Source organism: Hypanus sabinus, chromosome 8 (genome assembly GCF_030144855.1).
Source record: "Hypanus sabinus isolate sHypSab1 chromosome 8, sHypSab1.hap1, whole genome shotgun sequence".
Classification (NCBI taxonomy): domain Eukaryota; kingdom Metazoa; phylum Chordata; class Chondrichthyes; order Myliobatiformes; family Dasyatidae; genus Hypanus; species Hypanus sabinus.
The window spans coordinates 54,071,110-54,215,288 of record NC_082713.1 but is presented as its reverse complement, the minus strand read 5'-3'; the positions used below and the strand labels follow the sequence as shown (position 1 = coordinate 54,215,288).

General features: G+C 39.5%; 2 protein-coding genes and 2 long non-coding RNA genes across 4 annotated transcripts in view; 2 read left to right on the top strand and 2 right to left on the bottom strand.

Annotated features, from left to right (window-relative positions):
• The window catches only part of LOC132398151 (uncharacterized), a 79,223-nt gene extending 36,547 nt beyond the window's left edge, over window positions 1-42,676 (top strand). The window contains exons 11-15 of the mRNA XM_059977198.1: window positions 1-4,741; window positions 20,683-26,126; window positions 31,468-32,109; window positions 39,061-39,143; window positions 40,125-42,676. The exon at window positions 1-4,741 is cut by the window's left edge and continues 258 nt beyond it. Coding sequence (XP_059833181.1) covers window positions 1-4,741; window positions 20,683-26,126; window positions 31,468-32,109; window positions 39,061-39,120 — 10,887 coding nt within the window. The 3' untranslated portion in view covers window positions 39,121-39,143; window positions 40,125-42,676. The remainder of the gene's footprint in view (window positions 4,742-20,682; window positions 26,127-31,467; window positions 32,110-39,060; window positions 39,144-40,124) is intronic.
• Window positions 42,677-49,502: 6,826 nt separating this feature from the next.
• Window positions 49,503-57,241, bottom strand: LOC132397744 (uncharacterized). The gene is made up of 3 exons (XR_009513435.1): window positions 56,750-57,241; window positions 53,323-53,399; window positions 49,503-49,576 (listed from the first exon to the last, which is right to left on the bottom strand). It is a non-coding gene; the product is annotated as an uncharacterized LOC132397744 (long non-coding RNA).
• Window positions 57,242-68,385: 11,144 nt separating this feature from the next.
• LOC132398150 (uncharacterized) lies at window positions 68,386-73,959 on the bottom strand. Its single transcript, XR_009513559.1, has 3 exons — window positions 73,835-73,959; window positions 72,395-72,539; window positions 68,386-71,797 (listed from the first exon to the last, which is right to left on the bottom strand). It is a non-coding gene; the product is annotated as an uncharacterized LOC132398150 (long non-coding RNA).
• A 272-nt stretch (window positions 73,960-74,231) lies between these two features.
• Window positions 74,232-110,386, top strand: LOC132398149 (E3 ubiquitin-protein ligase Siah2-like). Its single transcript, XM_059977196.1, has 2 exons — window positions 74,232-74,889; window positions 106,266-110,386. Exons 1-2 carry the CDS (start codon window positions 74,440-74,442, stop codon window positions 106,815-106,817), a joined length of 1,002 nt encoding a protein of 333 aa, XP_059833179.1. The 5' UTR covers window positions 74,232-74,439; the 3' UTR covers window positions 106,818-110,386.
• The last annotated feature ends 33,793 nt before the right edge of the window (window positions 110,387-144,179 follow it).

Genomic DNA, 144,179 nt, shown 5'->3' with positions numbered 1-144,179 from the left:
CTGCTTGAAATGTCTGAAAAGGGAATTGAAACAGAATTACTGGAATTATCTGAAAAGGAAATTGAAACCGAATTACTTGGAACGTCTGATAAAGAAGTTGAAACTGATTTACTTGAACTGCCTGAAAAAACTATGAAATCTAATTTAATTGCATTATCTGAAATGGGAATGGAAACTGATTTAATTTCATTATTGGAAAAGGATGTGGAAACTGATTTACTTGAACTGTCTGACAAGGAAATTGCAACTGATTTACTTGAACTGTCTGACAAGGAAATTGAAACTGATTTAATTGAAGAGATTGGAACTGAGATGAAAACAAAAGAAATTCAGAATTCCGAAAAGGAAGTTGAAACTGATATAATTGAAGTCAATGAAAAGAAAGTTGGCACTGAAAAGGAAGACTTCCCTATAAGTGGAGAATCTGGTGAGAGCCGGATATCTGAGGAGATTGAGGAATCTGAGTCAGGGGAAAGTGAAGAATCTGTTGAAAGCCAGGAATCCACTGAGTGTGAAGACTATCCTGAGGTTGAAGAGACTGTGGAGCCCCAAGATTCTGACAAGAGACCAGGAAGCATTTTAAGCCTAGTTTCTGCCAAAGACCAAGAAGATACTCAAAGCCCAATACCTGGTAAAGATCAAGATATTGGTGAAAGCCAAGAAGCTGCCGAAAGCCTGGAAGCTGCCAAAAGCCTGGAAGCTGCCGAAAGCCAGGAAGCTGCCGAAAGCCAGGAAGCTGCCGAAAGCCAGGAAGCTGCCGAAAGCCTGGAAGCTGCCGAAAGCCAGGAAGCTGCCGAAAGCCTGGAAGCTGCCGAAAGCCAGGAAGCTGCCGAAAGCCAGGAAGCTGCCGAAAGCCAGGAAGCTGCCAAAAGCCAGGAAGCTGCCGAAAGCCTGGAAGCTGCCGAAAGCCTGGAAGCTGCCGAAAGCCTGGAAGCTGCTGAAAGCCAAATGACCAGTGAAGATCAAGAAACTGCTGAGAGCCAAGGAATTACTGAAGAAGAAGAAGAGGAAGAAGAAGAAGAAGCAACTGATGACCAAGATATTGCTGAAGGCGGACTTGCCAAAGACCAAAAAATGTCTGAAAGCCTAAGTATTGCTGAAGCCCAAGAAGCTGCAGAAGATCAAGATCCCACTGAAAGCGAAGGAGCTGCCAAAGAATCTGTTACTTCCAAAGATACTGATGTTGAAATTCAAGATGTTGGTGAAATACAAAGTCTCATTGAAAGCCGGCATTCCTCCATAAGCCAAACTTCTTTAGCAAGTGAAACTCAAGCCATTATACACATACAGGATGACACAGAAAAGCCAGATTTAACTGAAAATATGTCAACTGGTCAGATTTCTCCATCAGAGATCAGTGACATTGCTGATGAAATGATCAATGATGCCATTATATCTGTTAATGAAGATCCCCTAAGTTCACCTATGAAACTACTGCCCTCACTGAATTACCTTTGTGAAGTTTTAAGTAAATGTCATGAAAAGGTGGATGTGGATAAGAGAGATGTTCTGTCTATTTGCAAATCACAAATACTTCCAGCAGCTGAAAATGTTTTAAGAGTAAGTCTAGAAAAATTAACAGCAGAACACCCTCATCTGGTATATATCCTCACTGGTTTTCCCAGTACACAAAAGACAAATGTGAATTCCAGGAAATTAATTTTCAGTTGCAAAGTCCATTGCCTTGCCATTGATATTGTAAATAATGTTCTTCAAAATCTGCATTGTATTCTCACGGGTGATGTTATTAATACTATCTTAAAATCTAAACCAACAACCTCAGGTTTATATGATAAAGATAATGGAACAGTTAAAAATGACCAGGTTCCTAGTTTGGAAACTAAAGCAACAAGTCCCAAAAGTGATGATCTTTGCCTGAATAATATAGAACAAGAGTTTTCCAGGCCATATGTACATAAAATTTGTTTGAGAACTACGGAGGAACTTCCTAAAATAACTTCAGAATTACAATGCTCCAAAATATTCAGCATTATTGAAAGCATGAATAAGTTTGTATCAACAAGAGTTGAGGCTGTCACTTCTCCCAAAATGAAACCAGTTTTTTGCACTGATTCTCCTGTACCACAATGTGAAAGCCCAGTAATAGATTTCAGTGAGGATGCTCGGAAAATAGTAACCCACATCCTCAAAGCAATACATAATGAAGTAAAAATAAAAGCAGTCAAAAGACTTAAATGTGGAACCGATATCTCTCTGCTAAAAGAATCTATGTTAGTAGATGAAATACTTGATGCAATTTTGAATGCTCTTAGTGGTAAACGTCCTGAGGATTTCACTAAACTAAAAGTGCAGAGAAGAGTAAAGCCTAAAGCATCAGGTGAGTCCATGGAGATCCCAGAAACAAAGCCGAAACCATCAGCTGGTCCTATGAAAATCCCGGAAACAAAGCCGAAACCATCAGCTGGTCCGATGAAAATCCCGGAAACAAAGCCTAAACCATCAGCTGGTCCTATGAAAATCCCAGAAACAAAGCCCAAGTCATCAGCTGGTCCTGTGAAAATCCCAGAAACAAAGCCTAAACCATCAGCCGGTCCTGAGGAGATCCCAAAAACAAAACCTAAACTGAAAAAAAAACATATAAAGACCCCTGAGCAAATGATTTCCACACCCAAAAGTGAAACACTTCCTGCTGTCAATATTCCTGGAATGGTTATTTATCCACAGATGGAGGAAGTTAGTGATATCTCATCCACTAAAAGCCCACCAGTACAAAAGCCACAGATTGACACCAAACCCGAGGAACCAAAGAAAGATAAAAAACTCCCAAGTACATCCAGAAGAGATTCCAAGCTACCAAATCAACATGATCTTAACGAGGAGGAACTTACTTATAAACCAAAAGATATTCCTGAGGGAAGCTTGTTAGAAAAATTGTTCAAGAAGTCTGAGGGAACTTCAACATCTGATCTTTATCCTGAAAGAAAACTAAAAGAGGTACAAACCCTGCCCCATAAATGTTTTACCAAAGACAAAAAAATACAAACAAAATATAAAAAAGACAAACAACCGCAGACAGGCAAAAACCTAAAACACCAAAAAATAAAGGATGCACAACAAACAAGCAAAGACACCAGTTTGATAGACAAAGAATCAAAACTGCCAGATAAAGACAGAGAACAAAAAAAATCCTTATCTGCATCTGACACTAAACTATTACCAGACAAAGAAACAGCATCTCTACCAGACCAGGAATCGACAGTAACACTGGACAAGCAATCAGCTCATCCAACAGATAAAGAGTCAGCACTTTTATTAGATGAACAATTGACAATGCAACTGGAAAAGAAATCAACAGATGAGGAATTGGCATCAGTGCCAGAAAAAGAGTCAACATCTTTACCTGAGAAGGAATCAATGCTTCTAGCCGATACAGAATCTGCTGCAGTAGCAGACGAGGAATCAATACCATTACTAGCCAGGGAATCAGCTTCACTCACAGATAGGGAGTCAGCAACACTGACAGACAAGGAGGCAGCAGCATTACCAGTGAAGGAATCAGCTCCACCAACAGACAAGGAGTCAGCCAAGGATTCGGCTCCAGAAATAGATAAGGAGTTAGCACCATCATCAGCCAAGGAATTAGCTACAGAGATAGATAAGGAGTCATTGCCATTACCAGCCGAGGAATCCATTCCACCAACAGACAAGGAGTCGGCACTGTTATCAGCCAAAGTATCAGCTCCAGAAATAGATAAGGAGTTAGCACCATCATCAGCCAAGGAATCAGCTACAGAGATAGATAAGGAGTCAGCACCGTTATCAGCCAAGGAATCAGCTCGAGAAGTAGATAAGGAGTTAGCACCATCATCAGTCAAGGAATCCATTCCACCAACAGACAAGGAGTCGGCACTGTTATCAGCCAACGAATCAGCTCCAGAAATAGATAAGGAGTTAGCACCATCATCAGCCAAGGAATCGGCTCCAGAAGTAGATAAGGAGTTAGCACCATCATCAGCCAAGGAATCGGCTCCAGAAGTAGATAAGGAGTTAGCACCATCATCAGCCAAGGAATCGGCTCCAGAAGTAGATAAGGAGTTAGCGCCATCATCAGCCAAGGAATCGGCTCCAGAAGTAGATAAGGAGTTAGCACCATCACCAGCCAAGGAATCACCTCCACCAACAGACAAAGAGTTAGCACAGTTACCAACCAAGGAATCAGCTCTATCAATAGACAAGAATACAGTACCATTATCAGCCAAGGAATCAACTCCACAGACATATAAGGAGTCAGCACCATTACCAGCCAAGGAATCAGCTCCACCAACAGTCAAGGAAACAGCACCACTAATGGACAAGGAATCAGCATTAAAAGCAGAAAAAGTATCAGCACAATTACCAGAAAAGCAATCAGCTGTGCCACCACCAAGGGAGTCAGATGTTCTATTGGAGAAGAGGAAAACATCTCTATCCAGTGAAGCATCAACAGCAAGCAAAGAAGCAAAACAACCACCAGACAAAGAATCAAAACAACAAATGGATAAAGGACTAAAGCAACAAATAGAGAAAGGATCAAAACAAATACCAGACCACGACACAAAAACTCCAAAAGTCAAAGACAAAAGAAGACATTCAAAAGTGTTATCTGAGCCACTCCCTGATCTTAATCCAGTGCTAATCAAGGCAGTATCTCAGGTAATTGTGGGTCTTATTTTGGACAGATTTGGCTTATCAGAAGGAAAAGAAGCTCGGGAGCATTTGGGGAAAAAACGACGGAGTTCAGGTAAAGTTATTTTCTTAAACCATATATTAAAGGGTTCGTTAAGATCAAGAAGTTTAGAAATGATAGGAATAAAAATATAGCAGTTAATAGATCAGTATATTAAGAAGAAAATACTTGGTATGAAATTGGCCTATGAATTGATTAATGGCGAATAGTATATTGCTGTTTAGTGATCAAACTTGAAAGGAAGGTTAATTCTAACACTTAATATTTGGGAGCGATCAAGTCTTCATGTTATCCCTCTTTCAAAGCATCAAGCAGAGGCCTGATTTTCTAAAGCAAGGGTACTAAAAGGTAGTGTGTGCATTCAAACAGGCAATTACAAGCCTTGCCAATATATTTATATGTTGCTATGCTTTAGCCATTGTGTCCGGAATCTTCCAGGAGCTGGAGTCTGGGAAGAATAGGGAAGACTGGGGCAAAATGGTGGAAAGCAGCATGCTGTGAGAGATTGTCCAGGAGTAAGAGGTGAGGAAGATGTGGAGGAGATAATTGTGATGCAGGAAAGACATAGAAAGTTGGCAGAGAGATGGGATTCTGAAGAAGATATAATTCGAATCATATAAATGTTACAAACAGGAAGTGAGCAATTGCTACCTTTCTGTAAGAGGAATACACTCACACATTTTCCTTGCCCTTAACAATCTGATAGTTTTCTTTATCCTCTGGAATCCATCCTAATTTGTTTTTGAAAGTGGCAATTAAATCTGCTTCAACTATCCTTTCAAAGCAATGGATTTCAAATCATCATCACTCTGTTCATTTAATAGATTTTCACTTGTGTTTCATTTGCTAATCATGGTAAATATGTGTACTCCAGTTATCAATTTTCCTTTTTTCATGTGTTTAAGCCCTTTATCATGAGTAACATCTCCATCGAATCACCTCTCAACCTTTGAAGAATAATATGTGCAATTTTTGCATTTGATCTTTGTACTAAAAATTGCTTATGTCTACAGCCATTCAACTAAATCTTCTAGGCATCCCATCGAGGACCTTCACAACCATCCTACAAAGTGGTAACCAGACTGAAAACGATACTCTGGTTCTGGCTTACCAAATACGTATTGACTATCAATGGGTTCTCTCTCACTAGCAAGAAAGAGAGATGGACAACAGTAGGTCACTGTTCTGATGGTACAATTTGCCGTGTTGCTTTTCTGAGTCCCCTATCATGTGGACTAACAGACTCTCACACTCCATCAAGAGTGAGAAAGGAAGGGGGGGATCACTCCAGTTCCACAAGCTGTTCTGATGTTTCAGTCTCCCACGACACTTCTGCCAGTGACATCAGCGAGGAACTGGGTCACCCCGAAGGCACATATCTTCCAGGCCACTCCTGGCGATATTGAAATGACGAGAACGAAAACCCATCATCCATGGAGAACTGTAGTTTGAGCTGCAGCCGTAGATCATGGACTCCGACAGGATCCCCACCTTAAAAGGAAGGGGGACATGAGAAAAGAAGAATGAGCTGTTCTGCAAATGAACTGGAAGAAGTCACCTGGGTCTGCATATACCTCTGGTGCCATCTTTTATAGTTCTTCACATCATTCTCTCTAATCCAGGCAAACTCCTAGTAAATCACCTCTGCACCCTCTCTAAAGCATTCACTACTTTCTGATAATAAGGAAACCAAATCAGAATTGGATACATTACTCCAAGTGTAGGCTAATCCAAGTTTCATAGATGAGAAAATCTGCAGATGCTGGAAATCTAAGCAACACACACAAAATGCTGGAGGAACTCAGCAGGCCAGGCAGCATCTATGGAAAAGAGTAAACAGTTGACAACTTGGGTTGGGATGCTTTTTCAAGAAAGCCTTGAAAAAGGGTCTCACCCAGAAACTTCGACTGTTTACTCTTTTTCATGGATGATGCCTGGACTGCTAAGTTTCTCCTTCATTTTGTATGTTTTGTCCAGAGTTTTATAGAGTTACAACATTACCTCGCAGCTCTTGGACTCAATCCTCAAATAATGAAGGCCAACATGCCCTTTCAATTTGCGCAGCAATGTGGAGAGATCTATGGACCCTAAGATCTTACTGTTCCTCCACACTGCTAAGAATCCTGCCATTAATACTGTACTCTGCCTGTAAAGTTCCACTTTAAAGCGTATCACTTTAAACTTTTCTGGATTTAATGCCACTTTTCAGCTCAGCTTTGCATCCTATCAGTTTCCATTGTAACCTATGACAGCTTTCTACTCTATCCACAACACCACCAACCTTTGTGTCATCTGCAAACTTACTAACCCTCCACTTCCTCATCCAAATCACTGACAAAAATCACAAAGTTCAGGGGTCCCTGAACTGTTAATGTGAAACATTACCAATTACTGACATCCAGGCAGAATATGCACCATCTGCCTTCCATGGGCAAGCCAATTCTGAATCCACGTAGCCAGGTTTCTGTGGATCCCATGCCTCCTGAGTTTCTGAATGGGCCTACCATGGTAACCTGGTCAAACACCTTACTAAAGTGCACATACACCATAACCACTGTTCTACCTTCATCAATTTGTTTTGTCACTTTCTTGAAGAATTCAGTCAGCCTTATGAGGCATGACCTGCCCCTCACAAAGCCATCCTGACTATCCCAAATCAAACTATGCTTCTCCAAATGCTCGTAAAACCTGTTTCTAGGAATCCTGTCCCGTAGTTTGCCCACCACTGATGTAAGACTCACTGGTCTGTAATTCTCAGGATTATCCTTATTGTCTTTCTTGAACAAAGATACAACATTTGCCACTGGCCAATCCTCACTATTCATGTGGCTAGTGAGGATGTAAAGATCATTGCCCAAGGTGTTGCAGTCCCTTTCCTCTCTTCCTTTAGTAACCTGGGGTATATCTCATTTGGCCTTGTTTTTCAAAACGTAGAAGCATAGAAAACCTACAGCATAATACAGGCCCTTTGGCCCACAAAATTGTGCTGAACATGTCGCTACCTTGGAAATTACTAGGCTTACTATACTCTCTATTTTTCTGAGCTCCATGTGCCTATCCAAAGGTCTCTTAAAAGATCCTATTGTATCTGCCTCCACCACTGTTGCCGGCAGCCCATTCCAGCCACTCACCACACTCTGAGTAAAAAACTTAACCCTGGCATCTCCTCTGTACCTACTCCCCAGCATCTTAAACCTGTGTCCTCTTGTGGCAACCATTTTGGCCCTGGAAAAAAGTCTCTGACTACCCACATGATCAATGCCTCTCATCATCTTATATACCTCTATCAGGTCACGTCTCATCCTCTGTTGCTCCAAGGAGAAAAGGTCGAGTTCACTCAACCTACTCTCGTAAGGCATGCTCCCCAATCTAGGCAACATCCTTGTAAATCTCCTCTGCACCCTTTCTATGGCTTCCACATCCTTCCTGTAGTGAAGCAACCAGATCTGAGCACAGTACTCCAAATGGGGTCTGACCAAGGTGCTATATAGCTGCAACATTACCTCTTGGCTTCTAAATTCAATTGCACGATTGATGAAGGCCAATACACCGTACACCTGCTTAACCACAGAGTCAATCTGTGCAGCTGCTTTGAGTGTCCTATGAACTTGGACCCAAAGATCTCTCTGATCCTCCACACTGCCTAGAGTCTTACCATTAATACTACAAACGGTATATTCTGCCATCATTCTTCTTCTTCGGTCGTCCATTGATTTTCAATGATGACTGAGGCCTGGGCAAGGTTGTATGGAAGACCTGCAGTTGCCCATGCTGCAAGTCTCCCCTCTTCATGCCACCAATGTTGTCCAAGGGAAGGGCATTAGGACCCCTACAGCTTGGCACTGGTGCCATCGCAGAGCAATGTGTGGTTAAGTGCCTTGCTCAAGGACACAACGCACTGCCTCAGCTAAGGCTCGAACTAGCGACCTTCAGATCACTAGACTGATGCCTTATCCACTTGGTCGCACGCCACACTAGTCATCATTTTTGACCTTACAAAATGAACCACTTCACACTTCTCTGGGTTGAACTCCATCTGCCACTTCTCAGCCCAGTTTTGCATCCTATCAATGTGCTGCTGTAACATCTGACAGCCCTCCACACTATCCACAACACCTCCAACCTTTGTGTCATCAGCAAACTTACTAACCCATCCCTCCACTTCCTCATCCAGGTCATTTATAAAAATCATGAAGAGTAAGGGTCCCAGAACAGATGCCTGAGGCACTCCACTGGTGACCAACCTCCATCCAGAATATGACCCATCTACAATCACTCTTTGCCTTCTGTGGGCAAGCCAGTTCTGGATCCACAAAACAATTTTCCCTTGGATTCCATGCCTCCTTACTTCCTCAGTAAGCCTTGTATGGGGTACATTATCAAGTGCCTTGCTGAAATCCATTTATGCTACATCTACTGCTCTTCTTTCAACAATGTGTTTAGTCACATCCTCAAAAGATTCAATCAGGCTCGTGGGGCACGACCTTCCCTTGACAAAGCCATGCTGACTACTCCTAATCATATCATACCTCTCCAAATGTTCATAAATCCTGTGTCTCAGGATCTTCTCCATCAACTTACCAACCACTGGGGTAAGATTCGCTGGTCTATAATGTCCAGCACACCCTCTTTCTTAATGTTGACATGCTCCAGCACGGGCATTCCCAACCTTTTTTATGCCATTGACCAATACTATTAAGTGAAGTGTCCATGGACCCCAATTGGAACCCCCCGCTCTCGCACATCAGCTGTTTTATGCCATCTCCACAAAAGTTATGATCCATCTCACTGATAAATATTGAGGCAAAGTATTCTTTAGGACCATCATTACCTCCTAGGGCTCCAGGCACATGTTTCCTCTTTTACCCCTGACCGGTCCTTTTCTCATTCTGGTCAACTTCCTATTTTTCATGTACGTGTAGAATGCATTGGGATTTTCCTTAATCCTGCTCACCAAGGCCTTCTTACGCTCCCTTCTTGCTTTTCTTAGTCCCTTCTTAGGCTCCTTTGTCGCTAGCTTATAACTCTCTAGAGCTCTGTCTGATCCTTGCTTCCTAAAACTTAAGTCTGCTTCTTTCTTTCTCTTGAATTCCACATCTCTTGTCAACCTTGATTCCTTCACCCTATCATTCTTCCCCCTGCCTCAGTGGGACAAACTTACCTAGAACTCCATGCAGGTGCCCTCGGCCCTTAGGCTTTTTTATGAGTCAACCTATAGCCAGGGAAGTGATGACACCCCCCCCCCCCTCCCGTTAGACTGTTTGAGGTAGCTTATTTTTTATTCTTCTTTATTTCTCTTCTAATATTTATATATTTGTATATCTGTTCATTTGTAATGACACTGTGACACTAATTTCCTTTGGGATCAATAAAGTATCTATCTATCTGTCTATCTAAACAACATCCACTGTGCATTTCCTTTAGTACATCTGTTCCTAATTTACACCCCCAAGTTCCTGCCCAATAGCATCATAATTCATCCTCTCCCAATTAAATGCTTTTGTATACCATCTACTATGCCTGTCCAAGGCTGTAGTAAAGTTTAGAGAGTTCATGTATCTGAAATGATCACCCACCAAGAAATCTATTACTTGACCAGGTTCATTGCCTAGTACTAAATCCTAAATAGCTTTTCCTCCAGTCAGCTTCTCCACATGTGTCATAAATCTTTTCTGTACACACCTAACAAATTCCACCCCACCTAAACCTTTGTACTCAATATTAAGTTGAAGTTGTCCATGACAACAACTGTGTTATTTTTGCACCTTTCCAAAAGGCGATCTCGCTGGCTGAATCTATAAACTTCTTGCAATTCCTGTGCAATGGGGTCTTCATTCTGGGCTGAGTTGCCACCAGTCAGAATACTGTCCATTGTACTATACAGATTGCAGATGTCTTTAGTGACCTACCAAATATCTTCAAACTTCTAACATAGTAGAACTGCAAGTTTGCTTTTTTTAATGATTGCATCAATGTTCTGGGCTGTGGACAGATTGTCTGAGATGTTGACATCCAGGAACTTAAAGCTGCTCACCTTTTTCATTGCTGATACTCTGAACTGATGGGTGTGTATCCTGACTTCATCTTCCTGAAATCCACAAATGAATCCTCTGGGGCTGAGTGTGAGGTTGTTGTTGTGACACCACTCAACCTGATGACCTGTCTCATTCCTGTATGCTCCCTTGTCACCATTGAGATTTATCAACAACAATAATGTCATCTGCAAATTTATGATGGTGTTTGAGCAGTGCTTAGCCATGTAGTCATCAGTATAGAGAGCAGAGAATTGGGTTAAGCTGTATCCTTGAGGTGTGCCTAGGCTGTTTCTCAATAAGAGAAGATGTTATCATTTATCTATATTGATTGTTGTCTGATGAGAAAGAAGTTGAGGAGGGAGGTACAGAGGTTTAGAAGTTTGGTTATTACTATGGAGGGATAATGATATTGAACACTGAGCTGTAATCATTAAATCCAGTGTATATTTTGCTGTTATATGCTGTCGGTGCTCCAAAACAGAATGGAGAGCCAGTGAGATTGTGTCTGCTATGGACATGTAGTGGTAGTAGGCATATTATAGTCAATCCAGGTTCTTGCTCAGGCAGAAGTTAATTCTAGTCAGAAGCAACCTCTCGAAGCACATCATTACAATAGATGAGTCATTGAGCAGCTCAGCCTGCTTTTCTTGGGCACCAGAATGACTGCTTCCCTTTTGAAGCAGGTTGGAACTTCATACAGCAGCAATGAGAGGTTGAAGATGTCTGTGAACTTGGCTAGAATGTTCAATACAAGAGAACATCTGCAGATCCTGGAAATTAAAGTATCACTCACAAAATGCTGGAGGAACTCAGCAGGCCAGGCAGTATCTATGGAAAAGAGTAAACAGTCAACTTTTCAAATTGAGAACCTTTATTAGGACTAGAAAAAAGAGAGGAGAAGTCAGAGTAAGAAGGTGGGGGGGGGGGGCGCGTGAGGAAGACATACAAGGTAGTAGATGATATGTGAAATCAGGAGAAGTGGAGTGGTGAAGTAAAGAGCTGGGAAGCCGATTGGTGAAAGAATAAAGAACTGGAGAAGGGGAAATCTAACAGGAGAGGACAGAAGGCCATGGAAGAAAGCGAAGGGGGTGGAGCACCAGAGGGAGGTGATGGGCAGGTAAGGAGGTAAGATGAGGGAGGGAAATGGTAATGGGGAATGCTGAAGGCGTGGGGGGAAATTACCAGGCTTGAGAAATCAATGGTCATGCCATCAGGCTAGAGGCTACCTAGATGAAATATAAGGTGTTGCTCCTGCAACCTGAGTGTTGCTTCATCCCAGTAGTAGAGGAGGCCATGGACTGACATGTTGGAATACGAATGGGAAGTTGATTTGAAATGGGGAGGCACCAGATATTGTCCTTATCTAGGACAAAGATCACAGGGCCACTGGTTGCTGTGTGGATTTACACTTAAAAGGTATTGAGCTCATTGAGAAGTGAAGCATCACTCCATTTATGCTGCTAGGTTTTGACATTGCATAAATATATGTAAACTATCCCATTGTCAGAAGGGACTGTGGGGGAGTCTTCGATAGATGACTTTGACTGGTGAATTAGTTGATTTTTATCCTGAACTGTATTCACTACTTTTTATGATGTGATTACTTCAGCTCTGGAGGATTTTGTTTTTTATTTAAAAATCCATTTTATTTTACATTTTCTCTTTCCAGGTTTTTTATTATTAAAGCCAAAACTCATTACCCTATCTATCTGAGATAAATCTTTATTAAGATTTTTAAAAATATATTAAACTAACACCTCTAATCCACATTTTCTTTTGTAATCTATTACTTTATTATGATAACCTGCTCATTATTACTCAATTCCTCCTATCCACTTTTCAACTTGTTGATGTTCAGCATCATGTGCCTTACAGCTTTACATCACATTTCATTCTAAAGATGTATTCCTAACACAGATCATTTCAGTCTGACTTTTTCTAATTAGAAATGCTCATGACAAAGGTAAAATTTTTTATCCTAGGATATGATTACTAACTGTAGCGGCTACTCAAACAAACCAACACTGCTGTTAGTGACTGATCACAGGGGGTGGGGGGTGGTGTAATCCTGTAGGCGTGCCTTCCATTTGAATCCGATAATACTGTTTCAAAGTCAAAGAAATACATTTGATCCTTTAAGCAATTAGCAAAACAATCTTGAAGCAATACAACTAATTCACTAAAACTAGTGATTTAACAAAATAAACAATCTTAGCATAATAGATATACTTAAGCTTTCTTCAATATAACTAAAAGTAATTAAATGATTTTAAGTTACTAAGCATAATTAAGTGGTCAACATAAAAGATATCATAACTGGCTGTTTCTAACTCTAATTAAATAAATTCAGACCATAAATACCTAACCACAATTCTTCACTTTTACCATGCCCCCACCTATGTGATTAACTACCACAATAAATGCACAACTTAAGTTACAATGCAGATAGAAATCAGTTATGTGGCTCTTAAATCCCAGCCTCTTAATTATTATACTATAATAATCACAACTACATACTACCAAAAAAGAAGACATGAAATCATAATAATCACACAAATGTCCTCTTTCTTCTTTCTTCTTCTTCCAGACAAGTCATGCACATTCATCTAGGCCAGAGGTTACCAGCAGTTAGCCCAGTACAGAGTGAACTTTTACACCACTCTCTTACAAGACAGAATCATGAATCTTCTAGAGCAGTAGCTCCTTAAATCTCTGCCTCCTGTAGCAAACAGATCTTGGTTATAGGCCAATTCAGACAGCTGGTCTTTGTCTTGATGCCTACCTGTCACACAAATCTTCTGTCTGAAATAATTTGGATGATTCTTCCCATGATCCATGAGTTTTGAGATGCTATGTCATCAACCATAAGCACAATATCTTCTGGGAGGAAATTGCGTCTTATACTTGACCATTTCTGATCTGCCATTGTTGTATTTGCTGTAAATACTCCTTCACTCACCGTTTCCAAAACAAGTTTGACGTGTATTGGACTTGCTTCCACCTATGTCGAGCATAAACATCTTTGTTTTGAAACTCTCTGGGTGGTAAGGATGGTGAGTTCTTCGAAAGCAATGGATGGAAGGTGTTTACACTTCCAAGTCATTGGGATCAGATGATGCTTTAGCAATCCTGTACCTCCTTACCCGGCTTCTTCTGCTTTTCACTTCAAAATGTCCAAAGTGGACCATTCTTACACATGTGAACAGGGGTTCATTTGGAGGGATCTTGTCCAGAGGTAGATCCACCATCCACTGACATCCTGGAACTGCGTGCAACAGTCAATGAACAACACACTTGTTATAGCTGTACAAGCACCAGGAATCCCTTATTTTTGGCGCAAGCTTGATAACGTGGTTATGACCACCATGTTCCACTTCTTGATGTACATGCCTCATATTGAGATCTGAGATATGAAGACCCTTTGCCAGTATAATAAGATGACTAAGATGACTCCTCTGGCATGGCCACCCTACTAAGCGGTCCACCAACTCTCAAGACACCATCTTCAACTACTGGATTAAGCTTGAAAATATGACTGTTCCTTTTCACACTTTCTCCCTCTGAAAACCTGAGAATTCATCTAGAAATCTTTGTCTCTGAAAAAAAGAACATTTTTTAATTCAGCCTTTCTGAGCTCCCCTACTGATAGGTAATCTCAATTGATAAGACTTTTCTCAAGCTCTCTCTCCAAAGAATACCTTTGTTGTTCTTCATCCAATTCAGACAGAGCAAGAGTAATGTTCACTTGCTTCCTCTTCCAACTAAGAAACAAGAGTAGGTTCTTAAGCCTAAGAATCCAAGCCATTGTCTTCCCCCAAACGGACCCTAGAAAAGAAGTGATGGATTATACATGTTACCACATCCATCTCCTCTTAAATCTGCATGGCATTCATTGTAATGTTCCCCTTGACTTCCAGATCATCTAGCAGAGTTCTCCAGAACAATTGAAATTCACAGGCCGTTTGCTTTCGGGCTTAAGAAAATACTGAGGCCCTGGCACCCAGTCTTATTCTTCAGAGAAGGCTTCACTCTTGACCCACTAGAGGCCACATGTACTGGGTTATTTGAAGTATTCACATACTTCCATTGAGATATCTGTGAGACCTTAAGAATTTCTGAATTCTGTGAAACTCTGTTAGCGATGAAGATGCAGAACCTGGAAGTTTCATTCTTGGTATACAGATGTCCCCCGCTTTACGAATGTTTGCTTTACGCCTTCACTTTAACAAAAGACCTACATTAGTAACCTGTTTTCGCATTACAACGAGGATTTTTGCTTATAGGAAAATTCTTCCCATATAAATTAATGGTTCTTCGCTTTACGCCATTTCGGCTTAAGACAGATAAGGTGGGGGGGGGGAGGAACACCTGTACTTTAGCACAGAAGTACTATCAGTCCAAAAACTGAGTCCTGAAGCTGCCTGTGCAACTCTTTCTGCCACAGTGTGGGCATTTGGCTTGAATCATAGCAGCAATGAGCTTCATATGAGGAGTGGACTTCAATGGAGCTACCCTAGATTTTACCATGTTAAGAGTACCGTGCACTTGTGAATGTAATAGGTAGGTTGCTGCTCTGTAGCTAACTTCGCTCATGTCTGTAAAGTGCTATAATTGTGCAACAGTAACTTCTCTAAAACCCAAGGGTTCCAAATATCTAGCAATCTTGAAGTCTTCCAGTTGACCAAGTTCTTTCAGTCAGCTTGTCCACTCTGTCAACAACTGATGTTGGTATAGTATCATTCCAGCCAAGCTCTTTCTTACATAGATCTTGTAGGATCTTCTTTGCAGATAACATCACTGGATTCATAATTCCTAAAGTATCATAGGTGGAACAAACTGTGGAGAGGATCCCCCTTCTGGTGAGCATTCTATCTTGGATCGTGATCTTAAACTTGAAAATATCAGACTGATTACTCCAGTGCACACCCAGTACTCCCTCCACCGAAGGAATATCTTGATCCAAATCCTTCACGTCTTTTGCTTTTTGCTCTTCTGGTATTACAGATAGCACACTATGTCTGTTGCTTATCCACCTCGTAGCTCGAAAATTGCCTTTAGCACAAATGGATACAAGGTCATGACAGACACCTCTTCTTCCTCAGGACACTAATACCAGGCAATCATCAACACAAGCAGTGAAAAACATTATCCACAGTCTTACGACTGAGCTGTGCTTCATTGTCGTCTGCACATTTTCTAAGAACAAAATTGGTACAACTCAATGGTGAAGTTGTTCCAAAGAGATGTACTCATTCTAGATCATTCTAAACTCCACTATATCTCAGCTGAGGTCATCATCAGGCCACTTGGGAAACCCAAGTAGGTCTGTACCTTCCCCTGGCATTTTAACCTGATGAGACATTGATTCAATAGCCACTATGATTACTGCTGCTTCTTTTCGGAATCTACTTATGATTCTAATCAGTGAGCTGATAAGAACTGGTCCCTGTAACAACTGAGCATTAAGTTATATTACCTGAAAAGTCATTCCACATGAAAACACAATACAGTGTTTCCCTTTTTCTAGGGTAAAAGTACCATGATGCGGAATATACTGGACTTTCCCATCTGTTAGCACACTTTCAGCATAACCTTTGGAGATGACATCCTTCATGAAAGCTGTATAGCCAGCATGAAATGACACAACCTTCTTGAACCTCTTTAGATCCAGAGCACACTGTTCAGCAATCTTCTAGTTATTGGGCACATTAACATCCTTCTTTCTCAGAGGTAAACTAATCTGGTACTTACACCCACCAGTTTTACAGAACTAGCCACCAGCTCCATGAATTTATGATCTTAACAAACTAGATTGTTCATCCGAACTGCATTCAGGCAAATCTGTCAGGAATTGCTGCTACCAAAGGTCATCCAAGTTCAAAACTGAAATCCTGCTAACCGTCAGCTCTGGCTAAACATTGTCTCTTCTACCAGCATAGTCTCCTTTCAGTGGTTAATTAACAGTCCAACCCAACATTGCTCTGATTGTATAGAGTCCATCATTAATACTGAAAACCATTTGCAACAGCTCCAATGCCTTAGGCAGCTCAATTTCTCTTGAATGATAATACTTCAAGTGAGACCATTCCTGGAGATCTCACTGACGAGGAATGTTCCCTTTATGGACATGCATATTTTCCTGCATATTGACATTAGGCAGTTCACAGTAGTTCTCACTGTCTAAGCCAGCCACTTAAATGGGGTAGCTACCTTCAGTGCAGTCCTCCCTGATCCAGGAAGACTTAAGTACCCACTGTCTTGTTAACCCTTCTTAGACTTCCCCTGAACTGGAATTATAATATGTTTACAATCATGATTTCCAGCCCCTGTAAGATCATTAGATACCAAGGAGATAGTTGCTGCAGTGTCTGATTCTTTCACAGCTTGTTTTGAATCTGCACCCTTTTCATCAGATGAAGTATACTAGGACGCTTGCCACTGTGCATCTTGCATGAAAGACCCTTCCTACAATCCTTGCTGATGTGTCCCATGCACAACCAACCAAAGCAGACACCATTTTCTTTTCGAAAGGCAATATTCTCATTATGAAATTTTTTTCTCCAGCTAAGAGCACAAATCCAGTGTATGTTCACCGTCGCAGAATCCTTTCGACTGATGAGACCATTTCTTTTTAGTTCCAGGCTGAATTTTAGGTTTACTCAAAGCTGCTTCCTTTAGCCTTCGAACAAATTTATGACTTAGTTTACGACTTTGGTTACTGCAGTTGGTGTAGTATCCCATATATTTCTGTACACCATGTGTGGAGAAATCCTCACTTATTTTTTGATAAACTCAACAAAATCAGTGAAAGTACCCTCATGGTTGTGCTTATCTAGTAGTTTACAGGCCACACATCTCCATTACCCCTGTGCACATAAGGCAACTTCTTTTCAACAATCGATAGGCATGTCCAGCTCTTGCATGTAGCAAACTTCTCCCATTGCATTACAACAGCCTCTAAGAAAGAGATCGAAGAGCCCTCTCATCTTCAGATTTAATAGGTGGCCAAGAAAGAGCCTTTCACATGTAGGCTGATGCAATTTTCTGTTCATTATGAAAACGTTCCTGTAGTAAAGTCTTGACCTTTAGATACTCTTCCCCTGGATTGGCTTGCAGGTAATTTTTGACAAGCTTTCTAAGGCAACCATCAGTGAACTGTTCAAGGAAATAGAGATGGTCACCATAATCATCAGTCTTGCCTTTGACACTATTCTTAAAAGCCCTGATAAATGTGTGACATTGCAAGGGATTGCCTTCAAAGATTTGAATCTCTCTATTGAGCACTGTTGTTGTACCAATATGGTTGCTATTTCCTTTCATATCCTTGTGGCCTCCAGCACACTATTTTGACTTCTGTTTTCTGAAACATGCGTGTTTCCATAGGGTAAGTTTATGTCCCCAGAAGCACCTTGAGCTTTTGGACATAACATATGTTCAGAGTGCCTCCTTGGTGCAGGGTGAGAGTACCTCTTGGGGTCCCAACCCCGAGCTTCTAGACGTTTGAGGAACAAGTGTATCAACATTGACATTGAGTATGTTGGATTTTCTCCGTGCCATGCCAATACAGGAATTCATACTGTAGAACTATCCTGCTGGAGTACTTTTAGCACCCACAGCACTTGTGGCATTCAACACTTTTGCTTTGACCATCTTGGCTGCAATTTCTTCCAGCATCTTAAGCTGTTCCATACTTCTGCCTATCAGCTCTGCTTGTTCATCCAACTCATGTTTATCCTTCAATATTTGTTGCCTTGCGCATAACTCAGCTAAGTCAGCCTCTGCTTTAATGCATACTGAAGGAGGTATCAGGCACACAGTATGCTGTGCTACCAATTGAACCTGCAGCATGCACATTTGACACATTGCCGTCCGGGTGTATATCATCCTGTAAACCATCAGCTTTATACATAGTCAAAGCATGCCCTGGAATTTGATAAACATTTTCACTTGCTTCAACAACATGACCTTCAACCTTGCATGTATGTTTCAGCCATTGTTCAGCCTTTGTTGTGACCTCATTAATATGAGTCTCAATATTTGCAAAGCTTTTGATTTTGCAAACAGGAAATCTGATAATGCTGGAAATTCAAGCAAAACACACAAAATGCTGGTGGAACATAGCAGGCCAGGCAGCATATAGGAAGAAGCACTGTCGACGTTTTGGGCTGAGACCCTTCATCAGGACATAATCAAGCTTTTGATTTGTTTTCCTTGCTCTGGGATAGGAATTAAAGACAACATATTATGTCACTGAGCAACAGCTTCACAAAGAGTTTATAAATCTTCAAAGTGAGACTACACTTGCAAGACATTTATTTTTCTTGCAAAAAACTTCTAATTAATGGAATTAAATATTTAATCTTGCCCACAATGGTCTTCTATTCCTTTTGAGAACTTTCAATTCTACTCACTAAAGCTTTCCTAGTAAGTATAATTTCTCTTTCACTCCCAACAAACAGCAGTCATTTCAAATGTAGGGAAGCAAAATATTTCAGCATTTCAAACTTTGAGGCAAACACCACACTATAGAGCTTACGGTAAGGTCAGCGAAGACTATTCCAAACTGTGTTCCAACACCAAACACACAGCATGAATCAACAAAAGGTCATTACTTGCTATAAGCTGCTCCTAGTTTATCATGTTGCTTTCTCATTTCGCCCACAGGTTCGATGCAGTCCTTTGCCGAAGACAGATGGTTGTTTGCTATAACTGTCAATCCTTTTTTATTGACAAAATGTAGCCGCTTCTCAAACAAACCAACACTGTTGTTACAGAGTAATTATGGAGGAGTTAACCCACCATTAGATGACACACGTTCCATTTGAATCCAATAATAAAGTTTCAAAATCAAAGAAATGTATTTGATCCTTTATTAGGCAACTAGCAAAACAATCTTAAAGCGATAAAACTAATTAACTAACACTAGCAATTTAACAAAATAAACAGTCTTAGTGTAATAAACGTATTTAAGCTTTCTACAGTGTAATTAAATGTAATTAAGCAATTTTAAGCATTATTTAGCAGCATAATTAAGCGATCAACAAAAAAGATATCATACATGGCTGTCTCTAACTCTAACTGACTAAAGACATGAATACATTACCACAACTCTTCACTTTTACCATGGTTTCTCCTATTAACTACCATAATAAACATAATGAACCTGCAACACCAAATACAATGTAAATAGAAAATAGACATATAGCTCCTACACTGTTGCTCAGTGAATCTATTCATCTGGAATAGCAAAAGTCTGATATAATTCACTTTCTGCACATTAATGAGCAGCTGATTTATATCACAAGTCCTGGTTATGCAACCACTCACGTCATGCGGACAATCCGGCAAGTATTGTAATGGCTGGGGTCAGCTATCTTGTAAAGACACTGCCCAGAAAAAGGTAATGGCAAGACACTTCTGTAGAAACATTTGCCAAGACCAATCATGGGCATGGAAAAACCATGATCACCTATATCACACAACATAGCATATAACGAGCGAGCATATTAACATAATTATCTGATCTAAAGCAGAATTGTTTATTGGCCACAGCAGAAAAACATGTGAACACGTGATTTGTATTAACATGAAAATTAAATATATCATTTTGCCCATGTTTGAGCCCTGGAGTAAACTACTTTTAGAATACTACATTAAGGTTTGGTTCTTTTATATGATAATTAATATGTAACTCTATACATTGCTCAGAGGAGAAATGCAATAACTGTTTAAAACGTGATGGTGTCAATCTATCTTATATTGTTTGTAATAATTTCACAATATAGAAGTAACTACGTATCAAATGACGCTTCCAAAATTAGATTCCATTGAAGAAATTAAGAGCTCTAAAAAAGGATTTCCCTTTTAGCTTGGACTGACATTTCTCAAACTGAATGTATTTTTCTTTTCTGCTTACTGCTTAAGATTAAACATTTCTTTGTTTTTCCTCACCTAATAAAGGTGGCAAATTTGATCTGGATAGTTCCAGTTTGGCTTTGCGTTCTCTCAGTAAAATTGACCCCGAACAGTTTATTGCTGGTAACTCCACTGGAAGGATGGCAACTGTTAAGAAAAGGTCTATGTCTATCAACTTGTCGCAAACTGATCTGACGTCATCTAGGATTTTACCCCCGATACCGGCCTCAGATCAATCAGATCCTGTTCAGAAACAAGGGAAATCTATGAATGCTGCAGAAGCAATAGCAGATGCAATTTTATCAAATGAGTTACATATTGAATTAATATGGATAAAGTCACCTTCAACCGTAACAAAGTTAGACAAGTTGGTATCAAACTTAGATATCAATCTTGCCTCTGGTGACATTGTCACTAATGTTGTGGATGCTATTTTAGACAATATTATTTCTTCATCAGACAAAAGAACAGGAAGGAAATCTGTGAGATCAGCATCTAAAAATGCATCAGTAAAGCAATCTGGTAAAACTTTAGAATCTGCTGCAGTTCAGCCCCAGAATGCACCAGTGCTTTCACAGAACTCAATGTTGTTAGTAACTGAAGTTGCTGAGGAACTAGTTCGCAACTTAGTGCAAAAGTGCCTTCTGTTTCAAGATCTACCGACAACTGATTCTCAGGTTGGAGTTGCTCAACTTTCTAGCCCTCGTAATACCAAGCCAAGTGAAGCTATGTTATTTGGCTCCTCTGTATCTAAGTCACAGTATGAGAAGCTCTTCAGCATCATAATGAAATCAGTTACTGATATTTTAGCAGGTAAACTAAATCTACCAAGTGAAAACGTGATATCTTCAACTAAGGTTATTTCCAAGCATGAAATGTCAAAAACTGCAATGGACACTTTTGATTTTAAACCTGATAATGGATTTATAATGGAAAAGCCAGCACCCACTACTTCAGTAGCTGTAAAAGGAAAATCTCGGCTGTTAGAAGAAACCAGCTTAAATTCAAGTGTCATGAATCATTCAGGAAACACTTTCATGGGACAAGAAACTATTATTAAAAAGTTGCCGAAGAAGCGCAGATTATCTTTAAGTAAGATTTCAATTAGTCCCACTAAATCATCCTCATTAGAAAGTCAAAAATTAGGAAAGAGGCCAGAACACTTACCAGAAGCAATTTCAAGATCTAAAAAGCCTGCTACAACAAAAAAGAATATTGCTAACAAAAAACCTTCAGTTAGTGAAAGTGTGGGTAGACTACCATTTTTCCACAAAGTAAAAGAAATAAAAATAATAAAGGATGGGAAATCAGAAAAAATTGCGATTAAAGGTAAACCAGTTCGGAAGCCTACCCACCTTGATAATAAACATGTTCTGGAAACACTTGATAAACCTGCTCTGCATCCATCTGACTCAAAAAATGATAAACCAATTCAAGAATCATTTGACCTTCTTGATGAAAAACTTTTAAAATTACTTACAGCTCAAATTAAATGTGAGATTTCAGAAATGGTTATGACCCAAAAAAAAGCAGATGTTGAAACTTCAGAGACATCAGAAACTGGTAATAAGTCTCATATCATTAGTGATTCTTGCCTTGAACTAGTTCCAGAAGATACTTCAATAAATGTTGTAGATCATGTCAAAAAATTAATTGGCCTTTCACTGCATTCGCTAGAACATAAGTCTGAGACTGAGAAACAGCAAATATGTGCGAATAAATCAACAGATTTGACAAATACTGCTGGCGAATTCACAGAATGTTTTGTAAAACTGTTCAACGAAATGACAAGCTCAGTGTCTCAGTCATGTAAGTTAAGCCTTACCTCTCCAGATTTTTTAAATGCTATATATAATGAAATTAAAAAATCGTTGGTGTCCCATACAGAACAAAATTCTGGATCAGGTCAAGTAGCTAAACACACCAAAGTACCAAGTGAAAGAAAAAGACACATTAATAAACTTGGTGAACAGGTCACAAACCAGCTTCATGAAATATTGCGAACAAAAACTGAGATGCTAGCCTCGCGTTCTAGAGATGTAACTGATCTGAAGACAACAGAGACAGCAAAACTTATGAAGAAAGAACTCATAAAGTTTGCTTTACAGCAATTATTAAATGATGGAAAGTTTTCACAGGAAATTGGAATCATTGTTGATGAAGAAAGAAAAGTAATTTCACCTCCAGAGAGGAATCTTAAGTCCATTTACACCCCAGATGTTTTGAAAGATATTGTTTCAAAAATTATTGATGTTTTACTTGAGAAGGTAGATTCCACATTAAGCTTTGTTCCTCTTAAAAACGAAGTAAGTGATGTTTCTCAAGAACTTGTCAATGCCATTGTTGAAGAGGTAGAAAGGAAATACACTTGTACAGATTCATTGGAAGTTGGTTCGAGCATAGATGAAACTTTGGCTGAACCAGCCACAAAGAAGACAGATCAAATCATATTTTTTGCCAGTATGCTTACTTCACTTAATTTCGTAAGCAATGTTACTGAACAAGTCAAGAAAATTCTTTCTCTGAAACCACTAATGCAAAATCAGATTGTTCTTAAAAAGCCTTTGAAATGTACAGAAAAATGCACAGAAATCGCACCTGAGCCCATTTCTTCATATTCTGATTTAATTTCAGTTGACCTTGTCAGATTTGTTTTGGAACAAATTCAAATAATCATTACTTGTTCTGTATCCTCAAATGAAATGCAATCACAAATAACAAGCTGTGGAATGTCAATTGTTGATACTAGTTCAAAGAACACTGCTGCTCCAAAAATCTGTAGTGTGCAGTCAACTAGCAGCTCAAAAGTAAGTAAAAGGAGAATATCATTCAGCCTACCACAAGAATCAATTTGTGAAAAAATATATTCAGATAGCATTTCACCAGCCTTTGATAGTGTCGCTGAAGAAGCACCAGAAGATGTGTGTTGCTATAGGCCAGGCACTTCTGGCTTAACGAAAATGTCTGAAGAATTGGTTGAAAATATAGTTGATACAGCATTCCTTTCAGAGTCATCAAATGAAGAAACAGGAGTATGTCCATTTGTTAGAACATCTGGTGCATTTGACGAAGATATGGCAAGTAAATTGGTACAATTCATTAGAGATGAAAAAAAGAAATGTCAAGTTTCACATACTGTGTTGCCTGAATCTCCTGAATCAGATCCCAGAGTGGAAAAACTTGCTTCTGAAACAATTGAAGAAATCGGATCACATTTCTTCCTTCCACATGTTGTTTCAGATGAAAGACAAATCTGTGGGGAAGAAAAGGCAATTTGTAAGGGTCATAAACATACCTGTTCAGAACATCATCTGGCTGAAAATATTAATGTAGTATTACAACCCAATGTCTTGAAATCTATCACTGTAAAGCAGAGTGTGTATCAAAGCCATTTAGATCTGTTATGCAAGTTGAGAGAAGCTGATGCTTTTAAAAAGGATACCACAAGGCAAGAACTGCAGGATTTCTTCCTTGAGCCAGTAACTAAAGAGAACATACAGAAAATTGCAGAATGCAAAAAACACACCTCATTTATTGACCAGCAGCAATCAGAATGGATACCTTTGGAAGAGAAGAAAAGTGAGGAAAATGTGTATACAGCTGATTATCTTGACTATGATTCAGTGTGTCCATTAACACAAAAAGAGACTGTTGTATCATGGATCCCAACACCACCAGTTTGTGATGAAAAACATAATGAAAGTTTTATTTCAGTTGATGATCTATATAAAATATTATGTAGGGAAGGAAAGGAAAGAGAGAAAAATTTGTCACGAGTTTCAGATCCAATTTTCCAAGCTCCAATGATTGAAACAACTGCAAGAACAAAATCGTCTCAATTAAAACTGTTCTCAGAACCAATTATGTCAAATACCTTGCAAGAATTAGAAAGCAGTGTTAAATCACCATGTGTTTGCCCATTTGAACCTATGGGTACTAATAGCTATAAGTTTCCTGACGAGCAGAGAATCTCATCACAACACTCAGACAAAGAGAGTATATGTCCACTATCTGCCTTTGTGACATTACCTACAAAAGAAATAGATACATATTCTTCCACCTGCACATTCCCACTACATTTTAAAGACAGAAAGTTTTCTGTTTCTTCAACTTCAACTGGAAGCAGTGAAGCAGAAAGCCTTGTTCAAGCTGCTCTGTATAATATGTGGGGTGCTATGTCTAATGAAAAACAACTTGGTTCAGAGTCACATGAACATGATAAACCACACTCAAGTGAAAGTTCTATTGCACTGGATGATTTGTCTGAAGAACTATTAACAGATGCATTGTTTTCCATTTTCTCATCTGTGACAGTTTTGCAGGAATCATCGGACAAATCAAGTCTATCATCTTCCCAGTTAAATTTATTTTCAGAAAATATTGTTTCAGATATTATGCAAGGATTAAAGCAAAGCCCTGAGTCTTCAGTGTCCTCTCTACATTTACCTTCATCCAGTGAATCATCTGGAAAAGACAGTAGTCCAGGGACAGCTCTTCATAAAGATAATTTAAGGAAACTAGCACCAAGCAAGCCACGATTTTCTGGAGAAATTAGCTATCATGGTAAAACTGCACAAAAAATTACAGAAAAAGAGCTTTCCTCATCTTCCACTTCAGCAGATTCAACTGTAAGCAGAGATGCAGATCGCTTAGTTGAAACGGTTCTATGTAACATTTCAAGAAAGGATAATGAGGACCTATGTAGCTCTGAACTCATTCAACAGGAAAGAGCAACTCAGCTTGAAGTTTCTAGTGCAAGTTCCCTTTCATTAAATGAATTTGCTGGAGGGTTCTCAAAAGAGGATTTTGCTGCTATTTATTCTTATGTTACAGATATGCTTTCAAGTAAATCACTCAGTCATCCATCTCAAGGAGGAAGTCAGTCTCAGACAAGTTTTCTTGCAGAAGAAGTTGTAGCAGATATTATGCAAGATTTACCTGAAGCACCTAGTTACTTCCCAACTAGCCCTCCTTTAGATTATGCCAGTTCAAGGAAGTTAAACATGGGTATTGCAGCAGAACAGCCAATTCCCACAAAAGAAATCTCAATCCTTAATATCACTGAAGGAATACAGCTGTCTGACTCTTCTTCTGCAGAGGAGACATCACAATCAACATCAACTGAAGAAGAGGATATAGTTCATATTGCTTTGAATGATTTGGCAATTACAGAGCTTTTGGAAACTGAGGATGCAATACCTGTGAGGATTGTACCACGTAAAGGATTAACAGAATTCAACATACATCCAGAGTTAATCTCAGAACATTTGTCCGTAATTTCATTCAAAACTGAACCACTTGAGGTACTTCAGCAGATGACTTTGCTTCAAACTGGTCACAGTTTAGATGAAATTCGTAAAGCTTCAATAGACAGTAAGTCACAGCCAATATCACCCATGTCAAGGCGTGTCAGTTTTGTGAAATCAGGAGGATCACCGAGAAGGGGCTCTTTGAATGAGCAAGGTAGATTGGACGTAAAACGAAATGAGGTATGTTAAACATAAAGAAGCCCGTAATAGCATTTGTTAAGGGGGAAAGCCTCTTTATTTTCACTTTACTTTGTTATCCATCATTTGCTCAGTTTTTCTGCTGTTAATCCCAGACTGACAGTTGATTGTGGAAGAACAATTCTGAAAGCCTTTTTTGATAGTTTTCTTTTTCCACCTATAGTTAAAATACTTAGCACTTACCCTAATATCCTGGCCCTAACCCAGACTATAACAGGGGAATTAAAGTGAATTTTCACTTATTGAATGTACACATAACATAGAACGTAGAACAGTACAGCACAGGGACAGGCCATTCATCCTACAATGTTGTGCCGAACCAGGTAAAAAGCAAATCAAAAACACCCAAATGCTAATCCCTCCTACCTACACAATGATAATATCCCACCATCTTCCTTACATCCATGTGCCTATCTAAACATCCCTTAAAAGTCTCTAATGTATTTGCCTCAACCACCATAGCAGGCAGTGCATTCCAGTCATCCATCACACTCTTGAGTAAAAAATGTACCCTCACATCCCCTTTGAAATTACCCCTTCTCATCTTCAATGCATGGCCTCTGGTATTAGACATTTCAACCCTGGGTAACAGATACTTCCTGTCTACTCCTATCAATGCCTTTCATAATCTTATCAATGTCTATCAGATCTCCCCTTAGACTTTGTTATTCCAGAGATAACAACGCAAGAATTTCCAGCTTCTCATGATAACGTGCCCTCTAAACCAGGCAGCATCCTGGTAAACCTCTTCCGCACCCTCTTAACATCCTTCCTAAAGTGGAACAACCAGAATTGTATGCAATACTCCAGATGTTCTATAAAACTCCTAACCAGAGTTTTATAAAATTGCAACATAACCTCTCGACTTTTGAACTCAGTGTCTTGACTAATAAGAGGAAGCATTCCATAAGCCGCCTTAACTACCTTATCAATCCGTGTAGTCACTTTCAAAGAACTATGAACTTGAATCTCAAGGTCTTTGTGCTCAGCAACACTGTTAAGGATCTTGCCGTTAACACTACTGTTTCTTTACATTTGCCCTACCTTGGTGCAACACCTCACATTTATCTGGGTTAAACTCTATTTGCAATTTCAGTGCCCACATCTCCAACTGATCTTTATCACATTGTATTCTTTGCCAGCCTTCTACACTATCCACAACTCCATTAACAGTTAAGATTAACACATAGTCCAGTTATCTTTGTAACTTCAAAACATTAAACTTATTCAAAGGAAGACACGGGAGTGTGGGAATGCGGGTGTAACTTCATGTTTCCATTAAGCAAGGTGCTCACCTATTACATGGTAGAAAAGATTACATGTTCCATTCATGTTACATGTAATTCGTAACAAGTTATTCAAATGAACAAGAATGCTTAATCAGCCAATATATATACAAGGCTACTCAAATATTAAATACCAACAATTACCAATTCCCATATGCCTTTGAGAAGATTGCAATGAACTATTCTGTTGGATCAAAGATAACCATATGAAGGAACCCGCACTGTCTTGAAAGTGAGCTCCAGCAATGGTGAACTGCTACATATTTTCAAATATGACGAAGGGAATTCGCAGGGGGTGATGATCTTTTAAATCTTTTTGTGTGTGGTAGACAGATTTCATTTTTATTAATATCATTTAGAGATACAATATGGTTACAGGCCATTCTAGGCCAATAAGCCCATGTCACCCAATTATACTCCTGTGACAAATTAACCAAATTGTACATCTCTGGAATGTGGGACAAAACGGGAGCACCCAGAGGAAACCCAAGTGGTCACCCCTTACAGACAGCAGTGAAATTGAACCCGGATCACTGGTTTTGTAATAGCATTACACTAACTTCTACACTATCATGCTGCTCTTTTAGTCACCTTGTTATAGAAAAGACAGGTTATAGTTGCTGGAAAGGGTGTAGAGAAGACCCTTGAAGACGCTGCCAAAATTCAAGGACCCAAGCCATATGGAGAGGATGGCAGGCTAGTGCCCACTCCCTGGAGTTGAGGACACTGAGGGGCAATCTCATTAAGGTATACAAAACAATGAGAGGCATAGATAGGGTGGGTATACTCCGTAGCTTTACAGAATGCTGCAAAAAAGCTTAAAGTAGATGGTACAGTGCATGTCAAACATAGTATGTTCTGCTGCCACACTGAACCAACAGTGACAGAAATAAATATTTAGGCTGGTGCCAGTCAAACAAGCCATTTATTCTGGATGTTGAACTTCTTGGATGTTGCTGAGTTCGCACTCATGGAGGAATTATCTTTCACCTTAAAATATTCCATGGCTTCTACAATCCTCTTTGGCAAGACTTGCTTCATGAAAAAGTTTCTCTTCATTTCTGTTCTAAATGTGTCTTGCCCCTCTGCCCCCGAGAATGTGATCCTTCTTTCTAGACAATCCAACAGGGCAAGCATCCACATGCAATCTGTCTGAATCCATCAGAATTTTAAGTTTCAATTAGATCATCTCACAATCTTCTATGCCTTTGCAAATATAAACTGAATTAATTTAATTTGTCCTCATATGGCACTCCTATCTTTCCAGGAAGCAGTCTGTAAGTATTGAAGATTCTCATTGTCCTGTGTTGCAAGATCACCAGGCACCTCATTTTTTGGTGTACATTTCCTTGGACTTCTCCCAATAAGTGGTTCTGTAGTCCTAATTACACATCTTGGTAGTTAAAGAGTGAGAGATTTGCTGGGACAGTTAACATCTAATCATGTATTTCTGCAGCTGCAATTGGCCCTGATCTCCAAATGGATGTCTGCTTTTGAGCTGCTTGGTTCATTGTGAATCTTTCTCATTTATTGTAATGTCTTCATTCTGAAGGAACTTTTCCTTCACAAGAACTGTGCAGTGGCTGCTCCAGCTGGTACTGTAATGAATAGATGCATCTGCTAGAGTTTGTTTGTGAGGATGATTAGAAGTGAGATCAGGAAATTTGATTGTATAATACCTTGTAAGTGCCTGTGCGAATGGATTGTTTATAACCTGTAATGAGCAGTTGTAAATTATGGTATTTATCTTTAAAAGTTAGAATTGATGTTAACACAAGTTAGAAAAGGTTAGAACAAGAACAGTGGGAAAATAGCGAGGAACATAATCGTAAATTTTCCCCACGCAGTGAAGGTAGACTTATAAGAAACTGAGTTCACACAATGTGACTTTCGGCACAGTTGGATGGCTCAAACAAGAAGTACTAGGAGGAGGGGTCCAGGGTCAGTGAAAAGTGAGTCAACAGAGTGATTGTAGAACTGGAGGAGGTAACAGAGTTGGGGCTGGTGGTCTTTGTTATGAGTAAGTTATGGATTTGGCACAATGTCTGATTTAGTATCTCAGAAACTGCTTCAAGACTTTGACTTCAATACCTCCATGTGCAGCTGGATCATTGATTTTGTCATTTGCAAACCTCAGTCAGTTTGCATTGGCAAAAATACCTTCTCCACAATCACTATTAGCATAGGTGAATCACAAGGCTGTGTGCTGAACCCTTGCTCTTAACACTTTATACTTATGACTATGTCATAGCACAGCTTAAAGCCATTTTTAAGTGGAGGAGGGTTCTGGGGATCAGAGGTGGAGGGGATCAAGAACTTTAACTTCTTTGGTATTATAATTTCATAAGATCTGTCCCTGAGTCCAGCATATAAGTGTCATTATAAGGAATGCACAGCAGTGCCTCTACTTCCTTAGTTTTCAGGTCATATCCATTAAATATGCTTTCTCCATCATTAAGCAAAGACTATGTGTTGAGCATGATAGTGAATTTTGGAATTAGTGCCTGGCTTGACTGTAAGGTGGCTCCTCAGATATGAGGATATATTCTACATTTTCCAGGGTCTCACTGTGAATCGTTATTGTCAGAGGGCATGTGTTGAAAGTGGGGGCAGGTTAGTAGAGGACCAATAAGTTGCAGCTTCTAAGTGTAAGGTCCTTCAATAAATCAGTTGAAGGTGGCTTGGAGTGAAGTCTCAAAGGACATGGAAACATAGCAATGTCTGGATACTCCAATCTGACACTGAAATTGAGAGACTTTGGTTCTGGATTGTAGTTATCAAAGGTTGAACAGATTCCTATGTATTCTGAAGCTTAGTTCCATTCCCACAGGTGCAGCATCGTGGTGAGAAAGATTAGATTGCGGCAATGATGGAGTCTTGTTGGATACCTCCACTAAAATTGTCTTTATTGTAACCCATTGGTTAAAGTCAGAGTAAATGTAGGATGCAGACAAAATTTCTGTGCACAGCCTAAATTTGTGAACGATATTCAACACTCTTTCCCAATACCCTCCCACCCACCAATGAAGTCAGAGTCTCTAATGAAGCTGGAAAAGGACATGAATAATAACATGCTGATCCTTTTATTTTGTTGGTGTTGTCATGCAGTGAAGATTATGTCCAATATATTTCCAGATAGTTTGCATATGTAATGTGATTCAGTATGTAGCTCTTTGGCTTCTCAGAGGAGGTGATTGATGAGAACTCTGGCATTAACTTGCCCTGTGACAGACAGTGGGGAAGTCCTTCTGTATTTATCAGCCATATCCTTTCTTGAAGATGGTCATTATTGCGGTATCTCTAAGGTCCCTTGAAAAATGCTTCTCCTCAGATATGGGCAATGAAATTGTTGACTCCTGACTGAAGTTCTTCAGTGCTGAATTATAGAATGTTCCATTTAAAATTCTCATTCATGTGAGTAAATCCCTCATCACATTTCTCTTTCTGCAATAACTTTTACACAACCTCCACTCTGTTCATTCACTACCGGAGGCTGTCTAGGCATTGGCTCTTAAACTCTCCTGCTAATCATCTCAGCTTCTGAACTCGCTTATATTTTAATACTGTCTGTAATTCCTAAATCTTTGACTGAGCTTTTTGTAATTTCTGATAATAATTTTGCCTTTGAGGCTGTTGTTGATTCCTGTATAATGATTCTTCTGCATTACATCTGTGATTACATTATTGACTAACTGAAATAAATGTGAGTTATTAGAGCACAATCATTGGTAATCGGGATCATGAAACTACCTGATAGTTTAAAAAGCTCACTTGGATCACTGATGTTTTTGAAGTGAAATAATCTTACATCACTTCTGAGTCTAGAGTATATGTTACCTTCGATGGCTGATAGGTTTGGCTCTTAAAATGTCCTCTAGAATAACCTGCCCATCCATTTAGTTAATGACTATTGGGGTTGGACAATAAATGCTTCCAGATTCACAAAAAAAGAGTAACATAGATTAAATTGTCCTTATTTTTTTACAAAATAGTAACGTATATTTTATATGTAATATTAAATCTTTTTTTTGTGACAGGTGATCGCCAGAAACTCATTTATAAGTTTGCACAAACCTGATATTTCTAAAGTAGAACTTTTAAAAGATGTGACAACAACTAAGGACTTAATAATACGCCTGTTAGTCCATGGTGTTGAACAAGATCCAGATCTTGACTATGAGAATGAGGGTACAGATGAAGAGAGAGAAATTCAAAGCATAAACAATTTTGAGAATACAGGTTTTGGAAAGTTTGCTGTCGACATAGCAGAAGAGCCATCAATTTCCAAGGAAAGTACTAACAAGACAGATAGTATTATAAAAGATGAAATTCCCAACTTATTATTGGAAGGGTTGGGCAGTATTGGTGACAAAACGATTAATGACTTATTAGTTGAAAAACTGCGATACAACATTGCACGTTCTGAAAGAAGACGAAGTTTTGAAGCTTTCATGGAACTTCTGCACAGTAGATCAGAGTATGAACCTGGAAATGAACTAGTATCACTGCAGTACTGGTATTCCCTACACAATGGTGCCACTAGTGGAACAGGAAGAGAAATATCTGCAGAAGGTCATATTCCGCATCCCCCGCAAGAAAAGAAACCAAAGGCAAAAGATAGCAGTCGTGTACATTTTGACTTTAAGCCATTTATTTCTTCTTCAAAGAATTTCAGCATGGTATGAACTAAGTTTTGTGTTTATCCGTTTAACCGGGACATTAACCATCTCAACTTGCTCCAATTCCAACCTTACCCCCTCTGAACGCTCTGCTCTCCATTCCCTGCGCAACAATCCCAACCTTACCATTAAACCCGCTGATAAGGGGGGTGTTGTTGTCGTCTGGTGCACCGACTTGTACATAGCAGAAGCATGACGACAACTTGCTGACACCTTCTCTTATCTACCCCTGGACCATGACCCCACTAGGGAGCACCAGTCCATTGTCTCCCAAACCATTTCCGATCTCATCAGCTCGGGAGATCCCCCATCCACGGCCACCAAACTTATAGTTCGCACACCCCGCACTTCCCGTTTCTACCTCCTACCTAAGATTCACAAACCTGCCTGTCCAGGCAGACCCATTGTCTCTGCTTGCTCCTGCCCCACTGAACTCATTTCTGCCTATCTCGATTCTGTTTTATCTCCCCTTGTTCAATCCCTTCCCACCTATGTCCATGATATTTCCCATGCTTTACATCTCTTCAAAGATTTCAAGATCCCTGGCCCCCACTGCCTCATTTTCACCATGGACGTCCAGTCCCTATATACCTTGATCCCCCACCAGGAAGGTCTCCAAGCTCTCCATTTCTTCCTGGATTCCAGACCCAGCCAGTCACCTTCTACCACCACTCTTTGCCTGGCAGAATTAGTCCTCACCCTTAACAACTTCTCCTTTGGCTCCTCCCACTTCCTCCAAACTAAAGGTGTAGCCATTGGCACCCGTATGGGTCCTAGCTATGCCTGCCTTTTTGTCGGCCAAGTGGAGCAATCTATGTTCCAAGCCTACACCGGTATCTGTCCTCCTCTTGCATTATATCGACGACTGCATCGGTGCTGCTTCCTGCACACATGCTGAGCTCGTCGACTTCATTAACTTCGCCTCCAACTTTCACCCCGCCCTCAAATTCACCTGGTCTATTTCCGACACCTCCCTCCCCTTTCTAGATCTTTCTGTTTCTACCTCTGGAGACAGCCTATCCACCAATGTCTAGTACAAACCTACTAACTGCCACAGCTACCTAGACTATTCCTCCTCCCACCCTGTCTCCTGCAAAAGTGCTATCCCTTTCTCTCAATTCCTCCGCCTGCGCCGCATCTGCTCTCAGGATGAGGCCTTTCATTCTAGGACAAAGGAGATGTCTTCCTTTTTTAAAGAAAGGGGCTTCCCTTCGTCTACTATCAACTCTGCCCTCCATCGCATCTCCCGTATTTCACGCACGTCTGCCCTCACCCCATCCCCCTGCCAGCCCACCAGGGATAGAGTCCCCCCAGGTCCTCACCTATCACCCTACCAGCCTACAGATCCAACGCATAATCCTCCGTAACTTCCGCAACCTCCTACGTGATCCCACCACCAGCCACATCTTCCCCTCCCCCCCACTCTCGGCTTTCCGCAGGGATCACTCCCTATGCGACTCCCTTGCCCATTCATCCCCCTCATCCCTCCCCACCGACCTCCCTCCGGGCACTTATCCCTGCAAACGGCAGAAGTGCTACACCTGCCCCCACACTTATTCCCTCACCACCTTCCCAGGCCCCAGGCAGTCCTTTCAGGTGAAGCACCACTTCACCTGTGAGTCAACTGGGGTGATATACTGTAGCCGGTGCTCCCGGTGCCATTTATACATTGGGGAGACCCGCCGCAGACTGGGAGACCGTTTCGCCGAACTCCGGCGCTCGGTCCTCCAGCAGTGGCGGGATCTCCCTGTGGCCACACACTTCAATTCCACAGACCACTCCCACTCCAACATGTCTGTCCATGGCCTCCTCTACTGTCAAGATGAGGCCACACGCAGGTCGATGGAGCAATACCTTACCTCCCACCTCGGTAGCCTCCTTCCTGCCAGCATGAACATCCAACTCACTGACCTCTGTTGATACCCCTGCCCCCCATCCTTACCCCCATCCCTAACTATTATTTTAGTCTGGTTCTCTTTCTCTCTCTTTTCCCCCCTCACTATAATCTCTTCCCCCCAGCCCTACCTTTCTTTCTCTTTTATTTCCCATAATTCTCCACCTACCCCCAGCACATTTCCCTCCAGCCTATCACTTCCCAGCATCCCTCCCCCCACTTCTTATCCCCTCTCCACCATCCCATGTTACTTCACTCCTGATGAAGGGTTTCGGCCCCAATTGTCGTCACTACCTCCTCCCATAGATGCTGTTTGGCTTGCTGAGTTCTGCCAGCATTTTGTGTTTTTTATTTATTTCCAGCATCTGCAGATTCACTCGTGTTGCCTTTGTGTTTAACAAGTCAGTATCAGCACAATTTTTTTTTTCTGGATACTGGTTTATTCTCATATAATACTGAAAATATTTCACCTATTTCCTCTGAGATTAAAATTAAGTAACATTTTATTTTTAGCTATTGGTCACAGAAACAGAACTGCACACTAGCTTAATGTAATAGCTTAAATATTTAAGTGAGTTACTCTCCAAACTAAAATTGATTACACCATTACAACCAAATTAGAAACAATGTCCCAAAGTACAATAAGATCCTGAACCAGAAAATGAGCTAGAATAAGGGCGATAAAGCAAATATAATTGATACACACAAAATGCTGGAGGACCTTAGCAGGCCAGGCAGCACCTATGGAAAAAATACATTACCTCTGCGCTAGAATCCATATCTGTATAAATAAAATATATCATAAACTAAATTTTCTTTTAAGTTTCTTAATAATTTGTCAGTCATTTGATTTGTCCACCATATTCAAAATGTATTTATATAATCTTCTAAGGTGCATGAAAAGTTTAGTTTAAATTGTTCATAATACAAAAATTAATGTAATTTTATTATTTTCCACTTAATGCCTTGTTTAGTTTGTGTATTTAGTTCAGATTTCTTTTCCTGTTACTTAGGGTAGATCTGAGAAACTAATGAAACTAATTTTAAGCTCTTTGCATGTTTTTCATACACAATTTGGATATGGTAACTATGTAATTTTAATTTACAAAATAGCATCCATGGTGGCAATGCATATTTGTGGAGAGAATCCTTCTAATTCTTGTGGTTGCAAGGTTGCTACATAAACACACACACACACACACACACACACACACACAAAATTATTTTGTGAATCAGCCTGTAAAACTAATAGTTCTTCAGTCATTTTATAGCTCAGTGCTCCAGCTAACCTTTGATAAAGTCGTATGTTTGCAAAAACTTCAGCATTAGAAAGGGGCACTCATCATTGCTAATTGAGGACAATAATTAAGGATTTGATGCTGATTGATTGTTTCAAGTGATTTTCAAAAGTTTTTTCATGTTAGAAAACTTTGCAGAAATTGGTGTGACAAGTGCTGATTCTTTTGTTTATACACATTTACAGGGATGTGGGCATCAAAGGCATAGGGAATGTCTGTTGCTCATTCACATTATTATAGTCATACAGCATGGAAACAGGCCTTTCAGTCCAACTCACCCATGTCAACTGTGTTAGCCAGTGAGCTAGTCCCATCTGCCATGTTTGCCCTATAGCCCTCTAAGCCTCTTCTACCTATCTATTTATTGAGATATCTTAAATGTTTCTATTATGCTCACCTTAACCAGATGAACTCAATCCCTTCTATGCCTGCTTTGAAAGGGAGAATGTAACTACATCTGTGAAGATCTCTGCTGCACCTGATGATTCTGTGATCTCTGTCTCAGAGGCCGATGTTAGGCTATTTTTCAAGAGAGTGACCTCTCGCAAGGCAGAAGGTCCTGATGGAGTACCTGGTAAGGTTCTGAAAAGCTGTTCCAACCAACTAGTGGGAGTATTCAAGGACATTTTCAACCTCTCACTGCTACGGGCAGAAGTTCTCACTTGCTTCAAAAAGGCAACAATTATACCAGCCTAAGAAGAATAATGTGAGCTGCCTTAATAACTATTGCTCATTAGCACTCACATCGACAGTGATGAAATGCTTTGAGAGATTGGTCATGACTAGACTGAACTCCTGCCTCAGCAAGGACCTGGACCCATTGCAATTTGTCTATTGCCACAGTAGGTCAATGGCAGATGCAATCTCAATGGCTCTTCACATGGCTTTAGACCACCTGGACAACACAAACACCTATGTCAGGATACTGTTCATCGACCATAGCTCAGCATTTAATACCATCATTCCCACAATCCTGATTGAGAAGTTACAAAACCTGAGCCTCTGTACCTCTCTCTGCAATTGTATCCTTGACTTTCTAACTGGAAGAACACAATCTGTGTGGATTGGTGATAACATATCCTCCTCACTGACAATCAACGCTGGTGCACCTCAGGGATGTGTGCTTCGCCCACTGCTCTCTCTCTATACCCATGACTGTGTGGCTAAGCATACCTCAAATATCATCTGTAAATTTGCTGATGACACAACCATCGTTGGTAGAATCTCAGATGGTGATGAGAGGGTGTACAGGAGCAAGGTATGCCAACTAGTGGAGTGGTGTTGCAGCAACAACCTGGCACTCAACATTATTTAGACAAAAGAGCTGATTGTGGATTTCAGGGAAAAGTAAGACAAAGGTACACAGACTAACCCTCATAGAGTGGTCAGAAGTGGAGACAGCAAGCAGTTTCAAATTCCTGGGTGTCAAGAACCTGGTCCCAACATATCGATGCAGTTATAAAGAAAGCAAGATAGCAACTATACTTCATTAGGAGTTCGAAGAGATTTGGTGTGTCAACAAATATACTCAAAAACTTCTATAGATGTACCGTGGAAAGCATTCTGACAGGCTGCATCACTGTCTGATATGGGGGCGGCTACTGCACAGAACTGAAAGAAGCTGCAGAGGGTTGTCAGTTTAATTGGCTCCATCTTGGGTACTAGCCTCCGCAGTATCCAAGACATCTTCAAGGAATGGTGCCTTAGAAAGATGGCACCCATTATTAAAGACCCCCATCACCCAGGGCGTGCCCTCTTCTTATTGTTACCATCAGATAGGAAGTATGGAAGCCTGAAAGCACACACTCAGTGATTCAGGAACAGCTTCTTCCCCTCTGCCATCTGATTCCTAAATGGACATTGAACCCTTGAACATTACCTCACTTTTTAAATATATATTATTTCTGTTTTTTGCATGATTTTTAATCTAATCAAAATACATATACTGTAATTGATTTATCTATTATTATCATTTTTTCTATATTATGTATTGCATTGAACTGCTGCTGTTAACAGATTTCACATCACATGCCAGCGATAATAAACATGATTCTGATAATTCTGGCAGCTCATTCCAAATATTCTGTGAAGAAACTGCCCTGATGTGAGTTCAGAAAATGTGTGATTTGGAGAACTGTGAGGTGCCACCATTTGCATGTGGTGGCTTTCCATCTGTTTGCAGACTCTATCCTTCCAGATGATGGGGGTGGATTAGGGGTTAGGTTATATTCCCTAGCTCCCATGATAGGATTTGAAATCATGTGTTTGGATGATGAGTCTGGACCTCCATATCACCAAGACAGTAATTTAATCACAGTTTTCTTTTATACTCAGCTTTCTTGTGAACCATGGTTGAAATTGTGACATTGATTTCAAGACAGTGGAATCACATTACTGCTATTGACTTCTAGTTTCACCTCTACCCTTTTGCTCGGGGAAGTATGGTCTCTCTGTGAACCCTTACGTTCTAGCAAGGCTTCGGAAAGTGTAGGGGATGCTTTGGCATAATCACCTGTTTTTTTTCTTTTCTCCTTTGCAATTCAGGTAACTCCAGACAATATCAAATATAATCTGAATCAGAATCAGGTTTATTATCACTGGCATGTGTTGTGAAAGCTGGTAACTATGCAGCAGCAATATAATGATAATACATGGTAATATAGAAAGAAAAAATTAAGATCAATTACAGCAAGTATATATATATATAAAATAGATTAAAATAGTGCAAAAACAGAAATAATATATATTTAAAAAGTGAGGTAGTGCTCATGAGTTCAATGTCCATTTAATGTTTGCAGTGTGCCTTAAATACCTGAGCTAAAAACTTGAGTTGCCCAGATCTTCATTGTGCCTGTTCTGCCTTATTGGTTGACAAACCTGGAACTAATGTGTTAATAAAGTGACTGATTTAAAACTATTACAAAAATTACAGCAAAATAACAGTATCACTGTTCAAGATAATTTTGGGATATGTAGGATCAACTGCTCCTTTCCTGTTGTGAGCAGTTATTTTTACACTTTGTTCGATCTCACATAACATAATTGGGGGTCAAAACTAAATAATTCTTTCAAAGAACATTTAATATTACATCCCAAATTTAGTATGAGTTTGCAAAGTTCTGTCATGATTTCTACCCTGACGTTAGCCAGACACCAAGCTAGAAAATTAACCTCAAAAAGTTATGTACATCATTATCACATTCTTTACTAATCTATTCCACAGTATAATTTTACAATGGGCTATCTGTCAAGGGGAGTCAACACAACCAGCGAGTATTAGTCTCCCTTACCTCACATAATAGAGGAGTTTTTAGATCTTGACAGATGTTTTTCTTCCAGATATTTTTAATCAGTGAAAACCCTGTCCTTCAGAGCTCATTTCAGTTTGTTATCGGCAAAAATGCTAAGTGTCGAGCACTTTTCTAAATAGTGCTTACAAACTTAACACTTTCTTAAAGTAAGCTATTCTGTTAAAATGGCACCACTTGTAAAATGGCACCACTTGTAAAATTGCAATGGTATCACTAATGAAATATTAATGTGGACAAAGCATTGTTAAGTTGATAGATAATCTCAGAAATAAATATCACCTGTAGCTTTCAGGTGATTCCACATATCTGAATGGACTTAAAATAACTGGTATTCATTTTCTTCTTGTGTTGAGCGTAATAGAGAAACTTAGAGAATAATTGTATGAGTTTACCAAAATGTTAGCCCTGAACAGTAATGAAATAATAGTTGTAATGTTATTTTTTGTAGACCACAGCAGAACTGAAAGGAAGAGAAACTAAACATCAATCAAAGTCATCAACCAAATAAAGTTCAGAAATTTAATAAAGATGGTAAATCTAAAATAACTACTTCTTGCTCTGTGTAAATACTGTTACTCCAGGGGGGGTTTGCATAGTGTCTTCAGATGTGAAACCATTTAATGAAATTTTCAATATTCCTCAGTGATTTTCTCTTTCGTATAACTATCTTCAATTCCACTTTAATCTCTTTTGCTACTGTAGCATGATTGAGAGGGAGGGTTTGACTTTCTCAAATACATCATGAGCAATGTAGAAAATAAGTCTCCCTTACCTCACATATTTTAAGTATTTAGGGCAGGAGTCCCAATCTTTTTTATACCATGGAACCCTACCATTAACCAAAGGATCTGTGGACTCTGGGTTGAAAACCCCTGATCTCGGGGAATGAGGAATATGATAATTGGATGGGAATGAGGAATTGAAGTAGGATATTATATTGATGAACAATAGAGCTGGCTGAGTGGGCCTTGTGACCCTTTTTTTATTTTACATTCCTTTGATGGATGCATCAAATAGGAGTTCTGTACCTACATGCAATTACTGTTATTCAATGCAACATATTTGCTTAAGTGAGGAGTGCTGGCTGGGGTAATCCCAAAGGACTGCTATGTCCCATTGCTTTATGTCATCCGGTTAAGGGTTAAATTGGTTCAGTTTATTCAGAATTCCCTCTTAAATGAAAGCATTATGTTTCTTTCCAAGGACAATTATTTCAATTGATATTGCCATTAAAAATGCAGTGTTAAATGTCTACTCTTCAACTGCCTCACCTCAGTACTTTTAAGACTAGGACATATGAAAAAAAACATTGATTCATTATTTAGATAATTCTAATAAGACTGAATTTTATATAAGTTAAGTTTCGAAACTGTAAGAACGATATGAATGTTGAAAATAGCTAGAATATATCATTGTGTCTATCTCTTTTTTGTACGTGTTGTTCGTGAATCAGATATGAAGTAAAAAGGCTGACCTAATATCATTAACAATATAATGTTTTTTTTCCCACAGGTTTAATATCAACAGAATTTACAGCTATATTACAGAAGTATAGTATCAAATAAAGCTAGTCATCTCAGAGAACTATATTACTTCCTATATTATTTTAAGCATTAGTGTTGTAAATAAACAGAATTATGAGATGTTAGGATTACAGATGTTGCCTATTCTCCTCATGATGCTACATGCCAAGAAAATAGGTAAATAAGTTTCAATTTATTATTTCTGATGTGGTGGTATACCACATTGGCTGTTAGGTTTCGTTAGCAGTATTCTAAATTATAAGAGGACAGCACTGGTAGTGTCTTATTTCATCCTGCCTTTTAATTCTGAGAAGGAATTCTCTGTGATGACTGACTAATGCCATTCATTATCCGTTCAGATGATATATTTTGGATTTTGTACAGACATAACAAGAATTATAGAAGGAATATTTTTTGTAAACAACCAAATACTAGAGAAAGAAAGACAAGCAAGGTTCACTCAAAGCTGCAATGGTTAGTCCTGACGAAGGGTCTCAGCCTGAAACATCAACTGTACTTCTTCCTATAGATGCTGCCTGGCCTGCTGCGTTCCACCAGCATTTTGTGTGTGTTGCAGAGATATGATCAACTTATTTTTGATAGGGTCAAGCATTTGAGCTGTGAATCCAGCACAAAATACTTACCTATCCAAATGCTTTGACCCTTTGTACTAGTTATGGCCCATGATCAAACCCTAAAAATACATTCATCTCTAGAATTCCATTCCATTCTTATCCACATCTGATACTCAAAGAAAGTCAGAATGGTGTGAAATAATAGAAGGCAGGATGATTCAGGCAGTTGTAATACTACTGCCCAGTAATTTCATGGAGTTTTTGTGCACTGAATTTAATACCACCACCTATTCAGGTCCTCTGCAAAAAAAAAACAACAAAAATTGCATTAGAAGACGTTTGAGCTACTTTAAAAGATTTATACCTTTAAATAGTATCAGTGCAGCAGAAGCCACTCTGCTAATTATTAATTTTATTGCCCCAGTTAATAATTAAGTGTTTTAAGAAAATGAAGTACTGACACAGCACATTGTAGATATTTTCAAAAGAAAGTGATGTAATTTTTATATGTAAACAAAATGCAAGGGAAAGAAAGTCATAGAGTGTTAACAGTTAAAGCTGCAACAAATTTCCATTTGACAGAGGCATCATACTCTGCATACTGAATCTTACAGAAACAACAAATACTATGGCTGCCAGGCAAGATAGAGAGGCTTTAGTGGTTAGGAGAGAGCTCTACAATTCACTCTGTGGGACATAGAAGTCTTTGTACTAAGTATGGGCTGAGAAGGGGTCTCTGTGTACTAGGCCAGGTTTCAGTGGTGCAAGGGAGCTGCCAGGGCGACCAATTGAAGAGCAATGAATGTCTGGGGATGTCAGCCAGCAGTGACATCCCTCAAGCTACGAAGTAAATCTGGGGGGAGAAGATTGTGTCATTATTAAGTGGGCCAAAGCCTGCTTTCTAGGCTTCTTGTATAAAAAGCAATAGGATAACTGCCTAACACTGATTATTATCAGAACCAGGTTTATTATCACTGTCTTATATGAAATTAGTTGTTTTGCATACGTTTATCAAAGCACATCAACTTTGCAACAGTTTAATCTTGTGAAAAGAAAACACAATGATCTTTCCAGACTGAATTAAAAGGGAATGACTACAGTATCAACTTTTACAAATTTACAACCAGTGAAGATAAAGACCAATGCACCATGCAGAGTGCTCAGATGGCAGTGTGCTCAGATGTGGCTTATACAGGGCCAAAAAAATGTGTTATTGACCTTTTCAAACATATTTGTTAGTATTGCAAGACCCTGCTGGACATTAAGAGCTTAAATTACTGCAGCATATCCCATCAGAGAGTTGCTCATTGGCTGAGAAACTGAAGGAGCTGGACTTGATGCAGATCAGGCTGCTGCCTTCGTTGGAGAGTTAGTGCATGAAGATGGTGTGCAGTCGAGGCAAGTAATCATCTTAGTGACTTTTCTTGTGCTTGCAAGACCCTGCTGGACATTGTTGATGTGGAATGCTGCAAGTTTGATTCACGGATTTATTGGTGGGTGGCAGGTGAGTTGCAGGGCCTCGGTTGTAGCAATATGAGGCATCATAGCAATATGAGGTGTTGTCTGTTTACAGCTGCCCAGGAAAGAGGTGCTGGAGTCAGTGTGCTCCACTGGAGCACTGGGGTGAACAACTCGGTGTATGTACTGCTCAGCAGAAGACAAGCCATACTCTGTCGACAACAGACTACTATAACATTCATAGACTCAGTGTCTTGGACTATATTTTGTTTTTGTGTGTCTGTATTTTACTAATATCTGAGACATCTTATTCCTTGTGCTGTGTATGAGTGCTGATACTATGCTTTTCACATTAAACCTGAAATAATGCTGTTTCATTTGGCAGTATTCAACGGTATTTATATCTGGTTGATTGGCCATTAAAATTCAACTTTAAGAATTCCATCCTTCAGAGCCCTCTCTCATCCCCTTATGTTATTGTACTAAAGTGAAACCTCTAATATAAAAAGGAAGATTTTAATGATTTGTCCTCCATCTTTGGTTCGTGACTCATACCTCTGGAGAAGATTGTATCCTCTGTAAAGCTCCAGATTTTGGCCATTAGAATTTGAAATACAAAGATGTATCATGTCTTATCCAAGAAGAGGACATGTCAGAGAGATTGTAACTGTGAACTTCTTCAAGAAAAGAGACGATTCAGGCGGTGACAACCACAGTGCAAAGTAAATTTATTATCAAAGTACGTATATGTCACCAGATCCTTCCCTGAGATTCATTTATTTGCTGGAATTCACAGTAAATACAACAAAACACAATTGAATCAATGAAAAAACACACACAAGACAGAGGTATTTACCTGCTGTCTGCCATAAAAAAAAATCATCGCAAGGGTCATGCTCACCATCGAGGACTAGATGACCATTTCTCCACATTACACTTGATTCCTCAATCCTGAGGAAGCAATAAACATGATCCACGCTCAGCTTCAAGGAAAAGGTGGGCAACAGTGCCCACTAGTGGTTGTGATTTTTGGATATCCATTATTCCCATCCCTCCAAGGCATTCCTTAGATAAGGATTCCTTATCTTTGGCTGCTTCATCTCTGACCTACCTTCCATCCTAAGGTCAGATGTAGGAATATCTGATGATGACTACACAATGTTCAATTTCATTCATGACTCCTCAGTGAATGAAACTCCCAAGTTTCTTGCTGGATGCAGACAACAGTTTGGCATGAGCTCATAGGGTGCAAGTAACATATATGACATAAAGTTGCTAAGCAATAATTATAAGCTGTGTAATTTGTTGAGTTTTGGTGCCACTGCCATAATTAGATGCATACAGTATAAGTGTCCATTGAGTCCACATTTTCTGTCTTTCTTGAAGATGACTACTGATAGCCCTACAGAGAACACTTTTGCTGATTTGTGCACTTAGGATCCACAAAACCATGAAATATTGTGCATGCACTTCACAATTTTTGATAATATTTAGACTTAAATGCACATGCGATCACGAAGCACCCATCTACTTTGAGTTGTTGGGATGGATGCCTGAAATAAGTCAACGGTTAAGATTGTGATTATCAGACATTGAATGACATCAAATGAAGGTTAACTTTACTGCTCTAAAACCAATAATGGGGGAACTGTGAATTGTCTATGTACCAAAGTATGAAAACCAAACAAGCCATACTTGTATAAATTGTTAGGGATTATGTTACTTATTTTTTTCTTACTACACTATGAAAGGAGAATATCTTAAACAAGTGAACCAGTATGGTCATTTTAACCTTCCAACTCAGATCTCGATTTGACCGGAAAATCTTAATTTCACAAATGATTACTTCTATTCCAAATCTAAAGAAGGTGGTGGAAGTCTGGAACAGAATAAATAAGCAGGTAATTAATCTAAATTTTACTTTACAAAGGGACTGCTTAAAAAATTAAAGCATGGCATACATGAGAATAAAAGAGAAAAAAATGTTAAGGCAACAAAAATTTGCAAATAAGCAAAATAACTGAGAAGAAGTGAAGTAAAACTGATGGGACAAACATAAGGTGTTTTTCTATTTTATTTGTTATGTTTTGATAATTTAATACTATACCAAAATGTCTTCTAGAAGATCAATCTTGTGTTATACCTATAATCTGCAATTTCACAGTATATGCATGGAGAATATATAAGCTATACATTCTAAAGTTGCTGTAAAGCTGATGGCAATCTTAGTAGCTAGCCATAGTCAATTCTCTTTATGACTTATTTAATAAATAGTATTAATAACTGTAATATGTATTGACAATCATAAATTACATCCTAGAAGATTTGTGAGTCAATCATTATCCTCAATATTACACCAAGTAGACCTGTACTTTTATTTTACAGTGGATGGTTGTGTGCATTCCACAACCTGACTAAAATTCCTCATCTTGTTACGCAAATCAGGGTTTGCGTCAATCTTTTTTTTCCCTTTGGAAAGGAAGAACACGGTGCATGCTTTAATACAGGGTTAGGTAACCCACGGCACAAATGATTTTCTAGCATGCGTTATTCATTAATTTGAGGCAAAACATAACTAGGTGTATTTAAATGGATAATTCCCATATTTCAAGTTTTTTATGGCTTTTATCTGGCCCACCTTCCAGTCATCAATACGCGATCTGGCCCACAGAGGGAAAAAGGTTGCCGACCCCTGCTTTAAGAGCCTACTGCATGTATTGAATAAAAGCAAGCATAAGGATAGGTAATACATCATCAATTTGATGTGTGATCATCTCCATTCAAATTGAATGTGACTGCAGGTTTAGCTGGACCTTCAAATTAAAGAAATTAAAAATGTATGTATTTTGCATTACCATTATTAAGCAAAATTATTACTTATTTGGGTAATTTTATGAATTACCCAAAGCAATTCGTAAACAATTATAAAACATTTTATAAAAAATTATAAAATATACTTCTTTATTGTTCTTTATTCTCATACATTGTGTTGCCTTCCTAGCATCTGATGATTTTCTCCTGTTTTTATTTGTAATTATAATACTTTACAAAAATTTCACACCACTATCAAAGCAAATGTACTGACTGATTGCAGACTGTATCTGTTTACCACATCCTGGGATGAAGAAATACCTTTGGTCTTGCAGCTCGTCATAATTTACATGAATGCTTGAAATCAGACTGAAGTATAACCATAGAACCATAGAACATTACAGCACAGTACAGGCCCTTAAGACTTCCATGTTGTGCTGACCCATATAATTCTTTTAAAAAGTAGTAAATTCACACTACCCCATAACCCTCTATTTTTCTTTCATCCATGTGTCTGTCCAAGAGGCACTTAAATACCCCTAATGTTTTAGCCTCCTCCACCATCCCTGGCAAGTCATTCCAGGCATTCACAACCCTCTGTGTAAAAAACTTACCTCTGATGTCTCCCCTAAACTTGCCCTCTGGTGTTTGCTATTGGTGCCCTGGGAAACAGGTACTGACTATCCACCCTATCTATGCCTCTCATAAACTTGTAGACCTCTATCAAGTCCCTTCTCATTCTTCTACATTCCAAAGAGAAAAATCCCAGCTTTGCTAACCTTGCTTCATATGACTTGTTCTCCAATCCAGGCAACATCCTGGTAAATCTCCTCTGCACCCTCTCCATAGCATCCACATCCTTCCTATAATGAGGTGACCAGAATTGAACACAATACTCTAAGTGTGGTCTCACCAGAGATTTGTAGAGTTGCAACATGACCTCTCTACTCTTGAACTCAATCGCCCTGTTAATGAAGTCTGGCATCCCATAGGCCTTCTTAACTACCCTATCAATCTGTGCAGCGATCTTGAGGGATGTATGCATTTGAACCCCAAGGTCCCTTTGTTCACCCACACTCTTAAGTAACTGACCATTAATCCTGTACTCAGTCTTCTGGTTTGTCCTTCCAAAATGTATCACCTCACATTTATCCAGATTGAACTCCATCTGCCATGTTTCTGCCCAACTCTGCAGCCTGTCTATATCCTCTTGTAACCTTCAACAACCTGCAGCTCCATCTACAACTCCTCCAATCTTCGTGTCATCCGCAAACTTATTCACCCATCCTTTCGCCTCTACATCCAGGTCATTTATAAAAATCAAATAGCAGGGGTCCCAGGACAGATCCTTGTGGCACTCCACGAGTTACCGACCTCCAGGCAGAATATTTTCATTCCACAACTACTCTGCTTTCTTCCTTTAAGCCAATTTTTTTTATCTGAACAGTCAAGGTTCCACTTATCCCATGCCTCATGACTTTCTGGATGAGTCTCTTGTGAGGAACCTTGTCAAGTGCCTTGCTAAAGTCCATGTAGACCACATCCACTGCCCTACCCTCATCAATTTCTTTTGTTACCTCTTTAAAAACCTCAATCAGCTTCGTGAGACATGATCTTCCCTTCACAAAGCCATGTTCACTATCGAAGAGTAGACTATTTCTCCAAATGCTCGTAGATCCTATCCTTAAGAATCCTTTCCAGTAGTTTGCAGACCACTGACGTAAGACTCACTGGTCTATAGTTCCCAGGTTTCTCCTTATTATCTTTTTTAAACAAGGGAACAACGTTTACTATTCTCCAGTCCTCCAGCACTTCCCCATAGCCAAAGAGGATTCAAAGATCATAGCTAATGTTCCAGCGATCTCTTCTCTCAATTCCCACAACAACCTGGAATGTATCATATCTGGTCCTGGGGATTTATTAATCTTGGATGTTTTTAAGAAGATCCAGCACTACTTCTTCCATAATCTCCACATTGTCCAGCACACAGGCCTGCTCTATTTCGACTCACCCTGATCAAGATTCTTTTCACTTGTGAATACTTAAGCAAAGTATTCATTTAGGACCTCCCCAACCTCCTCCTCCTCCAGGCACAAGTTGCCCTCTTTATCCTTTAGCGGTCCCACCTTCATTCTCGTCATCCTCCTGTTCTTCACCTACGCATAGAACTCCTTGGGATTCTCCTTAATCCTACATGCCAAGGCCTTCTCATGCCCCCTTCGAGCTCTCTTAAGTCCTTTCTTTAGCTCCTTCCTGGCTACCCTATATTTCTCATGAGCCCCTCCTACTTCCTGCTTCTTATAGCTAACATATGCTTGCTTTTTCCTCTTGACGAATTGGCTCACTTGTTTTGTCAGCCACGATTCCCTTTTCCTACTATTTTTCCTTTGCCTCAGTGGGACAAACCTATCCTGAACCCAGCTCAAGTGATCCTTAAACTTCTCCCACATTACTTCTGTGCTTTCCCCTTTGAACATCTGTTTCCACTTAACTCTCACTAGTTCCTGCCTCATCCCTTCAAAGTTAGCCCTTCTCCAGTTAAGCCAGTAGAAAAACAAAGATTTCCCAGTTCTCCTGCTGGTTAGTAAAATGCTTACTGTGGTTCTGGATATCCGGAAGTAGACAGTGAAGAAGCATGATATTGGGCTTAGCAGTCGTTAACCACTGTCCATTGTTTGTCAACTCTTCATGATTTTGTTGCTATTTTGGTGAATTATCAGAGGTGTCTGGCATCTATGGACTTGAACTTCCATCAGTCAGGAGTAGGAACTATTTAAAGTAGCAGGTGACTGGTAGGATTCATATCACTTTTAACACCTCAAGGTTATTCATTGCATGTACTAAAATCACGTTGTTCAAAAACAAAGCCAATCAAAGAACCATTTGAACCAGTATTTAAAAAAAAAAACACCCACAAGAGATTCTACAGATGCTGGAAATCCAGAGTAACACTTACAAAATGCTGGAGGGACTCAGCAGGTCAGGCAAGATCTATAGAGAGGAACAAACAGTTGATGTTTTTAGATGAGATCCTTCAACAGGATCTCAATATCAGAGACTGTGGAAAAAGTATATGTTGTGTATCGAATATTTCATTAATATTGCAAATACATTTTGGTTAAGTATTCTTTGTTTCATTCATTATGGTTATATTTACAAAGTAAGTGAATGACATACATCCTCACACCAGTATGTCATGTGGACGCACCTCACTTAAAGTAAAGAAAAACAAAACTAAGACTAGTTGTCCCAGCACTGTGATTTTGCTTTCTATTAGTTTTAAGCTTTGGTGTTACAAAATATAATAATGGTGACAAGTAAATTTAAGAATAAGCCTAAGAATCTAAGAAGCACATTGAGATGTTCAAGTTTAAAAAAAAACAGCATGTTTTCTTCTCAAGAGAGAAACAGTCAATTTTAAAATAAAGCAGAAAATGGATAAAATTCACAAGTTCATAAAGAGTGAGTACTGGGTGATAAGAATCATAAATAAAAAAAGCAGAAATGGCTGGCTACATTGGAAAGATAGATATGTTCAATCTCACAAGAGATAACTGGATTTTGTATACTGAGTGAATTGAGCAGTATTTTAAAGCAAATGGAATAGCCAATGAGAAGTGAGTGCCAGTTTTGCTATGTGCCTTGGGTAGAAGGCCATACAGTTTGCTTAGAACTTAAACTAATCCGACCAAACCAGCAAAAATGAGCTTTGCTGATATCGTGAAAGTAATGCAGCAACATTTAGAGCAGAATCCATTGTTGATTGCATAATGCTTCAGGTTTCATAAGCGGAATCAATAAGAAAGGGGCTTATTGATTACATACATGGCTGAATTGAAAAAATTGAGCATTGTCAGTTGAGTGATGGATTTAATAATGCACTGAGAGATCATTGTGGGATCTTACAAGAAGGCATACAAAAATGGCTCCAAATTGAAGCACAACTCATTTTTAAAAGAGCAGTTGAAATTTAACAATGGAAACAGCAGACACAGATGCAATTGAGTTGCAGTCAGGAATGCAAATAAGTGTGAACAAAATTGCAACAACTAAACTGAAACAAATTGTGTTACTCTTGTGGCAGGGGCTCTCATACACCAGAGCAATGCAGATTTAAAGGCAAAACCTGCAGAAAATGCAACAAAATAGGACACATACAAAGAGCATATTGAGCAGACAAAAATAAATGGACAGCACAGGGAAGAGATAAAGATAAAAAGTCAAGTTGCAGTTTCTAAAAGAGTACTAATCTGCATGCTGTTGATGAAAAATCTGCTAATACTGAGAGTGACACAGAAAGCAGCCTTGAGATGTACAATGTGAAAACTAACAATAAACAAGCAACTTGGCTTACAGTAGAAATGAACAACAAATTAATTAAAATAGAATTAGACACCGGCTCAGCTGTTTCAGTTATTTCACTGAAGATACTGAACTGAAGCCTGAGGACATCCAACTGAGAGCTTATAGTAGAGAAAAGATGACTCTTGTGGGAATGATGTTTGTGACAGTGAAATACAGCAATCATGGGGCCATGATTAGCTGAGACAACTACAACTTGATCGGAGATCCATCCATCATTTGCATGCCACATCCCCTGCAAAAGAAACAATTGAATGTGAATGAAGAAAGATAATGGATGATGCCACTGCAGCGTTCCAGGATGACATTGGAAATCTCATACATATCATGGGTAAAATAGTGTTAAATGAAAGTGCTTCACCCAAGTTTTACAAAGCCCATCCTATTCTTTATACCATCTGTGATAAGTAACCAGTGAGCTAGGTTGCATGGAGACTGAATGAATTTTTTCCAAGGTTGAGTGGAGCCCATGGGCAACGCCAGTGGTAGCAGTAGCTAAGTAGAATGGGTCTGATGGGATCAGTGGTGACTTTAAGATCATCATCAACCCAGTACTTAAAATGGATCAGTACCCTCTGCCTAGGAGATCAGATATCTTTACAAACCTTTCTGGAGGAAAACACTTTAGCAACATGGGCATAGCTGAGGCCTACCTACAGATAGAGATGGAAGAAGAGTCCAAAGTGTTTCTTAAAATAAACACTCACAAAAGGCTTTATTGCTATAATAGGCTTAGTTTTTGGAATAGCATTTGCACCTGCACCCTGGCAGAAAGTTACAGACAGGTGCGGGAAGGCTGTCCACATACTCAATGTTACCTTGATGACATCATTAACGGTAAGGATGATGAGAAACATTTACAAAATTTCAAAACCATGTTAAAAAGATCAGAAGATTATAGGCTCAGAGCACAATGGAACAAGTGTGGATTCTTTAAACCAAGCATCACTTACTGTAGACACACCCACGATGCACAAGAATTGTGTGCAGAGAAAATTCAAGCAGTGATGGATGACTCAATGCTAAAGGATGTGCCACAGCTGTGGTACTTTTTAGGATTTGTCAATTACTATAACAAGTTCCTGCCAAACCTGGCTACTCTGCTCCACCCCTTGAATTTATTACCACAGATTGGGAAGAAATGGTAGTGGACAAAGCAGTGTCCATGTTTATCCAGGGAAGCTGGATAAAGCAGCCCTTAAATTCACTTGGTCCATCTCGGACACTTCCCTCCCCATCTCTCTGTCTCCATCTCTGGAGACAGACTATCCACTGACATCTTCTACAAACCCACTGACTCCCAAAACTATCTTGACTATACCTCTTCCCACCCTGCCCAATGCAAAAATGCCATTCCCTATTTCCAGTTCCTCCATCTCTGCCGCATCTGCTGCCAGAATGAGGCTTTCCAATCCAGGACTTCTCAAATGTCCTCTTTCTTTCAGGATCGTGGTTTCCCTCCTAGCGTCATCAAAGATGCCCTCACCCGCATCTCCTCCACTTCCCGCACTTCAGCCCTTAACCCATCCTCCCATCACCACAACAGGGACAGGGTTCCCCTTGTCCTCACCTACCACCCCACCAGCCTCTGGATCCAACACATTATCCTCCGCAACTTCTGCCACCTTCAACAGGACCCCACCACCAAGCACATCTTTCCCTCCCTACCCTTCTCAGCTTTTCGCAGGGATCATTCCCTCCATGACTACCTGGTCCACACGTCCCTCCCCACAGAACTCCCACCTGGCACTTATCCCTGCAAGCGCAAATGCTACACCTGTCCCCGCACCTCCCCCCTTACCACCATTCCGGGCCCCAGACAGTCCTTCCAGGTGAGGCAACACTTCACCCGCGAGTCTGCTGGAGTTGTCTATTGCATCCGGTGCTCCCGGTGTGGCCTCCTCTTCATCGGCAAGACCCGACGCAGATTGGGGGACCGCCACTTCGTCGAGCACCTATGCTCCGTCTGTACAATAGACAGGACCTCCCGGTTGCCACCCACTTCAACTCTGCCTCTCATTTCCATCTAGATATGTCCATACATGGCCTCCTCTACTGCCATGATGAGGCCAAACTCAGGTTGGAGGAGCAACACCTCATCTACCGTCTGGGTAGTCTCCAGCCTGGTGGTATGAACATTGAATTCTCCAATTTCCGGTAATTTCCCCCCCCCCCTCCCCCTATCCCAGGTCCCTTTCTGCCTCTCTCCCCTTTCAACTTTCTGCTTCTTTATCTCTACAGTTCTTTCATGCTTATCCCCTCACCCCTTTATCTTTCCTCTGATTGGTTTTCGACCTGGCGCCTCTAGGCCCTACCCCCTCCCCTATCTCTATTACTGGGCTTCGGCCCTTTCATTCCCCCCCCCCCCCATTCCTGGTGAAGGGTCTCAGCCCGAAATGTTGGCTACTCTTTTCTCACGGATGCTGCCTGACCTGCTGAGTTCTTCCAGCGTTGTGTACATATTCTTTGATCCACAGCATCTGCAGTTGTATTTTTGTGTCTGGAAAAAAGCAGTGTCCACTATTATCACACATTTTTGATCCAGATCATCCAGTGAAACTGGCCTGTGATGCCTTGCCCTGTGGTATCGGTGTAGTCATGTCACATGTTATGAGTGATGGAAGTGAACGCCCTTTGCATCACATTCCCTTACTGTTGCAGAGTAAAATTACACACAGATTGACAGAGAAGCATTGAGTCTGGTTTGGGGAGTAAAACATTTCAACCAGTGATTGTGAGGGTGAGAGTTTATACTCATTACTCTTCCTCAACTAGTAGTGTCCATTTTCAGTCCACAGAAGGGTGTTCCACTAACAGCAGCAGCAAAAATGCTGAGATGGGCTCTGTTTCTTGGAGGACAAGTTACAAGTTTAAATTCAAGAGAACGACCAATCACGGAACTGTTGATGGATTGTCACATTTACCCTTGGAAAAGGAAATTCTGGAAATATTTACAAAAACAGCCACTCTTCTTGACATATTTTTCTTAACACAGATCAAAAGTTTCCTCATCTATGGCAGAGATGATCCAAAGGGAAACCAGAAAAGACCCCTCACTGTCTCAGGTCGATAGAGTCACCCAAAATGGTCAGAGTATGCAGCAGAAACTCCAGTTCCCTCATTTTTACCTCCTCCAGGATGAACTTACCCTTGATTGAGGTTGCCTTAAATGAGGACTGGGAGCTGTTGAAACATCCATGCCAAGAGCTTAAGTGTTGGAGGAGCTACATGCCAGTCATCTTGGCATGGTCAAAACATAAGTGTTGATTCAAAGTTTTGTCTGGTGGCCTGGGATAGATCAGTAGTTTGAACAGTTTGCCATGAACTGTTTAGGATGCCAACATGCCCAGAAGATGCCAAGAGCAGCACTTCTTCATCCATAGGAATGGCCTGCATTGTTCTGCAGAGGATTCATGTAGACCTTGCTGGACCATTCATGGGCATAAACTCCTTGGTAGTAGTGGATGCAGCTACAAAGGGGCCAGTAGTATTCCCAATAGCCTCCAATACAACCTGGCACATAGTCTTCTCAAGGACTGGTGTTTCATAACACTTAGTCAGTGACAATGGACCACAGTTTTTGGCAGAACAGTTTCAGTCATTCCTGAAAGTGAATTGAATAAGACATATTACATCTGCACCGTACCACCCAGCTACAAATGGCTTGCCAGAACGGTTTGTCCAGAGTCTAAAGAACGCATTGCAAGCAATGTCAGTAGAACACAGAACACTGACACTGAATCAGTAGTTTACCAATTTCCTCTTCAAAATATTGCAATACAGCATACGCCACAATCAATAACTCATCAGTTATGCTGTTCCTGGATCATCCCTTGTGTTCACACTTGGATATCCTCAAACTGAATCTGAAAAGGAGTATGCATGACAAACAATTGAGACAAATTGAAAGCTCCTCAAACAAGGAGATTTGACATTTCAATCCTGGAACAAGCAGTCCTGGCAAAGGACTATAAAGCTTACCAAAAGTGGGTACTTGGAAAGATTAAGGAGAGAGCTGGATCACTCTGTTACGCAGTGGAGATTCCATCTGATATCATCTGCAGACAATACACAAATGACAAATTAATTAATTAATTAATTTTAAATTTTAGTCACTACAAACATAACAAAAAACATCATTTTCAACGATGATTTCAGAAGACAAAATTACAACAAAAAACATAGATATTCTTTAAAACAGACCAAAAGGGTGTAGTCTGAAGCTACAGCTTATTATGCCTACCCCTCTTACTTATACAACAACATACCTGTATTTGGTGTCAGTCATCACATCAAAACAAAAAAATTCATAATCTTTTAACACAAAATCTAATTCCAAGTATCATTTATTTACATTACTTCCATTCATTTTAAATCATGTATTTTTATATTTGTTCATTAAATTATTTTTAAATAATTATTTAAACTTGTTAAAATTGTGGTGCATGTTTTTAAATTCTCACTACAACTATTCCATAGATTTACCCCTCTGACTGAATTACAATGACTTTTTACATTCGTTCTTATCCTTTGTTTTTGAAATATACATGTTCTTCTCAAATCATGTTGACTTTCTCTCATTTTAAACAACCTTTGGATACTTCATGGTAACTCCATTTTTTACTTTATACATAATTTGTATTATTTTAAAAACTACAAAATCTCTGAATTTTTAAGTGTTTAATTGAATAAACAGTGGATTGGTTGGCTCATAATAATTTGTCTTATTTACAATTCATATGGCTTTCTTTTGGAGTAGAAAAATTGAGTTTGTATTTGTTTTTCATGTATTTCCCCATACCTCTACACTATAAGTCATGTATGGGACTATAAGTGAACAGTATAATGGATACAAAGATTCCTGATTTAAGAAATCTTGTGTTTTGTACAATATTGCAATAGATTTTGACATTTTTGCTTTGACATAATTTATATGTAGTTTCCAGCTTAATTTATTATCTATTACCACTCCTAAAAATTTTGTTTCAGGTACCTTATCAATTTCAACATGATTGAACTTCCCTCCCTTTAACTTAAAGCTTAAAGAAGGAACTTCTTCATCTGGAGTAAATAAATCTTTGGAATGATCTGTCCAGAATGTCTGTGGAAGATTAGTGCTGAGTATGTTCAAAACAGATCTCTTTAGAATTCTGGCTACTAAGTGTATGGGCTACAACACTTGTTGGTAGAATCTCAGATGGAGACAAGAGGGTGTACAGGAGTGAGATATATCAGTTAGTTGAGTGGTGTCACAGCAACAACCTTGGACTCAACATCAGTAAGAGCTGATTGCGGACTTTAGGAAGAGTAAGATGAGGGAACATAAACTAATCCTCATAAGGGGATCAGAAAACGAGACGGTGAGCAATTCCAGGATGTCAAGATCTCTGAGGAGCTAACTATCCACGCTGCTATAAAGAAGGCAAGACGGCGGCTATCTTTCAGTAGGAGATTGAGTGGTGATCTTGTTTGTCACCTGAAACATTCAAAACCTTCTACAAATGTACCATGGACAGCATTCTGATTTGTTGGGGGGAGGTGCTACTGCACAGGACCGAGAGAAGCTACAGAAAGCAGTAAAATTGTAAGCTCCATTTTGGGTACTAGCCTCCACAGTATCCAAGACATCTTCAAGGAATGGTGCCTTAGAAAGGTGGCATCCATTATTAAAGACCCCCATCACCCAGGACATGCCCTCTTCTCACTGTTACCATCAGAAAGCAGGTACAGAGGCCTGAAGACACACACTCAGCAATTCATTCAACATTGAAACCATGAACACTCCCTCACTTATTTAATATATTATTTCTGTTTTTGCACTATTTTAACTACTTAATATACATATATACTTACTGTAATTGATTTACTTATTTTTGTCTATATTATCATGTATTGCATTGTACTGTCACCACTGTTAATAAATTTCAAGACGTATGCCAGTGACGTTAAGCCTGAATCTGATTCTACTTCTGATTAAAGGGAAAGAAATAAACCATGATCATCCTGTGCAGCAGACTGGATGGTCTTCCCCGCTTCTCTTGAATCCAGAAGTCTGAAATCATGTTTCAAACTTCCATTTGGAAAAAAAATGCATTCCATTTCAAAGCTCAAGTGATTTACTAAAGATAGAGGTTGCAAGACTACTTCTGCAGTTGCATAATCATCATTATGGGCTCAGTGTCCCGGGAAATTCCCTCGCCATTCCCAAAAACATTAAGACTATACTCATTCCATTGTATTTCCTCTGAAGTAATACAATGTATTCTAGATGCTAATTTTGGGACTGCGTAGTTGATAAGTCAATCCCATAAATAGGTAATGTTATATGGCGCAGTTTCTCCTAAACACTGTAAATAAAGGAGGAAGATGTTTTGTTGTTGAAGAAAGTGTGTTGCTGTGTTTACACTAATGCTATTCTATCCCTGCATTTGCCATATTCTTTGTAAGATAAGAAAGTAGCTTCTGTCCTCGAAATATCCTAGGCTGCAGCAAATTAGCATGAGCTCACCAGTGCATTTCTGGTATAAAAATCCATATTGAAAGAGTCTGGCTCTTGGGGGTCTTTCTTCATAATTAATCTAGGCCAATATGCCAAAAACTTAGGCAATCTTCATCGGACATTTGTTTCTCTGAAGATTATTCTCCTCTCCCACCTCAATCCCCACTGGGTGTCTGCAGTTTAAACAAGATCACTTGGAACACTACAGCACAGTACAGGCCCTTCAGCCCTCCATGTTGTGCTGACCCATATAATTCTTAAAAAAAAGTACTAAATCCACACTACTCCATAACCCTCCATTTTCCTTTCATCCATGTGCCTGTCCAAGAGGCTCTTAAATACCCCTAATGTTTTAGCCTCCACCACCATCCCTGGCAAGTCATTCCAGGCACTCACAACCCCGTGTAAAAGACTTACCCCTGATGTCTCCCCTAAACTTCCTTCCCTTAATTTTGTACATATGCCCTCTGGTGTTTGCTATTGGTGCCCTGGGAAACAGGTACTGACTATCCACCCTATCTATGCCTCTCATAATCTTGTAGACCTCCATCAAGTCCCCTCTACGCTCCAGAGAGAGAAGTCCCAGCTCTGCTAACCTTGCTTCATATGACTTGTTCTCCTATTCAGGCAACACCCTGGTAAATCTCCTCTGCACCCTCTCCATAGCTTCCACATCCTTCCTATAATGAGGTGACCAGAACTGAACACAATACTCTCAGTGTGGTCTCACCAGAGATTTGTAGAGTTGCAACATGACCTCTCTACTCTTGAACTCAATCCCCCTGTTAATGAAGCCTAGCATCCCATAGGCCTTCTTAACTACCCTATCAACCTGTGCAGTGACCTTGAGGGATGTATGGAAATGAACCCCAAGGTCCCTTTGTTCATCCACACTTTTAAGTAACTAACCATTAATCCTGTTCTCAGTCTTCTGGTTTGTCCCTCCAAAATGAATCACCTCACTCTTGTCCGGATTGAACTCCATCTGCCATTTTTCTGCCCAACTGTGCATCCTGTCTATATCCTCTTGTAACCTTCGACCACCTACAGCTCCATCCACAACTCCTCCAATCTTCATGGTGTTATGAATGTACCACAGCTCTGAGGGGCCGAAGGAGCGGGAGCAGCCCTCTCCTTCCGGAGAATCGCAAGATCGCTATTAATTCGGGACTCGGAAGTGAGAGACAATGCAACGGTTTTGACCATTTGTTCTTAGAAGCACCTGTGTCACGTGCAAGTCCCGGCTACGTGACAACTACCATGAAGCTGAACACCCTCGGGCCATGTGGGGGTGGAGATTGCATCCCCCTACTTTGATGGACAGCTACAACTCTGCAAGTAAAGATAAAAGCGGACTGCAGGAGGCAGTACCCTAGCGATGCACCAGAGGAACTTGCTCGCTCAACGCTCCCCTGAGAGCTGGAAGCCACTGGAGCTCCTAACTCCTTTGCCTGGGGAGCGGGTGGCTGATGCTACCGAGAAGGACTTCGAACTAACAACGGGGAGACCAACGCTCCCCTAATTTTAACGGAGTGGTCAGAAAGATACGGGCAAGTCTTCTTTTCGTTCTCTAAGACACGTGACACCCAACAATTCCTCCAAAGACTTTTAAATGATTCTTTAGATTTCCAATGGACAGAAAAATATTATCCCCTAGACAACAGCCGAGATTAATGATGATTATGACTATATCCAGGCTTTAGATTACGTATTGGTGATATGCACTCTCTGAATGTTTGCATTAACCTTACTTTTGTGCCCCTTTATAAATAAAAACGTTTGAAAATAGTGACATCAGACTTCAACAGACCTCTCTATCTTTGCTGGTAAGTTATCCAGTTACGGGATACGTAACAGTGTCATTCGCAAACTTACTTACCCATCCTTCCGCCTCTACATCCAGGTCATTTCTAAAAATCACAAATAGCAGGGGTCCCAGGACAGATCCTTGTGGCACTCCACTAGTCACCGACCTCCAGGCAGAATACTTTTCTTCCACAACTACTCTCTGCTTTCTTCCTTTAAGCCAATTTTTTATTCAAACAGCCAAGGTTCCACTTATCCCATGCCTCATGAGTTTCTGGATGAGTCTCTCATGAGGGACCTTGTCAAATGTTTTGCTAAAGTCCATCCACTGCCCTACCCTCATCAATTTCTTCAAAAACCTCAATCAGGCTCATGAGGCATGATCTTCCTGAGGCCTATTTGGGGGCCTATAGACTACTCCCAGCACAGTGATTGATCCCTTCCTATTTCTGACTTCCACCCAGACTGACTCCGTGGACGCTCCTTCTGCAGCGTCCTCCCTTTCTATAGCCGTTATACTATCCCTGACCAGCAATGCCACTCCCCCCACTGTTCTAATTCCCATCCTATTCCTTTTAAAACACCTGAACCCCGGCATCTGCATCATCCAATCTTGCCATTCCTCCAACTAAGTTTCAGTAAGGACCACAACAGCATAGTTCCACGTACTATTCCATGCTCTAAATTCATCCTCCTTGTTCCTAATATTCCTAGCATTGAAATAGACACATTTCAACCCCTTTAACTGGCTACAATTATGTTCTATCCCCTGCCTGTCCTTCCTCATCAACTCAGAAATCTTAGCATCATGCTCTTGTCCTTCTACCTTAATCCCTGCACTCACATTCTGATTCCCACTCCCCTTCCAAACTGGTTTAAACCCTCCCCAACAGCTCTATCAAACCTGCCCGCCAGGATATTGGTCCCCCTGGGATTCAAGTGCAACCCGTCATTTTTGTACAGGTCATACCTGCCCCAAAAGAGGTCCCAATGATCCAGAAATCTGAATCCCTGCCCCCTGCTCCAATATCTCAGCCACGCATTTATCCTCCACCTCATTCTATTCCTATACTCACTGTCACGTGGCAAAGGCAGTAATTCCAAGATTACTACTTTTGAGGTCCTGCTTTTCAACTTCCTTCCTAACTCCCTGTAGTCTTCTTTCAGGACCTCTTCCCTTTTCCTACCTATGTCATTGGTACCAATATGTACCATAACCTCTGGCTGTTCTCCCTCTCACCGCAGGATATCTTGGACGCAATCAGAAGCATCCCGGACCCTGGCACCTGGGAGGCAAAATACCATCTGAGTTTCTTTCCTGTGTCCACAGAATCGCCTGTCTGAACCACTGACTATAGAGTCCCCTATCACTACTGCCTTCCTCTTCCTTTCCCTACCCTTCTGAGGCACAGGGCCAGACTCTGTGCCAGAGGCACGGTCACTGTCACTTGCCCCAGGTAGGCTGTCCCCCACAACAGCATTCAAACAGGAGTACTTATCGTCAAGGAGTACAGCCACAGGGGTACTCTCTAGTACCTGACTCTTCCCCTTCCCTCTCCTGATTGTGACCCATTTCTCTGTCCCCCGTGGCCCCGGAGTGACCACCTGTCTGTAACTCCTCTCTATCACCTCCTCACTCTCCCTGACCAGACGAAGGTCATCGAGCTGCATCTCCAGTTTTCTAACATGATCCCTTAGGAGTTGCATCTCGATGCACCAGGTGCAGATGTGGCCGTCCAGGACACCGGGAGACTCCAGGACCTCCCACATCTGACACTGACCACAGAAAACTGGCCTCACACACATACTAACTTCTTTTGCAATCAACAACTGCCTCGCCTCTTCCTGTTACTGCCAAAGCCTGTTGAGCAAAAACCTCTCACTCCACTGCCCACTGGATATGGCTGCCTTCTTTTTAAACTGTTTGCGCTCAACTGGCTGACGTTACACGCCTGCGCATTCTGGCCTCTCTCTTCTCCCGAGAACTCAAAATGTCTTCCCGCTGGAAATCCTTAGGTGCTCTCCCACTGCCTTCTTGTTCTGAATCAAAAACTTCTGCAGATTCCTTGCCCTTTTTAAACTGTTCACGCTCAACTGGCTTTTATCTCCAAAAATCACTTTTTCTAGAAAAAATACTCTGCATTTTACAAAACCTTTTCTGATTTTCCTTCCATTCCCTTCTATCCCAGAAAAATATGCTCTCAGTTTGGCTTCTTCCTAATTGAGTAATAAATCATTGGACTATGAGCCAGCTTTACTCTTTTAAGTTGTTTACTGGGTGACAGGAAAAAAATGAATTTTATGGCTGCTTGGAGTCCTTGGGAGGCTCCTGAATTTTATAGCCCATTAATTATTTTTCAAGTCAAGCCACTGAGAAATGCATGAATCAATTTCCAACAAAATTCTCCATTAATCCAAAGGTGCAGGTCATGTTTAAATGTTGCCCAGAGGGCCAAACAACTGTTAGAATTTTACTAATTTTGTGGTGAACTACACATACCTGTCTGGACACGCCCCCCCCCCCCCCCCCGCTAACTGCTCCTGTGGCTCCTCCCACTGACCGTGGCTCCTCCCACTGACCCCTGTATAAAGGCGATTGGAGACACAGCCCCGGCCTCAGTCTCCAGGATGCAGTTTGGTGGCCAATTGCTGCTTGTTCTTTCTTCCAGCCAATAAAAGCCTATATCTCGCCTCACGTCTCCAACAGTTATTGATGGTGCATCAAATTTACTAAAACATTCTGCATTTACCCTTGTGCATAGGAATTGGATGCTTACTTCAGCAGGTTACTATGTGTAGATGAGGAGGTGTTGGAGCTTTAGAAAGGAATTTTGTGTGACATGAAGTATTACTTCAACCACATGCTTATTTTAGGCTGTGACAAGAGTCTCTTCTGTTCTTGAACCACTGAAGTCATTGTGGTAAAGATAGAATGATTGAATTTCTAGTAAATAGATCAGTTTTAGACCCATTGACAATGAAGGTGATATATTTCCAAGTCAGGATAACATGCAGCTTGGAAGGGAACTTGCACGTGGTGGTGCTTTTATGCAGCTGGTATCCATGCCTTTCTATTTGGGGAAGATTGTGGGTTTGTGAGTTGCCACTAAAATAGCCCTAGTGTACATGATGTGGCTAGAATGCATGTGGGTGGTGCCAATGAAACAGGGCAGTATGATATCCTACTCTGTAGTAGGTTGATAAAAGCACTTATCTTCTCCCTGAAGCTCTCCCTGCCTTCCTTCATCTGGTAGGTTTCCTGGAGTCATAAAAACTTACCATACTGGGCCCTGGTTCCTGAAAAATTGTGCACTGAGTTGAACTCATGACCCAAGGGGGGATATAAGTGCAAAACAGATGTTGGGGGGGGGGGGTCTATTGTCCCACAGTAGTCGAATTTAGAAGAATGGGAGGTGATCTCATTGAAACTCAGAATTCTTACAGGGCTTGCTAGGCAGGTTGCAGGATCCTGAAGCAGACATTATAGTCTGAAAATCAGAACTGATATAAGAAGAGGGTAACAAATCTTTAGAGGCCTGTGGAAGTTCAGTCGTTTTGTATCATTAAGACAGAGGTCTTTGGATATTAAGAGAATGAAGGGATATGAGTGTTGGCAGGGTAATGTGGTGCTAAAGCCAAGACTTTACTGGAAGGTGAAGCAGCAAGGAGGGAACAAGTTTTCCAACTCTGCATCTACTTCCTACGTTCATGAATGGCAACTAAATCTGCAAATGAAGTTAAATCAGACTCAGATATATATTTCCATGCTGTATTTCTCTATGGCACTGTGATCTATCTGGCAAATCTGCCTCCTGGAAGTGCAAATGACTGCAAGTGCAAATATCCTTTGTCCTTGGTTGGTAAAATATGGCAGCATCTGAATGGAACTGGCTCTCCAGTAATTTCTGAATCATTCCCAATGTAACCACCTGTCCATATCCAAGAACTGTCTTCTGACATCCTGGTCTGCTTTGAGTTAAGTTGCTTCACTCCAGTGATCCTTATTATGTGGTTTAACAGCATCTTGCAGTGGAAAATGTAACTTACTATGATCAAAATCAAACTGAAAGAAGACACAATATAAATGGAAAATCATTGTACATCAGCTAATAGCTCTTTCTTAACAGGGGAGTTGATCATCAAAGGACTGTGCAATTACTTCACTTTAATACAAAGTTTCGCCTCCATGCAAATGAGTTTTAAAAGCAAAAGAATTCATTTTTTGCTTCATAGTAGAATAAAGATTTCATTGCTCACTGAGATCTGGTTATCAAGTCTTCTTTGTGTTTAACGGCAAATGGATTTTTTATATGTTTTGATAATCAATTATTTTTCCTGTGTCCATTATTCCATGTAATCTGGGTTCCACAATAACCATGGTAACCTATTTTAGAGTAACGAATCACGTTAACGGTTGCATTCATTTCCCAGAGTTCTAAATACGCTGTACTTTCTAGTCCTGAATAATTCAAACAAAAATATCCTCATGCGGAGCTGGTATTATTTGCAGATGGTATTATCTGGAATAAAAATTAACAGAGTAATAAACAAAAATATATACAATAACACAAACCCATTAATTTTGGAGTCCTGTTAATGAAGTTAGACCATAAGACCAATAAGTCATGGGAGCAGAATTAGGGCATTCAGTCCATCGAGTCTGCTTTACTGTTCCATCATGGCTGATTTATTATCCCTCTCAGCCCCATTCTCCTGCCTTTTTCTCATAACTTCTGACATCCTCATTAATCAAGAACCTGGCAACCTTCACTTTAAATAGACTCAACTTTGCCTCCAAAGCCATCTGTGATAATAAATTCCACTGATTTGCAACCCTCTGGTTAAAGAAATTTCTCCTCACTGTTTTCTAAATGGATGTCCCTCTATTTTGAGGCTGTGCCCTCTGGTTCTGGACTCACCCACTAGACTCACCACTCTATCTAAGCCTTTCAATATTCTATAGGTCTCAATGAGATCTCTCCTCATTCTTCAAAACTCCAGCAAGTACAGGCCCACCCAGAGCCATCAAATGCTCCTCACATGTTAACCCTTTCATTTCTGGAATCATTCTCATGAACCTCCTTTGGACCGTTTCCAATGCCAGCACATATTTTCTTAGACAAGGGATCCAAAACTGCTCACAGTACTCCATGTGGTCTGACCAATGCTTTAAAAAATTTTAGTACTACACCTTTGCTTATATAGTCTAGCCCTCTCAAAATGAATGCTGACATTGCATTTGCCTTCCTTACCACTGACTCAGACTGCAAGTTAACCTTTAGGGAATCCTGCACAAGAAGTCCCAAGGCTCTTTGCACCTCAGATGCAGTATGTGAATTTTCTCCCCATTTAGAAGATAGTCTATGCCTTTATTCCTTCTACCAAAGTGCATGAACATACACTTCACTGCGTTATATTCCATCTGCCACTTCTTTGCCTATTCTCTGATCTGTTTAAGTCCTTCTTCAGACTCCCTCCTTTCTCAACACTACCTACCCCTCCACCTATCTTTGTATTATCAGCAAACTTGGCCACAAAGCCATCAATTCTGTCATCTAAATCACTGACATATCCATAGAATGAAAAGAAGCAGTCCCAACACTGATGCTCGCTGGTCCTGGACCTATTTCCACTTGGCATGATGAACATTATTATTTAATTATTTATGGTTTTATGTTGCTATATTTCCACACTATTCTTGGTTGGCGCAGCTGTAATGAAACCCAATTTCCCTCGGGATCAATAAAGTATGTCTGTTTTTTCAAGAACACCACTAGTCACCAGCAGACAACTAGGAAAGGCCCTCTTTATTCCAACTCTTTGCCTCCTGACAGTCAGCTACCCATGCTAGTATCTTTCTTGTAATAGCATGGGTTCTTATCTTGTTAAGCACCCTCATGTGCAGCAGCTTGTCAAAGAACTTATGAAAATTCAAGTAAACAACATCCACTGACTCTCCTTTATCTATCCTGTCTCAAAGAATACTTCCTCAAAGAACTCTAGCAGATTTGTCAATTAATATTTCCCCTTAAGAAAACATTGCTGACTTTGGCCTATTTTATCATGTGCCTCCAAGTACCCTGAAACCCCATCCTTAATAATGGACTCCAACATCTTCCCAACCACTGAACTCAGAAAAACTGGCTTATAATTTTGTTTCTTCTGCATCACTCCTTTCCTAAAATCTGTAGAGAGATTGGCAATTTTCAGACCGCTGGAACCATTTCAGAATCTTGTGGTTGTTGAAAGATTATTAGGAATGTCTCCACAATCTCTGCAGCTATGTCCATCAGAACCCTGGGGTGTAGTCCATATGGTCCAGATGGCTTATTTATCTTCATACCTTTCAGCTTCCCAAGCACCTTCTCCTTGGTAATGGCAACTCCACTCACTTCAGCCCCTGGCACTCTCGAATTTCTAGCATTCTGTTAGTGTCTTCCACAGTGAAGACCGATGCAAAATACTTAATAAATCTGTCTGCCATTTTTTATCCCTCATTACTACCTCTCTAGTGTTACTTTCCAGCAGCCCAATATCCACTTTTGCCTCTATTTTACTCTATGTGTCTGTAAAAAATTCTGGTAAACATGTCTTTTTTTTCCTCACTTTATGGCTTTTCTTAGTTGTCTTCTGTTGTTTTTTAAAAGCTTCCAAATCCTCTGATTTCCCATTAACTTTGGCAATATTATATGCTCTTTCTTTTCTTTTATGGTGTTTTTGACTTCCTTTGTAATCCATAGTTGTCTCATTGTCCTTTTAAAATATTTCTACATCTGTGGAATGTATCAATCCTGCATCTTCCAAATTGCCCCCCGAAACTCCAGCTATGGCTGTTCTGCTATCATCTGTGCTAGTGTCCCCTTCCAATCAACTTTGGCAGCTCCTGTCTCATGCATTTGTATTTCCCTTTACTTCACTGTAATACTGATACTTCTGACTTTATCTTCTCCCTCTCAAACTGCAGGGTGAATTTTATCATATTAAAATTGCTGCCACTTAAGTGGTCCTTTACCTTGAGCTCCCTACTCAAATCTGATTCATTACACAACGCCCAATCCAGAATTGCCTTTCCTCCAGTGGACCCAACCACAAGCTGCTCAAAAAAAGCCATCTTACTGGCATTCCACGAATTCCCTCTCTTGGGATTCAGCACCAACCTGATTTTCCCAATTCACCTACACATTGAAAACTCCCAGGACTGTCTTAACATTGTCCTTTTTACATTTCTATCTTCCATTGTAATTTGTACCCCACATCCTGGCTACTGTTCCAACTCACATCAGGGTCTTTTTACCCTTGCATTTTCTTAAGATTGGATTCTACATCTTCTGATCCGATGTTACACCTTTCCAAGAATTTCATTTCATTTTTATAAACAGAGCCACCCTGCTCCCTCTGCCTGCCTGCCTGTCCTTCAATAGAATATGTATCCTTGAACATTAAGCTTTGAACTATGATCTTCTTTCAGCTGTGACTCTGAGATGCCCACATCATAGCTGCCAATCTCTAACTGTGCTACAAGATCATCTACCTAATTGCATATACTGTGTGCATTCATGTATAACACCTTCAGCCCTGCATCCATCACCTTTTTCAATTTTGCCCCCATGTTACACTTCAACTCATCCCATGGACTGCAATTTTGCCCTATCATCTGCTTGTCCTTCTTCATAGTATCACTTCAAACAGATGGCACTACTTATATACTAACTGTCCCCTCTTCAGCCCTATCACTCTATTTCCCACCCCCCTGCCAAATCAGTTTAAACCCTCCCCAAAAGCTCTACCAAACTGATGCACAAGGATATTGGACCCCTTGGGTTCAGGTGTAACCATTCTTTTTGTACAGGTTATACCTTCCTCAGCAACGCATTAATCTGACAAATCATCCTATTCTTACCCTCATTGGCATGTGGCACAGGCAGCAATCCAGAGATTACTGCCCTGGAAGTTGTGCTTTTCAGCTTTACCACCTAATTCCCTATATTCTTTCTTCAGGACCTCTTCCCTTTTCCTACCCATGCTGTTGGTACCAATATATACCACGACTTCTGGCTGCTCCACTCTGCACTACCGGCAGCAGCTTATCTGCCATCAAAGATAATTATACAGAAAGGTGCTGGGAAAAGTTCAGGAATATCATGAACAATCGTACACATATCCTACTTATGGACTGTTTGACCCACTCCCATCAGGGAAGAGGCTGAACAGCATCAATGCCAGGACCACTAAACTCACTAATCCACACCATCAAAGCCACTACTACCTATACATCATTGAGCATCACTTTACATACATACAATCAGTCCATGTATATAACAGTTGTGTTTTATTGTGTTCTTTATGCTTGTGTTTTTTTATGCTGTGTCTGATCTGGAGTAACAATTATTTTGTTCTCATTTATATTTGTGTACTGAAAAATGACAATAAACAATCTTCAATCTAATCCTTAGTACAACCAAAACCTTCAATCAAGACTTCGTTCAGGGTAAACTTCTGTATTGCAATTCAGTGGAGGGCTTGTCTTTAAACAAGAAAAGTTGGGCTTGCAAATTATTAAACTAGCACACAAAGCAATTCTTAAAAAGAGCACTTTTGTAACAAGTAGAGGAGATATTGCCAATTTTCACTTGAAGGGAGAGACTAATTTGAAAACATCAGGTGTGATGAAAGTTATTTCAAAGACCTCAATTTTCATTTGATAATAGAAGTATGAATGGTGACAGTACTAAAAAGCAGCTATATCTAAAATCCCTGCTGGAACTTACTGAATGGATATGCTGAATATTGGAGTAGATCCTTAAAGGTCTGCATGTAGTTGAATAAGGAAATAAGTTTAATGACATTGGGAGACGACCACAATAAATGTAAAAAGTACACTTTACCTTTACCATGGATCCAGCAAAAGAAAAGTTTAGTTGCTAAAAATAAATGCTTAAAATCATGCAGAGAATTGATTAGACATGTGTCTAATCATTATTAGACCATAAGATCTAGGAGCAGATTTAGGCCATTCGGCACATCAGTCTGCTCTGCTTGACATCATGGTTGATCCATCCCACTTACAGCCCCATTCTTCTGCCTTCTCCCCATGACCTTTCACATCTTGATTAATCAAGAAGCTATCAACCTTTGCCTTAAATATACCCAATGACTTGGCCAGCACAGCTGTCTGTGGCAAAGATTTCCACAAATTCACCAAACTCTGCCAAAGGAATTTTTTCTTTATCTGTTCTAGATGGACATCCGTCAATTCTGAAGGTGTGCCCTCTGGTCCTAGACTCCTCCACTATAGGGAACACCCTCTCCATATCCACTCTATCTAGATCTTTCAATATTTGCTAGGTTTCAATGAGATCCCTCATCATTCTTCTAAACTCCAGTGAGTACAAGCCCAGAACTATCAAGCACTCCTTGTGTTAACCCTTTCATTCCTGGGATCATTGTTGTGAGCCTCAATTGGATCATCTCCAATGCCAGCATATCCTTAGAAAAGGGGCCCAAAACTGATCAGTGAGGTCTGACCAATGCCTTATAAAACCTCAGCATTTCATCCTTACTTTTGTATTCTAGTCCTCTCAAAATAAATTCTAACATTGCATTTGCCTTTCTTACCACTGACTGAATCTGCAAATTACCTTTTTTAAAACAAAATCCTGCACGAGGACTCCCAAGTCTCTCTGTATATCTGAGTTTTGAATTTTCTCCCCATTTACAAAATAGCCCAAGCCTGCTTACAGAGAGGAGGTGCAGCGGCTAATGGGCTGGTGCAGAGCCAACAACCTATCTCTGAATTTTAACAAAAGAGATGGTTGTTGTCTTCAGGAGGGCATGGAGCGACCACTCCCCACTGAACATCGACGGCTCCTTGGTAGAGACCGTTAAGAGCACCAAATTTCTTGGTGTTCACCTGACGGAGAATTTCACCTGGCCCCTCAACACCAGCTCCATAGCAAAGAAAGCCCAGCAGCGTCTCTTTCTGTGAAGGCATCTCCCACCACCCCCCCCACCCCATCCTCATCACATTCTACAGGGGTTGTATTGAGAGCATCCTGAGCAGCTGCATCACTGCCTGGTTCGGAAATAGCACCATCTCGGATCGCAAGACCCTGCAGTGGATAGTGAGGTCAGCTGAGAAAATCATCGGGGTCTCTCTCCCCGCCATCACGGACATTTACACTACACGCTGCATCTGCAAAGCAAACAGCATTATGAAGGACCCCATGCACCCGTCATACAAACTCTTCTCCCTCCTACCATCTGAGAAAAGGCTCCGAAGCATTTGGGCTCTCACAGCCAGACTGTGGAACAGTTTCTTCCCCCAAGCTATCAGACTCCTCAATACCCAAAGCCTGGACTGACACCTTGCCCTACTGTCCTGTTTATTATTTATTGTAATGCCTGCACTCTTTTGTGCACTTTATGTTGTCTGGTGTAGGTCTGCAGTTTGGTGTAGCTTTCTCTGTGTTTTTTTTACGTAGTTCAATCTAGTTTTTTGTACTGTGTCATGGTCCTGAAAAACGTTGTCTCATTTTTACTATGCACTGTACCAGCAGTTATGGTCGAAATGACAATAAAAGTGACTTGACTTGACATATGGATTTTAACAAAATTTAAATTGATAGAATAATTAGGTCAATTACGACTTGCATGACAAGTGGGTTAAAGAAAAAAAATACTTTGGTGGAGATAGTAAGCAGTGTTGCTATCCAAAGACCAATACAATGTCCAGTGTTAATTTTGGATTTGCAGAGTTTATTTAGATATTGCAATACAGAACAGGATTTTAAAATCTGCAGATGAAACCAAACTTGCTTCAAGTGCATTGTGACACATGTACTGGCAGAATGGGCAAGCAACTGCAAAAGGAATCTAATACAAGAAGTACAAAGCAATGTGTTTTGACACAAGGCTGGGAAAGAACCATAACAAGCAATGGCACAGTTCATAAGTTTGTCCAGGATCAAATTTATTTAACTTATTTGCATAGACCATTGAAAGTGACAGCACAAACTGGGTCAGTAGAAAAGCATATAAAAATTTTTGGTTTTGTAAATATGCAATAGTTAGGGCATATTTAGAATATTCTTTCCAGTTCTAGTTAGTCTAAAAAGAATATTAAGGTCCACAAGGTAATGAACAGAAAAATTGCCAGAATATTTTCAAGAATGAGGGGTTTTAGCTTCATGGTTTGGTTACAAAGACAATAATTTCTCCTTGGAATGAAACAGATTTGATAGGGGTGTGCAAAATTATAAGCACAATAGATAGAAAAATGATGAAAAGTGCTTTCCATTAATTGATGCTACAAAGACGATGGACATGGACTTTGGGTTTTTAGCAAGGTGTATAGAGAGTTTATGAGAAAGAAATATATTTTTGCAACAAGTGGTAATGACCTGGAACTCACTGACTATGGGAGTTGTAGAGATTGGATAGAGGTTTGGGGAAAATGAATTTGTAGGTGATGGGGCTAGTTCAAGGGAATTGGGCCAACTAGATTAATCCACAGAGAACTGGCATAGAATTGGGGGTGCAACAGCAGAACAGCAGTTAGCTCAACACTATTACAACTCAAGGTGGCAGAGTTCGGAGTTGAATTCCAATGTTGCCTGTGTGGAGTTTGTACATTTTTCCTGTGAACATGTGGGTTTCCTCCCACATTCTAAAGGCATATTGATTAGTAGGCTAATTGTTCATTTTAAATTGTTCTATGATTAGATTAGGGTTAAACAGGTAGATTGGTGGGCAGTGTGACTTGGACTGGAAAGGCTATTCTGTGCTATATCTCTAAACAAACAACTAAATAAATAGTTAATCAGTGGGGCAGTTTATTTCTTATATGGCACATTAAATCTCTGTATCTTTTGTATGTGCATCACTCCTTTCCTGTCAGTAACTGCCATTTTGCCATCAGCCAGGAAGTTTCCAAATATTGATAATTCTATGTGTGCCTGAAATTATACTTAACCAGGCACGGAAAAACAGAGTTCTTGGAAAATGTTGCTGTCATCTTTGAGCAGCCGAGCACTTTGCTTCTATGACCAAGATCTCTTGAAAGGCTGAGTTTTTCCATTCAGGTGGTTGGTTATCACTATCACGGAAAATGCACTGGTCTCAACATATTTGAAGATTTACAAAGGGCCAAATAGAAAATTCTGTTTTCCTTGCTTATCTGGCATGCAACTTCACTGCTTTTCCTTCACCACTGTCTCTAACTCTGTTCCTTGTCCAAATGTAGACTTGGGTAGGAGTAAACTACTTCTGACCACTGATCGTCTTTAGTCCCTAATACAAAACTTCTTCTTGAGAGATATACCCCATCTACAAATGGATTATTGTCTCATTGATGCTGAACAGTCGAGTGCAGACTTTAGCATCTTAAATGATTTGAAATACTTTCTAAATTGCCTCAACATACAATGTCTCTTCATCTTCCTTAACTCCTCTGGTGCTAAGCCTTCATCTGTTATCTTTAAATCTGGCAATTCTATAGCTCTATCATCATCCCTACAACTCCCTAATATAATTTGGTGCCAAGTTTTGTTTGATAATATTCCTGTATAGTATGAAAAATGAGGTATAAATCCCAGTTGTTTTCTTCCTTGCATACACTCACTGGCATTACTAAAGGATGTCCAGAGATTTATTAACTCAGTTGTCCTCCGAAATTTTGATATCTTCCCATCTAAAACAAACTTTGATCTTTGAAATGTCTAACCAAAATACAATATTATAAATGACAAAAAGCGTCAAAAACAATTTCATCGATAGAAGGCAAGGTTACCTCGATACTAGAGAGCACTGGAAATAACAGATTCAGTCGATACAAGTTAACAGCTCAAAATTAACACTGAGTAGAAGTTCTGTGATACATGAAAATAAATCAGTCTGAAACCAGCAGCCTTAATTTGAGTTTAGAGATACTTAAGTATCTAGTGAATTAACAAAAGTTATATGTAAGTGCATTTGGCAATCTCAGTTATGTGTGATATTGCTGATTCTTACAGAGTACAGAATATTTAAAATGTATTTTGTTTGTAGGGTTGTTCGCTCAGCCTAGAGGTTAGATTGCAAACGTTTCTTCACTAGTCAAAGTGATATCATCAGTGTGCAAAAGAGTGTTGTTTCTGCTGAGTCCTCGTGCTTACATTGGTCCAACTTGCTCCGATTGGTTGCCTACAATCCTGCAAACAAATAGCCAATCTGAGCCAGCATCTTTGTTTTAAATTTCAAAATTTTTCTGGGGGGGAATAACACCCTGAAACTTTTCAATTTCTATATATGAAGTCATTTCATCATTTCTTTCGAAGTTAATTTCCTTTTAATGGGTTAGTTACCTTAAATCTTGGGCAACTGTTCATAACCTTGGCTTAGGCAGAAAAATGTTTTAACCCAATGTGGATCCATTGCTGAATTTGACAAAGTTCAACCATCAAAATCAAGTTTATTGTCTTATGGATCAGAACATCAGGCACAGGTTCAACGAAAAACTTACTTGCAGCAGTATCACAACCACATAGCATCCTATAAGCAGCATTCACAAAAAATATATAAATTGACATAAATTATACATCTTTTACAAGAAAGAACACAATTAGCACAACAGCAAAACAACTTAGTGCACAGTAGTCATAGTGTTGCTAAACTGTAGTGGTTAAGATTTTGCTGGTTGGTTCAAGAACTGAATGGTTGAAGGGAAGTAGCTTTCTTGAATCTGGTGTAGGACTTCAGGATTTTGTACCTCCTGCCAAATGGTAGCTGCAAGAAGATGGCATGGCCTGGATGGTAGGGATCTTGGAGGATGGACATTCCCTTGTGTAGATATTATCAATGGTGGGGGAGAGCCTTCATTGGGCAGAGTCCCCTGCTCACTGCAGCTTCTTATGTTCAAAGTTGCTGTACCAGACCATGATACAACCAGTCAGGATACTTTCAAAAGAAGTTTGTTAGAGAGTTCAGTGACAAGCCAAACCTCCTCAACCTTCTAAGAACATAAAGACGCTGGCACTCTTGTGATTGCATCTATATGATGGTTCCAGGATAGGTCATCAGATGTGTTAATGCCCTGGAATTTAAAGCTGCTGACTCTCTCCACTGTCAATCCTCCAAAGTAGATTGGCACATCTTCGCCTCCTTGCCTTCCCCTTCCTGAAATCAACAGTGAACATTTAGCGAGGGGTTGTTTTTGTGTACTATTCAACTAGGTATTTTATCTCACTCCATTAAGCCGGTGCATTGGCACCTGTGATTTGTCCAACAGCAGTAGTATTATTGACAAATTTGAAGACATTGAAGCTGTATATACCCAGACAGTGTATAAAGAGTAGAGCAGGGGCAAAGCATTCTCACTTTCCCACCAGATCATCCTGTTTCTCCAATGTAAGGGGTTAACTCAGAAAGCAGCATTCTTTGTTCTTACTTTACCTATGGAGAACAACGCCATGGTGAATGTCCAAGTCTAGGAATGGTCCTGATCACTATCACTGATCTCTGCCCATTCTCCAGGTCTGCAGCTCTGACATAGAATGATAGCCAATAAAGGTGTATTAGGGTGATAACCAAGCTCAATACTCAGGGAGGAAACCTTCATCCAATTTTCCCTCTATCTACAAGTGCAGCATTGAAATTTTCTACTTTGCAGGCTTTGTTAAAATGTTAGCATGTGAATATTATTCCTCACAAGAACCTGCCAAGCTACTGGAAAGGCAGTGAGAGTTTAAGTAGCCCATTAGACATAGATCATACCTTCTGTATATGCAGTTGTCCATGCCACCTCTGGGAGTCTCGTGCAGCAATTGCAGAATGAGTTGCCAGTAGTTAAGAATTGATAGCAAAGTGAGTTGTCCATTTAATTGCAGTAACTAGATGAACTATTTCCAACTACAAGAACCTGTATTAGATCAAAACAATGCCAGGCACTAAACTTCACACAATACAGCACAATATCGGAAAACCCAAAACCCTATACTGGAAAACTCACAAATGGTTCCAGGACTTTTTTAGATTGTGTTGAATCAATACGTTTTAATGCAAGTAACATTTCTAAAGAAATGTCTTTGCCAGTGAACTCTACTGAATTTCAAGCAATTTGTAAAGTTAGAATAATCAGCACAACTTTTTATGCAGATTCAAAATTCAATTAGAAATTGTACAGTCTGTTAGCCCATAAATGCAGCAGGATTACTCCAGTTCAACAGAGTCCTGGTGAGAATGTATCTCAGATCCAATACACAGGTCTGATCTCAGAATTTGATGGAGGGTGTACCTGTGACAGAGGAGTGTGCTGAAACTCAGTTGATTAATTCCTGGCATACCAGGTATGCTATATAATAAATTAGATCGAGTTTAGAAGAACAGGAGTTGATTTCATTAAAATTAGCTTGACAATGTTGACATTTCCGAGACTGGGGCTGTCTTAAGAGAAACGTGTCCAAATGTCTCAAAACCAGGTATCAGCCATTCAGAACAAAATTAAGAAGAAATGCTCTCATCCAGAGGCTAGAGAATCTTTGGAATACTCTATCCAAGAGAACAGTGACTGCCATGAGTAAAGTTAAAATTTATTGCAGGTTCCGTTTTAAAAGAAAACGTAATTAAAACTGTGATTTAGTAAAATAACATTTCGGACATTTCATGGTTATTAATATTACATCTTGCATCGTATCTTGACTGCTCTGGTATGAATATTGCAGACTTTCTTCCGGGTACTCCTCAAGGAAACCTTCAAATATTTGCATAAATTGAAAACAATTTTCAAAATTACAGAGCATAACCAAGGATTGTGAGTAAACAAATATTTCAAGATAATTTTCTATCCTTCAGTCGGGCATAATCCTTAAAGTTTTAAGAGAATAACTATTTTAATAATTTTATGAGTTATTTTTGTGTGATTAATTCGACGGCAGGCTAAATCGAATCTCAGCATTTGTGACTCTCGTATTTAATTATAATCACCAAGCTATAAGAAAGTAACATCTGGCCGATTTCCCCATCCTTCAGCCGACTAAATAATAGATCTTGGAAAACACCGATTTGTTGTTTGATTCTATCTTTTGCTTCAAAGGTTGTGGCTGACCCATGTCCACCTTTGTTTTGGGTCAATACGATGACCACGATTTTCCACATAGACTCGTTTAAAAATCTTAAACAATGACTAACCGCCAATCGAACTATTCCTTTACTCACTAATTATTTTGTTATGAAAGAGGTGCATTTCCAGAAAACCAAACCTTCAAATAGAATCATGCAAGGACACAAGGACACACCGAGCAAGGGTCAAGCATGTGCACATGACAACAAAGGTGCGAACATCAAACGGCTATGACAAAGCTTCCGGGCTCTCTGGGACTTGGAGTCCGATCCATTCCGACCCAGTGGTGAATGGGCACACGGCGTCGCTACAGAACTACTTTTCCCGAGAATCTTTGTGCGTCAGCCGGGAAGCCGCCTGCCGTTCACGTGACGCGGTGAACCCACCGCTGCTGACTGGAGCCACTCAGCTGGGGTGTTGACGAGCGATGCTGCTTCTGATTGGTGGCAGTAACCAAGGGAATAAGCCCCGCCCCCGTGGGTCGAATCGGTGCCGCCATGTTTACGCACGGCCGTAAGAAGAGACGTAAGCTTCAGAAATAATAATAATAATGGCGTTAATAAGAAGAAAAGGACGAGGCCGCGAGGGTCGTTGGGCGATATAGCTGGGAGTTGTGTCCGCTCCGGGGGTCTCTTGCAGTTTTCTATAGAAAGGAGCGCGGAAGACACTGAATGAGTTGCGAGCTGGCGCCTCGTTCGCCATGAGCCGACCTTCGTCAGCCGGCGGCGGGAAAACGGGGAAACACACGGCGACGGCCGTGGCTGCAGCGGGTGGTGGAGGCGGAGGGGGTGCTGGAGGAGGCGGCAGCAGCGGTGCTGGTGGCGGTGGAGGAGGAGCCGGCGGTGGTGCTGGCGGCGGAGGAGGCAACTCGGCAATCGCGGCAGCGGCAGCAGCGGCGGCGGCGGCGGCGGCAGCGACTGCCGCCGGCGGTTCCACCCCACCTCAGCCCGAGCTCACTTCCCTGTTTGAGTGTCCAGTCTGCTTCGATTATGTTCTACCACCCATCCTGCAGTGCCAGGCCGGGCACTTGGTATGTAACCAGTGCCGGCAAAAACTTTCTTGCTGCCCAACCTGTAGGGGCCCGCTCACCCCCAGCATTAGAAACCTGGCTATGGAGAAAGTGGCTTCCACCATTCCTTTCCCATGCAAGGTGAGTTCATGTAGGTGCAGAGGGAAGAACAGGAGCGTTTCATGGGTAACACTACTGTACCTATTATTATGTTTTTATAGCTGTGTTTTTAAATTATGCTGCTATAACGAAATAATTTCCCACTCAGGATCAAAGCAATATAGCTGTGTTTCCCAAGCTCGATTTCGATAGGGAAATATATAAGTGTTGCACAGCTCTAACCTAGTTGTCAATACTTCAGGTTGTTCAAGGTAAACTTGCTATCGAAGTATCATTGTGAATCATTTTCTTACAGGGAAAGTGTTTTTAGACTTACTTCATCATATGCGGTATGATTATTTCATGGTGAATGTAAATGTCAAAGAAGATATGCAAAAGGTTAATACTTTGGAGTTCTAAATATGCTTTTTAATGTATGGAAGGATTCCGTTGAAACTCTGCAGGTGTATGGCCCACGATTTATTGTATACCGCCAGGTACTGAGACTGCATCTGTTCTGAGGTGATTTGGAGACTTGACACATACAGTGTATGACTTGTGTTTTATGGGTCATGTCTTGGATTGATAGTATAACATTTAAAATACATTTAATTTGGTATAAGAAGTCTCTTGCCTCTCCTTGGGATTATTTTGGATTGGCCTTTGCACTGGACCTGAGTCACACACAATTCTATTTTCCATGATCATTTTTGCTCCAGGAATCCTGAATGTTAAAACGTTCTTATTAATTGTCATGTTCTATAAAGTTTACTGACCTTGTGCTTCTGGATGAGCAGGTTATTTTGTATGCCTCGTAAGTCTATTGTTTTGGATGTTGATTATTGTTTGAATGAAGTTAATATTTTGTGGTGTTACAAAGAATGCTGCTTCTGTAGATTGTATGGATGGGAGTCAGATACATTAGCACTGCAGGCAGTGTAGACTTGCAACGTGTTGTGAAGAATAACTGGAGAGGAGAGCTAAGTGTATTGTTCATCTATTTGTCAGCTATCTGTCTCCTCTTAATGGATAACCTGAGAATGTTCTTCAGCCATAGTCAGGAAAGGCTGTGGCTGAATTGGAGAATGTGAGATGAATGAGGTGAAATTGGGGGCTGGAATGAAAGTTGTGCACTTTGATAATGGTGAATGGTAAGAATAATTGAACTTGTGCTCTAGTGGGGTCTTTTGTGGTTTAAAAAAATGGGAGAGAAATTGTTCAGTAATCGACAGCCAATACATTAGCAATCAATGCAGGTTGGGGAAATCTTAGAAAAGCTGGGCAATTACTAAATATGTGACATGCACTTCTGGTTTTATACCAGATGTCTGCTTGGCTCACTGCATTTCAATTTCAATGAAATAGATTGTTTGAGTTTTATTTTCTTCAGGAAATTAGATGTAGCAAATAAATGAGTAGGAGGAAAAACTGAGCAAAAATAAAACATTTACATTAAATAAAAGTAGAAGGGACATTGAATAAAAGGTGATGTGCATTAACCTTGAAGAAAGTTTGTCAACAGGGTGTCTGGTCAGTGTTGATATGTATTTTGTATGTACAAAGTAAATGCAGTGCTCTTCCATCACAAAATTGAGACCTGCAACTTTGAAAAGAGTCCTCAGATTAATGGAAGAATAAAAACTTGGAAATTAAGGCCAATAGCAATGAATATCTTAATACTCAATGCATTAAACTTTTTATATAAAATAAAAGTTACTGGCAGAAGGATCCTGATGAAGGGTGTGGGTCCAAAATACTGACTGTTTATTCCTTTTCATAGATGCTGCATGACCTGCTGAGTTTTGTGTATGTTCTCAGATTATTCAACATCTGCAGAATCTCTTATAAGTTACTGACAGATGTTGGTGGTTGAGTCTGCAGATACAAGTGACAAAAGGCCTGTTGAAAGCAGCCAGGAGTAATTCAAGGGACTTTTGCAATTTTGCAGGTGTTTTTGCAAGTCTTGTAGATATTGTACTTACAGCACTTGTTGAGTTAGTAATTAAAACTTGTGTATTTAAATTAAGTCTTGATAGCAAAGATAGCATCCATGCTTTAAGATATTTTTTTTAAAAAATGCACTTAGAAAAGCATAACTAACATGATCTACTAATAGAAAGTCAAGTTAGTATTTTTGTTGGGCTAAGTCACTGAATGAGGAAGGAGGCACAGGTATCAATGGTGCAGTAAATGTGTTGAGGAATGATTGGAATGCTTCGCCAATATTGGAGAAATGCAGGTGCCAGGAGGTTGAAAAAAGGAAATGCAGGCAGAGTTTGAGGGGGCAAGATCATAAAGCAATTTGAAAATGTTGAGAATTTTGAAATGAGAGCTCAAGCACTGGTTAAAATTTTGGCTCAGACGAAGATGGAAGAAACATGTATTGTTGAGTGTAAAAGTACTGTCGGAACAATTCTGATCCTGCTTAGAAGCAAGTGAGAATGTAGATCTGCCTGAGGAGTTCTTGGAACTGCTGCTGCAGAAACAACAAATTTTATGATATATGTCAAGTGATAGTAACCTGAATTTGAGTTATTCTCAATTGTAGAAATAAAATTGTTGGGTCTTGTTGAAAACTAAGGGACATTTTCAGTAGTCTTGGATGTGCATAGTCAGCCATGGGATTAGGACAGTTGTGCATGCAATCCTTTTAAGAATCAGAATAGGGTTCATTATCACCGGCATTTGTCGTGAAATTTGTTAACTTAAGTTAGTAAGCTAGCTTGTACATTTGAGATGCCAGATTTCACAGTTCAAGAAAGAATTTTGTGGCTTTGAATTTCTATATGCAAGTAGAGTGTGCAATCTTACTGTTAAAAGTAGTGAAAAAAAAGTGGATATAGATTTTTAGGCATTCTCTAAGATGCTTCGCAAAAATTGTTTGAAGAGGGGAAAAAAATCAGGTCAATTGTGACCTTGTGAGCAGCTTCAAATTGCAGGGTGTCTGTACTGCGGCGTATCTATCATGGCCCCAACCCGTTGATCCAATTATAAAGAAGGCAAGCCTGCAGCTATACTTGGGAGTTTGAGGAGGTATGGTAGTCACGAAAGGCTCTAGCGAATTTCTAGTCATAAGGTGGAGAGCACTGACCGGTTACATCACTGTCTAGTATGGAAGCTTCAAAGCACAGGATCGAAAGAGGCTGCACAGTTGAAGTTTCACAGGCACAACTCTCGCCACCATCAAGGATGCCTTCAAGTTGTGATGTTTCAAGAAGGCAGTATCCATCGTTACGGACACTCACCATTCTCTTTTGCACTGTTTATAATTCTTGTCTTGCACTGTACTGCTGCCACAGAATCACAAATTTTATGACATGTCAGTGATCATAAACCTGATTCTGATTGTATTGGACAAATTTAGCAATATAAAGTAGCTAAGTGATTTGCAAATCCAGTATCAGCAATGCAGGCCATGACAGTACTGGATGTTTTCTAAAAAAAACTTGGCTGTATCTCTACCATTCAGCGCCCCAAGCAGTCCTTCCAGGTAATACAACACTTCATCTATGAGAGTGTTTGGGTCATCTACTTATCTGGTGCTCCCAGATTGGCCTCCTGTATATCGTGAGTCCCAACGTAGATTGGGAGACCACTTCTCTGAGCACCTATACTCTGTCTATCAAGCACCTATACTCTATCAGAAAAAGCAGGATCTCCTGGTGGCCACCCATTTTAGTTCTGCTTCACATTCCCATTCTGACACGTCTGTCCGTGGCCGCCTCTACTGTTGCGATGGGGTCTCACTCAGGTTGGAGGGCATTATATTCTGTCTGGGTAGCCTCCATCCTGATGGAATGAACATCAATTTCTTGAACTTCTGGTTATTTCCCCCCTCACCTTGTCTCCTTACTTATCACCTCCCCCTTTTTTTTTTCTTCCATGGCCTCTGTCCTCTCCCATCAGGTTACCTCTTTTCCAGCCCTGTATCTTTCACTAATTAACTTCCCAGCTCTTTACTTCACCCCTCCCAGTTTCAGGTGCTGCCGGTGGTTTCTTCCTCTCCCCTCCCCCACCTTGCTCTTGCATGTCTTTTTTCCCTCCAATCCTGATGAAGGGTCTTGGCCAAAAATGTTGACTGTACTCTTTCCCATAGATGCTGCCTGGCCTGCTGAGTTCCTTCAGCATTTTGTCTGTTTTACTTGGATTTCCAGCATCTGTAGATTTTCTCTTATGTGATTGGACTTCCTCCATAATATTCTTCAGGAAAGGTTTGTTGTCTTAACCCAGTCTGGTCAATGTGTGAATCCAGAACCAGAGAGACAAGATAGACATGTAACTGAGGCTCATTGGGGATTGGGTTCTCCTCTTGCCAGTGATATACACATCCCATATGTATTTTTTTATTTAACGAAAGTTGTTAACAGAGATTGGCAATTGGGTTTGCTTAGAATAGCTTGGAGTGTCTGTAGCTACCATTTGTACTTGGATTCTCAGTTTTAATACTTTAAAATCCAGGTACACATGGGTAAAAAGGCAACACCATTTATGTTTGATCCTTGCCCACATGAACTGGCTCAGAATGAGCTTTAGGGATAAGAAATGGCTGTTTTTCTCTAAGATGGTTAAATGAGGATAAATCTTTACAGGAAATGGTTACAGTGAAAATTGATACAAAATTTAAGGGGGGGGGAGGGAATAGATTGTTGAAAATGAGGGATAGTGAACCTGTTGTGAGGGATAGACTTGGATTCTTAAGCTTCATTAGTTTCTTTATCATTTATCTTCCACTGACTTTAACCATTCCACAGCACTAAGCTTTGAGTCCAGTGTCCTTTTTCTGCATGCTCACTTTCTTCAGCACTGTAGACATGTTGTTCTACCATGCTCTAATTTTACTTCTGACTTTGGTTTCTTTTGGATTTAGGCCTAGCTGACCCAACAAGATCCTTTCTCTTTTTCCAAGATACTTGACTTTGATCTTGGTGCGGTTCTGCTGCTTTCATTCCAAACACCTAAACTTTTCAGTAATGTCATGGAATTAATTTTAAAGTCGCCCTCAAGGCAGGTGCGGTCTTTGTATAACTTTTCATTTGAATGATACACTTAAGTTTTAAATTGTCAAATTAGATTGTATACTGAAATATCTAGATTCATCTGAGGCCAAAGCCTAGTACTGAGACTACCACAGTTAGTTCAGAGCTGGAGACAATATTAAATTTCACTACCATGGTTTCAGTTTTTTAACTATTAATTTACAATTTTTGTGCCTCCAATTCCCATTGCTTTAGCTTGGTGTCATTTATTTGGATGCTCCTTGTATCCTCAGATGTTTTTTTTATCTGGACTCTTGTTTCTCTGCCCCCCTCCATAATTTAGGATTACTTAATTTGTATCTGTTGGATAATCTGTGGTGCCACTAATGATTATGAATGTGCTCTGTCATTGAATCTTTATTGTTACCCTGTTTTTCTTTTTCAAGCTGTCCCTCTAGAGTTGCTGTGAACAAAATTGGATTACCTTTTTTGGCTTTTTAAAAGCTATTTCTGGTTCTAAGCCTTTGGACTTCCGTCTTCTGACCGTAGACATTCCAATCGCCATGTACTCAAGTATCATTCCTTGTACTTGCTGACTTTGAACCATGATCTTCTAAACAATCCTTAATACTAAGCGCCATTTGTTTTGCATCATGTTCATCTACCTTATGCTCATTTTTGAGGTCTGTGCTAACAGTTGCTTCTGAAACAGACTATCTGTATCTCTTTGTTCTGATATTTCCCTTGGCCAGTCTGTTTCTTTAGAGCTAATCGCATGGTTTTTTTTATTTGGTATTGGCTTTCTTGAGTTAGATTATCTTTTTATTCTGTTTTTTTGTCCACATTTGGGGACAAGCAAATCCCAGCGGTCATATAAAAGGAATAATGGGGAATTTTTTTTTGAGTTGCTGATTTTTTGGATGAAGTTTTTGACTAATGAGCTAAAAAGGCTTCACAGAGATCTTGCTTCACATCAGATATTACATGAAATTTGACCTTTTCTGGGATGGTGAACACATGGCCAGATGATAAACATGTTCCAATTCTATTAGTTTCACAGTTGGAAGTCCCATCTAGCTCTGTGTTAAAATGAAATCTAGTTCCTTCACTTGCTATTCTTTCTTCAGACACTGATCTGTTTTAACTTTTCACCATTATCTGTTAGCCATGTCATCAAGGTCTTTTGAGTGGATTTCCTTCAGTTTATTCCTAAGCTACCTTGCCATCTCATTATTTCTGAAGGCTGAATCTTTTGCCTTAGCTAAGCTGGGCTCAGGGTACAGGCCAATATCTGGTGTTAGTTTTTTAGATTTTAGAAGGATTTTTCTTGATCTTAAAATTTTGACAAGAAAAATCAAGAGGCTGAGTTAAGTACAAAAGTTACAAGTGGAAATAATTTTTAATGAGGTTCAATTATTTTGCTTGATTTGACTATCCATTAAATCAGTGATAATATTAATGAAGTCTACCATTAAATGATATTTGCATTGATTTGAAATGATTGATCTCTCATACCACTGTAGCAGTTTGAAATATTCCTAAATATCGTTGTCCCTGAAATATTCTGTATGGAGGCTTTATAGCAGTACCACTAGCTGGAGAGTAGATTTGTAATCTGGTTAGTTTATATTGACTGTTTCTATTAAAGTGTAGATATGGGAGTTCAAAATGCGACCACTATTGCATAAGCACAATTTTTTAAAACTTACTGACAATTATTGTTTAGCAATTTGTGTTCAGATGGGCTTGGTACAGTATAGATCTATTTAAATTGAACTCAATAGCCTGCACAAAGCCCTCTTTAACTAATCTGAAGGTGAAAGAAATGTGCACAACAACCACCACCTGTTCAACATTTTTAATGGTCTGAGGATTTACCAAAGCACTTCACACTTTCTGTGAATGGGCAAGTATGACACAAACTTTAATGTTGTTTTAGTCTACAAAAAATAGTGATAAATGATGAGCTGGTTCATTTTAGTGGTATTGTTTGGTAAAATATAATGAATTTCCTTGAGTAATATTTGAATAATGTTGAGGATCTTTTTATTCAGTTCATTAAACAGATGGATTTCAAGTTAACATCTCCCCAGAAAAACACTCAATTAAACATCGAAGCACTCATTGGCAACTTGGATCAATTTGTCTAGAAAGTGAGAGTTTCGAGTAACCCAGTCGTTTGACATCACATGGTTATTGAATGACACATTACCCATTTGGTAATATTCTGTTGTGCATAGCCAATGATTGTTTATTAACCCTGGTTGAGAAATAAGTGGACTTTTAATCCCATATATGGCTTGCTTCTAGATTAAATCAATGTGTAATGTTTTGCTTTTGCTGCACCCCTGGCCTGATGTAACTTCTGGGATCAGGAAAAAGGGCTATTAATGTGCACTATTGCTTTAGATTTGTGATTGTAATGACAGTGAAATTTTTGCGCTGCATTCTCACACTATGAAGCTGACTGCAGCTTTTGGGATGCATGTGTAGTTTAGTGTTGATTCAAATTGTCAGAAATTCTACATTCCTTGGGTTACACCTTTCTTCAATTTGAAAGCTGGAGTATAGACTGGAAGGGGTGTAAGTGGATTTTTAATGGTGAACTAAGCCATAATTAATTCTAGCAACTTTCTAACCTAACTTTAAAAAAAAATGTTTGTGGATTGGAATTCTTTAAGGTGAACATTTCAATATCTAATGGATTTTCTTTAAATGAGCAAAAGTATTTGAAGATTTTGCCAAGCTGTCAATTAATTTGTGTTTTGTATAATCTTAGTTGAAACTTGTGTTTTTTGCCTCCTGTGTGCTTTGTGAGTATTTTTTAGTGAGATGCTGTGTTCAGCAACTTTATAACATTGTCTAAGGAAATGAGGAAATCATTCCACTAATTGACATCAGGAAACAAAGGAAATTCACAATTAGCATTACTGGATTCTTCCTGATCAGTGACAAGTGTTATTATTTCACTGCTAAACCCACAAGAAAATCCTTGCGACAAGAGATTCATTAGCTATAATAAAGGACAGTCAGGAATAGAGAAATTCTCATTTTGCCTGTGATATATTTTGCAGAAAAATCGAATTTGATCTGGTCCATTGGTAATTTTGCATTTTGGCCACCATGTGGTGCTGTTTCACTTGCTGGCTGTGTTCCTTGATTCCAAAATCTAAATGTTGAAAGCTGCATATTTCAATATCAATGCAGAGCTTCTGCTATCTACAGACTATGACCTAACACATGCATATTACATTTTAATCCCCGTTTCTTCATTTTAGGCCAGTAATTTGTGTCATTAGAATATTACCCTTTTTTTGGATTTCCAACGAGGGCAATACTTTGAGATATTTTTGTCTTTGGAAACCTGGTGGTTGCCATCAGTTTATGGGTGGATTATATGGTTTAAAAATTATATTTATAGAAGAGTTATGTAAAGTACTTTAAGTAGTTACATAATTATTAACAATTGACTAAATTAGTGTGGAATGCTAGCATATCTCCTTTTTGTTAGGAAGAGCAAAAATACAGTAATTAATTAAAAACACTCAAGCAAAAACTAATAAACAGCCAATGTGCAAAAGTAGACAAACTAAGTAAAACACAAAGTAAATAAATAATACTGAGAACATGAGTTGGAATATACTTGAAAGTGAGTCAGTAGGTTGCGAAATTAGTTCAGAGTTGAGGTGAGTGAAGTTATCTACTCTGGTTCTGGAGCCTGATGGTTGAAGCTAATAGCTGTTCTTGAACATGGTGGTTTGTGACCCATGGCTCCTGTACCTGCTTCCTAAACGTGGCAGTGAGAAGAGATGATTGATGCTGCCACCTTGTGGCAGTGCTGTTTGTAGATGTGCTCAATAGTGAGGAGAGTTTTTCCTGTGGTGGACTGGGCTGTATCCACCACACTGTGCTGGCTTTTTCTATTCTTGGGTATTAGTGTGTCCATATCAGGCTGTGATGCAACCAGTTAGGATACGCTCCACTGTGCACCTATAGAAGTATGTCAAAGTTTCTGGCCCTCTCCACCTCTGATCTCCTATTGAGGACTAGCTCATGGACCTCTGGTTTCTTCCTCCTCCTGTCAATTATTAGATCTTTGCTTTTGCTGACATCGAATGAGAGGTTGTTGCAGCACCGTTTGCCCAGATTTTTAGCCTCCTTCAGGTGCTGATTCATCACCACCTTTGATTTGTTCAACAACAAGGATGTTGTCAGCAAACTTAAATATGGTATTGGAGCAATGCTTAGGATTGAGGAAAAAGCAAATAAAACAGGGAACTAAGCGTGAAACATTGTGATGCATCTGTGCTGGTAGTAATTGTGGAGGGGATGTTGCTAGTCCACTCTGGGTGTCTGCAAGTGAGGAAAGCATTGATCCAGTTGGCACAGGGAGGTATCAAGGCCTAGGTCTTAGAGCTTAGTGATTATCTTTGATGGTATGATAGTGTTGAATGCTGAGTTGTAATCAATGAAGAGCATCCTGATGTATGCATCTTCAGAATCCGGCTTATTATTTATTACTGGCATGTGATGTGAAATTTGTTAACAACAGTTGAATGCAATACATAATCTAGCAGAGAGAGAAAAAATAATAAATAAAATCAAACATAATAAATAAAAAAGTAAATCAATTATGTATATTGAATAAACAAGAGGAAATCTGCAGATGCCGGAAATTCAAACGACAACACACACAAAATGCTGGTGGAACACAGCAGACCAGGCAGCATCTATAGGGAGAAACGCTGTCGACGTTTCGGGCAGAGACCCTTCGTCAGGACTAACTGAAAGGAAAGATAGTAAGAGATTTGAAAGTAGTGGGGGGAGGGGGAAATGCGAAATGATAGGAGAAGACCGGAGGGGGTGGGATGAAGCTAAGAGCTGGAAAGGTGATTGGCGAAAGTGAAACAGAGCTGGAGAAGGGAAAGGATCATGGGACGGGAGGCCTCAGGAGAAAGAAAGTGGGGAAGCACCAGGGAGATGGAGAGCAGGCAAACAACTAAATATGTCAGGGATAGGGTAAGAAGGGGAGGAGGGGCACTAATGGAAGTTAGAGAAGTCAATGTTCATGCCATCAGGTTGGAGGCTACCTAGCCGGTATATAAGGTGTTGTTCCTGCAACCTGAGTTTGGATTCATTTTGTCAATAGGGGAGGCCATGGATAGACATACCAGAATGGGAATGGGACGTAGAATTAAAATGTGTGGGCACTGGGAGATCCTGCTTTTTCTGGCGGACCGAGTGTAGGTGTTCGGCGAAATGGTCTCCCAGTCTGCATCGGGTCTCACCAATATATAAAAAGCCACACCCGGAGCACCGGACGCAGTATACCACACCAACCGACTCACAGGTGAAGTATTGCGTCACCTGGAAGGACTGTCTGGGGCCCTGAATGGTGGTGAGGGAGGAAGTGTAAGGGCAGGTGTAGCACTTTTTCCGTTTACAAGGATAACTGCCAGGAGGGAGATCGGTGGGAAGGGATGGGGGGGAACGAGTAGACAAGGGAGTCGCGTAGGGAGTGATCCCTGCAAAAAGCAGAAAGCGGGGGGAGGGAAAAATGTGTTTGGTAGTGGGATCCCGTTGGAGGTGGCGGAAGTTACGAAGAATTATATGTTGGACCTGGAGGCTGGTGGGGTGGTAGGTAAGGACAAGGGGAACCCTATCTCGAGTGGGGTGGCGGGTGGATGGGGTGAGGGCAGTTGTGCGGGAAATGGGAGAGATGCGTTTGAGAGCAGTGTTGATGGTGGACGGTTGAAAGTTGATGGTGTATATTGAATAGATTTTTTTAAATGTGCAAAAACAGAAATACGGTATATTTTTAAAAAAAGTGATGCAGTATCCAAAGCTTCAATGTCCATTTAGGAATCAGATGGCAGAGGGGAAGAAGCTGTTCCTGAATCGCTAAGTGTGTGCCTTCAGGCTGCTGTATCTCCTACCTGATGGTAACAGTAAGAAAAGAGCATGCCCTGGGTGCTGGAGGTCCTTAATAATGGACGCTGCCTTTCTGAGACACCGCTCCCTAAAGATGTCCTGAGTACTTTGTAGGCTAGTGCCCAAGGTGGAGCTAACTAGATTTACAATCTTCTGCAGCTTCTTTTAGTCAAGTGCAGTGGCCCCTCCATGCCAGACAGTGATGCAGTCTGTCAGAAAGCTCTCTGCGGTACAGCTATAGAAGTTTTTGAGTGTATTCGTTGACTTGCCAAATCTCTTCAAACTTCTAATTAAGTATAGTCGCTGTGTTGCCTTCTTTATGACTACGTTGATATGTTGGGACCAGGTTAGATCCTCAGAGATCTTAACACCAAGGAATTTGAAGCTGCTTACTCTCTCCATTTCTGATCTGTCTATGACGATTGGTATGTGCTCCTTCGTCTTCCCCTTCCTGAAGTCCACAATCAGCTCTTTCATCTTACTGATGTTGAGTGCCAGGTTGTTACTGTGGCACCATTCCACTAATTGGCTTAACTCACTCCTGTATGCCCTCTTGTCACCACCTGAGATTCTACCAACAATGGTTGTATCGTCAGCAAATTTGTAGATGGTATTTGAGTTATGCCTAGCCACACAGGCATGGGTATAGAGAGAGTAGAGCAGTGAACAAGCACACATCCCAGGTGTCTCCCTGAGGTGTTGATTGTCAGTGAGGAGGATATGTTATCACCAATCCACACAGACTGTGGTCTTCTGCTTAGGAAGTCGAGGATCCTATTGCAGACGGAGGTACAGTGGCCCAGGTTCTGCAACTTCTGAATCAGGATTGTGAGAATGATGGTATTAAATGCTGAGTTATAGAGTCGATGAACAGCATCCTGACATAGATGTTTGTATTGTCTAGGTGGTCTAAAGCCATGTGAAAAGACATTGAGATTGCATCTGCCATTGACCTATTGGGGTGATAGGCAAATTGCAGTGGGTCCAGGTCCTTGCTGAGGCAGGAGTTCAGTCTAGTCATAACCAACCTCTCAAAGCATTTCATCACTGTTGAAGTGATATTAAGGCAGCCACATTATTCTTCTAAGGCACTGTTGCAGTTGTTGCCTTTTTGAAACAAGTTGGACCTTCTGCCTTGCAAAGTTCACTCTCATTAAAGACAGTCTAACATTGACCTCTGAGACAGAAATCAAGTGCAGCAGGGAGCTTCACAGCTGTAGTTGTGTTCTGCCTTTGAAATTGTGCATAGAAGTCATTGAGTTCACTTGGTAGTGAAGCATTGCTGCCATTCATACTGTTGGGTTTCGCTTTGTAGGAAGTAATGGCTTGCATACCTTTCCAGAGTTGCTGTGCATCTGATATCGCCTCCAACCTCATTGGAAACTGTCTGTTCACTCATGATATAGCTCTCCACAAATCATACCTGATTTTCTGGTACAGGCCTGGGTTACCGGAGTTGAATGCCATAGATCTAGCCTTCGGCAGACAATGTACCTCCTGGTTCATCCATAGTTTTGGTTTGGGAATGTACGGTAAGTCTTTGTAGGCACACACTCATCCACACAGGTTTTAATGAAGTCGGTAACAACTGCAGCATACTCATCCAGCTTCAAAGATGAATCCCTGATTACAGTCCAATCCTCCCATTCAAAGCAGTCCTGTAGATGCTCCTGTGCTTCCCTTGTCCGAACCTTCTTGGTCCTCGCTGCTAGTGCTGCAGTCTTCAGTCTCTGCCTATACTCAGGGAATTGAAGTACAGCCAGGTGATCAGACTTCCCGAAGTGAGGGCATGGAATAGCACGGTAGGCGTTTTTGTTGGAGGTTTAGTAATGGTCCAGTGTGTTGTTTCCTCTGGTATAGCAAGTGATCTGTTGATGGTAATTGCTTAGTGATTTTTTTTTCCCAGACTGGCCTTATCAAGATGATGGTGAAGGCATTAGGATATGCTGTTTCGTGTATGTTGATACCATTGTTCAGATCCTCTAAAGCCTACTTGCCTACTTGACGTTGGCCTGAGATGAAATGTAAACTGCTACCAGAATGACCACAGAGATCTCCTGTGGTAGGTAAAAAGGATGACACTTTACTGCTAGATATTCCAGGTCTGGTGAGCAGAATTCAGACAGCACTGACATATTTATGTACCAAGAAGAGTTGATAATGAGGCATACTCCTCCACTTCTGCCTTTGAGAGACTCTATAGATCTATCGTGACAGAGAACCCATCAATCTGAGTTGCTGGATCCAGTATGGAAGGGGTTAACTAGGATTCTGTGAAACAGAGGACACACGCGTTCCTAATGTCCCTCTGATTCAGCACACTGGGTCTTAGATCATTGATTTTATTGTCCAGATGTTCCAGAGCTGAGTGAAGAACCAGTGAAATAGCATCTGCTGTTGACATGTTGTGACTGTAGACAAATTGGAGCAGATCTAAGTTCCTTTTTGAGTAGGAGCTGATGACCTCTGTGACTGGTCTCTCAAAGTACTTCATCACAGTGGTTGTGATTGAATTAAATTTTTTAATATTTTCTATGTATCAAGCTGATTTTGCTACAATAAAATTTACGTGGAAAATTCAGGACTTTGTTGCAGAGTTCTGAACTGTTCACTGAAATTTATTGTCAAAATATATGTATATAATCACACCATATACAACCCTGAGATTTATTTTCATGTGGAAATGCTCAACAACTCTATAGAATAATAACTATAACAAAATCAATAAAAGACTGTCCAGCTAGGATGTTCAACCGGATTGCGGAGGTCAACAATCTGCAAATCCAGAAAGAGGAAATAATAAATATCAAGAATGTGAGATGAAGAGTCCTTGAAAGTGAACCCATTGGCTGTGGGAGCATTTCAGTGATGGGGTGAGTGAAATTATCCCCTTTGTTTAAGAGCCTAATGGTTGAAGGGTAGTAAATGTGCCTGAACCTGGTGGTGTGAGTCCTTGAGGTTCCTGTACTTGCCTGATGGCAGCAGCGAGAAGAGAAAACATGGCTTTGAGTGTTGGAGGTTCCTAGTGATGAATGGTACTTTCCTGTATTTTATTGGATTTTATTTCACAGATGTCCCAACCCAGAGTTTTTTAAAAAGATATTACACAGTAATATTCGAATGAACCTGCTATGTTTTCAGAGGATGTAGCTAACAGAACCAAATGAGTTTTAAGGAAGTGCTAAGCTGCAGCAAGTGTAAATGTGGGACCGGGGCACTGGCAGATGGACTGGCTGTGCTTGGAACCAGGGCTGCAGTGTCGATGGGACATGGCAAACAAGACGTGGTGAGCCAGATGCTGAACCATTTTTACTCTATAGTGAACAACAACAGCACACAAAATGCTGGTGGAACACAGCAGGCCAGGCAGCATCTATTGGGAGAAGCGCTGTCGACGTTTCGGGTCGAGACCCTTCGTCAGGCCCGAAACGTCGACAGCGCTTCTCCCTCTAGATGCTGCCTGGCCTGCTGCGTTCCACCAGCATTTTGTGTGTGTTGTTTGCATTTCCAGCATCTGCAGATTTCCTCGTGTTTACTCTATAGTGCATTTTTCTTGCCTGCTCTTAGACATAAACCAGTTCATCGTGCATGTAGATGTATGCCAGCTGATAATTTTGTTTTCTGGATTGTTTCATAAATACTTACGGATGACTTGCACTTTCACCTCCCTGGAAGCCACCAATAGTATAATAGTTTGCAGATGGTTTAAGGGCATTACAATATTTTGATTGTGATGGTTTCATTGGCAATCTTACTTCGTCTGTTTCAGAAATTGTATTAAGTTGTAATTCAATGGGTTTGGAATTTTGCACTTAATGATCGTAAAAATGTAGTTCCACTCAACTCATCAATTTATAGTTACAGAGCAGTTTCCAGGCTAAATTCTTACTTATTTCTCATGATTTCAGGGTAAACTCATATTAACCTCAAGCTATAAAAGCTTTCAAGAGACATCTGGTTTACATGTTGCAAATTACATAGAACCATAGAACACTACAGCGCAGTACGGGCCCTTCAGCCCTCCATGTTGTGCTGACCCATATAATCCTTAAAAAAAATGTACTAAGCACACACTACTGCATAACCCTCCATTTTTCTTTCATCCATGTGCCTGTCTGAGATGCTCTTAAATACTCCTAATGTTTTAGCCTCCACCACCATGTGTAAAAAAAAAACACTTAAGGATGTCTCCCCTAAACTTCACTCCCTTAATTTTGTACATATGCCTTCTACACATTTGTGAAATTGAATTTTGCCATTTGGCAAATGTGTATAATTGAGAAACTGGTTTATTTGTTTCTCAAACTAGTGCTGGTTTAAACATCAATCTACAATACCCTGAACCATTTGGAAACGCTAAAGGTTTACTTTCAGAAAATAGAAATTCCTTAATTGTTATGAGCAATCAGAATGACAAAATTGTAGGAGAAACAGACTTAAAGTGGGCAGCTGCTGAATTTTGTATACAGTTGGCCCTCATTATCCTCGAGTTCCGCATACGCGAATTCAACCAACTGTGAATCGAGAAAACCCAGAAGTGCTCTTCCAGCACTTGTTGTTCGAGCATGTACAGACTTTTTTCTTGTCATTATTCCCTAAATAATGCAGTATAACAACTATTTACATAGCATTGACATTGTATTAGGTATTATAAGTAATGTAGAGATGATTTAAAGTATACGGGAGGATGTGTGTAGGTTATCGTGGATCAAGATCGAAAAAAAATCAGAAATTCCCTTACTAAGTAAAGCGGAATAGCTACATCCAGTATTATTTAGTGTTAGTTACTCAAACGTTTTCTTAGAAAATAGTATATATTTAACCTTTCTATGCATATAAAACACTTAAACATATGTATTTCAATAATTAAACCACTGCGTTGCTTAGTAATAATTGTAGCTTTCATCAGGGCAGGGCCTTTCTCACTTTATGCTTTAAAATTCACATGCTTGACAGAATGTCCTTAATTCACTGGGGTATAAGGCCCACCAGCTACCCTGACCTGGTTTAGTGTACCTGGGTGTGATCTTGGAGTTATAGGTAAGAGCTGAGGTGGGAACCAAAGGTGTGTAATCTGCCCCAGAATGGACATGACAATCCCCTTCACAGTGCTACCCTTCCCTGGTCACTCTTTTCTCCCCACTGTATTCCATTACCAATTGCCAAAGTTTCATTGCGGTCTGTGAATTGAAATTCCTTCATTCATATTTGATTGATGTGTAAAGGTCTCCTAATTTTCTATTTGAATCATTGTTGATTTACTCCTGGCTTGGATCATTCACTTGTTGTATCATCCAACTTCTATTAAGCTTTAGGTGACGGACTGCTGCCCTGACATTCTCCTGTAAAACAGGAATTCATTGTTTCCTCAACAATTGCAAGCTGTCCATGCCCTGAGGCAGCAAAGCAGCCCCAAACCATGATGCTCCTACCATGCTTCACAGTTGGGATGAGGTTTTGGTGTTGGTGTGCAATGCCCTTTTTCCTTCTAAAACAGCAGTGTGCATCTCTGACAAAAAGTTCAACTTCTGTCTCATTTGTCCACAAACATTGTCCCAGAAGTGTTGTGGAACATCGACAGGACCTTTTGCAAACTTGAGATGTGCAGCAATTTTTTTTTGGGAGAGCAGTAGTTTCTTCCGTGGTGTCCTATGAAAACCATTCATGTTCAGTGTTTTTCTTATAGTGGACACATGAACAGACTTCAGCAGGTTCTAGAGATTTCTGCAGGTCTTTTGCTGTTACCCTTGGGTTCTTTTTCATTAGCATTGCATGTTGTACTGTTGGTGTGATCTTTGCAGGATGCCCACTCCGAGGGAGTGCAGCAACAGTACTGTTCCTCCATTTGTAGGCCATTTCTCTTACTGTGGACTGATGAACATTTGGGTCTTTAGAAATGCTTTTGTAGCCTTTTCCAGTTTGAAGCATCCCCAATTCTTCTAAGGTTCTCTGAAAGTTGTTTTGATCTAGGCAGGGTGCACAGGTAATGTGTTCATTTTTCTCAATAATAAATTAACAAGTGTAATGTTTTTGTGTTAATTGGGTTCTCAATCTAGTTTTAGGACTAAAATCTCATCACATTTTAGGGTTCACAAACTTAATAGCACCTCTATAATGGCCAATTGAAATTTTCTTTTATTGTGATGGTGGTTAGATTTTGCTTCTGCCATGTATTTCCTAACAGTTTTTCTTATTCTTCGACAGTAAGGTTAAAATTAGTCTTGGGAGGGCTTTCAATTTTGTTCATTAGGTAGACTTGCTTTTTAAAAAAAGGAAATAGGATGGCTTTCTAATACTGTATTCAAATAGGAAATGTAATTGAAAAAATTTCAAAGTTTAAACAGCAAAATTAGCTTCAAGGATTTTTAAAAATTTTTTTTACATGTAGCTGCTAATGAAACAGCTAATTCATCACACTTTGTTATCAGAGATTGGGAGAGGAAAAGTGTAGTGTAAATTCACTGTTCTTCAAATAGCCTGATGGATATATAGAAATGTGACAAAAGAACTATAATCATTTTGAATGTTTGTATACAGTTGCATTTGTCATGGTTTGTTCTATTTAAATATTGTGTTTAGATAGAAGCCACCTAAATGGAACCCAGTCCTCACTAGTTTCATCTTTTTGTGACCTATCTTGATTCAGGGTAGTTAATTTCAAAATTGGGACTCTTACAGAACATCAAGCTGTGGACTTCAGTGAACACCTTAACTTAGTTTAGCAGAAAAATTAGGCCATTCAGCTGCATATCTGCTTTGCTATTTTGTCTGATTGTATTGGTAGTTGAAACATGAGGCATGTACAGTTGCAAGAAAAAGTTTGTGAACCCTTTGCAATTACCAGTTGTCTGCAGTCTGATCTTCATCTGAGTAACAGTAGACAAACACATCAGACAAACACAATCTACATAAGCTCATAACACAAACAATTGTACTACTTGTCAATACTAAGTGCACCATTTAGACAATCACAGTCTATGTTCAAAAATTATGTCAACCTCTGGGGTAATAACTTCCACAAACCTATTTGGAGTTGGTTGTTCCAATCAATGAGATGAAATCGGAAGTGTGGTTTGTAGAGGTACCCTGCCCTATTAAAAAAGGACATACAAAGTCAGATTACTGACAGAACCTGTTCTTCTCAAGAAAGATCTATTTATATGCACCATCCTTCAATCAGGATAGCTATCAGAGGATCTTAGAAGAATTGTAGAGATACACGAAGCTAGAAAAGGCTACAAAGGCATTTCTAAAAACCTGAGTATTCATCAGTCCACAGTAAAAGAAATTGTCTACAAATGGAGGAAATTCAGTACTATCGCTGCTCTCCCTAGGAGTGGACATCCTGTGAAGTTCACACCAAGAGCGCAAGGTACAATGCTGAAGGGTAACAGCAAAAAACCTGCAGAAAACTCTAGAACTTGTCTCTGTTCATGTGTCCACTATAAGAAAAACACTGAGCAAGAAAGGTGTTCTTAGAAGGCCACCACAGAAGAAACCACTGCTCTCAAAAGAAAACTTTGTATATCTCAAGTTTGCAAAAGACCACCTGGATGTTCCACAACACTTCTGGGACAATGGATGAGGTAAAAGTTGAACTTTCTGCAGAAATACACACATGATGTTTGGAGGAAAGAGGGCACTGCACGCCAACACCAAAACCAAAACCTCATTCCAACTGTGAAGCATGGTAGAAGGAGCATCATGGTTTGGGGCTGCCTTGCTACCTCAGGGCATGTTCTTTTGGTATGTTCCCCAAACTGCACACTGTCGGGTGAAGTCACCCTACTGTACAGTCATGCTGTGCCAAAGAGTGTAATACAAAAACATTCTTCTCTTTTGGCACCTTGCTCAATGTATTATAATTTGAGGCCTGTTTTAAATTGCTACACAGTGGTTTTTGACAGCATTCTGGATAAACTAGAGGAAAATTTGGACCTATATATGTGAATTAAAATGGTGTACATTTTTTTTTATCTTTGTCACTTGATCCAGTTGACATTCTGTTTTAGGATTATAGAGTTAATCATCAAGGAAAGAGCTCTACTCATTTATGCCAATTGAAGTATGTCCCTAATTAGTTCTGTTAGACATGTATTTGACAAAAAACATCACCTAACATCTTCCAAACTGGTTTCATAAACTAGTTCGAATGCCTTTTTAACTTTGTGATTGCATCTGCAGCAACTGTTTCCTCTTGTAATTCATTTAATATACCCAAAGAGTGGGAAAACTTTCCCAGGTCCCTTTAAATCTTTACCTGCTTCCATTAATCCTCTGTCCTTTTGGAGTCTGGTTTATTTCTCTCTCCTCCCTCCACAATTCCTGAGAAAACAACTGTGATCATTCACCTTATGCCCCTCATGATTTTATAAATCTCTAAGGTCATACTTTGGTTTCCTTTGCTCCAGGAAAAACAGAACTACATTATCTAGTGTCGTCCCATAAATTGAACCTTCCTTTCTTGACAGCTTCCTTGCTAATCTTTTCTGTACATCCTGTAGGTTAATGTCATCCTTTCAATAATCGAACAGAACAGTATTCAGCACTCCAAGTGCTGTTTTACCAACGTCCTATGTAGCTGTTACATGGCTTCCCAACTCTTAATGCTCTGTCTGATGAAGACAAGCATACCATATGCCTTCACCACTTTGTCTAATTTTGGGAAACTATGTATTTAAACTCTTAGTTTTATGTTCTACAACACTCAAGTCCTTGAAGTTCACTGTGTATAACTTAGATTGGTTTGCTTCACAAAATAACTTCACTTTTGCCATTCCTTGTACCAGTTTCCCAGTTAATCTAGATGCTTTCCTACTCTATGACTACTTGGATTTCCTCCGGGTGTTCCACTTTACTCCCACATTCCAAAAAGGTATAGGAATGAAAGGGCTACCGTATGAGGAGCATCTGGCAGCTCTTGGGCGGTATTCCCTGGAGTTCAGGAGAATAAGGGGGGAATCTCATAGAAATTCTGAATGTTAAAAGGACTGAACAGATTAGATACAGCAAAGTTATTTCCCGTGGTAGGGGAGTCCAGGACAAGATTTGAACTTCAGGATTTGAAGAATGTTCATTTAGAATAGACGTGGAGAAATTACTTTATGAGAGCATGGTAAATCTGTGGAATTTGTTGCCACGAGCAGCTGTGGAGGCCAAGTCATTGGGTGCATTTAAGGCAGAGATAGATAGGTTCTTGATTAGCCAGGGCATCAAAGGTTTTGGTTTGAAAGTATTTGAGTATAAAAGTTGTATTGTTTGCTGTGTAACCAAAACTATGTAGTCAGCTTTGAACTTGCTATTTGCTAGAAAATGAAATCTTATGAATGTAGAAGACAATGGTGTGTTAATGAGAGGTAGCTAAGAGATGTAGATTATGTAGTCTGAGTTTGCTATTTGCTTTGCATTTATCCAATTTAGTTTGCTGTGTAACAGTGTTAATGAGCGATAGCTAAGAGATGTAGATTAGAACAGGATTAAGTCAATGGGTAGAAACAATAGTGGCGGGTGTACTTGTGAGACGCAACTGTAGACAGATTGGATATGCTAATGCAACTAACCAGGAGATTGCTATAAAAAATGCTATGTACAAGGATCGGTGGGTAATCAGCGACTAGCTCAATGACTGTCTCAGCTTTGATTTGCAAACTAAAGTTCAATACTTCTTGAAGAATCTTCTGAGTCTCGTGGTCGTTTGTGGTGCATGAGAAACCACGACAAAAGCAGGGGAGTTGGGGTAACTGGAAGAATTGGATCAGCCATGATTGAATGATGAAGCAGACTTGATTGGCCGAATGGCCTACTTCTGCTCCTATATCTTATGGTCTGATGGGTTATGGTTAGTATGTTGTGGGCATGCTGTGACATTTGAAGACTGCTCTCAGCATATCCTCAGACTGTTGTTGACAAAAATGACATTTCACTTGGTTTCAAGATATATATTTAACAAATATAGCTAATCTTTAAACAATCTCTGGCTTGTTCTTGCATGCCCTGAATAAAGGCATTATATTAGCAGTTATACTGTGTGTAATTAATTTAAGTGGATAGATTGATTGGAAAATCTGTGCCTGTGCTACAGAGGTAGGACTTGTCACTGACTTTGAGGAAAACTGCCCACATAAATCTCCTTGTGTCCATTTCCTCTTTTCGGCCTCCACTGTTTCTGCATTCAGAAATGATGATTTTTATTAACCAAGATAATTAATAAATCTCATTGGGGGAAAGCAAACTACAAATTTTAAAAAGCTTTTTTAACAAGCTGCTTAAGAGCAAATAAAATCAATTTTTTTAAAGAGGCTCAATAACATGCAAGACTACAGCATAGGAATATCATTTGGGCCACAGTATCTGTCCCCAATGATGCCAAACAAAACTAATCCCATTTGTTTGTACATGGTTTATTTCTATCCATTTCCTACCTGTTCATCTGTCCATTTAAACATGCTATTGTATCTGCCTTACTATCTGCTGGCAGCACATTCCTGGCACAAATATTTAACACAGATATGAAACATTTAGAATTTTAAATTATGTATTGCGGTCATTTATTGTTTGTGAAGTAATTGCGTAAGTGGAGTGCATTCTTGAATATTTATTGTTCCTTTATGATAATCCCTCATTTTGACTAGTTTACAATATTGAGCTTTTATTTAGAAATAATTTTATTTAAACTGGGAATTACCTTAGGCTTGAGAAACTGAAGTTTTTGCAAGATGTGACAATGGCAAATGTTTTATCAAAGTTGTCATAAATTCGTAGCACATTTTGATTCTTTTAAATATTTTTTTGTTTTAACGTTCTCATTCTGAGTACAATATCTTTGGATGTGGGGAACGAGTGAAGCATTCTTAGATTGTAGTTCTTTCAGAAATTCATACTGATTCCATCAAGTAGTCTAGACTGTTTTTCTTTTACTCTAAGCACCAACTCAATTCATTTTTGGGACTTGAAAGAGCATGGTTCGTTTATTTTAGCTTATTAGTTCTCTCTTTCCCCCCCCCCCACCAAGTAAGATGAGATGGGTGGTCAAAAATGTGAAGAACAAATACCAAAGTCACTGAAGTTATACCACAGATTAACAAGGACATTTTAAAAAAATGAATAGTTTGATCATTTTACAAGGAGGCTGGATGGGCAGATGGGGGAGCAAGTAATAGTATGTTGATACTTGACTCTGTAGTTAAGTAAGCATACGGTGCATTGGCCTTCATCAATCGTGTGATTGAGTTTAGGAGCCGAGAGGTATATAGGACCCTGGTCAGACCCCACTTGGAGAACTGTGCTCAGTTCTGGTCACCTCATTATAGGAAGGATATGGAAACGATAGAAAGGGTGCAGATGAGATCTACAGTGATGTTGCCTAGATTGGGGAGCATGCTTTATGAGAATAGGTTGAGTGAACTTGGCCCTTTCTCCTTGGAGTGACAGAGGATGAGAGGTAACCTGATAGAGATGTACAAGATGATGAGAGGCATTGACCAAGTGGATAGTCAGAGTCTTTTTCCCCAGGGCTGGAATGATTAGCACTAGAGGGCACAGTTTTAAGGTGCTTGGAAGTAGGTAAAGAGGAGATGTCATGGGTAAGTTTTTTTACACAGAGTGGTGAGCACATGGAATGGGCTGCCAACGACAGTGGTAGAGGCAGATATGATAGGTCTCTTAAGAGACTCCTGGGTGGGTACATGGAGCTCAGAAAAATAGAGGGCTATGGGTAACCCTAGGTAAATTCTAAGGTAAGGACATGTTTGGCATAGCTTTGGGCCGAAGGGCCTGTATTGTGCTGTAGGTTTTCTGTGTTTCTATTTAAATGGAAAAAGATTAGAGGTTTGAGCAGGCGACAAAACCACCAGAATTGATGGGTCAAGCAGCTGATTTGTGTTCTGTAAATCCAATGTAACTCTGCCTTTGAGAGGCTGTTTTAAACAAAGTTTTGAACAAACTTGGAATTTGGCTGAACACCACTAGGATCCAGAAAGTAGGAGTAATGGGGAAATACACAAGTGACTCTGTTCATTTAAAGATACATTTCCGAAGAGATTTAGTAATTGGTCAGAAGTCTGTCAGATAGATTTAGATATAGATGAGTGCAAGGTAATCCATTCTGAATAAAAAATATATTTGCATTCTAGTTAATGAAAAATTATTTAAGGACAGCCCGTAGTGCCTTCTGTCTAAAATATCATTAAGGCTTTTCACAGTTCCCTGATCTCTGCCACATTTCTTCCTAGGATGAAGCTTTCCTTTCCTTGAAACATTAGAGGTGTCCTCCTTCAAGGAACAGAGTTTCCCTTCCTACACAATCGACACAGCACTTACCTGCATCTCTTCCATTTCCCAGATATCCATATGCACCACAGCTTCTTGCCGCTTTAACAGGAATAAGAGTTCCTCTTGTTCTTGCCTACCACCCCATGAGCCTCCACATCCAGTACATCATTCTCTGCAACTTCCACCATCACCAAAGGGATCCTACACCATTCACATCTTTGCTTTCACCCCACCCCTGCTCTGTTTTCCACAGGGATTGCTCCCTCTTTGTTGATTTGTCCATCTCCACTAAACTCCTTCCTGGCACTTATCCCTGCAAGCAGAAGAAGTGCTACACTTGCCCATATGCCCCCTCCCTCACCTTCATTCAGGGCATTAAACAGGCCTTCCAGGTGAGGCAACACCACATGTGAATCTGTTGCAGTTGTCTACTATATCTAGTGTTCCTATTGCAGTCTACTGTACAGTGGTGAAACCCGACACACATTGGAGGACTGCTTTGTCAAGCACCTTTGCTCCATCAGCTAAAAGCAGGATTTCTGCTGATGAATCATTTTAATTCCAATCTGCATTCCCAATCCAATGTGCCAGTCTATGGCCTCTGCTTCCACAATGAGGCCACTCTTGTGTTGGAAAGCAACACCTCATATTCCATCTGGTTAGCCTCAAACCTGATTGCATGAATACTGACTTCTCCAGCTTCTGGTAAATTTTCCCCCTTCCCCCTTCCCTCTTTCATCTTCAGTTCCCCACTCTGGCTCCCGTCTGACTGTTTCACTTGCCCATCACCTCCCTCAGGTGCTCTTCCTCCTTCCTTTTCTCCCATGGTCCACTCTCCTATCAGATTTTCTTTAGTCCTTTACCTTTTCCACCTTTCACCTCCCAGCTTCTAAACTTCTTTCCCCTTTCCTTTCCAATATTAAGAGTCTTTGCCCAACAGTCTACACTCTATTCCTCTCCATAAGTGCTGCGTGACCTGTTGAGTTCCTTCAGCACTGTGTGTGTTTTGTTAGGGTTTTTTTTGTCAATGTGTTGATTTCTGTTATCATTTTGGGGGAAAGTGAGCCAGAGATGATACCTTCTTTAAAAGAATTCTCAGATTTAACCAATGGTGGTTTAAAAAAATACATTCTAATTTCAAAATATCAATATAGAGACTGTAGAATGGACTGAGTTCATTGTGGGAAAAGAACTCCCAATTCCCATATGGAATAAATAATGCAAGTGACAGCAGAGTAATACATTTATTTAATGGACCATACCCTTATGGCATAAAAGCAAAGTGCTAAGCTTCAGTAAAACATTGTGATAGGCAGCTTTTTTCATTCTTCAGCAAGGGTGTAATATATATGACCTGCAGTTGATGCATTAATGGTAAAAGACTTTTGGAAGATGGCAATGCAAAATTCATAAGATAATGGAATATATAATATATCAAAACAGGGAAAGGTGATACTAATGCTCAGCATCATTGCAAGACAGTATGTCTTCCTCACTGTAGTTTAAAGTAAAATTAACTCTAAAATTCCATTGTTATTGACAGTGGTGTAGTAGTGAAGGATTTTTCTCCTAACAATGGAGTTAGGAGAATTACTATTCTGGAGTGCTTCTGAATCGCAAGATGTATTAACAGTTCTTCAGAATAATTTATGTTCTTTCTGTAAAGAGGTATCGGGAAGGCTGCAATGTTTAAGGTTAATGGTCACCATTGCAGATTTGGCATTGGCAAACAATGGTAAACTTTCCCACTTTTGACCTCGTGATGGAGGGAAGCTTATTGGTGAATCAGCTGAAAATGTGTGGCTTTAAGACATTTTTCAGAATTAGCCATAGCAGTGGCCCATGACTGAGAATGACTAACCAATTGTTAGGAATTGTGATTAAATGCTGCTCAGAAGTTGAGATCAGTCATCCATTTACACCTGAAATTTAACATTCATCCATGTTTGGACAAGGGTGTTAAAAGGCACCATGTGATACGCAAACTGAGGTGGGAGAGTATTTGAGACACTTGAAATATAGGTGGTAATTAAGTTATGAGTATACTTACCTCTTTTATTGAAAATTCTTGTACATGTGTCTTTTTTAATATTGGTTCTGAAATTCACTTTGACTGTACTTTGACCTTGGTACACAAATGTTAGGAAGTTATTTCTGAAGTTAATACATTATCTTCCAATGTTAAAATTTATATTATTGTGACTCCATTGTAAACATCATTGGATCCTTCATATAGCATCAGTGGAATTTCACACAGCTTTGAGTTAAAACAGGTGGTGTAGGGGGTAGGGTATGAAATGTGTATTTAGCTTTAGTTAGATTGTTAATTGGATTGGTGCGTTAACAATTTAAATCTGTGATTTGACAGTTTTCCTTATCTGCAGATACCTAGGAGACAAGCTGAGTACCATCAGTTTGTGACATAATTTTTTTTAATTTAGAGATGCAGTGTGGAATAGGCCCTTCTGGCCTGTCAAACCACACTGCACTGCATTTCCCAACCATCTCATTTTAACCCTAACCTAATCATGGGATTAGCCCAGTATTAACCAATTAACCCATTATGTCTTTGGACTGTGTGAGGAAACTGGAGGATCTGAGAAATCTCCATACAGATGACTTGGGAATTGAACTCTGAACTCCGCCCCCAGCTCTAATAGCATTGCGTTAACCACTACGATACAATGGCACCCAATTTTTTAATACGTTAATATTTTCTGCAAGTGACATTAAATCCTAAACAGGGCTTTGCAATTAAATGGTAACTTTGAGATGCCACTTTTTTAAAAAAAAGCTGTGTTTACTGACTATACTGTCCCAGTATTCCCTCTTAGTTTCATGTTCCATGATGCATGATCCCATGAAAATTGATTATCCTCCAGTTTAAAATGCTTTTACCTAATTTACAAATTAAGCCCTTTTGAGCAAGTTATCTTCTTGTTTAGTTGTTTCACCTTTTAAGAGATTGATCACTACCCAGTTGTAATTTTTCTTTCATCCATGTTTCATTCAGAGAGGGAATGCATTTGTCACTGAGAAGAATAAATTCTGCTGATTATATTTAATGCACATTTTTGAAGGCAATGTTCTAATATCCTTTTATTTTAGTGATTCATAGAAATATTAGAGTAGGAGTGCAATTTACTTGTATCAGATCCTTGCTGACTTGCCCCAATCAAAATATGTCCAAGTTACTGCTAACTCTGTGCCTAATTATCATTTCTGAAACTTTACCTAGTATCACAGTTAAACTAACTTGCTTGTAGCTACTTAATGAAGCTGTAGTATTTACTGTTATCAGATTTTTGCAAAGCTAAATTCATAGGTAATAATGAGTGGGGATTTTGCAATTTTGTCCTCCCTTGTCTCAAATGTAGTTGCATTCCATCTCAACCAGGTGATCTATGCAAATTAAGAATGGTCAGTCTTTATAGGTCCTTCTCATCTTTCTTTTGAGAGTCCAGCAATCTTGATAAAATACTTGGTACCTTAGCCATGACCTCTGCCTCCAAGGATTTGTTTTTTGTTTTTTTTAATCAACCTCTGCTCTAACAGTCCTCTCACAGCTTAGTTTTTAAAAATTCCCTTTATACTTGTTGCTTATCTTGTGCTTGTTGATTATTTTATTTTTGTTTTCTCCCCCTATATAATTGGCCTGGTTTTCCCTTTGTTGTTAATGTGTCATTTATCCTTGTTTTCTGGTGTATTTTGGTCATTCAGGGAGAACTGTCTTATTTTCCTTGCCCTTCAACCTCTAAAGAATGTATGTTGACTCTATCTGAATTATCACACGTTATGCCTTTGTTCTGTTAAAGTTCTGCTGCCAATCTTTGTAACTTGCCTGGTTCAGGTTGGGGGATGAACTGTGGCACATAACAGTGCTGCAGTAGGTAGTGTAGTGTGCCAGCCACCCAATTTTGATCTGATCCCCTTTACTATGTGAGCTTTTTAGGTGCTCTCATTTCTTTCCACATCCCAAACATGCTAGTAGGTTAATTAGCCTTGTGCAATTGCTTCTGCAGGCAGATTGGAATCTGAGGTAGTTGTTAGAAACATGAAAGAATGGGTTACAGGGAAAAATGAGAGAAAAAGATTGGTGAATTTGATGGGATGAGCAGCTCCTGCTTATGTGGTAAGGAAGTGTACTTCTAAATGTGTTTTAGGTTGGCATGATCAATATCCTTTATTTTTAAATGTGGAGCAATAATTGTTCTCCCTTCCCTCCCTCGTCACACCTCATTCCCTAGGAATAAGTCCAGCAGTGTCCTCTTTGGGCTGGAAATCTACTAATCAAAGGAGTTCTCCCGAATATTATTCAAAAATGTCTCCTTCTATTACCTTCAATGTTTTTATTAGGATAATAAAGGTTCCCCGTTATCCTTACTACACAGCTTTACTCATCTCTAATTTCCCTGCAGATTTGCTTTTCAATCTCCTAACTGCTAGTTGGTGACTAAAGGAATTTTCCCCAGTAGTGTAATGGCTTTTGTTTCATATCTCTAACCAAGTAGATTCTAGCCATGGTCCTTCTTTCTGGAGTTGCTATATTTTCATTAATACTGACCTGCATTTCCACTTCTTTCCCGTCTTTTCTGAACAACTTCTGCCCAGATTTATTCAAAAACTAATCCTTACTTTTTCAGCCAGATCGCCATTATTGCTGCAGTTTAATCCCATGTGGTTAATAGTGCCTGCAGCTCACCAATCTTGTTTAATATTCTTTGTGTCAAATGCTTGCAACATTTCAGAATGTTACCATTTTCACATATTAATAATTTAATATTTTGTATTGCTTCTTTTGGAATATTGTTTCTGTTGTAGATATGCACCTGCAGGTATGCATAATTAACAGGTGAAATGTTATTTTGTAGTTCTGGGCATTCAAAGTTGTGCGGCGTCAATCATTTCCACTATTAGCGGTATATCAGAGCAATCCACTTCAGTTGGAACCAGTTCACATATGTGATTAGTCTCGGAGGTTAGGATTCAACAGTGAATTCTCCAGGGTGTTCTAAACATCACATTTAAGATGGGAGGTCTAATTAGATGGTTTTTCTCTTGAAGGATCACATGACTGTCAAACTCTACTCTTGATTGGTTACCTTGCTGCTGCAGATATATTCCAATCCCTAGTTTTATTTAGGGAGAGAAAGCAAAAGTATACTAAGCTGTTGAGGAAGGGATTGTGAATATTTATTTCAAATGTACTGTTTCTTTATTGAGTCTTGATACCTCGATGGTTGTGATGTTTTGCTTTGCTCAGTGTTTCAATCTTGTGCTGGATCTTATGCATTTGCAATGTCAGTTCAACAAAACAAGACGATCACTATCATCCTCAGCACGACATGTGTGTAAAGTACACCCAGAGCACAGGCATCTGGTGAGTCCTTGTATCAACCAGAAAATGTTCTTTTCATTCTTTTGTGATATTAGCAAGCTTTGCATTCGATGCTTTAGAACACAATTTACATTATTTTTGCTCTGAAATGTCTTCATTATTAATGAGGTGCCATTAGTGGGTAATGACTAACACATTAACAATCTAACCTTTTGTGTGCCTTTTGATCGAGACTCTGGATTAATCATTCTTCGCTAATAGTAATTAGCATAGAAGATGAGACTTATTGGGAATCTTTACTTGGCAGTTTCTTTTTTGTTAGATTAGTGTGTTAAAGTATCTAGTTGAAACAGTGGGTGCATTGGACTAATTTAGTTGCCTCATTAAAAAAAAGCTGTTATGTAAATTGGGAGTAAACACCTTTTTTAAAAAAAAGCATTGCTTTTCCTCCAGAGATTGGTTCATTTAGCAGAATCACTAGGGAGTATGTTTCTAAGGAATTTTTATGTCATCCTGTATGCCAGGTAGTAAGCAAACAAGAAAAGTAGTTTCTGCTTTGCTGATTTAATGTCTGTGTTGGAACTGTTTAAAATTGATGGGCCACCTCATAAAGATAAGTAGAGGAGTTCAGAGAAATAATTAATTTGCATAGTAGATGTTAAATTAAGTACATGTTTTTGATTTAAATTATTTACAATACTAAATGTTTAACAAATCATGTTCAGGAAGAAGTGTATATTTGCCATTCCCCCCCCCCCCCCCCCCCCCGAAGCTTGCTGCTTTCATTCTATGGACAGACACCTAGTTTTGTTTTCCTTTTAACTTGTAGCTCCTTTGGGCAAAATAATACTTGTAGTTTAAATGTTTTGCTATGCCAAATATTGCCTATCCCTTGATAGTATACAGAATTAAAGCTACTTTTAGGTACCTTTCAAACAGTTATAGAAATTAATAATCTTTGCACCCTTTATGCATCAACTAATGACGTTATTTTACTTGCTGTGTTCTCATTATTGGGAAGCTAATGAATTGAGAGCATTCGCTGAAAATTAGTATTTTGATGGTCCCATTTGTGATGTTTTATAACAGATGATGCTATATCTCATCTTTAATTGCAATAAGTTTTAAATTTTCTATAAAAAGTGCTTTTTGTGCATTTACCTTATAATATTTTATTACACTTCACCCTCAATAATTTAAAAAAATCTATGCAAATAGAGCATTTTTCCTTTCTTTACACCATTAGGATAGACTGTTCCCTTAGTTATTTGACATGTCTGGCTTCTAATTTTTGTTTCCTCATAATGAGTCTTCTGAAGGTATCATTGATTGTCTTTTGGGGACAGCTTGTACTGATAGCTTCAAATAGATGCATAAAATGGCAAATGAACTTTACGAGTCAGGCACAGGAATCATGAAGGACCAAACTTAAGTTCTTATGGTGCATCATTTCCTTTTCAATTGAAATATAAATTGCTAATACTTTCTAATTCCACTTGAATCAAGAAATGTATAGTGTTTTTGAATACACCTGCATTGGTCCATACAAAAATAGAATTTTGAATGTTAAAATGATAGGGATTAAAGAAGTCTTATTTTGAGTAATTTTGCTTTAAAAGTGCTTTTAAACAGAACTAGTATTTTAGTTGCCCATTGAAAATTGTAAAAGAATACTAATATTTTAAAATGGCTCCAAAGAAAATGATTTGCTGTTTTTTAACAGCTTATTTTAAAAAAATGATTTGGGTCATTGAGGCAGAGGACAATTGGTAGTTATGTAGGATGTCATTTAGTCTACACTTGGTCTCACTCACTCACACTGAGCTCCAAATGTGATTGCAGTTGGATTGCCATCTTTGCCACACCTGGAAGCACTGTTTCAATCTCTGGTAGGTGGTGAGGGAGGAGGGGATGTACCTCCTGTGGTTACTAGGAAAATTGCAAGGAGTGAGGCAAGAGAATGGAGTTGCACAGCCTAGGGAGTTGTCGACAGAGTGGTCCCTGCAGGGGTGGAGATGAGAGATGTGATGAGAGGTGGACAATTGGAAATGAAAGATGAAGTGCTGAATGTAGCCGGTAGTATTGTGAAAGGTAAGGCCTAAGGAAACTATTGTTCATTAAGATTTACTTTACTGTAGTTCACATTTAGTATTTTATCTTTTCATGGGTACAGTATTTTCAGTCTGGTTAAATCTCAACTTACTGAACTCATCATAATTTGTGCATTATAGTTTTGTAGAAATTAGTTCAAAATGTTCCATTTTCCAGTGTTGTACTAACTTGGTTTTCAGCTAAACATTGAATAAATTTGTAGAATGATCAGTTTAGAGATGTTATGTTATTGTGGTTTCACTTTTTGTTTAAAATGGTACAACTTCTCTTCAGAAATTAACCCTTCATGCTGAATTGTTTGCCTAATAAATTTGGAGGTTTTTCCTGTTTTGTCCTGTTCTTTTTTTCACTGCTTTCTGTAGCAGCTGTGATTAAGATCTGGTGCAGTGAGACCTGAGTATATTTAATGTCTTGGAAAGCTGGATATGCCAGGAGAGATAAACCATTAACTGCCATCCATATTTTAGATGCCAAACCAATTTGATTTTGATGCTGGGTCTATGAGCAATGCCCGGCTGGTGTAGTGTTAACTTTTAACACCATTTTTTCCACATCTTAACTGGTTATATATTTTTTAAAGTTTGTATTTTATTTTAACCAGAACTTAAAAATAACATACTGAATTTTGAGTTTTGTACCGATTTTGCTGTTTTGTTTCTTGGATATGCATTGTAAAATGATTATTGTATTCATTTTAGTAATTAAACATTTTTCCTCCTGTCCCACCTCTCTGCTTCCAAACACCAACATCTACCCCTCTCCCCCCTCCCCCACCCCACATCCTAATGTAGTATGCCTCGGCTGGATGTCTCTTGTCATTGCACCATACAGAAAAGCCAGAACATGAGGAGGTGTGTGAATTTCGCCCATACATGTGCCCGTGCCCAGGAGCGTCCTGCAAGTGGCAAGGATCATTGGAGGCAGTCATGCCTCATCTCATGCATGCGCATAAAAGCATTACAACGCTTCAAGGCGAGGACATTGTGTTTTTGGCAACTGACATCAATCTTCCTGGTGCTGTGGATTGGGTTATGATGCAGTCCTGCTTTGGCCACCACTTCATGCTGGTGTTAGAGAAACAAGAGAAGTATGAAGGCCATCAACAGTTTTTTGCTATTGTCCTCTTGATAGGCACGCGTAAGCAAGCTGAAAACTTTGCCTACAGACTAGAATTGAATGGAAACCGTCGACGCCTCACATGGGAGGCTACTCCAAGGTCTATCCACGATGGAGTTGCAGCAGCAATCATGAATAGTGATTGTTTAGTTTTTGATACTTCTATTGCTCATCTTTTTGCAGATCATGGGAACCTGGGAATTAACGTTACTATCTCAATGTGCTGAATTGCATTGTTATAATACAGCTGTTTACATGCAACCAATAGAATGTTTTTTTTATTGAGGATGCAGTAGGCAAAAGAATGCAGTTCTATATACTTCTAAGCACCTTGCTTGTGTAATTGGTGCTAGCCCATTTGACTGCTCCATGCGTGCATGTTGTGGAATGTAATGCTCAGCACGTTCAAGGCCTGACTAAAAGAAGGTGGAAACAAAACCAAGTTGATGCAGCTGTTTTCTAAAATGGTCCTTTCAAAAACAGATGTCTTTTCCTGCTTTGTGTTTCTTTAAATTTACTTGAGGCAAGTTATTCAAGATGTATTTATATTACGGGTCCAGTGTATAGAACTACATTATATGCCACATCAGTACTTAAATGCAAAGCCAGTAGATGCTTGTGCCTATCTTAAATATGCTTCAGGATGACAGTATCTTAATAGATATTTATGAAAATCGGTAACATTGAATTATCATGGAATGAGTTTATTCTGTGTTTATTACAACAAAATCCGTTTGTCATGGCAATTTTTTTTTGAGTGAAAGGGCAAGAACAAAATTGCAAGGAGCAGCAATGAGGATTTTTTTTTACACTTGTTGATAAATCAAGCTTCAGCATTATTCAATGCTGTTTTATTTACAGAAAACTTTAATTTCTGTTGTATCAACTTGTATCAGATTAGGTTCCAGTCAAATTATTTTTTTATTAAATTGCCTATTAAAATATGAAAACAGTGACTGCAGTTTCACATTTTGAATAATATGTTCATCGTTTGTAGCTTAAACAGAAGCTGGTGGAGCCCATAACATGTAGGCATATTGCCCAGCTTTATGGCTGAATTACAGAAGTCACATTTGCTTTGCTGATTAATTTTTAAATAAGATTGAAATGCTAAAAAAATTGTAGAGCCAGCCAGTATTCATTATTGAATTAGCTGTTTGCTTTAAGTTTTCCGACTTCTAAATTATATAGAGCAAAACTTTGTTTGAGTTGAAATTGTTTTCGAATTTAACCAACATGCTAGCAGAACACTACAGAACCAAGACTAAGTGCTTGGAGACATGCTTGATTTATCTACTTCAGTTGATTTAACTTTGTAAATGTTAAACAGTGGTGAATTAAATGTTGTGTGACCTCCTCTTGTTTTATTTTCATTCCCCCCACCCCACCTACCTCCTCAGGGAGGGGAAATAAAACTATTTAATGCTGCACATCTAGTGGGTTAATAACCCTTTGAGACTATAACTCTGGTACACATATGACCTCACTTTGTTTTATTAGTTTTCACAACCTCTTTACCTTCAATGCCTCTCTTCCCTCACATACATTCTTGACTTCAACTCTCACAGTTTAAAAAAAAATTGCACCAAACCTGTTTTGATTTATTTACTGTTTCTCTGTATGAATGATGTCCCTTCACTCAGATTTAAAACAAAAAAAGTTTTTTAAATGTATGTCATTTTTTAACATGATGGTTTGGAGTCTGGGAATCACACTCATTTCCCAGCTTTGTAAAGAACAACTGGAACAAATGATGAGCCTGTTCACTCTAATGAAAGGGTACTCAGTACCTTTTCTACTGTCATCTGGAGAACATACTTGTAGCACATTCTGACACTGCCTGCTATAATTTGATCTTTCTAATGTTGGGTTTGTTTCAGATCCAAATCCCTGACACAAAGTCTATATGATATAAAATATAGTTAAAATATGTAATATAAGGCACATTGGTCTAAACAAGTGGTATGAAATTCTTGTAGCTGCATTTTATTAGTCCTGAAATTTTGCCATTTTATGCTGAATGTTAGCTTAATTTTGGTAATTATCTTTTGAGATCACCTGGAATTCTAAACAATCCTTTCTTTCTTTCTACCCCTGGGTAATTTCACACACACCCCTTTGAAAATAAAATAAAATTTTCTGCACACCTAAGTCTAAAGCTGTAGCTTTGCAACATTAGTATCAGTATATGACCGATGCATTGACAGTTTATCATTGTGAAGGAAAGAACATAATTAAAGATGAGTCAAATAGATTCAGATAATGCTGTGGCAAAGAAGATGAAGTCACTTTAGAACAACATCTGATTTTTTTTTCAAGTGGGCGCAAGATTTTCCTGTTAGCACATGATCTGGTGAAAATCAAGTCTATACAGTATTTGCAGCTAGGGCTAATTTAAAAAAAGTTGATGCTCTAACACATCTTGGACTAGAACCAGCAATAATTATTATGCTCTTGTTATGTTTAAGTCTACCTGTTAAAACCACACCCTACATTGTGGAAATATTTTGCACAGAGTGAGGGAGAAATTTTTAAAATGAGATGTTAGATTATTTAATCTTGTGTATAGTGTGATCATTCTGTCAATCCCCTCCACCTACCTTATGTTTTACATTCTGGACAGGTTCTCTAGTTTTACAGGATGGTAATCTGTAAGAGGGATAATTGTGTTTAATAGATATTCGCTTAAGATTTCAGTAAACTGCTTTTGTTTAACTTTAATTTTAAGATTTTAAGGCTATGTGAAATTTAGCTAAAACAATATAATTTATAAATTACTTCTGCAGTCTAAACAGAACAATCGTTATCTTGTCCTTCATGTTTTAAATTGCTGATTATGACATTCTTGGTTTGAACAAATAAGTTTCAATTCTAATGGCCACTTCAAGAAGCCAGTCTTCTAAATAGAGCAAAGAGTATTTTCAGGCATATAGGTCATTTTTCCTCCCCTACATCCTCTTGCTTTCTTCCCCCCCAACTATGATCAGTTTCTCTATTCCCCAATTATTGATTCTATGGATTCGCATGACCAGATATTTGAAATTATGTAAGAAATGGTGTCCTCTACATTTTAATCTAACCTTCTCTCCTTCCAGGCACTGATGAAGAATCCAACTGAGATATGAGTAGGGCATTCATGTTTTCCTTACTAAAACAGTCCATGAAACTACCCAATTGGAAATATTATCTGTTGGTTGGATCATGAAAAGTTAGTAAATGAGTTCTCAGTCTTGATGTAGTGATAACATTTTGAGATTTGTGATTTGCAGAATTTGATCAATTTTAAAGAATATAAGATTAACCTAAACAGAGTGAAATCATAGTTATCAGTGTTTAGTCCAGTTTATTACTTTATTCAATTGCAGTACACCGAGTCCAATAAAACTCAACAGGATGTCTGTTGCTTTAAATGTTGTCAAACATGGTAGTTTATACTGTATGTTTTTAAAGAATTACTTTTAGTAATTATGCTAATGTGCATTTTTGAATTCAAATTTGGATACTGTGGATTTCCTGTTGAGCAGGTGTTAACATTTGTATTGTAAATTTTTTGTTTTGTTCTATTGCTATTTTTCCTTTCTATGTATATTTTTGTTGTACTATAAGAACAATTAGCTCTGTTTAAAATAAATTTGTTTAATCATTATCAAGAATGGCTGTTAAACACAGTAAAACTTTAGTTTTGAAGTGACCACTCTTTTTAATCAGGAATACTGTTCTGTACTAGTATAAACCTATTTCTTCGCTATGTATCCAAATTGCAAAGAAGTAATTAAAACAATTTAAATGGATATTATCCATTTCTGTTCATAGTATTTAATTTTTTCCCAGGTTTCTTGTTAAAGATGTTCAATATTCCTGAGTATATATTGTGATATAGTTTGTGTAACTGAGTTCAGGTTTGAGGAGCTGTGCCACAATGCAGAAATAATTCCAGGTTGGATCTCCCATCTTAATCTTACTGAGATGTTTTATAAGGCCATCCAGTTGATATCAGTGTTCCTGAATGAAACAAAAATTACCTAGATTCTTATACCCATTTATTTTTTTTTGTGAACAGGAGGCAAGATTAGTCATCCAGTGATACTGATTATTTAAACACAGATTTCTTGAACAGTAACCTACTCAGCAATTGCCTTAACTTTTGCTGGGTTACCCGAGTCCACTACTGAATTTCTGGGAAAAGGGAATTTCAAGAGCTAAATTTACAGTATCTTTCCTACAAGTTAGGATAAATTCTGCGGAACTTGTTTTTTTTAAACAAATACTGATAGTTTTTGTACCAGTTTGCTTTTCAGAGTAAAACTATTTTTGTATGGAGCAGGAGATGGCATAGAACCATTAAGATAGGAGAAACATTCAGTTCCTCATTGCCCTTGCTTTTGATGCAGCTGGGTTTTTTTTTTGTTTTTTGTCTTTTTAAATACTTGGTTCAGCGTCTGATTCACAAGCCAAAATTTGCTAGATAAGTCTAGATCATTTTTTTCCAACGAGGAAAAGGCTAAACAGCAGTTTGACTTCAATATTCATTTTGATTTTTGCATCATGTTGATTGAACAAAACTTTTATTCAAATATAATATTTGAGTCAAAGTTGATAATGTTGGTTTTAATTTGGGAACACTCACTCTGGGCACCCACATTCAAAGCTCCAGTTTTTTGGAACTCTCAGAGAATGGAGGTAAGAACTCTGTCTTGCTTGGGGATGTTGTGCATTGTGTACAGTATCACAAATATATAATCACATTGAATTATTTACATTGCTTCTGTATAAATCATATAAATTGAGTTATTCACATTGTTATTACATAAATCACTTCACTTTTGTTCTCAATATTGGGAAAAGTTTCACAGTGCACTTGTACTGAGTGGAAAAATACAACAGTAGCCACTTTATTAGGTAAGGGAGATGAGCCAGGTGTGATTTTCTGTTGTAACACATGGTGCTTTTTCTTTTCCTTCTTTGTTTTATGGCTACCCAGAGAATTGAAGAATTTGAGTTGTATACTTCAATAATAGAATGAACCTTTGAGTCACGGTCATCTTACTGTCAGCTTGAACCAACTTGGACATTCTTCTCTGACTTGTTAACAAGGCACCTTTGCCCACTGAACTGCCTTTCACTGGATTTTTTTTTGTTTATCAAGCCATTCTCTGTAAAGTCCAGAGACGTGCGCATGAAATTTCCAGGAAATAAGCAGTTTGAGATACTCAAACCACCCTGTCTGGCATCAGCAATCATTCCATGGTCAAAGTCACTTGGATCACATTTATTCCCCATGCCAATATTTGGTCTGTACAACTGAACCTCTTGACCATGTCCATATGCTTTTATGCATTGAATTGCTGCTACATGATTGGCTGATTACATATTTGCATTGATGAGTAGGTGTACCTAATAAAGAGGTCACTGAATGTAAATAAATGTGATATTAGATGGAATAATGGAATAGATTACCTTAAAGGAATTAGTAACATGAAATTATCACAAGAGCATAAGAAATAATTTAGCCACTTGACCCCTCGAATACACTACCATTTATGGGTGATCTCCAGACCTCATTTTCTTTGCTATCTTCCCAAAGCCCTTTCAAACTTATCCAATAACTCCTTTTTAAAATCCTAGCTTTCAAGCAAATTTATTAAGCTATAATTAATATAATGATATTAATCAAACCTATATAATGTATTGTCATCAATTTTATTTTCAAATGGAATTTAAAATTTTTTGTATATACCTACATTTTTAAACAGTTTGAACATTGTATTAATTCAACTGAATGGATGAACTTATAGAAATATGAAAAGCCAGACAAATTCTGTACTTCAAGCTGAAAGTGTATTACACAGTTGGTTCATTCTGTTTGAAACTTTAATTGGTGTTTCACTAAGTTAATTACATGCCAAAGTTCTACATCATGTGACTTTTCAATCTTGAAATGGAAACCATTTTGTCTTTTGCTTTTGTAAAGATTTATAAAAAAGTTGCTGAAGTTTAGCCATTAAAATCTTGGGTGAGACTGCATACAACTATTGCCTGGGTGCTTCATCAGTTGCAGCCTTGTGGGGGAGTGTTAAGAGCCAGCCACTGTTTGGGGAGGGGCAGGGGGAAGACACCCGTGAAATCTCAGCAGGAGTTTACCAGAAGGCGTGGTGTAGAGATTGAGGTCGGCTGGAAGAAGGCTCTGTGGTCTGATGAAATAAAACTTAGCCTTTTGACTATCAGACTAAACACTAGTGCAAGCCAAACACCGCGCATCATCAAAAGCACACCATCCCCACTATGAAGCATGGTGGTGGCTTCATCATGCTGTGGGGATACTTCACTACAGCAGGCTCTGGAAGCTTGTGAAGGTAGAGGGTAAAATAAATGTGGTAAAACACAGAGAAATCCTGGAGGAAAACCTAATGCAGTCTGCAAGAGAACTGTGACTTGGGAGAATATTTGTTTTCCATCAAGACAATGACCCCAAGCATAAAGCCAAAGCTACACAGAAATGGATTCAAAACAGCAAAGTGTTGAGTCAGTCCTGACCTCAATCCATTTGAGAATTTGTGGCTTGACTTGAAAAGCGCTGTTCACTCACCATCCCCGTGCATTCTGGCAGTACTTGAACAGTTTTGTAAAGAGGAATGAGGAGAAATTGCAGTGTCCTGATGTGCAAAACTGATAGAGATCTAACAAACTCAAGGCTGTAATTGCTGCCAAAAGGCGCATATGCTAAATACTGACTGCTTAAGCAATCAATTATTTTATGTTTCGTATTTGTGATTAAATCACTTTGTAGAGATCCATTTTCAAGTTGACACAAAAGAGACTTTTTCTGTTGATCAGTGTCAAAAAAGCCAAATTAAATCCACTGTGATTCAATGTTGTAAAACAGTAGTACATAAAAACTTCCATGAGTGGGTGAATACTTTTTATAGGCACTGTACATAAAAAGTTGGTTCATTAAGTCTATGCTAGCTCTGTTGCAGCCCTAATATCACTGAATAGCTGCCTCCAGAATTTTGGCATCCTACTCTGCTTCAAATATTTATCATTTTTGTTTAATGGCTGCTGTGCTCAGAGCATCTTTGCTTTAACAACCCTCTGTTTAAGTAGATTATATTTTGTTCTGACTCATCACTCTTAATATTAAATTGATCCCTCTTATAATTAATTCCTGGAGTCGTTTTTGTTTGTACTCTATCCAAGCTCTTCATTCAAGAATTTCCATTAATATTCCTCCACTAATATCATTCTTATTCTTCAACAAAAAATGAACATTGATTATGAGTAATATTGCTTTTAATTTTAACAGTTACTCTAAGTCTGAATTCAGAACAGTGCTCTGTACTTGACAACATTGCTATTTGCCAAATCACGTCATTTAATTAAGTGGTATCGCTTGGAGAACTCACTATCACCAAGTGACACTACTTAATTTAATGTAAATATTTGGATAGATTTAAAGTCATAGAACACTACAGCATGGAAACAGGCCCTTTGACCCATCTGATACGTACCAAACCATTAATTTGCCTGGTCTCATCAACCTGCACCCAGACCATAACCCTCCATACCTCTCCCATCCATGTACTGATCCAAATTTCTCTTAAATGTTGAAATTGATTTTGCATCCACCTCTTGAGCTGGCAGCTCATTTCATACTCACAACCCTTTGAGTGAAGAAGTAACTCCTAGTGGTATCCTATCTACCATTTGCAATAAATTATTGATCTGTATTCCCAGATCCCTCTAGTCTAACACACTTCTCAGTGCCCTACTTTTCACGTTGTAAGACCTACTCCGGTTTGTCCACCCAAAGTGCAGACCCTCACACTTCTCTACATTAAATTCCATTTTCCCAGCTGGTCTAGATCCTGTTGCAAGCTCTGATGGTGTTTCTTTGCTGTCCATTACACTCCCAATCTTGGTGTCATGAGCAAATTTGCTGATCCAGATAACAACAACAGACCAGCACCTATCCCAGCAGCACTCCACTAGTTACAGGCCTCCAGTCAGAGAGAGAACCATCTACTACCACTTCCTGGCTTCTTCCACGAAGCCAATGTCTACTCCAATTTGTTGCCTCTTCTTGAATGCCAAGTGACTAAACATTGACCAATCTCCCATGTGGGACATTGTCAAAGGTCTTTCTAAAATCCATCTGGACAACATTCACTTCCTTGCCTTCATTTACTTACCTGGAAGCATGCTTGGAAAAACTCTGTAAGATTGGTTAGACACAAATTACTATGCTCTGTACCAGCAGTTATGGTCAAAATGACAATAAAAGTGACAACTTGATATCAGGTTTGCTGACTTGTAATTGCTTGGCTTATTTTTAGAACCCATGCTAATGATGTTTTAAATATCTCTATTAGAGCCCCTGCAATTTCAGCACTAGCTTCCCACATGGTCCGTGTGAACACCTTGTCAGGCTCTGGGGATTTATCCATCCTAATTTGCCTCATGACAGCAACTATCTCCTCTGTAAATTGTATAATGGCCATGATTTCACTGCTGCATTTCCTTATATCTCTAGACTCTGTGTACATCTCCAGAATAAATATAGATGCAAAAAATCCATTTAAGATCTTCCCCATCTCTTTTGGCTCCACGCATAGATTACCACTCTGATCTTCCAGATGACCAATTTTGTCTCTGACTATCCTTTTGCTATTAATATACCTGTGGAAGCCTTTAGGATTCTTTTCACCTTGTCTGCTATAGCAACCTTGTGTCTTTTAGCCCTCCTGATTTCTTTCATGTTCTCTTGCTTTTCTTGTAATTCATTTGTTCCTACTGCTATACCTGCTACATACCTCCCTTTTCTTAGCCAGGGTCTCAATATCTCTCAAAAATCAAGGTTCCCTAAACCTGTAATTCTTTCCTTTTGTTCTGACAGGAACATGTAAACTCCGTAGGCTCAAAGTTACACTTTTGAAGGCCTCCCACTTAACAATTTTACTTTGCTGGTAAACAACCTCATCCACACCTGCCAGATCCTTTCCACTGCCATTAGAATTGGTCGGTCTTAAATATAGATTCTCAGCCTAAGGACTAGACCTATCCTTTTCTATAACTACCTTGAAACTAATGGCATTATGATCATTAGTTGTAAAGTGTTCTCTTGTATAAACTTAGTCCCCTGCCCTGTCTCATTCCCTAATAGGAGATTATCACACTCTCTCTAGTTGGAACTTCTATGTACTGATTAAGGAAACTTTCCTGAACACACTTGATAAGCCCTTTTTCATCCAATGCTTTTACAGTATGGGTATCCCTGTCAATTTGTGGAAAGTTAAAATCACCTACTGTCACAACCTTGTGCTCCTCGCAACAAACTGCGATTTTTCTCCAAGTTTGCTCCTCGTAATCCTGTGAACTGTTGGATGGTCCACAATATAGTCCTATTAATGTGATCATCCTTTCTCATTCCTCAATTTCACCCATAAAGTCTCACTAGACATGCTCTGTTGTCTGTCCTGACTGTAAGCACTACTGTGACTTTTTCCCTGGCTAGTAATGTCATCTCCCCCTCTTTTATTCCTCCTGCTCTGTCACGTGTAAAACTAGGAAAGCCCAGAACATTGAGCTGCCAGTCTGAAAACCAAGTCTCACAAATGATGATGGCTACAATAATACACTACCAGTTCTGGCGCTCTGGTTCCCATCCCCCTGCAACTCTAGTTTAACACCCCACTCACCCCCTGCTCCCATGCAGGAATAGCAAACCTTCCCGCTAGGATATTGTATAGCTCCCCTCCAGTTTAAGTACAAACTATCCTTCTGTACAGGTCCCACCTTCCATGCAAGGGAGACCAATGATTCAAAAATCTGAACCTCTCCCTCCTACACCAACTCCTTAGCCAGGTGTTAAACTGTATGACCTCCTTTCTTCTCGCCTCCTTCGCACATGGCGTGAGTAGCAATCCAAAGGGCACAACCCTGGAGGTCCTGTCCTTTAACTTAGGATCTAACTCCATGACCTCACTTTGCAGGAACACATCACCCCTTCTACCCATGTCATTGGTACCAACATGGACCACGATCTCTGGCTGCTCATCCTCACACTTGTCGATATCTAGTTTTATGAAGCATCAAATTTAAAAACTGACTATTTTGAATAATTTTAGACTAAGTAACAATGTGGCCTATCGATCATGCCTTTTTCAACTTCTGGATGCCGAAATGCAACAGTCAGGTTATATTCACCAAGAAAGAATGAACTGTCCAAGGTCTCTCCTGTTGAACTGAGAAGGTTGAACTCTTAAATTCAAAAATAGTGCATTAGTGTGGGCAAGCATGGGGTTGATAGGTTAATTAGCCGCTGGCTATAGTTCTTAATGTGTTGGTGAATAGAGTATGAACTATTGATGAGGATGTGGGGAAAACAAAATGAGAATAGTGTTAATGTGGGTTAAATGATGCAAGCTTGATGGGCCAATGGGTCTGTAACCACCCTTGCTGTTTTTTACTCCTAAATACAAAAATAAGGCAGGTCTTCAGGTTGCATTTGAAGCAATTTTCCCATACTCACAGCTCTCCGTAAAAGGTGGGCTTGAGTAGGATGGCAATTTAATTTAATTTATCTACCATTCTTTAGATTGTGTATCTGTCTTTATCATTCTTGTACTAAAGATGGTGGTATTGCTGAGTAAATAGTATTTAAGAAGAGTCCATGGCTATTTATCCATCCCATTCATGGTGTTTATTATACTTTAATTTCCTCCAGCTCTAATACTGAAATCCCTAGTATTGTAAGTTCATCACCTAAAAATGTTGACCTGAGTATGAAATCTCAAATCAGAGTAGAACTGTGCCTTATTTTATTCTGTTCCGGTTAGTAAAGCTATTTGGGTAGTAATGACCGTGACAGGTGATGAATTGTGGAGAAATTCAGATGAGGTTCCATTAGCCACTGCTAAAAAGAGAAGTTAGGAAATGTAATGATTGCATATCCAACTCTATACTTTCCCTTTCAAGAAGAAAGTGTGATCAGTAGAAAAACCTTCTTCCAGTCTCACAAAGTGCTGCATTTCTAATGCTGTAGCAAACAAATTCTCTTGGACATTTCTGGTTCATCTTTGTCCATGAGGGTTGGGATATTCATTTTACCTTATTATATTTTCCTTCATCTCTGTCACTAATTAAAGATTTGAATCATGTTCATGTGATTCTCTTTTCAAACTTCAGCATTCCAGAACACAATTTTGCTTTTCTTTGAACACCACAATGTTGGAATGCAAGGAATATAAATCTGAATGTAACTAGAAGTGTTTTTGTTAATAGTTTAAAATAACCATTTAAAGCATAAGCAAATGTTCTTGACTGACACAATTTCAATGCTGACTGCTAGATGCATATCATTTTTATAAATGCAATTTTTGGTGAACTGTGAGCTATAATTTTTGACAAGAATCATGGCCGAAATCATTTTACAAATCTTTGTCTTATTTGAATGTGGGGGGAAATGATTCAAGCTAAAAAAGAAAATGATCAGATGATTTGAATTTGTTCTCATTAATAATTGATTGAAAGTTTTATCAGTCTTTCCACTCATCTGATAGTAATATTAAATTACAAAATTGGATGTACTAATGAAGCTATTTATGGATAAGGAAATGCATATCTTAAGATTTACTGGAAAGTTTCCAAAATACCACTATAGAAAATCTTGTAAAAATCAATGGAGACTCAGTTGGTATCAATTATCAAATCCTCCTGTATGTAATGTGAGAACACTGAGCAGTCTGCATTGGTGAAAAGTTATAAATGTAATTTTAAAAATAGCTCTTTAGAATTTTTATGATGTGTGCAAATCAATTAATATATGCAGTAGACCACTTAAAAAAAAGAGGGATTTGAGGAAAAAAAACGGATGGGCAAATTATAGAAAGCAAAGTTAAATTCCATATACCTGGACTTGGAAAGTAATAAGAGGAATAAGACTGACAGAAAGGAAATCTTGAAATACAAAGAGGATCAGTAGGTCTTCCAGTTCTTTGTGACAGTGATACTGATGAATCCAGAACTGGCAAATGAAACATGGAATGTTTTATTCACAAGATATGTGCCAATAAGTGATTATCATGTTACAAAATAGAAAAGACAATTAACTAATAGCGGAGGACTTCAATGAAATGAACAACAATCTAGCCCATATTGACTATTATCAAACAAGGGATTATTTTGATGCAAAGACTTGGGTAAGGAATAGACATCTCTTGTGAATCAGGATTGACATCCAGATTTGGAGCTTCTGTATGACCAAAGATATGGATGTTAAAATGAGATATTAGGAAAAAACACTTCAACTGTAAGCAGAGGATAGGAAAGGACTAGAAAAGAATTTGAGAACAGATTGTTGTTTTGATGTCTTTGACCTTTTGAATATTTATGTATTTATTAAAGGTGTGTGGGGCAATTAGCCATTGTAAAGGTAATCCTCTTTAGAGATAGATTTAGAAACATAGAAAACCTACAGCACAATACAGGTCTTTCGGCGCACAATGCTGTGCCGAACATGTACTTACTTTAGAAATTACCTAGGGTTACCTATTGCCCTTTATTTTTCTAGGCTCTATGTATCTATCCAGGAGCCTCTTAAAAAACCCGATTGTATCCACCTTGCCTGCAAGCCATTCCATGCACTCACCACTCTCTGACCCCTGATATCCCCAGATTTATGACTGAGGTATTAAGTGCTTAATTTGCATCTCATTATGTAGGTAAATATGTTGCTAGTGAGATAGTAAAGGAAGAAACATGGACAATATTTGATAGGATAAAGACAAAGGAAGTGTGATAAAAGTTCAGCCATCCTCATCAGCCAGGGTGGATGTATTCTTCATCACCAAGGGAAGTTAGGTTTGAAAATGCGAAAGACTGGCCCCAATCATCTAAGTACTTGGATAGGTAGATGGCACCATGTCAGAGTAGAGCCAATACTTGGTTTAGTTGTCTGTTATGAACTGAGGTTCTGTAAAAACATGACTTACATCTCATCCTTACAGATCAATTCATTATAACTGCATTTGAGTTAGTACAAGGTAAAGTAACTTGCTGCAAAGTAAAGTAAAAATCAGCTATCAGAGTACATACATGTCACCACATACAACCCTGAGATTCTCTTTCTGCAGGCAAATTCAGCAAATCTATAGAACAGTAACCATAAGCAGGATCAATGAAAGAGCAAGAGCACAGAAGACAACAAACTGCAAATGCAAATATAAATAGATAGCAATAAATAATAAGAGCATGAAATAACAAAATAGAGTCCTTAACATGAGATAATTGGTTGTGAGAACATCTCAATAGATGAGTGTAGTTATCCTGTTTTGTTCAAGAGCCTGGTGGTTGAGGGCAGTATAAGGTGTTACAGTACAGAGAAAGTACAATGCATGTGGGCAGTGGGGCACAACAAGATAGGTTATGAGGTCAAGAATTAATCTTATCACATTAAGGAACCATTCATTAATCTTTTAATGGCAGGATTAAAGCAGTCTTTGAGGCTGGGAAAGTATGCATTTCTAACTGATATTCAGATTGTCAGATTATTTTTTTTGACTTGTTCTACAATAGTTTGTTGGTTAGAAAGCAGTTAGGCAATTGATAGGGAAGATGGGATGATGTGTGAACTTCTAAACAGTGTTTAATTTCATTACATTTTACCTAGCTTATCTCTTGACCCTATGACAAGCTTTCTGTTTTTTTTCCTCTCCCTTTCTCTGACTCGTAAAGCCTTTTTGCCTTTAACTTATCCAATTCTGATAGAAGGACTTTGACATAACCATTATCTCAATTTCTCTCCAGTTACCTGCTGATCATTTCTGTTGTCTTCCACTTTTCCTGCATCTACAGTATTTCCCTCTTCTGAGTGAAGTTAAGAACATTAATAAGCCAAGGATTCTGAGGATAACTTTTGCAGATCTGATAAAGAAATTTAGTTTTCAAAATCAATTCAAAGTCCTTTCAGTCTGGTATGTTACCTTTATTATTTTTCAGCCAAGTAGGAGAAAACAGATGGCATTCATAGTAAATATGATTGTTCTCAGGCCTCCAATTGACTGTGGTAATGCCAACAAGGATTGTTTCAAACTCTGGAAAGACTACAACAATGACATTTTTTATTCTCAGGACTGAACAGAACTATAGGTACAGCTGAATGAAAAATAACTAAAGATGATGAAAGTCTAGTGTTTGAGCAACATTGCATTTCTGTTCATATTGGATATAGTCTTAATTCTACTTATTCTGGCAGGTTGACAAAATTAAAAATTGATGAAGGTAATTTGAAATATTTCCTTTTCATTTACACACTTATTTTTCACTTACATTTTGCAGAAAGTGCACATCACTATTTCTGGTAATGATTCGCACACTCCTAGCCTGAGACTGCATCACACCCCAATCCACTATATTCCATTAGTAACTGATAACTGTCAAAAAGAGAAATCGTCTGCTCAGCCCAGTATCAAAGGGAAAGGAGATGGCACTTAACAAAATGTAATTATTGTATAGCATAATTTACAAGAAGGCTGCCTTGAACATTGCCACCAGATTGTACCAAAGAAGCTCAGCTGATGATGCACTTTTCTAAATTCCATTAGCCTGGTAGCGATAGAGCTAACAACCGCAGAGTCCCTAAAGCTTTTGTAATGGAAACTCTTATGAAATAGCACAGTATATTGTATGGCAGCTATGTAACCTAGCTAATGCCCCAAAAGTACAGCAAAAACTGCTGAATTAATATATATTTGACTTGTTTTGCAGTTAAATGTAGAACAATTGAAAGCAAGAAAGACTAGTTGAGGAGCATACTCTTCCGCAACTGTAATAGTTTCTGATTTATGGTATCTCAATAGATTTATTAGTTCTCTCATTTGCTGTTACGGTTGTGGAGGAACGCTGAGGAAAATTACTTAATTTTGAAACTCTAGTTATGTATAATTGTTGGTTGACGTACTTTTTACAGGATAGGAGAATTGCATAAAACTAACAGTAAGAATTCATCACACAAATAAATTTTATATGATTACTTTACAACAGGGTATTTGTGTTTAACTGTACAATCCAATTTTGGATCAGAGTAATATTAACTGAAATAAATTTTATGAATTATTTGTCACAATACAGCCCATGAACAGCAGAAGTTAAATAGTGGAATATGGATTCTAAAAGGAAGTAACACTTGGGAAGTGAGAACAGAAAATTGCTGTGTTCCAGCAATCTCAATGTAAAGTGTATCTGTTTTGTATGATAATTTATTTGCTGACTTTTTAAAAAGGAGTAAATCTTGAGATGGTGGGAATTTGCGTTTTAAATTCAAATAATACAACATCTTTTTTTTCTTTTCTCACACTTGCTGGAAGAAATGTATTCAGAATTTCCACTCTGTTTAGAAATTCATTTCAAAATGGACTCACTTTCTGCACAAAGGTTGAGGCGGGCTAATGTTAATATTTTAAAAGACTCAAAGCGTCCTCAGTGGAGCCAGGACAGGACTGGACTGTCGACTTGCTCTCATGAGACACAGTTTGAATGTTATAATAATGGCAGCAACTAGAGATTTAGTCTGTTTAGTAATTAAATCCTGGTTTGCTGAGTTTTGGATGATCTCAGTGTCATTGACTCTCATGCCCGCTTCCAGTAGCAGCTGTAGCTTCCTTCCCAGGGGCCATGGTTTGCCCTAGAGTGCATCCCAGCCAGACAGCAAGCTGCACCTGTCAGTCAGACAGACATCTGAGCAGGGATTTTACTATCAGATATAGTATACATACCACTGTGAAAATGATACTCTATAGCTTGAAGGGTGACTTCTGCCTACTGGTGATTGCAGGCATTCACTCAATCTATGTCTCTTCACTGTAGAGGAACCTATATTGTGAACATTGAATGCAATGAAAGCAAGGCAAATAGGGCCAAGAAATTGGATGCTGTTGAAGTGAATATATCACGACGTTGCTCCAGATTCCTGAAGCTCTGCAAGTCTCATGCATCTCCATGTCATTGAGTTCTTGAGTTAAGACCATAAAAAGGGAGGAGATAAAAGAACAAGTAGTTGCGTAGGTGATGGTGGAGGTGAACAAATGCAGCTAATGTGGAGAAGAAGATGTACTTGATGGAGGCATCATGCTGGAAACACCTTGAAGGTTGCAAGATGAGGACAGTAGTTACACTAACACAGTTTTGGGAAGGAAGGGAAGAGATGAACAGAGTACAAAAAGTGGACAGGACACCATTGAAGGTCCAGTCAACAGTGGTGGTGAGGAATTCTTAGGGCAGTGGAGGTGGTGTGGTGGAGAGGGAAACTTTTTGATTTGTTACACACTTGAAATGTTTAACTATTTCTTCAGGGCTCTGCTGTTTTTACAGCATTTACTGAAAAGAAGGAAGATGTGTACTCATAAAACACCTTTTGCAGTCTCAGAACTTTACAGCTGATGAAGGACCACTTAAAACTGGTCACTGTTATGGATTTATAAAACAGCAGATGCCATTTGATCATTTGAAGAAGAATGGGAGATACTCAGACAAAATGGCAAGAAACAATTAATTGATCATTCATTTGATTGTCATTTATTATTCTTGTTATGTTCAAACCTATTTTGAGGTCACCTAAATGGCAATTCACACAATAAATCTTTAAATGTGTTCAAAGACTTCTTGAAGATTCAGGAATTTCATTGTAGCTAGGAAGTTTATTTTAAAAATCTGAATGTCTTTCACAGTTCTCTGTTGTTCCTGCTCCTCACATTCCAGGCTTCTTGAGATTCATGGTCATAACTACAAATTCTGCTTCGAATGTAGAGGTATGAACTACTGTATGCGCTTCTTATAATCTATGTTCAGAACACTGGAATCTCCTATGTGTATATGGAATGCGGTGTGAACACGAAGCTCAAAGGCTCTGTTAATGCAGAATTTCCAAAGGTTACAAGCACTTGACTTATATATCATGGTGTGCATACAGATGAGTGTGAGAGAGGCTGGTGTGATGGATTTGCAAATTCATCTGCCGTGTCTTGTATCCTTCTGTCATGTGGGAACTCGGTTGATGGTAATACCTGAATGGATGTTAAATGGCCTGTCTTAAATACACGTTGCCCTTGGCTGGCAAAGATTTGCTTTAAATAAATTTCCAGTCAGCTGCATTTCTGAATTGCAGTCTGTTCAGCTTATGAGCAGTTATCAAGAGTATAACTGTATCACAAAGTGGACCTGTAATAAATGAAAAACTAGATTTCAGTTTACAATATGTGTGGAGGGCATTAAGCATCCTTTTAGTAATGTGAATAGAGAATGGGGGCTCCCGCCTATAAAATGTATGTGGAGATTAAGGTTCAGATACATAAAGCGGTTGATAGGATGTTTAAATGAGAGGTGCTTTTAGTCACCATCTCATTTTAATTGCATTTAATTCAATAGAAAATATATAAAATAATGATAATCATACCAGAAGTAAAGTTACAGAAATAATTGTCTGAATTTTAATTATAAATACTTTTTCTGAATGTTTCCAAAATGCTCCTACAGTTCTTATAGTCAAGGTGAGAGATAGCTTCCCAGTCCAGATTAATATGTTGAAGACATTATTTTTGACCTTTTAATTAACAAAATCTCAGGTTGATGCATGAGTTCATGAAGATATATTTTCATTGAGATAGTTCATTTTCCTGAAAGCCTTACCGTGTGATTTAGCGGTTGAATGCCCAGGATTTAATCTGATCCGTCCATGAGACATCACGATTAACTATTGAAGTAGAATGATTTATCATCTCTCAATGGGCACCTTTTCTGAAAGAGGCTCTTTTACCATTTTTATATTAAAACATCATTTATTTTTAAAACTGTTTTACTAATTTTACAACCTGATTCAAGTCACCTTTACAAAAATGTATTCTTTGGAGAAAAATTATATTCTTTAGATTAAAATGAATAAAAGTAGACATTTAGTGTGATTCTATTCCAGACATTTGGGATTCATTGCTTTATGCAACTCATGGTTATTGATTATTCATCATTCATGTCCTGTGTGTGGACGTGATCAATGGTACAACCTTTCAGTTGAACCCATCCTCAGTCAACTCAGTTTGCCTCGGTCAAATGCTAAACTAAGCAGACAAAAACCTTCCCTTTCATCATTTAAAAGCTAGTTGTCTCAGGTATAACACATGGTTATATTGTAAGCTCTACAAGATGCCGCTGCTTTAACCGCGACATGTTAAATATTTGTCAGTTGTAGCTCTGCTGCTTTGGTAATGTAGAGGACACAATGAAAATTAATATCTCACTTGTAGCTATGAAGACATTTATACACTCAGGGGCCACTTTATTAGGTACCTCCTGTTTGTGGCCTTCCGCCATTTACTTTAAGATTCAATGTGTTCTGCTCCATTTACCATCTTTGTAAGGATGAAGGGTCTCAGCCTGAAACATCAACTAACCTCTCCAGAGAGTAAAGCCCTAGCTCCCTTAATCTCTGATCATAATCCATACTCTCTAAACCAGGCAGCATCCTGGTAAATCTCCTCTGTACCCTTTCCAATGCTTCCACATCCTTCCTATAGTGAGGCAACCAGAATTGGACCCAGTACTCCAAGTGTGGCCTAACCAGAGTTTTATAGAGCTGTATCATTACCCCACGACTCTTAAACTCTATCCCTTATATTATGATAGAAGAAAAACATACATTTACAAAGAAAAATAATAATAATATATAAACTTATATTCCAAGTCCCTGAATGCCATGGCCTTTCGCTTGATGGTGCAGACATAATCCTGGAGCCACGTGGAGGAGGCAGGAATTACGTCGGCTGCTGAAGGCTAGATCTGTGGCATTCAAGTCTGGTAACCCAGGCCTGTACCAGAAAAATCAGGTATGATTTGCGGAGGGCTATTTCAAGGGTGAAGAGACAATTTCAAACAAGGTTGGAGGTGGCATTGGATGCACGACAACTCTGGCAGGGTCTACAAAACATTACTCCCTGCAAAGCAAAACCAGATGAACTCAACACCTTCTATACATGCTTTGAAAGGGAGAACACAACTACAGCTGTGAAGATCCCTGCTGCACCTGATGAGCCTGTCATCTCTGTCTCAGAGGCTGATGTTAGACTGTCTTTAAAAATAGTGAACCCTCGCAAGGTGGAAGGTCCTGATGGAGTACCTGGCAAGGCCCTGAAAACCTGTGCCAACCAACTAATGGGAGTATTTTCAACCTCTCACTGCTACGGGCAGAAGTTCCCACTTGCTTCAAAAAGGCAACAATTATACCGGTGCCTAAGAAGAATAATGTGAGCTGCCTTAATAACTATCGCCCGATAGCACTCACATCAACAGTGATGAAATGCTTTGAGAGGTTGGTCATGACTAGACTGAACTTCTGCCTCAGCAAGGACCTGGACCCATTGCAATTTGCTTATCGCCACAATAGGTCAACAGCAGACCTAATCTCAATGGCTCTCCACACGGCTTTAGACTACCTGGACTTAGACCAAACTGTGCAGATTGGTGATAACATCTCCTCCTCATTGACGATCAACATTGGTGCACCTCAGGGATGTGTGCTTAGCCCACTGCTCTACTCTCTGTGTACACATGACTGTGTGGCTAGGCATAGCTCAAATACCATCTATAAATTTGCTGATCATACAACCATTGTTGGTAGAATCTCAAGTGGTGACAAGAGGGCGTACAGGAGTGAGAGATGCCAACTAGTGGAGTGGTGGTGCCACAGCAACAACCTGGCACTCAACGTCAATAAGATGAAAGAGCTGATTTTGGACTTCAGGAAGGGTAAGACGAAGGAACACATACCAATCCTCATAGAGGGATCAGAAGTGGAGAGACTGATCAGCTTCAAGTTCCTGGGTATCAAGATCTCTGTGGATCTAACCTGGTCCCAACATATCGATGCAGTTATAAAGAAGGCAAGACAGCAACAATACTTTATTTGGAGTTTGAAGAGATTTGGCATGTTAACGCATACCCTTAAAACCTTCTACAGTTGTACCGTGGAGAGCATTCTGACAGGCTGCATCACTGTCTGGTATGGAGGGGCTACTGTACAGGACTGAAAGAAGCTGCAGAACGTTGTAAATCTAGTCAGCTCCATCTTGGGCACTACCCTACAAGGTACCCAGGATATCTTCTGGGAGCGGTGTCTCAGAAAAGCAGTGTCCATTATTAAGGACCTCCAGCACCCAGGGCATGCCCTTTTCTCACTGTTACCATCAGGAAGGAGATACAGAAGCCTGAAGGCACACACTCAGTGATTCAGGAACAGCTTCTTCCCCTCTGCCATCTGATTCTAAAATGGCCATTGAAGATTTGGACACTAACTCACTTTTTTTTAAATATACAGTATTTCTGTTTTTGCACATTAAAAAAAATCTATTCAATATACATAATTGATTTACTTAGTTATTATTTTTTTCCTCTATATTATGTATTGCATAGAACTGCTGCTGCTAAGTTAACAAATTTCACGTCACATGCTGGTGATAATAAACATGATTCTGATTCTACAAGAACAAGCCGCTAGCACAATCTCGCACAAGTAGAGCCATGACGAACGCAACCCAGCTTGTCTTCCACCAAGCAAACACTAGCAGGCAGCAGCGATGGGATGTCTGGGTCGTTCTTCCACATTCTGATGTTTGGTCCAAACAGCAACCCAAACTCTTGACCATGTCTGCATAATTTTATGCATTGGGTTGCTGCTGCATGATTGGCTGATTAGATATTTGCATTAATGAGCAGGTGTACCTAATAAAGTGGCCACTGTGTGTAAGCCTCAGCTTGGAAAAATGTTACAAACCAGAGAAAATCTGCAGATGCTGGAAATCTAAGCGACACACACAAAATGCTGGAGAAACTCAGCAGGCCAGAGTACAGTCAACATTTCAGACCTAGAACCTTCGGCAGGACTGGAGGAAAAATAGAAAACCTACAGCACGATACAGGCCCTTCAGCTCACAAAGCTGTGCTGAACATGTACTTTTTCTAGAAATTACCTAGGGGTACCTTCTATTTTTCTAAGTTCCATGTATCTATCCAGGAATCTCTTAAAAGACCCTATTGTATCCATCTCCACCACCGTTGCTGGCAACCCATTCCACGCACTCACCACTCTTTGTGTAAAAAAACTTACCCTTGACATCTCCTCTGTACCTACTCCCCAGCACGTTAAAACTGTGCCCTCTCATGTCAGCCATTTCAGCCCTGGGGAAAAGCCTCTGACTGTCCAGAGGCCTCTCATCATCTTATACACCTCTATCAGGTCACCTCTTGTCTTCTGTTGCTCCAAGGAGAAAAGGCCGAGTTCACTCAACCTACTCTCATAAGGCATGCTTCCCAATCCAGGCAACATTCCTGTAAATATCCTCTGCACCCTTCCACATCCTTCCTGCAGTGAGGCAACCAGAACTGAGCATAGTACTCCAAGTGGGGTCTGACCAGGGTCCTATATAGCTGCAACATTACCTCTTGGCTCCTAAACTCAATCCCACGATTGATAAAGGGCAGTGTGCTTTCTTAACCTCATAGTCAACCTGCGTAGCAGCTTTGAGTGGTCTATGGACTCAGACCCCAAGATCCCTCTGATCCTCCACACTGCCAAGGGTCTTAACATGAATACTATATTCTGCCATCATATTTGACCTACCAAAATGAACCACCTCACACTTACCTGGGTTGAACTCCATCTGCCACTTCTCAGCCCAGTTTTGCATCCTACCAATGTCCAGCTGTAACACCTGACAGCCCTCCATACAATCCACAACACCAACCTTTGTGTCATTAGCAAATTTACTAATCCATCCCTCCACTTCCTCATCCAGGTCATTTATAAAACTCATTAAGAGAAGTGGTCCTAGAACAGATCCCTGAGGCACACCACTGGTCACTGACCTCCATGCAGAATATGACCCACCTACAACCACTCTGCCTTCTGTGGGCAAGCCAATTCTGGATCCACAAAGCAAGGTCCCCTTGGATCCCATGCCTCCTTACTTTCTCAATAAGCCTTGCATAGGGTACCTTATCAAATGCCTTGCTGAAATCCATATACACTACATCTACTGCTCTTCCTTCATCAATGTGTTTTAGTCACATCCTCAAAAAATTCAGTCAGCTCGTAAGGCAAGACCTGCCTTTGACAAAGCCATGCTGACTACTCCTAATCATATTATACCTCTCTAAATGTTCAAAAATCCTGCCTCTCAAGACCTTTTCCATCAACTTACCAACCACTGGTCTATAATTTTCTGGGCTATCTCTACTCCCTTTCTTGAAGAATGAAACAACTTCTGCAACCCTTCAATCCTCCAGAACCTCTCCCATCCCCACTGATGATGCAAAGATCGCCAGAGGCTCAGGAATCTCCTCCCTCACCTCCCACAGTAGCCTGGGATACATCTTATCTGGTCCCGGTGACTTATCCAACTTGATGCTTTCCAGAAGCTCCAGCACATCCTCTTTCTTAATACCTATTTATCTTCTTCTTAATACCTTAATATTCTAAATAGATGAGGAGTCAGAGCAAGAAGGTGGGAGGAGAGGAGGAAAAACACAAGGTGATAAGTTAAATCGGGACGGGGAGGGGTGAAGTAAGGAGCTGGGAAGTTGATAGGTGAAAGAGATACAGGGCTGAAGAAGGGGGAGTCTAATAGGAGAGAACAGAAGACCATGGAAGAAAGAAATGGGAGGAGGAGCTACAGAGGGAGGTGACGGGCAGGTAAGGATATAGAATGAGAGAGGGGAATGGGAAAGGGGAATGGTGAGGGTGGGTCATTCCCAGAAGTTTGAGAAATAGATGTTGATGCCATCAGGTTGGAGGCTACCCAGACGGAATATAAGGTGTTGCTCCTCCAACCCAAGTGTGGCCTCATTGTGTCAGTAGAGGAGGCTGCGGACTGACATTCGGAATGGGAATGGGAACTCACTGAGAGGTACAAAATTATGATAGAAATAGATACGGTAGATGGGGGAGATGGTAAACTTTACCACATGGCAGAGATGTTTAAAATCAAAGGTGAAGGTGAGGAGTAAGAGGTTTAGAAAGGAAGTGAGGATTATTTTTCATTCAGAGTGTGGTTGTAACCTGGACACACCTTCCCGAGAAGGTGTTGGTGACAGAGACTCTCACAGCATTTAAGAAGCATTTTAATTGCCAACACATAGTAGGCTATAGATGAAGTGCTGCTAGATGGGATTATTATACTTTATTATTTATATTAATTTTTAGTGATAGCATAATTTATTATAGTTTCTATTAGTACAATGGTCAATATGATATTGTGGGCCATTGGATCTGTTTTTGTGCTGTATGACACATCTATTATGGAGATAATCCTTATGAAATGTGATTAATTTTGCACAGTGGTGCGGTTCGTAGACTTGCTACCTCAAATCCCCTAAGAGCAATGTTCAGTCCTGACCTTCATTGCAGTTTGTGTGAAGATTACATGATCCCCCTCTGATTGCATGGGTTTTAACAAGGTTTTTCCAGCTTCCTCCCACATCGAAAAGATGTGTAGGTTGGTAGGTTAACGTATTGTAAATTGTAGGCGACTGCTGAAATCTGGAGAAGGTTGATGGGAAAGAGGGAAGAATAAAACTGGGATATGTGTCGGTAAGATCTAAATGTAAATGGGTGCCTGATTGTCAGTATGGACTTGGTAGTCTGAAGTGCCTGTTTCTGTTCTGTACGACTGTATGTCAATAGTCAATACCATGACTTTCATTGGCTGATCTCAATGGCACAGTTTCAATTAGAGCTGTGCAGAAACAATTTTTCTTTGCAATCAGGATGATTTGTGTTCAATGCCGAAATCTTCCAATGCTCTTACTATTAGAGTAAGAAGTAGCTGCAGGAACAGATCCAACCTCATAGAAATTACTCCTTGCTCTTCGAATTTACAAAATGCAAGAAGTATGTATTGATCCAACTGAATTTCCTTTATAGAAGTTATCTATTTCTTGGGTGTTTTTGCCATAAGATGACAGAATTTATTGCAATTTTTCTGTTAATTGCCTTTGTTATTGAATTGCCTTAAGTACTAATAATTGCAAGTTTATACTGACTTACCTTTACTTTGGCTTATTACTGAGGCCTCCATGCCAGATGAGGCAAGGTCTCAAGAAGTGCATCATTGTGTTGCTATCACTGTATCAACAATGATACCAACTTAATAACAGGAAAAAAATACATAAACAGGGCATTTTATCAGAACCTTCAGGTCTTTTACCAGGCTGTAACAAAATTATCAAACACAATGAATAGTAAATATGACCAACTATCAGAGAGCATAAAAGAATCCTCCTGTTTTCATTCGTTGATTTAAATAGAAGGAAGTAAGTCATGTTTTCTAAAAGGTTGTGTGATCCATACCTCCTGATTTCCATTGTCCCTTTCTGATTATTGCCTAGAATAAAATGACCCCAGGGATTGTGCACTTGTGGAGATGCATCAGTGGAAAGAGGAAGAAAACTTACCAAAATACCAGGTATAGGTTGGGACAAGGAATTCTACCTCATACGCTTGTCCTTATTTTGCATCAAGTCACTAAAGCTATTACCAGACAAACCAGATAGAGTATATTTCTATTATAATTTTTGATTCCTGGATGTTCATCCAGCTATTACATTGACCATTTGGCACTACAGTCACTGTATTCTTCAAACGTAAAAACTTGGTTCATATCCATCTATTTTGAGCATAAAATGCTCATCTATTATTCAGTATTGCCAACTCTTACATTGTAATTCTCTATATATGGATTAGCCTCCAGCTTTGCATTTTAATATGCAAGAAGTAAGTGCTGACAGTGTGATGAGGTATTATTTATTGGCTGTGTTCTGTCCTTCAGAAATGCTGATGTGGAAAATAAAATATGTTTGGTGTAAAATAATATAACAACAAAAATTGCCAGATGCAAGTTCTTCTATAATTAGCAACTATCCTAATAATGAGGGCCATAGATCTTCCTTAATACTTTCTCTGTTCCTCCCTTTCTCTATTTCAAAGTTCAAAGTCTAAAGTAAATGTATTATCAACGGACATTATCAATATCACCATATACAACCCTGAGATTCATTTTCTTGCTGGCACAATCAGTAAATTCAATAACCATAATGGAATCAATGAAAGACTGCACCAATAGACAACTGGAGTGCAAAAGGTAACAAACTGTGCAAATACAAAAAGACAGAAAGAAATAACAATAAATAAGCAATAAATCTCAAGACCATGAGATGAAGAGTCCTTGAAAGTGAGTCCATAGCTTGTGGGAACAGTTCAGTGATGGGGCAAGTGAAGTTATTCCCTCTGGTTCAAGACCCTGATGGTTGAGGAGTAATAATTGTTCCTGACTCTGGTGGTGTGGGTCCCGACGTTCCTGCTGATGGCAGCAGTGACAAGAGAGCATGTTCTGGGTGGTCAGGGTCCCTGATGATGGATGCCGCTCTGTGTAGCTGTCGTCAGTGGTGGGGAGGCCTTTACCTATGATGGACTGGGCTGTATCCACTACTTTATGTTGGATTTTCCATTCAAGGGCATTTGGTGTTCTGTACCAGGCTGTTATGCAGCCAATCAATATACTCTCCACCAGATATCTATAGGGGATTATCAAAGTTTTATGTGTCATGTTGAGCAACTAAGGCTCCCACCCCCATTTAACTGTGTTTTACAGGAGAACCATTGAGAGCATCCTGACAAGTTGCATCTCCATCTGGTATGGGAGCAGTCCAGCACTGGACATGAAGTCCCTACAAAGGACTGTGAGAACAGCTGAGAAGATCATAGGGGTCTCCCTACCATCCATCAGGGACTTATCAGGAGCACTGCATACACAGGGCTCTTAGTATTATTAAGGATCCCACTCATTCATTCAGTATCCTCTTTGACTTTCAACCATCAGGCAGGAGACTCCGATGCATAAAAACAAGAGCGGCCAGGATGAGAAACAATTTCTTACCCCAGGCCATTAGGCTTCTGAACTCCTGGCTGAAACCTCTCTCTTTAATAAAGCTTTTGGTCATTTTCCCAATAGGAGGCTCAGTGTCAAATTTTTCCTGATAATATCATTTGCCCATATTATTGTACAAAATGCAGCCACTATCTCATTGTACTACACCTGAGGAGTCAAGAGCTTGACTATTATGGTCACCATCACTGAGTGTAGCCTTCTAAGTTGTATTTGATTTCCTATTATTTAAGTCACTGAATTTAAACTCACCTACTGGCTGTCCAATCATGAGCTGGAATTTCTGAATTAGCATTCCTTTAATTTAACCAGGAAACCACTGGGTTGGAGGTCCCAGGCTTGGAGCCTGGTTCAGAGCAGAAATTTGTTCACAGAACATAAGACCATAAGACCGCAGATGTTGGGTGGTCTATAGTATAGCCCAATTAATGTGGTCACAACTTTCTAATTCTTCATTTTCCCAGAAATGCAAGAGAACATTTAAGAAAAAAATCAGGAGGACTAAAAGAAGACAAAAGGTTGCTACAGCAGACAAGGTGAAAGAGAATCCTAAGAGCTTCTACAGATAACGATTGTAAAAGACAAAACTGGTCCTCTAGAAGATCAGAAGGGTACTCTATTTATGGAGCCAAAGAGATGGTAGAGATCTTGTGGATTTTTTGCATCGGTATTTACTCAGGAGATGGAAACACTCTAATGAAGTGTGGCAAAGCAGTAGCGAGGTCATGAACCCTACACAGCTTACCGAGGAGGAGCTGTTTGCTGTATTGGTGAATATTAGAGTGGACAAATCTCCAGGGTCTGCCAAAATGATTCCTTGGACCCTATGGAAGGCAAGTTCAGAATTGCAGGGACCCTAGGAGATATTTTAATCACCCTTAGCAGCAGGAGAGGTACCAGAGGATTGGAAGATAGCTAACGTTGTTCTGCTGTTTAAGAAAGGCCCTAAGAATAAACTTGGAAATTATAAGCCTGTGAGCCTTTCCCGGAAGCAGGAAAGTAATTGGAAGTTATCCTATGGGACCAGATATATAAGTATTTGGATATATAGGGAATGATTAATGATAGCCAGCATAGCTTTGTGTGTGGTAGATCACGTCTAATGAATCTTATAGAGTTTTTCGAGGAAGATACCAGGAAAGTTGTTGAAGGCAAGGCAGTTGATGTTGTAAACAAGGATTTCTGCAATGCATTTGACAAGCCCCACATGGAAGATTGGTCAAGAAAGTTCAGTTGCTTGGCATTCAAGATGAGGTAGTAAATTGGATTAGACATTGGCTTTGTGGGAGAAGTCAGAGAGTGGTATAGATGTTTGCCTCTCTGACTGGAGGCCTGTGACTAGTGGAGTGTCCCAGGAATGACTGCTGTGTCTGTTGTTCTTTGTCATCTATATCAACAATAATGTGGATAACTAAATCAGCAAATTCGCTGATGACACCAGGAACAGGAGTGTAGTGGACAGCAGAAAGGTTACAACGGGATCTAGACCAGCTGGAAAAATGGGCTGTAAAATGGTGGATAGAATTTAATGTAGACAAATGTGAGGTGTTGCATTTTGGGAAGACCAACCAGGGTAGGTTTTACACAGTGAGTATTAGGACACTGAGGAGAGTGGTAGAACAAAGGGATTGTGAATACAAATCCATAATTCATTGGAAGTTGCATCACTGGTAGATAGGCTCATAAAGAAAGCTTTTGGCATATTGGCCTTCGTAGATAAAGTACTGAGTACAATAGATGGGCTGTAATGTTGAAGTTGTTTAAGATGTTGATGAGGCCTAATTTGGAGTATTGTGTGTAGTTTTGGTCAATTACCTACAGAAAAGATGTAAACATGATTGAAAGAGTTCTGAGAAAATTTACAAGGATGTTGCTGGGACTAGAGGTCCTGAGTCTTGAAGAAATATTGAATATGTTAGAACTTTACCAGGAAGCTGCCTGGTTTGGAGGACATGTGCTATCATGAGAGGCTGGAAAAACTTGGGTTGTTTTCTCTGGAGTGGTGAAGGCTGAGGGGAGATCTGGTAGAGTTTCATAAGATTATGAGAGGCATAGGTAGTGTAGACAGGGTGTATCATTTTCCCAGTGTAGAAATACCTAATACATTGAAAGTGAGAGGGGGTAGGTTCAAAGGGGAGTACGTTTTTAAGAGTTGCAGATGCCTGGAATGTGTTGTCTGGTATGGTGGTAGAGGCATGTGCATCAGAGGCTTTTAAGGGAGGTTTAGATTGGCACATGAATGTGAGGAAGATGGAGGAATATAGACATTATGTAAGTAGGAGGGATTAGTTTTTGTGTTTTTTGATTTACTTTTTAGCTGGTTCAACTCAACATTGTGGACCAAAAAGGCTGTTCTTGCGCTGTACTGTTATGTTTCTGTATTTATTCCCTAGAACATCGGAGACTGAGAGGAGATTTGATAGAAGTATACAAAATTATAGGGTAAATGCAAGCAGGCTTTTTCCACTGAAGTTGGGTGAGATTACAACATGAGGTCATGGGTTAATGGTGAGAGGTGAAATGTTTAAGGGGAAACTTCTTCACTCAGAGGGTGGTGGGAGTGTGGAGTGAGCTGCCAGAGCAAGTGGTGGATGCGATTTTGATTTCAATGTTTAAGAGAAATTTGGATAGGTATTTGGATGGGACAGCTATGGTCTGGATGCAGGTCAATGGGACTAGGCAGTATAAATGGTTCAGCACAGTCTAGATCGGCCAAAAGGCCTGTTTCTGTACTGTGGTTTTCTATGACTATAAAACATAGGAGCAGAATCAGGCGATTTGGCCCATTGAGTCCACTCCGCCATTCCATCATGGCTGATTTATTGTCCTTCTGAACCCCATTCTCCTGCCTGTCTCCATAACCTATGACACCCTTACTAATTAGGAACCTATCAATCTACACTTTAAATACACTCGTTGACTTGGACTTCAGAGTCGGCTATGCTAAAGAATTCCACAGATTCACCACCCTCTGAATAAAGAAATTTATCCTTATCTCTTTTCCGAAGGAACAACCTTCTATTCTGAGGCTATACTTTCCGGTCTTAGACGTCCCCACTATAGGAAGCACCCTCTCCATGTCCACTGTATCTAGGCTTTTAAATATTCGATAGGTTTCAGCGAGACCCCCACCCCCATTCTTCTAAAATGCAGAGAGTACAGGCACAGAGCCATCAAATGCTCCTCATACATTAACCCTATCATTCCCAAGATCATTCTTATGAATCTCCTCTAGACCATCTCTAACACAGAATAGTACAGTACAGTATAGGCCCTTTAGCCCACAATGTTGTACCAATCTTTTACCTTACTCCATGATTAATCTAACCCTTTCCTCCCACAAAATCCTCCATTATTTTTTCATCTATGTACCTATCTAAGAGTCTCTTAAATGTCCCTAATGTATCTACCTCTATTATCACTTCTCGCTGCGATCTGTGTAAAAAAAAAACCCTCCAATCACCTTAAAAGTATGCCCTCTTGTATTAGCTATTACTGCCCTGGAAAAAAGGTGCTGGCTATCTTGATTATATACGTTATGCCTCTTATCATCTTATGCACCTTTATCAAGTCGCCTCTCATCCTACTTCACTCCAAAGAGAAAAGCCCATGCTTGCTCAACCTTTCTTAATAAGACATGTTTGATAATCTAGGCAGCATTCTGGTAGATCTCCTGTATGCCCTCCATATCCTTTCTATAAAGAAGTGACCAGAACTGAAAGCAACACTCCAAATGTGGTCTAACCAGAGTTTTATAGTGCCTCAATATTACCTTGTGGCTCTTCAACTCAATCCCCTGACTAATGGAGGCCAACACACCATATGCCTTCTTAATTGTCCTGTTGTATACCACAACCACCTCTAAACTATCCACAACTCCACCAACCTTTGTGTCATCTGCAAACCCACCCTTCCACTCTCATCTAAGTCATTTACATTTTAAAAAGTCACAAAAAGAATAGATTCCTATAGGACACCACTGGTCATGGAGCTCGGGGCAGAATGAACTCCATCAAGTTTCCTTCTGGTCTGAGGTTGGAAGGAACCTGTTTTTGCAGGTGTTGGTCAGGCTGGTTTCCCTAATTGTTGCAGAAAATCACCTAATACCTACTGTACGTGGCTTTAAATGGAAAAGTTTGTTGATATTCAACATTATCGGTATAATAGCATTTTTGTTGAGTACCAATCATAGTGATCACGTGTAACAGAACCCATCTTGTTAAGGGGAGGAAATCTGCCATCCTTATCCACTCTTGCTCATAGATAATTCAAGACCCACAAATGTGTTTAGTGCTTAAATAAGACCTCAGTTACATAGCATTTGGAAACAGAAAACAAAATACTGTCCTTGCCACTGCGGTATCCATCTCACTGTCAATCTGGGAAAATGCTCTCACTTTCCATCTCCATTAGTATTCCAAATCTTCAAACTAAATTGCAGACAAGATACTTTATTCATTCATTTCTCAGGTGCTGGGAATCATTAGCAGAGATTGATTTGATTGTCCATTCCTAACTGTTGTTGAGGAGGAGGTGGTGCTCATCTCTTCTTCTGGTGAAGGTGGAACTGCAGTATACATCTGAATCTGGATGGTGTGAGACTTAGAGAAGAAAGTGAAGAGCCTGAAGCTCTTGAACTTGTCTATAGTGGTAGATGAAATAAGTTGGGAGGTGCTATCAATATAAACTTGATCAGTAATGGTTGAGATTTCAGGAGAAAGCCAAGCCAAGATGTATCGTCCAATTTAACACTTAATAATTGTTGTTTCAAGCAATTATTTCACTTTGATCAGAAAATAAAACTACAGGGTTTTGTTATAAAATTTAACAGAAATACTTGTTTGTCTCAGATTTTTGGATAAATCAGAACCCTCCCAGCAAATGAAGGTCAGTCTTTAGGTTTCTTAATTTTGACTGTAGACTCAAAGTGAAGCAAGTCTGCTGTATTGTCAGGGACAATAGACAATAGACAGTAGGTGCAAGAGTAGGCCATTCATCCCTTCTAGCCAGCACTGCCATTCACTGTGATCATAGCTGATCATACACAATCAGTACCCCGTTCCTGCCCTCTCCCCATATCCCTTGACCCCGCTATCTATAAGAGCTCTATCTAACTCTCTCTTAAATGCATCCAGAGACTTGGCCTCCACTGCCTTCTGGGGCAGAGCATTCCACATATCCACCACTCTCTGGGTGAAAAAGTTTTTCCGCATCTCTGTTCTAAATGGCCTACCCCTTATTCTTAAACTGTGGCCTCTAGTTCTGGACTCACCCATCAGCGTGTCCAATCCCTTAATAATCTTATATGTTTCAATCAGATCCCCTCTCATCCTTCTAAATTCCAGTGTATACAAGCCCAGCTGCTCCAATCTTTCAACATATGACAGTCCCGCCATTCTGGGAATTAACCTTGTGAACCTACGCTGCACTCCCTCAATAGCAAGAATGTCCTTCCTTAAATTTGGAGACCAAAACTGCACACAATACTCCAGGTGGGATCTCACCAGGGCCCTGTACAGCTGCAGAAAGACCTCTTTACTCCTATACTCAATTCCTCTGGTTATAAAAGCCAGCATGCCATTAGCTTTCTTCACTGCCTGCTGTACCTGCATGCTTGCTTTCATTGACTGATGTACGAGAACACCTAGATCTCGTTGTACTTCCCCTTTTCCTAACTTGACTCCATTTAGATAGTAAATTTCCATTTAGGGAGAAGGCAACTTGGGTATGTATTTCTGTTCAAGATCTCTACTCCAGAAATACTGGCATTTTTGAAAGTATGTTTATGAGCAAATGCAACAAAATCTGCGTAGACAAAGGAAACTCAATGATATTACTTTATACTCAGAGTATCTTACAGTGTCTAAACATATGAATTTTGGAGCATCCTGTCATTTATTTCATCTGTTCTTTCTTCTCTCTGTTCTGATGAGTTGGCAGAAATGTCTAAAAGATCCTGAATCTAAACATGTCTGTAGAAATGTGCTCAATTGAAAATTCAATTGAACTAAATTGAATTGACTTTATTTCTTACATCCTTCACATACATCAGGAGTAAAAATCTTTATGTCTCCATCTAAATGTGCAATATGCAATCATAGTAATTTATAATAATTTATAATAAATAGAACAGTCAATGTAATATAGAGTACACTCAAATCAGCCCCAAACCATTCAATGCAGCTGTCATGCCTTCTGTATCTGATTTCACTCATCATTATCTATCAGATTCCAGAACCTGCAGCCATCTTTCTGTGCATCATCTTCCAGCTTCTGTCTTGACCTTCCTCCCTACCCTCCTCCCACCTACCTCCAACCGTCCATTTTCTTCTCTGAACCTGGTTCAATCTACCACTTGTCTTTCTCACCCTTAACCCTCACTTTTTTATGCTGGCTGTCTCTCTCCTATAATCTCAGACCTAATGCAGGTTCTTGACCTGAAACATCACCCATCTCTCTGCCTCCTCAGATGCAACCTGTTCCTCCAGCAGTTTCTTTCTTGCTTTGGATTTTACTCAGTTCCCCTTTTCCCTTACCCCCGTGCACAGAGATTCTAAAGCAAATAGTCAGTAATAGAATTTTATTAGTTTTACTTTTAAACGGAAACTTATTTTATAGGGGCTTATATGTGAAGATGATGCTTTGGAGATGTTACTGCAGAAAATACAGTGAAAATGGGTGTTCCTATTTAGTAATGAACGTCAGCCAGCTATAAAGATTCAGGTATAAAAAGAGAAATTCAGGGAAGAAGAGGGCTTGATATGGCTAAATGAGTGAACTTCGTCTTCCAGGTCTGATCCATCAATCAACATAACTGACATTTTCAATAGTGGGCAGTAAAACCATGTTCTAGATATATCCTGTATCGCTTGTAAAAGATCATTAGCAGGAAAATGCTAGTTAAAGCTAGACAAACAGATTTGGCACAGCAAGGCAGAATGTCAAGGGACAAGATGCTGACTGTGAGGTACAGATACTTAGCAACATTTTCATGAATGAAGTTTGCTTGCAAAGTTTCTTATGACCAATGAAATAGAGTGAGGCTTGGCAGAGAACAAGTGTTGTTCAAGATTTTCAGCATCAGCATCAGTGACTATGAATTGAAACTGTTAAGCTTAAAAATAGAATAGAGAAGATTGTAAAGAGTCCAGTCATGTTGATCAGAACAATATGGGAAGCTGTGGAAAGAGAGGACAGAACTATTTTAATTCTCCATCTCATTCAGAGTAAGAATACAATAATAAAAGGAGCACAGCTACATATTTTCTTTATGTTAGCCAACAGCTCTGACTAGTTCTTTCTACACTCTTCTGATGTTAGTACTGCAATACATGCAACTTCCAAAGCAGGTGTTACCGAATTTCTGTACTGCATTTCCTCTAAGTGAATAGGTACCAAGACTATAAAGAAAAGTACACACTTACACTGGGTAAGAATAAATAATGTTAATATATACCATTAAAAGAGCACTTTCATTCCACAAAAATCTGATGTACACAAGTAGATATCCTACAACAGATCAATGTCAATGTGATTCTTCCATTAATACTACGCAGAAATTAGAAAATGAACTGCAGGAATAACCCTGTAATTACATTCCGACAAAGCTGAAACTGAACTGTATGCAATTGATTAGTCCACAGATTATTCGGCCACATTGCAACCCATTTGCTATATAGCCGAGAACTGCTGTTACGTGAAGCTTAGTTAAGTGGCTTAATTTTGATTGATGTATAGCAGAAGATGCAGAGCCTGAGTTTGTTTTGAAAAAGTGGCATTAAATTGTTTCAGTTTTCCCTATTTACATTTTTTATTAATATGTCTGTATGTGAAAAAGAAGTTCAGTGTAGAGATTTTGTTTTCAAATGAAAAACTCAAGTTTGTGTTCAAATATAGCTATCTATTTCATTATTTTTATGCTTACTCGTACCATTTTCCATATTTTTGAAGAAGTTAATTAAAGTACAATTGTTAGAGGTCTATAAATTCACAATTCTATGAAGAAATCATTCTTATAACAGATAATCTTGTGAATTACAATGTGTTACATTTTTAAACACTAGGGTCTACTGTAATAGTTGAAGTTAACTTTATTACCTCCATGGTAACAAACTCTCATTTTCAGAACACATATTTTAGTGAAATAAATCTAAATATTTGCTTCCCTTGACAAACTATCTGAATAATTTCAGAAGCATTCCTTTCCATTCTCTGTCTTTTGAAGGAAAGCTGGTCTACACTGTGCAAAGTACTTCCAATGTAAAATTAAAAAAAAACACCAAATTACCTGTGCAATATCTTTGAAATACTTTTCAGAATATTATTAGCTGCATTGAAATCAGCTTCAGGTTTATGAGGTTTTAATCGTTGATTTAGCAATGACACACAAGTTCTTTTCTATTATCACGTTCCTTCACACATGGGCTTAACCTTTGCTTTTGTTTTTTTAAACATCAGTCTATGATCTGATTTAAGACTAAACACAACATCTTGCCTCAGTGATTCCCAACAAATGAACCATGCTTCTCTGTCCTAATCAGTTTCTCCTTTGTGGATATCAGGTGATCAGAGGAAGATGAAGATGAATGTCTTGGCCTGAAATATTGACGGTTTACTCTTTTCCATAGATGTTGCATGCCCTGCTGAGATCCTCCAGCATTATGTGTGTGTTGATCTAAGTATGAGCTCAACTGTAGTGCATCTTATGCTTATTAGCCTGAAGACATTCACTGTCTTGTGTCACATTTAAGCAATAGCCTTGTAGATGAGATACATAGTGGTCCGTGCATTTTAATATTAAGAGTGTGCACCTTTAAAGCTAGAAAAGAGAAAAGAACTTTTTCTATTTATTGACATTGACAAAGTAAGATAATGAACTCTTCTCAGGCTTCCTGCTGGCTACAGGCATCAATTATAACCAAAGTTTCAATGATAAAATCTGCCATCTTCATCAGAGATAATGCCTGGGTGTATCTAGTCCAGTGGTATTTATAATCCCTGTAGTCCACCCCTCCAATTTGGCTAGTTCTCATGCAATCAGGTTTCTGCTCTTCCACCTTGTTTACAATCAAATTCTAGTCCTTACTTAGAGCAAGATCTTCATCTTTGTTAAAATTCTTTTCCCTAGTTTTAATGGCTTCCTTCACCGTGCAGTTCCAAAAGTCATTGATGGTGCACAGTAGTTTTGTGCTGTTGAAGTCAATTCTATGAGCAATGTGAATGCAGTGTCCTGCAACCACCGATTTCTCCAGGTAACCCAGATACACCTCCCGTTTCCACCGTTCGTCCTGTCTGGCTGAGATACGGTGCTCCGCATTCACAGGGAATCCTGTAGACACCAGCTGACCTGAGTCCCAGGTCACCTTTGACCCTCATAAGCTTCATATGGGTTTGTGGACCTTCCAGAAACTGTGTAAGTGTAGGGAAGACAGGCGGTAGTGATGGGTTTCTGGTTCTTCTGTTGGCCCTTTTAAAGGCCCAATTGATTTCCTTCACCTTGTAGCCATTCTGTAGGGACATCATCTGTAATTGTCTTATTTCCTCAGGGAGACTCTCCGGGTCTGAAATAGTTTCCACACAGTTAATCAAAGTAGAAAGAACCACTCAACATTGGGAGGTGTGATGGTGGCTGTTAGTGTTGAGGTATAAGTCGGTGTGAGTGGGTTTCTGATAAACACTATGTCCAACACTAATGGTTGAGAGTACATCAATAGGTTCACTGCTGCCCAAGGTGAACTAGTTTCACAAAGCAAGACAGCAAGGCAACTATCCAAAAAAAAGCACAGTCATCCCACCATTGGTCCCAGAAAGGATTGGCATCAATCAAATCGACGAGGAGACTAGATCGGTCTTGTGAAGAGGTTAAACCTCATTCCAGTCCCCAGAGCCATACCTTATCGGGGCTACATTGGCAGAGTAGAGCAAGCAATCCAAAACCTATCACCGGATACTGCGGAGGAGGTAAGGACAGAAGTCTGCATGGCCCTCAAAAGATCCATTTGGCCTAAACCAAACATTACAAAAGGAGAGTGACTGGCCCTCCAGGCACTATGGTGAAACACAGCCATCATGATTTTACCAGCCGACAAAGGAAATGCAACCGACCTGATGTCCTCTGAGGAATACCACAGGCAAGTCCAACTGATTCTGTACTATCCCACCTACTGGGTTCTACTGCACAATCCCATGGATTTGATTGTCAGGATGACCTCCGCTTTACTGAAGAAATCCGGACTGACAGACATATACAAGACACTTCTGCCTCAAGCACCAGTACAACCACAACTTTATGACCTCCCTAAGATATGTAAGGACGGCTCCCCCACCCCCGAGGCCTGTCATCGGCAAGATAGATTCTCCAACTTACTACCTCACTAAGTGTTTAATGATCATATTTTCTCCCTTTGTTGGGAGCTGTGAGCATCACATCACAAATTCGACCGACTGTTAAAAGAACAACCAACATCCAGCTGAACTTGGAACACATAATCATCAGTTTCGACATGGGGTCCCTGTTCACAGGAATTCCCTTTAAAGACAGCTTGGTGCTCCTGCGGTCAAAGTTTGATAAGGGTAGCACTGACCTTGTAGAACACACCCTTACATCAACGTACTTCCTCTATAAGGGGATCTACTATGAACATCCAAACGGAGGAGCCATTTAATCACCCTCGTTGCCAGCTATTGCTGATTTCTACATGGATAGCTTTGAGGAGAGGACTCTGAGTTCATCACCCTTACACATCAAATACTTCTTTAGTTCATCGATGACACCTTCATAGTGTGGCCACATAGACTCCAGGCGCTCCAACACTTCCATGACCATCTTAACAGTGTACATCCAAATATTCAATTGACGATGGAGAAGGAGAAGAATGGTTGCCTCCCCTTCTTGGACGTTCTAATATGATGAAAACCAGATGGTAGTGTTGGACATGGCATCAGCCTGGGACTGCCTGGTAAAAGAAACCATTGAAATAAAATTAGAGGAAAATAATGTTAACAAAGACAAAGATGTCTCTCTAAGCAAGAACTGCAATTCAATTGTAAACAAGGTGGGAGAGTAGAAATCTGTTTGGAAGATAACAAACCAATCAGGAGGGATGGGCTACAGGGGAATAAATGCCACTGGACCGGACATGCCCAGGCATTATCCCTGATGAAGATGGCAAAGTCTCGCATCAAAACATCAGTTATAATTGATTGCTGTACCCAGCTGGAAGCCTGACAAGAGATTTGTCATATATGCTGGGAAAGCACTAGATTCTTTTTCAAAGTAAGAGAATTTTTCCACTGTTTTATAATTTACATCTAGTGCAGGATGTGATTGAAAAAATGCAGATTTTGGCATTTCAATGTCATATGATCTCTAAGCTTTCTCCTGCTGATTTATAAATCTTCGGTAACATGTGCAAAAATGCCCTTTAGAAGTCTTTTGATCTTTACTGGCTACAAAATAAGAAAGACAGTACAAGTATATAAATTCATTTCCTTGAAAAATACTTTCATTTTATACTGCAAAACAAATATTGAACTGTATTATTCTTAAATCAGATTATACACTGATGATATACTGATCAAATTAATGACTGAGAACAATTAATATATTTA

What these genes read in the sequence shown, in the direction of transcription:
- LOC132398149 (XM_059977196.1), top strand. Translation starts at nt 74,440, where the DNA reads ATGAGCCGACCTTCGTCAGCCGGCGGCGGGAAAACGGGGAAACACACG. An exon ending in CCATTCCTTTCCCATGCAAG is followed by an intron (nt 74,890 to 106,265) that starts GTGAGTTCATGT and finishes ATCCTAATGTAG; the next exon opens with TATGCCTCGGCTGGATGTCT.